At 32.7% G+C, this 144,179-nt stretch overlaps 2 protein-coding genes across 2 annotated transcripts; one reads left to right on the forward strand and one right to left on the reverse strand.

Moving 5' to 3' along the window:
• The first annotated feature begins 47,977 nt into the window (after window positions 1–47,977).
• Window positions 47,978–56,415, forward strand: LOC127720174 (uncharacterized). The gene is made up of 5 exons (XM_052226639.1): window positions 47,978–48,293; window positions 51,079–51,169; window positions 53,293–53,486; window positions 54,386–54,496; window positions 55,409–56,415. The coding sequence occupies exons 2-5, from the start codon at window positions 51,100–51,102 to the stop codon at window positions 56,066–56,068; spliced, it is 1,035 nt and encodes a 344-aa protein (XP_052082599.1). The 5' UTR covers window positions 47,978–48,293; window positions 51,079–51,099; the 3' UTR covers window positions 56,069–56,415.
• Window positions 56,416–88,189: 31,774 nt separating this feature from the next.
• On the reverse strand, window positions 88,190–93,230 carry LOC127720175 (uncharacterized). Its single transcript, XM_052226640.1, has 4 exons — window positions 93,159–93,230; window positions 92,030–92,110; window positions 90,327–90,495; window positions 88,190–89,385 (listed from the first exon to the last, which is right to left on the reverse strand). Exons 2-4 carry the CDS (start codon window positions 92,090–92,092, stop codon window positions 88,793–88,795), a joined length of 825 nt encoding a protein of 274 aa, XP_052082600.1. The 5' UTR covers window positions 92,093–92,110; window positions 93,159–93,230; the 3' UTR covers window positions 88,190–88,792.
• Between the last annotated feature and the right edge of the window lie 50,949 nt (window positions 93,231–144,179).

Raw genomic sequence — 144,179 nt, forward strand, 5'->3', positions numbered from 1 at the left:
ATAAAGACTTGATAAAAGAACATGTCTCGGTGAACACTACTTTTAACTTGTAATTCTAATTGTACATAACACGTATTCTGTTTCCATGAAGTTTGTACCTGTGGTTTAAAAGAAAAAATAAATGTCGATCTAAAATGCTTTTAAATCTATTTTATTATTTTTACTAATCATCTGTTATTTCAGACACTATCTCTCGTTTCTTTCCAATAGAGGTTCAGCAAAAACTTAACTTTTCTGACAGGGGCGGATCCAGAAACTTTTCAGGGGTGTCACCGATACCAACTTTCAAAAAGTTTCAATTTTTTTATTAATAAGTTGATGTCATGAAGGTTGTAACAAAAAAAAATGGTATCCCATGGTTTACAAAAATGATTCCAATTTAATTTTTCTTTGATGTCTGCGTAAACAGTTTTGCTGTGCGGGATGTATAAATTCGCAGCCAAGTCCGGTCAGAATACGGACGTGAATCCAGTGTCTCGTGTAGAGAGTTCCACGTTCTCTGCACGTAAAGAAGCCTTGCAATAACTCTGATGGGTCCGTAGGTGGCCTGTTGCAATTCAAAATGTTTGTCGATATACAATTTACCCTCATTTTCCAGAGCCAATCCAAATTTCTCGCCATTCATTCTGTCCAACCCTTATAATAGAACATACCAATTGTACAATGTATTAACTTTTAATTTGTTCCTGTCCTGAACACGTATCAAATATTTGCCACAGTTTGCTAAGAAAACAACCAATCAATCATAATGCACGTGTATCAGTAATATTTCTGTCTCTTTTTTAAGTTAAAATAATATTCAGGAACCCGAGCTCCCTATTTGAACGCTGACATTCTTAATTGCATGGTTACACTTATCGTGCAGACAAGTTTTAAAATGACATTTATTTGTAAAGTCAAACTTGTTTGTGTTTCTAAACGCTTTCAGTTGCTGACTTCTGTAATGTTTGGGTTTTGGTATCATTGTAGCGAAACAGTAATGTTTGGTGAAATTAAGAAATAACGTGTGTACCTTTAAATATAAATAAACTTAATTGCACCTTCTATCTGTTAAAAATGTATTTCTAGCTGCTGTATTTCAGAAAATTATACCTGTAGTCATGCAAATAATGACCTATCTTGCTGTCCCAGGACTAAACGTTTTAAACTTGATTGAGCTTCATATATTTGTTTTATTATTTTTAAACTTGATATTAATAGTTTGCTGTCTTTAGCTATAATTAATAACCTGTATTTTTTTTATGCTTTAACAGTGCCTTATGTGCTTACACTCATATGCGTGTGCTTCTATTTTTTGCATGCGTGTTTTATTGATATCTTGTGTCATTATTGCTTGTATGTGTTTTATGTGAATATGCTGATCTGCTATTGTAATGCATACATGTATGCTTTGTCTGTATTGATATCTTATGCTTTTAATGCCCGTGTTTGTTTTACATGTATATGTTGCATTGCTTTGTATTTACTGATATGTGCTGCTTTTGTTGATTGTATGTGCTGTATCTGTTGCTATTTCAATGATTGTTTCTATTATATTATTATATAACAGTCGGACAAAGAACTCTAAAGAGCTCATGTTCTATGTTAATTTGTATATTTGAAAAATCTGGCTTTAAAGAAAACGGCTAATTTCGAGAATTATCTCTTCATTGTCACACCTTCACATTAAAGGAACCGAATTGGTAAATAACGATAGGTCGTTCGTTACATGTTCATCGATTAACATGTCACTTAGCTGTAAGGTAAATATATTGTCCTGAAAAAAGAATGACAAGTTTATTATTAGTGAAAGACGTATTGGAAAATTATTCAAAATTTAAGTGATACTCTACATGGTGCACCATTTTTGCCAACCTCAGGGGTTTAACGTTCACACATTGATACCCTCTGAATCCGCCTGTTTCTTATATAAATCATTATTTGTTTGTTGGATGCTTCCTTCTTACTATAACCATATGTTTTCAATTCGTCGCCTAATTGCTACATATTTTATCAACAGTATTTTACCGCATCAGTGGCCTCGTGGTAGTGTGTTTGCCTCGAGTGGTGGATGTCGTGGGTTCGAACCCCAGCCGGGTCAAACTAAATACTTAAAAATTACTGTTTGTTTCTTTTTGACATTAAGGAGTAAGAGCAAACGTTAAGACTGATCGGCTCGGAGTAAGAATAATGCGTTAAGGAAGGGTGTCTTTCTGCGAAATGTTACCTTGTGAACTAGCACGTTAAAAATCCGACTCAGCGTGTCGGTCTATCAAAAGTAGAGTTATTATTAATACTTATAATCAACTTGTTCTTGTCCTAAACATGCATTCAATTTGCCGCTGGACGTTAAACAGCTATCCATCATCATCAACGGCACTTTTACCATGCAATATTTTTCAACAGTATGCATCTTTGTATTGTGAGATTGTGAAGTTCTTTTTACTAAATAGTTTATCTGCTGTATTACTAGCCTGTCAACACTGATGTTGTGAGTTCGAACCCCGAACGTGGAAGTTCGACTCTAATCTTAATTGACAAGGATTGTCAGTGTTCCTGCCGAAGCTCAATGGTTCATTCTGGGCTCTCCGGCTTTCACCACCGATAAAATCTTACCGCTACAATATCGCCAATAGTGCTGAAGGTGGCGTTTACCACCAACAATCGATAAATCAATGGAGATCTTTACCACAAAAAGAATCCCTTTACCCTTTTAAAGATTATAATCCGTTCAGTCAATTTATTTACAAATAGCATTCGGGTTTGGACACGTAGTTAAGTTTTATACAACTAAAATAACTGTTTTAGGTTTTTAGTACTAGCCGCAATATGAAATGATCACTTGGGCTACATTGTGTGTAATCTTCCATATAGATAAAAAAAAATCAATGCTATTCAGTCTGAACTTATTTCCATCTTCATGAAGGGAAATTCCTTAATACAAATCTGCCTTTAAATCACATGCATATGCTTCTGTTTCCTTAGTACTATTGTAAGTAAAAACAAGTGAACTCAAAATTGCAGTAACTGTATTTAATTTACTCATAATTATACATTTTTTTTTTACATTTCTATAACTCTAAAAGGTTCACGATTACTGTTACAAAAAACATGTTTTGATGTGATTAATGATACTGTGACATGTCGTTTGATGATAGTATTGTTTAAACACATTGAAAATGAAGATAACCTTTTATTAGAATAGTGTGTTCGAATCGGTTAAATTTCTTCTGGTCAGTATTTCACTGTGTCTAAACTACCCGGGTAAAAAATGTTTAGACTCAATAGTATCTAATATCCAGTACGGTGACGGACCATAAACAGACAGAGAAAAGGTAGGATTTCTGTTTATTTATTTGTTGTTTTAATGATATTGAAGAATATACATACACATATACTTTTTTTTTGTAACTATTTTTGATTGTGAGATGTAATATTTTCTACATCCGTTCTAGATTAACGGAGAAATAAGTAAAAGTGCGCATCAAAATGGTGAATTGAGTGAACCTTGATTCGAATTTGTTAAATTTCTTTTTAAATTGTGCACTTTTTACGGAAAGAAAGGTACAGAAAAAAAGATATTAACACGGAGATTGCAGGACTAGTCATTATGAACACCTCACTATTTGTATTTCTGTGCATGGAACGGAAGAAATGGGTCATGTCAAAATGGAAGGACCCGGTTTTGTCAATGTTGTTACTACATAAGGACCCGGTTTTGTATCAGGATAAGACCCGGTTTTGTTTTGTTTTGAAACCACAAATTTATGAAAAGCAACGTTAACACGGATCTGAACATTGCCCGTTGGAAGAAATTCAATATATGAATCATATAGACGTAATTGTAATACAAACCTGTCATGTTAAAATATTATCCTAAACGGAAACTTTTCGAAAAAGAGAGTAGACATTTTTCGAATGCTATACGTATACTTTATTGCACTTATCTTCGAACTAATTTTAAATGGAAATAATTACTTTATAGCATGCACTTACATTAATTCTTTATGATGTTTGTTTGTTTTATATGCTAGTATTCAATGATGTAAAAATAAGAAGATGTGGTATGATTGTGTTACCACATCAATTTATCAAAAGAGTAAAACTAGTATGCTTTACTATACTATACGCTATGGTTACAATATATTTACTATCATTTGCTCATTCATTCATTCATTGACGGACAGACAGAAAAAGACTTTAGTCTTTACTATTCTACACATATTAATCATGCATGCAACCCCGCTAAATTTATTGATACTAGATTCTACCCTTCTATTTTCAGGTAAGCACATTTTGTAGGCCTTTTAAAATAAAGCATGTTTTCCATATCAAATTACAGTTCAAATTCCAAGGAAACTTCAAGTTAATATTTGAAATAAATGTATATTACAATTACGTATTTTAATGTGATTCTAATATGACGCTCTTCTTTCGCGTTGGAAACAAAGTCATGTTCTAATTCCAATAGAACATGGGCTGCACGTGATTGACAGCACAATTGAAATAGCAACGCCAATATCTACGTCTTATTCAAAACAACCTAAGTGGCCATTTAGCCCGTGAAAATTGTCAATGAAACAACTTTCAATCAGAGACCAAATGACGTAAAAGTTAGCAAATATAGGTCACCATATGGCATCCAACAATGAGAAACACCCATACGGCATAGCAAGCTATAAAAGGCCCCGAAATGAAAAATTAAAAAAAAACTCAAACAAGAAAACTTACGAACTGATTTATGAACAAAACAAAAAACGAAAAACAAATATGATATAAAGCAACAAAAGACAGCCACTGAATTACAGGTTCAAGGATTCGGTATTGGAACATACAGAATGGCGGAGTTGAACGTTAGCGCCAAAAAAAGTGGTATAACAACACAATATAAGAACAAACTATAAAAATCAGTTGAAAAAGTCTTAACTCATTTAATTACAGAGCCTGTATATATTAAGTAAATGCGCGATTGGCACTCAAAGTTGGCGGATGTCTCTGCTTTTTTTTTTCTTTTTTTTTTCTTTATTTTTATGATGTTATACGATATAGTTATGTTATATCATTGGCAGAACCAGGGGTGTAGAATGATTTTTTAGCATAAAATCGTCCAAAAAAATAATCTCCTCGCTATACTCGGCGGTATATAATTCGTTTTATGGAATTACGCCTCCCTTTCAAAAATCCTCGGTCCGCCCTTGCATATAATTTTGACAATTATAAACTTGACCAACGTCACTAAAGTGTAGAACATTTGTCAGTGTACGATAATCATTACACAATAAAGAGATAAAAGAACCGTTTATTTATTAAATTACATGTATTAATAAAATAATCATTATAGCAATTTCTGGATGATCTGAGATGTATACTGTATACTTAGTATTATAGTTACAAGGAGGGGTAAACAGATTTTTAATGCATTATTATTGTGGTCCTTTGCGTCGAATGGAAATTCATTTGCTGGAAAGATTCTGCATGCATATACATTTGTCTTATTAAGATAACCATCCTGTTGTCCCAGAAAATCACATATCAAATGTGCGTTCTTCACTTTTCAAGGCCGTACACTATCCAAGTTTGAACACTTACATAATTGATATTAAAAGCAATCAAATTTCGTTACAAAACCTTCATTTCTTTGTATTTCCCCTTTAAAGTATTCGTTTTTATACAAAGCAAAATTAGAATTATTTTTGACCCAATAAAGCTGGAATTCAAGTGTTTACGGATTCAAATAAATAATAAGGTTATATCCTCTGAAAGAAATCGTTTTCCAACGAGCCCTCAAACTGCTGTTGAACGCCAGATTATAATTTACGTCACGCGATTATGCATTATTTTCTATGACAAAACCGGGTCTGCTTTGTGAAATTTTAAGACGAGTTCGGGTCGTACACATTGACAAAACCGGGTCCTTCCATTTTGACATGACCCATTTCTTTCGTTCCATGCACAGAAATACTAATAGTGAGGTGCTCATAGTGACTAGTCTTGCAATCTCCGTGTTAATATCTTTCTTTCCGTACTTTAATTTCTTTCCGTACAATGTGCACAATTTAAAGAGAAATTTAACAAATTCGAATCAAGGTTCACTCAATTCATCATTTTGATGTGCCTTTTTACTTATCTCTCCGTGAATCTAGAACGGATGTAGAAAATATTACATCTCACAATCGAAAATAGTTATATGTATATGTATATTCTTCAATATCATTAAAATAACAAATAAATAAACAGAAATCCTACCTTTTCTGTTTCTGTTTATGGTCCGTCACCGTACTGGATATTATATACTATTGAGTCCAAACATATTTTGCCGGGGTAGTTTAGACACAGTGTATTTGTAACCTTAATCAGAAACGCTCGAACCTAGAAAATTGAAAGCCAAGGATGTATAAAAATTTAAAATGCTTGTGGAGCAATATGACAAACAGCAACGTAAACAATTATTTCATCAACGTAGAATTAAAGTAAATTATCATGTTGGCATAGAAACACTCGTCTGACTAATGAGCTAATTATACCCTCGGGACAAAACAGTCCATCAGTAGAGGCATCGACCACGTGCTTAAAAATAAAAAAAATATATATATATAACTTTAAAAATTTCAGTGTTGCGTCCAAAGTGCTTTTCTGGTTTATTTGCATCAGGACGCTCGAATTCATACGTTAAAACAAGAATGATTTACAGATCCGCAATCGCATGACGCTTAATTACAGGAAATGACTCGAAATAATTTAGCAAAAGTAACACATCGATGTCACTATATACAGAGCATCTGAGTTGACATCAGTTTTTTGTTGGGGTTCATGTTGTTCAATCGTAGATTTCTGTGAAGTGTTTAGTAGACTAGTGTGTGTATTTTCGTCGTTTTGTTTTGGCCATGATAGTCCTGTTTGTTTTTCTTTGACTCATGGTTTTTGATTGCTTCATTAGTATCTTCTTGCTCCTTTGATTGCTATAGGTTGCAGTACCATTGACGTACACTCATCATTCCTATTGTTCATGTTATGCCTTGGTTTAAGGCTCACTTTTTTTTCAATAAAAATCCTGAAATACCCAAATCATATTTATAATATAAAAATAAGAGGATGTGGTATAATTGCCAATGAGACAACTCTCCACCAGACACCAAATGACATAGAAGTTAACAACTATAGGTCACCGTACGGCCATCAACAATGAACAAAACCCATACCGAATAGTCGGCTATAAAAGGCCCCGAAATTACAAATGTAAAACAATTCAAACGAGAAAACTAACGATCTGATTTATGTAACAAAAAATGTCCGAGAAACAAATATGATATACAGCAACAAACGACAGCCACACTGAATTACAGGCCCCTGACTTGGTACAGGCACATACAGAATGAGGCGGGGTTAAACTAGTTTACTGTCGCCAAACCCTCCCCCTTACCATGGACAGTGGTGTAACAGTACAACATAAGAACAATTGATTGATTGTTGGTTGCTTAACGTCCAGTGACAAATATTTCATGCATGTTCAGGACGAGAACAAATTAACAATAAATACGATAGGTAGGTCCTGTAATAGAGGGCGTAGGGGATGAAGGTCTGGTAAATTTGGACTTTCACTGGAAAATGTGGATAAATATGATAGGGACAAAATTTGTGCCTTGCAACAGGTCATCTTCGGAACCCTCAATGAGCTGTTGCAAGGGTTTCTCACGTGCAGAGAGTGTGGCACTCTCTTTACACGAGGCATCGGATTTAATGTCCGTATTCTGACCGGACGTGGCTGCGTACTTGTACATCCCGCTCAGCCAACCGGACGCCCAACTTTGGCGAGGGTTTTATTGTCGGTCGGAGAAAGACCAATGGTGACCATATTTCTATTCCCCAGTCACCCTTGGGGATTCTTAAATTCTTTTATTTTAAATTGCATTTGGCAGAAAAGTTGGCATTAAACCTTAATTGCTGTGTACATTTCAATAAAAGTACTGATGGTGTCTTATACATTGTAATATGGGCTGAAGAAAACGGAAATCCTCTCAAATATCGGTTGCATTAGAACTCTAGCATTCTGGCATACATGTATACTGTCATACATTTACAGTAACTGTATCTAATAGCAACTAATACGGTAATGTATTAGTTAATTCATAAAAATGGGAAGTCACTAAATCCTTTTATTATTCTATATCAACAAAACGACATTTTTTGTAGCAACAATACATCAATTTTAAGAAAATTTTAATATCGGTTTTGAAGATTTGATGATTTTTAGACGATTTTCATCGATTATACATGTTACAGTACATGTTTTCTATACAAATGTGCATATTTTGTAAATTGATTCATGATAAATGTTACATTACATGTTTTCGATTTGTATAGTTCTTGTTTAACAGCCCGCAGTTGTATGAAAAAATATTTAAAAAAATCTGTGACATGACCATTTACTGTAACTTGACCTTAATTTCCAAAGTCAGACGTCACATGATCTATTATGTTGTTAGTAATGATATATTTCCGTTAATTCACGTTAGACAGTACAATGTGATTACTTATATTAAATTACTACATTTCCAGGTATTCTAAATTATGTTCTCCCTCGCTATATGCTCGCTCGAACATACATTATTTCTGATCGATATAAAGATCCAACAAAGACTGATATGGCAGGTTGGTAGCGACAAAACGTGTTTACAAAATAACAAATCATCAAAGAAACAAACGTGTCTATACATCAAATTCTACATCTCACTGCGCATTCAAAAATATACAAAGGAAAATGCGAAGAATTAGAATAATATATACGAGGAATAATATTACATTCTAATCTAAATGAAATAAAGTTGAAGAAAAAGTTTGGTGTGTGAAATCTCAATGAAATGAAATGAAAAGGGCGCGTAAAATATTATACAAGGCATAAAAACTGATTTACCCAATACTGCGCAACAGCAATGTAGGAAACCTTAAAACTAAAATAAATATTTATTAATATTAAGTCCACATATAAAGACCAGTTTAGGAAAATGGTCAAGCGATACGTACGTATACTTTTTTAGACAGTTGGAAAAGAAAGTCAATGGGACAGCAACCATCTAACCAAAATTGGCCTACAAATGACATTATATAAATAACACATAGCTGAGAGGGTGATAGAGCAGATTGTTACCCCGAGAAAACATTGTCAACTGAGGCGAAGCCAAGGTTGACATTGCTACTCCTTAGTATGCCCATATCGGATCTGCATCTAGAAGGCAATATCTAAAAGGTAAAGACTAGTTCGGTTTGGCTCGGTTCTAATTTGTTTACTGAAAAAATTAAGTGTATGCCTTCTTTTGACTTTAAAATCTCAATGAATAAGCATAATAAAGTTTAAAATCCGGTAATACTTAATTTTTCAACTATTTTATCAAACTCTTGTCTAAAATAGGAGGCAGCAGTACTTTACCGATTTACAAATACTCGCAAATTCATCAAATAATACAATTTAAGATACAGAACAAAATCTGAGGAAATAATATGAACTCCAAACGAAGCGAGGTCATATCAAATATTTTTTATTTTAATTCGACACGTTAAATAACAATACAGCATAAGCTCTGAGCGAACTCTAAAATCGACATAAATCTCACAGTAAGCATATCAGGATATGCATGAATCACCCTCTATGTGAATCCATACTAAACGGTAAATATACAGATCAAACGACTTTTCTGGTCTAAAGATATACGACCGTGAAAAAGTGTTTTTTGTGAGTTGAAACGCAGACATATATCATGCATGTACTGTAACATCATGTCGGTCAACCGATTCGTGATGGTGACCGTACAAGTTTTATTTGTTTTTTGTAATTTTTCAATTTGAATATAAGATAGAGATTTTATCGACCTCCTCATGTCAAAGGAATTCTTTATACTCTATTGTAAACTGTTATTCAAATGTTACTACAAATTTGAAAGCAGTTGTAGTAAAAGTTATCAAAAAATTAAAATTGAATAAAAAATGTTACAATTAACCATAGTAATTAGTTCAAAGAAACCAATAATAGTTTTGTTTTGTAGGTACACAAGGGAAAAGTATGAATCTATCGAGTACAGAGTTACAGTAATAATCATGTTAAGTAACATGTACGCCAGAGAAAAATGTGTAAAGTTAGCAATTGTCAGTATCATGACAAGATTCCGATGCAATTCCTACTCCTACACTATTGTTACAATAAACAAAGACGAACAATTTGTACAGACAATACCGTCACGCACAAAGAAGAAAAACGCTTGAAAAGGCGACATGATGACCATTAGCCTTGGGGTTTCGATTGTGCTGGTAATTTTATTTTTACGAGGAGCATATTCTAAATCAATTATTAATGGAACATCAGTGGAAAGCCGATTGGATACCCTGGAAAAGAGGATTAATGTTTTTGAGAAACAAATGGAAAATAATACGAATGACATATATGTGATTTATTTAGCATCTGCTTGACTGACAAAAAAAGACAGAACATTCTAAAAAGACAATAAAAAATCAAAATTAGAAGAAAAACCGACAATACCATGCCAAACAACGAAATGCGACATAAAGACAAACAACAGCCTACACAACGCTACAAATAAAAATAGAGACAGTGCAACACGACCCCACCCCCCACAAAAACCGGGGTGGGGGTGAGGTGATCGTAAACGTAACGTAAACTTACGATTACAAAGAAAAAAGAATAGACCTTATCGCTATTTGGAAATCTGCGCCGCTTGACCCGAGAATCTGCGCATCTTGAACTATTGACGTCATATATTATATGCATGAGTTCGAATCCCGGCCAGGGAAGACCAACAAATTTGCTTCCGCAAATTTACAGATCTAACATTGTTGGGTTGTTATTTAGACGAATTATATATATATATATATATACGGGAACCTTGTGATTTCCAGTAATGTTTTTACATGAAATTATACGTGTCTTTAAAGGTTAATATGAACTGGTATAAAATTCAGTAAGTATCATGATCGTTTCTAGCGGGGCTATATTTATTTAAAGAAAAACCCACCGGCAAGACAACGTTAGAGGTTGGACGTGTAAAAAGTCTATGCATAAACATATGTGTAGCTCTATAAGGGGGCGCCCAATCACCCAGTTTTGATAACGGAAAACATACACGAGCAATAGCGAAATGAATATTAGTTCGAGCTAATATTAAGACTACAATAACATAGAGGGAGTAATTAGGGGCTCTCTTGGTAAATTATCAGTTGTACTTTGGTTGGTACTTTTTATAGCTATTTTCTCCTTACATTTTTTGGATGAATTGCTGCATTAAATCTTATTTTTTTTCCACTGGAATGCTTAAAAATAATAATCGCGCCAAATATCTACGATATAAGATTGTAAATGCAAATTTAACGTCACCTTAACAAAAATTTGAAATTGAAGAAAACATATTTAGGATTTGAAATTTCAGTTACTTTTTTTATACCTAAACACATTTTAAATTTGAAAATACAGTTTTATAAGTATTAAATCACACAATCACACAATGGCAAAGTGAAGTATCATAGTTTTCAAATAAACCTAGAAATATAGAAATGTTTTTAATTAAAAAAAGAACAAAGCAGGCATTGGAACGGGGTTGAAGCATTCAATTTATACCTCAAAAGAAAACGCGAATCTGATAAAGCGCATGACAACTGGTGTAATAACATTGAAACTATGGATTCATAACATTCAACTCTACCACTCCATTAATGACATGCATGTAACGTTATATAAATTATTGTTTTTGCAATTTCTGGAAGCTATTTGTTTGCAAATGATCGTAATTTGTATTAAAAAAAATCTATTATTAAAATAAAGAGCACCGTCCTCCGTGGTTTTGTATAACCGCAGGATATGCATTCTAGGGGATTATTGCAATTTGCCTTGACATATATATTTATTGTTAACTTCATAACCATTGTGTAGAACGCCACTAGTGGGGTGTATAATGCTATATATAACATACGATTAAATAACTATAGCTAGTAAATAAACGTTTAAAACATAAAAAGTTTTCATGGTCAAACTTTTAAGATTTGGGAACTTTGGAAGCAAGGCGCTCGTTTTAGTTCAATTAACATAAATTATAATAAAACTCAAATGTAGGAATGGTAAATTTACGATTATTTCAGGAATTTAGATTTTAGTTATTTATGATTGGGACAAAATAACATGGATACATGTCTTCTGTTCATCCCATGGAACTTAATTTTTCTGTAAGATAATGTAATGTTGTTGATTTTAACGAAATATCAACAGATTTTAAAATCTCTACGATTTGACTTACGACTACCTGTTACCACTCGTAAGTTTACGATCAAACTTACGATAAAATTCTTCTTACGATTGTTTGTAAAACAGTCAAAAACTTACGATTTGACTTACGACAGACGTAAGATCTAAGATTGTCGTACGATTTTTTGTGAAACGATGGCCCGTCTGTCTGTCCTTTTTTGAGAAACAAAAAAGGTGGTAGCATACATTTTTTTATATAAAATTTTTGTTTCATACAAAAAGTTCTTAATTGTCAATTTATTGTTAATGACAACATGGTTGTGATGAAAGGTGCAAAATCAACGAAATCAGTGAAGTTATGTTTATTCACTATAAAAGAAAAAATTTCCAGAAAAGGAGTAAAAACAATATATTAAACGGAATATTTTGATAATAATGATCAATAGATATAAGAAGATGTGGTATGAGTGCCAATGAGACAACTCTCCATCCAAGTCAAAATTTATAAAAGTAAACCATTATAGGTCACAGTACGCTCTTCAACACGGAGCCTTGGCTCACACCAATAACCATTTTTATTATACCACTCATATATAAAAAAAAAGAATGACATATTTGTGCTATTTCATTCCATAGGCTTTTTACCAGTCAATAGTCCCAAAGACTATTATAATAGCTAGTCATTACTTTCTAAGACTATTAACCCGCTGGTACATTGTTTTACAACCATATTTCCCGAACATTTTCCTATTCTTTTTCATTGGATTAGAATAACGTCTTTGACATTTTGAGTTGCTTGGACTTTTTCCCATGTAAAGATTGTATACTGAAATATATAAGTGTCTGTCGTCGTCATTTTCAAAATTTTTTATCTTAAAATCAATAAATTGCTTAGCAGGAGCAATGTTTGAAAAAAGATGAAAAATGACATTCTTATACAACTAAAACATAACAAATGAATGAGTCTGTCGCCTGCATATATCTGAGAATACTCTAGTATGCAGATTTACATTTTTTGTTACCGGCAATCATATGCATGGACATTTTATCACTAGGATGTCTGCCTTTGATTACTGTAAATAAGATACTTTCAAATATCATATGGACAAAAGTAATGCCTTCTTTTCGAGCATCACATGCATGTATATGTTTTTTTTTTAATTGGTAATATGAGTGAGATAATCCGAACATTTCCCGCTCAGTAGTAACTGGGTGTCATTTTGCCTGTGCGGGATGTATAAATACACTTACACCCCAGTTCTATTGTTATACTTCATAGTTTCTATTTCTGAAACAAATGTAAATTGAATAGATCTATTGTTACGAATAACAATGGATTTTGACTACAGGGTGTGACGAGCGGGGTTTCTGGAAACCCCTGCTTCTACATCCCACAAACAAAGTCCATTGTTATTCGTAACAATAGAAATTGATTATTTTTTTAAATAGCATAAATATAAGAAATTACTAATAGTGTGCACTACAAATTGTTTCAAGATATTAAAAAAACACATTTTAGGAAATTCCAATAGCGAAAAAAAAATTAAGCATCTATTTTGAATACAAAATTATCCTTTAAATACTCCTTTGCTTGAAGGTATATTTTTTTTTATCCCAGTCATATGTCTCTATTCTAATTTCTAAAGCATTGAAAAACGGGGATTCTAACTCCCGGACCCCCTCCCCCTCAGTTACCCAGTGGCCGATCAGGGGGTGGAGGTTCCGCGGGTTGGAACCGACTTTTATTTAAAAGATCAATGCAATTTGAATGGTTGGACCCCCCCCCTTTTTTTTTCTCTTGAGTTGGGAACCCCTGGCTGGATCAGCCCTTGATTGCCCCCAAAAAGGGAGTTCCTAAATATTAAATCTGTATCTTTGTGTGTTGAGCGTGTCTGGTAGTCGGGTTTCTAATGCAGACACACCTATCCCTTAGTATGTCCGAATATGATTGGGGGTTTTTTTCCCGAGAAGAGGGGGGAGGAGCTTTTGTTCTATAAAACCGTATTAAAGATATAAAATAAAGTTATGATTACCTTTATTAAACTTGCCACAAAATGTCGTCTGTCTTATACCCGTCCATCTTGACAACTGAATACAAGGAGCATGATGTATTTTTTGTTAGTAAGAAGAATACACGAAACAGTCAACCTTGACCTGCTGATCCATATTAGCACATGGATTTAACGGGAATATGTAAAACAACTTTGACATTTGTAAAATATACTCACTTGTCAAAGTTTGAACGAAGATAATCAAAGAAAGGTTACTAGTGGGGTTTCATGTAATAAAAAAAATTCTTATAAATCATGGTTTGATATTATCAATAAATATGCTATCGTTTTTTTCATTTTTTTTTTTCATTTAATAATCAATGTTAACAAATATAGGGTTTAGAATGGGGTGTAAGTTAGTTATACACCTCGGGATACGGCGTGGCTGGATAAGAAACCCCTCCGGCCTCCGGCCGACGGGGTTTCTTATCCAGACACACCTATCCCTCGGTGTATAACTATTACATAAACGTCCACTCAAGTCTTTGTTTTATTTATTTTTTATAAAGTATTGATTAGAAGTTTCACGTTAATCTGTGTCTAATTATGCAATGGAGTTATCTTTTTCTTGTAGATCCAGTTCCACACAGGCAACGCCCCCTTTTCTATGTCGAATTATCACATGACATTACATTAAACAAAAATTCAATCGTCAAGTTCGATGTCAAACGTGTTGACGTTGGAGACAATTTCAATACAGGAGATGGTATTTTTATTGCACCTCGGGCTGGAATATACATGTTTTCTTGGACAGTTAATATATACAGTAACAAAAATATTCAAACTGAGCTGAGGATCGATAATGCTGTTAAGGGAAGACAACTTTTGTCTTTAGGAGCAGCCGGTCACCTGGCAACAACAAGAAATGTGTTCACAAAAGTTAACGAAGGCGATCATGTCTGGATCCAAACTAGCTCTGATTATACTGATAACTTTTTAGACGAAACTCGTAATGTTGTTTCTTCCTTCATGGGAATATTTCTTCAGGAAAATTGAGAAGTTTCTTCTTTCATGGAAATATTTCTTCAAGAATTGAGAAGAGTTATTTTATGTAGTATATATTATTGAAACGATCAAATTACGCAAGCACTTGTCTCAGAAAAAAATCACATCTCTATACCTGAAAGTTAGGTTAAGGTACATAGATATATTTTTTTCTGAGACTAGTTCCTGAGTGTGTGGATGATGAATAAATGACAGGGAATTCAACCTCACCGTAATAACTATTATATTGTAGTGATATAATCATTTGTTATGAGTATACTCTGGTTTGTTGTTATATATTATATTAATATTTGTATAACAGTTATATATAATTTTTCATCCATTTGTATATCATTCTATTCTACTATTCTAATGATAGTGCAGTGCAAGTGCATGTTGGACACTCTTCTGTAATAAATCGTTTTTCTAATAGATTGGATTTGAGTAGGCATTCATATTTTCCCGCGTTTGTTGCAAAACGTTCTTGAGATATTCTTCCGCATGCGTTAACACAAATTTTCGGTATTCTTGATTTGTTATTTATATATATATTTCTCACGACAAAACATTGTCATATCATTTATCTATGTTCTTAAAAATTATTTTCATGAATATTTATTGATGAAATTAATATATATCAAGCGATAATGAATGTTATTTTGCACTCGATAATATCCGCGTAATTATACGAAATACGTTCGGTTATCAGTCAAAAACGCAAGTCACGTGGGTAGAAATGTCTGTGGCAACATAACACCGGGATGCCCTCATGGTCATCCGCTGTAAAAAGTGATAACCTTTCGTTTCGCCAGAACATGTCTTGAAAACAAGGACAATACATGTTTAAAATTGTTAAAGTCGTATGACAAACGAAAAATGAGACAGACTGTTGATGCTAACGTCACAATAACACAACAGTGACTAATTATACGGAACTATGATTTCATGCATTTCTGTCTGCTTTCGCTATCATTTTTTTAGTATGAACATTGATATAGGTAAACAATTTTTTGTTTTAATTTGATGTAGCATACATTGTAGAACATGTCTTACGTTTGATTAATGCACATAATTTTAGGCTAAACGTAAGGCACGGGAAATTTTTCAGTCGTACAAATGTACATGTATTTCAACCGTTTTATATGTTTTTTTTTTTCTTATGTTACTGTTACTGTTATGTTTTTGTTTTTGTTTTTGTTTTTCGTTTTTGTTTTTGTTTTGGTGTTTTTTTTATTTTATTTTGACTAATGTCTGAAGGAGGAAAAAATTAAATTTCACACAAATCCAAAAATACTGACGACACAAGGCGAAAAGCCAAATAACAGCCCTTAAATATTCTCACAGAATACTAAAGACTCAGCAACCAAAATAAACCAAAAACTTGACCCAGTTGCTCTTAAAATGTTAATAGCTTCCTGCTGTATACGCATTGCTCAGATGCTCGTAAAACTTAGAAATCAAGTGATATAGCTTACAGCTACGCCATTTGAACTTTGGTGAATAGTTGTCTCATTGGCATTCATGCATATCCTTATTTTTATATACATACCGCATTTAAATGGGAGCAAAAATAAAAAAGAAAAAAAAAGAACTGGCAATAAGAAATTGTAATTAATGATTTATCTGGTTTTAGTTCTTGGTAAAAGTTTATCTGGTTTAAGTTCATATTAAAAGTTTGTCTTGCATTAGTTCATATTTGAAGTGTGATAATCTTTTTAGATAATATCATATGAAATTAAACTGCTTTTCGTCTTTAAATGATATAATCGAAACACAAATTAAAGTTGGAGCAATTAAAACATAGAAGGAATGATAAAATAATGACCATAAGAAAAACAATACGCTAGTAAAACTGCATTTTGCGACCGTCAAATCCACAATGGGTTATTTTCGTTCTTCGTGATCGGCGCATTTTCGCTATCGTGATCCGTTTTTTCTAGATTTTTTTTTTTTTTATATTTTCGTGATCCGTGATCATGGAAATTTATTTTCTGTGAATCGTGATTGACAAAAAAATCAACTCGTGAATCGTGATGAGACCCCTCCCCCCCCCCCCCCCCCCCATCAGGCCCCTCCACAATGGACGGCGACTACTTTTCAACTACAATACTTATATTCAAACAAGTAAGATTAAAGACTGGTCTATCGTAGACAGAATAGTATGTCTGTGTAGTGTGTCGCCATGTGGACTGTTACCTTGTGAACTAGCAAGAGAAAAATTCGACTCAGCTTGTCGGTCTAATAAAACAAACACGGTACATGAACATGTTTTCGTCCTGATATGAATGTTATATTTGTCACTGGACCAATCAATCCATACATCCGTCGAATCATAGAAATCCTATCACACGGGATTGATGATAGCCTATAACAGGAGTAACTTTCCTCTTTTTATCAATTGAAACCTGTCCGTGTTTGCTTGCAAATTAACATTTTGATATATGCATTCTATTTGTAATAATTCCGCCCGTAATCATAACATTGTGTAAAGTTGATATGTGTGAAAAACTAAATGATTTATACTAGATTGTAGACCATACTTTCAAATGGTATCCTGTCAGAAATCATATGCATGGTTTGGAGTTGGTGGTTTCAACGTGCAAATCAATTTAATAATGAAGTAATCATACACTTGAATATAATAGAAAAGAAAGGATATGGGGGTATCCATCCATGACACAAAATCAGTACATGCACCGCAAAAAACACAAAACGCAAATGAACAGCGCTTTAATTGCTGTTCTTCATCTAGTCTATAACGCTTTGATAACGTGGACTAATCGCTGTACGAATTAATGGTTTCTACTATAAAATATTCAGTATTTTTTTTTATCATTCTGACTGAAGTAAAGTAATCCGAATATTTTAGCCGCTATATTCTGCTTATCTACGATTGCTACATTCTTGAGTAGGAGATTCGATTACGATGACGGTCTAAAACTGTACGGATAACAATGTAACATTGTAAATATGTTTTGTTCAGAACTAAACATGAGATTATTTTTAACAAATAAGACATCATTTCGTCTGAAATACTTGATATCATCGTGCTGGATACTAATATCTGAGAGCATTTACCTTGTTGTCTATATTTCGGTATTATGTACATAGGATTCATAGTTTTCAAATCACGCGATTGTTGACCATGATATGTAGTAAATAAAAGAGTCTCCATTTTCTATTTTTACCACCCACCTTTTTGTCGAGCCTGCGACTTTTGTCGCAGAAAGCTCGACATAGGGATAGCGATCCGGCGGCGGCGGCGGCGGCGGCGGCGTTAGCTTACTTCTTAAAAGCTTTATATTTTAGAAGATGGAAGACCTGGATGCTTCATACTTTGTATATGGATGCCTCATGTTACGAAGTTTCCGTCAGTCACATGTCCAATGTCCTTGACCTCATTTTCATGGTTCAGTGACTACTTGAAAAAAAAGTTCAGATTTTTTGTAATGTTAAATTCTCTCTTATTATAAGTAATAGGATAACTATATTTGGTATGTGCGTACCTTGCAAGGTCCTCATGCCCGTCAGACAGTTTTCACTTGACCTCGACCTCATTTCATGGATCAGTGAACAAGGTTAAGTTTTCGTGGTCAAGTCCATATCTCAAATACTATAAGCAATAGGTCTAGTATATTCGGTGTATGGAAGGACTGTAAGGTGTACATGTCCAACTGGCAGGTGTCATCTGACCTTGACCTCATTTTCATGGTTCAGTGGTTATAGTTAAGTTTTTGTGTTTTGGTCTGTTTTTCTTATACTGTATGCAATAGGTCTACTATATTTGGTGTATGGAATGATTGTAAGGTGTACATGTCTAGCTGGCAGGTGTCATCTGACCTTGACCTCATTTTCATGGTTCAGTGGTCAAAGTTAAGTTTTTGAGTTTTGGTCTTTCTTTCTAATACTGCATGCAATAGGTCAGCTATATTTGGTGTATGGAATGATTGTAAGGTGTACATGTCTAGCTGGCAGGTGTCATCTTACCTTGACCTCATTTTCATGGTTCAGTGGTCAAAGTTAAATTTTTGAGTTTTGGTCTTTTTTTCTAATACTATATGCAATAGTTCAACTATATTTGGTGTATGGAAATATTTTATGATCTATATGTCAGTTACGCAGGTTTTATTTGACCCTGACCTCATTTTCAAGGTTCATTGCTCAGTGTTAAGTTTTTGTGTTTTCGTCTGTTTTTCTTAAACTATAAGCAATAGGTCAACTATATTTGTTGTATGGAAGAATTGTTAGCTGTACATGCCTGCCTAGCATGGTTCATCTGACCTTGACCTCATTTTCATGGTTCATTGGTCAATGTTTAGTTTACTTGGTTAATGTTAAGTTTATGTGACAGTTATAATAAAGCTTTATATTAAGGACTATCAACATAATATCAATGATTAGTAAAGAAGGCGAGACATTTCAGCGTGTGCACTCTTGTCATATCATATTGCATTTAGCAAAATGTTTAGGTGATGATCAGGTTGTAACGAAATATTTGAAATTATCGTTAACTGGTGTGTATAATTTCGTTTTATGTGTTATAATTGCAATAACAACTGATCGTATCTGTTTCAAAAGTCTATTAAAACGACATTCTACAATTATACATGTTTGATTAGTTAACTGGATCCTGCTAAATGACCTTCATAACTGTTAAATGACCTTTATACTAATTTACAGGATCCTGTCAATAAGGAAGTGGACAAATGGACCATGACTATAAGTAAATAAGAAATTGCTGAAGAATAAAATTATTAAGCAAAAATGGAGTCACCTTTGCTTGTTATGTTTGGTACAATTTGTGTCGGAAGTTATCAAAATATAAAATTCTGCGCGTCACATAGTTTAAAAATTTGGAACCAGGAATACAATTATAAAAACTAGATACTTTAAGAGATACATAGTTTACAATATATTTCCAAGGTGTGTATTTAAGTATTTGAATGATCTTATTCTGTGTTTTAAAAGTAATGGAGATTCAAAAATAAATCGATGTATAATTATTGAAACATGACGCTTATAATGAAGTGCTGACTTATTGGTAATAAGTGCAAACATTTACCCTGTAGGACTATGAGTTTAAGCATTTGTTTCAAGTGTTCGTAAACCTGTGTATTTAAAACATACATCATTTAAGGACTTATTACGTCTCCTTTTCCCCTCCTTTTAACCTACCGAATTAGACTTATCAAAGGGTTTGTACTTACATGAGCAACAGGACGGGTGCCACATGTGAAGCAGGATATGTTTATCATTCCGGAGCACCTGATATCACCCCAGCTTTTAGTTGAGTTAGTGGTGCTCAGTCTTTAGGTTTCTATGTTGTGTTTTGAGTACTATTGTTTGTCTGCTGTTCTTTTCTTTTTTAGCCATGGCGTTGTCAGTTTATTTTCGACTTATGAGTTTGAATGTTCCTTTGGTATCTTCGGCCTCTCTTTTTCAGTACAGAGTGTGTATTTATTTTGTTGTTATCGAAGTTACCTATCGAATACTTGTGACAAAATGAAGCATTCAAATGGCGGTATAACGCCGGTTCATACCCACACTTCTACAAAAAATGATATTGACACTCGAATTATATATATATATATATATATATATATAAACAAGTCTAAATTGAAAACAACGTTCAATACTATGATTGCGTTGGATAAAAACCGCAATTTTTATACGTGTGCATGCAAAAACAAATTTCTTGTTAGAGGGGTCTAAATACAGCACAAACAACATTTTCCAAAAGACCAAAAAAGTGAAAAAGTATATTTTAACAAAACGCATTTGACTAACAGGTCGAACAACAAATGTTCTTAAACCCTGCTGACCGCCATTGGCGATTGCCAAATAAACGGATCACAAGGTGTAATAAATGGATCTTAATTAAAAATTTTATACCAAACAGAAAACAATAAACTTGCGGCAAAGATGGTATACCGCAAAGATGGTATATATATATATATATATATATATATATTATAAAGATGGTCAATGTTATTTGGCAATCCGGGGCAATTGATAGCTTACTATACGATATGAGTTTTACTCATTGTTGAAGACTGGACGATGAAGTGTTCTCACATCTTTGCCCGTCGGTATTTTATGAGTAGTTGTCTCGTTGGCAATCACAAAATTTCTCCTCATTTTTTTTTTGGTATGAGATATTAGAATTTTGATAGTAGTCCACATTTCAAATTTAATGAATAAGTTTTTATCTAAAATTTAAATAGAAGATATGAAATAGGCTGAAACGACATAAACGGTTCCAGATGCTGAAAGCTGCAACTGATTGTTTTTCAATTTTTCCCGTACGATTGGCTTCTAAATTACACAATAAATTTCGTTGTATGTCCGATTTCAGTAAATGTTCGACTACGACTACGACTTTTTCTGTTCTTTTGACAAGTGATCTTAACATACGTGTTTAAAGACAGAAAGGGTGCAATAAAAAACATTGTTGAAGAAAAAAAACAACCCACACCATGGCAAATAGTAATACGACGAAACAACTTTTAAGTCCACAAAAAACTGCACAAAAAACGATCATTGAGCAACTCGAGACCCAATAAAAACCGATGGTGAACTTAAGTGCTTCGGAAGAGTTAAGCAATTCCTGTTACACTAGTCGTACCCATCGTGTTAGCAGATTTCACAACAGAGAACTAACACCCCGATTTATATACAATAAACGAAAAACAATTATGATATACATGTACTGCAACAAACGACAACCTATGAATTACATGCTCCTAACTTGTGACAGGCTTATAATATGGCGGGGTTAAACATATATTTGGGCACCCAACCCTCATGTTGCCCTTGAACAGTGGCGTAACAACACAAAATAAGAATAGATTATTAAAATCAGTTGAAAAAGGCTTGACGAATCAGATCAAAACAAAACACACACACAAAAAACAACTAGCAAAAGGACTTTAAACACAAAGTACAGATCTGAGAGTTTCCATCTTCTATTCTTATAGTTGTGTTTTACTTACATTACATAAGATATCAGGTATACACGTATGTGTTACATGTACAATCTCAATATAACAGTTGCTCATAACTTATATCAGAGTAGTAATATATCTAAACAAAAATAAGGAGATTTCCTATGATTGCCAATAAGATAACTATCCACCAAAGTTCAAATGAAGAGGATGTAAGCAATTATAGGCAACTGTACGGCCATCAACAATGTGTAACCCATTGAATCGCTTCTTTAAATTACTGTTTCCTAAACAAAAATGTGTTGTATAGCATTGACATGGTACTTTAACTAATAACTAGGTAGACAGGTCAAACATACAAAGACCGATAGAATACAGATGCAACGCTAACATTTAACACTACATTATGTAATGTTTAAATCCATGGGATGTGAACGGGTTCATATTTTAAACTGGGAAAACATGGTCATGTGTACTGATTGATAATTAAGTCTTAGATGCTTCAGTTGATTTTTGTTATTAGTTGTTATTGGCTTTAAACTAGCTGTCAGTAACTGCGAGTACTCTCAGATCTTTACTTAATGTCTTTTTATTGCTGGGATGTATAAGTACCCGTTCACGTCCACTCTGTATTTTTGTTATATGTTTTTCTATTTGTACCCATCTGATGAGTTATGCTTTATCAACTGATTTGTATAGTTCGTTCTTATGTTGTACTGTTACACCACTGTCCCAGGTTAGGGGAGCCTCAGGGTTTGGATCCCGCTAACATGATTAACCCAGCCACATTCTGTATGTATGTGCCTGTCCCAAGTCAGGAGCCTGTAATTCAGTCGTTGTCGTTTGTTGTTGTGTTACTTATTTGTTTTTCGTTGATTTTTTTGTACATTAATTATGCCGTTAGTTTTCTCGTTTAAATTGTTTTACATTTGTGATTTCGGGCCTTTTATAGCTGACTATATATGCGATATGGGCTTTACTCATTGTTGAAGGCCGTACGGTGACCTATAGCTGTTAATTTCTGTGTCATTTGGTCTCTTGTGGTGAGTTGTCTCATTGGCAATCATACCACATCTTCTTTTTTATATTTACTGGGTAAAATTAGATTTTAATCTAATTTTAAAAGTTTTGGGTACTCTTAAATCGATACTTTGTGTTTTGTCTAGTATTTGTTGTTGTGCGTTGTGTCGACCTGATAAATCATTATAGACAGGCTATTTCTAAATGTTTGACAAGTTTTGTTTATTATGATTGATGCTACACCACTGTCCAATTTTAACGCTCATTAAAACGTTTAAGGTCAAGAAACAGTAAATGGGTTATGTCACAGACTTTGCTAAAATGTTGACCCTATCATTATTTTACATCATTAAAAAGGAAATTTATATATCAACAACATATAGTTTTTCAAGGAAAGCTATGTATTAGAAAATAGAGATTTGATGATTTTAAGACAAATATAAGAAGCGTTTTCGACGATTTTATGTGCTTTCTATACAAATTTTCAACTATTTTGAAAGAGTTCAATCAGTAATTATATTTCAGATGCCTTATTTTTTCGATATTCAGTTATAGTTCAATGAGCCAAAGTTGTATGCATAATTTTACCAAAATCTGTGACATAGCCCGTTTACTGTAACTTGACCTTAACCCCTACACATTATCACTGTAACTGTACCTACTATGAAGCTCTTTAAACTCACTGGTTGTGGTCGATTGCTGTCTGCCATATTCTTTTTTATTGTTTTGTACATTAATCTGGCGTTTGTTTTCTCGTTTGAATTGTTTAACATTTTGTCACATTGTGGTCTTTCATATCTTACTATACAGTAAGGGGTTAACTCATTGTTGAAGACCGTTCAGTGACATATACTCTCTTATATCTGTGTTATTTGGTGTCTGGTGAATAGTCGTCTCATTGAAAATCACACCACATCTCACTTTTATACGAAGGTTAAACCTATTCAAGTAATGTTGGCCTGAGACTGTTTTAGCTGTTCTGCTTAAACCCTGTTGGTTTCAATGTTCTCAAACCTCCTAGTTATTTGGATTTTCACGCTTTAGGATTGAAGCGTACCCGATGATAATTAATTGAAAAACGTGTAGTGCGAATTGAAGTAATTTTATTTTGCGCAAACACTACGAATGAAAGGATGTTTTAACACTTATTTTTATTTTTTATTAAATACCGATGAATACAAAATATGGTAAATAAAGGCGCATAACACTCAGTAGTATGGAGCATCTTTTGTGCCAAGAACAATATATATTTTCGTTTGCGGGAAATTTAAACGGGTGTGCACTTGACTTTTTTCTTGTGAGCACGACATTGAAACTTGTGTCCACAACTTCCAATCACATGCGCACCAGTAGGAACGTCCTGCAGACTAGTTTCAAAGTCGTATCAGATTCTTTTTAACTCCTGCGTTAGAGTTTTAAACTGTCGTGCGAGCCAGGTTCGAAGTCGTGTGTACGAGTTTCAAGATCGTGTGCATGTTTTTTTTAAGCTGGTTCGCATAAGTTTAAATCTCCCGCAAACGAAAATATTTATTTTTCATGACACTAAAGGGGTTCCGTACATTTTCTTTACTACCACATCGGAATTTTAATTATTACGCTACATAAGTGAAAAGCATGGTCCAAGGCATGGTGAAAGGCAGTATATATTAAGTTAAAATCAAAATGCCTTTGTCGCCATGAAAAACGTTTAATCAATTTGGTAGCTTGACATTATGACTATCTATTAAAGTAAATAAATATAATTGTTATCTGTGTATTGACTTTATATATTTGATTTGATGAGTCCCCTTTATCAGCTCGGCTAGGGTAACAGACTTAATTTTAAAGTGCGTTTTGACAACAATTTAATTTCATTTTACGCTCAGGATTTGGTAAGTAATATACTGAATATCAAAATTAATGTTTTCAAGGCTATTTGTCTAGTACTATTTGTCGTAAAAAAATAATGTGGAAGCTAATAACATCAATAACAAAATATATAAGGTTTCTGTTTATTTTTGTTTTTTTATTAAATACGAAAAATTAATGTCGCAGCAGCCATCTATAAACATCAGCGTCTTTATTTCGAGGTACATTCAATATAATTTGTTATATATTATATTTATCTATTTATCTTTCATTTGCGTGTGTTTTGTTTTTCCGTTTTGTTTTGTTTTGATTTCTATTGTTTATTTCTATTGTTTTGTTTTGATTAATGATCACTTGCATTGTAAAATAGATAAAATGAGCTCACAGTTTATGACCAAACTCAGTAAAGACCCGTCTAAATTGCATTTAATTGATAAATTCAAGAACACTTACCGTTATCTTGATGATATTTTTTCGTTAAATGATCAAGAATTTTCTAAATATACATCCGAAATTTACCCAAAGGAACTTACTTAAATAAATCAAATATGAACGGTAATAACTGTCCTTTCCTAGATTTAGATATTTCATTTTTACACGGGAAACTCTACACAAAAATTTACGACAAAAGGGACGATTTTTCGTTCCCTATTGTTAATTTTCCTTTTTTGGACGGTGATGTTCCTTTGGCACCATCTTACGGTGTTTATTTATCACACACTCGTTCGCTATGCCCGTGTCTGTTGTGACGTTTTGGATTTCAATGAACGTAATTACCACAAATTACTTAAAATCTTTACTAAATGCTTCCATAGATATAAAGACGTGGTTTTGAAGTTGGGTATACCTTAAATAAACGTATTCCATACGGGGATAGCACATCCTAATTTTTACGGAGATGTTATTTACCGAGCCCGGAAATTTAGATACGATCCGAGTAAACTTATCGATCCTTTAAATAAACTTATTCTAAAAGGTTACCAATTCAACACTGTAATTAGATCTTTGAATATTGTTTTATTGGTATTAATATTGATTTTGTTATCAGTACATTAAAATCAAACTAAATGTTATTTTTATATACATATGCACATTCATGGCTCCACAATCTGTCGATACCTGTATCTTGGCATTGCACAAGGTCATGTTTTTCTCTGACTGTTAATGACGTCTTTACACTAAATCCATTTTATGTTGGATGTATACTGATTGATATTTTAGTCTTAGATGCATGGTTTTTTTATTAGTTGTTATTGGCTTTGAACTAGCTGTCAGTAACTGCGAGTACTCTCAGATCTGTACTTAGTGTCTTTTTGTTGTGGGGATGTATAAGTACCCTGCCACGTCCACTCTGTATTTCTGTTTGTATCCATCTGATAAGTTAAGCCTTCTTCAACTGACTTTTATAGTTTGTACTGTTACACCAAGGGTTAGGCGCCCGCTAACATGTTTAACCCCCGCCACATTCTGTATGTGCCTGTCCCAAGTCAGGAGCCTGTAATTCAGTGGTTGTCGTTTGTTTCTATGTATTATATTTGTTCATTATTTTGTACATAAATTAGCGGCCGTTAGTTTTCTCGTTTGAATTGTTTTACATTTGTCATTTCGGGACCTTTTATAGCTGACTATGCGGTATGGGTTTTGCTCATTGTTGAAGGCCGTACGGTGACCTATAGTTGTTAATTTCTGTGTCATTTTGGTCTCTTGAGGAGAGTTGTCTCGTTGGCAATTATACCACATCTTCTTATTTTTATATTGATCGCCCTAACTTCAATGGATAAGATCACATTAAAACACAAATTTTCGTCACTGCTAAAACTAGAAATTTGAGTAACCTGGGATCACCCCAGATTTAGTGGGTTTCGTGTTGCTCAGTCTTTAGACTTCTGTGTATTATTTTGTGAACATGTTAACATCTACGTCATTTGGTATCTGGTGGATTGTTGTCTTATTGGCATTCATACCACATCTCTTATTTTTATATTGTTTTCGTCAACTTTTGTTTGTTTGCTTGTTTTTTTGGTTTTTTTTTTTGTTGTTGTTGCTATGGCGTTGTCGGTTTGTCTCAACTTATGAGTTGGAATACTTCATAGTATCTTCCACCGCTCTCTTACACAAAGACAGAAAAAAAAAAAAGAAAGAACATTTGCCATTGTCAATATCTCCGCATAATTTTGCCAACAATTTTCAGATTTGCTTCCTTTTTTGTTGTCAAACTTTACTTTGTAGACGTTTGTATGGCAATAATCATAAACATTGTAGACCAATAAATTCAGAGTTATATTACATGTAAGTAATACATATCATTTTTAACATGCCAAAAACTTTGCATTAATGTGATACGGAAAGCTTAGCTGATGAAGTCTATAGTCTATTTCAAATATCAAACCGTCTATAGATAGTCGCAAATTTGAACTTATATCCATCTTATCAAAATATTCCTCACATTCTTTCAGTTTTGTTGAAGATTGATTGATTGAAGGTTTCTTAACTCCAGTGGCATATATTTCATGCATTTTTAGGATGAGAACAAATAAACAATAAATATAATAGATAGGTCCTGCTATATAGGCTGTCCGGAATGAAGGTCGGGGAAATTTAGACTGGAAAATGAGGGTATATCGGATAGGGACAGATTTGTTGCCTTGCAACAGGCCACCTATGGACCCCTCAAAGATTTCTTACGAAGGTTCTTAACGTGCAAAGAGCGTGGCACTCTCTCTACACGAGGCATCGGATTTAACGTCACCATTCTGACCGGACGTTGTTGTTGAGGACAATTTAGATACAATATTGCAAAGAAGAATATACGAAAAAGTCATTATTTGCGCCAATAGAACTTTCGAATAGAGTAAAATACCTTAATCGTTTCGAAATTACGATAATTATACTTATAAGCCTAATTGATATATAATAATAGTATGTTCACCATGTGATTAGGGACTTTCCGATTGAATTTTCCTCGGAGTTCAGTATTTTTGTGATTTTACTTTCCACTGCCAAAAAAAATTTTTTGTCACTAAAAGTGTCATAAATCATATATAACCGGGAGTTTTTTTCCAGCTATAATAATTTAAAATCAAAGACGGAATACCAAATACTTAAAACTTTATTAGTAAGGTCGGGACAGTACCAGACCTAAGATTTAAACTGACTACAAAATAACATTCAAAAGTATATAAAAACAGTATTTATAGAAAAGTATTTAAATAGTGTCCAACGAATTAACTTGTTATAGCCAAGGTGGTTTCCAATACGACAAACATACATTTTAACAATAAAATCAATTAATCTCACAGAAATGTAAAAGGTTAGATAGACGAATTTACAAATTGTTACTATTTCACTTAAACTATATTGTCTAAAGTTGATTTATATTTAATTCAAAGTTGTCCAAATCTTCCGGGTTATATAAAACCGGGAGTTTTTCTAGTTTCTAGCTATAATAAATCAAAGAAGAAATACCAATTACTTTAAACTTTATTAGCAAGGTCAGGACAGTACCAGATATAAAAAAATAAACTGACTACAAAATAACATTCAAAAGTGTATAAAACAGTATCTGTAGAAAAGGATTAATGTCCAACAGACTAACATGTTATCGTCAAAGTGGTTTTCAATATTTTAACAATAATATGTATTTATCACACAGACATGTTAAAGGTTGATAGACGGGTTAACAAATTGTCACCATAGCATTTAAAATGTATTGTTTGAAGTTGGTTTATTTTTAATTCAAAGTTGTCCAAATCTTCCGGGTTATATAAATATGCCATGATTGATGCGTTTGTCTAAAATTGACTTTTTTTTATATTTATTTCGGCGGTAGAATGATTATGAGCAAAATGCTTACCCAAAAAGACATTTGGACTCGACTCATACCAATATCTTAATATAAGTCATATATTTTGAGTAAGGTTCTTTCTCATACCTAATATGAACTGGTATTATCTCGAATGAGAAACAATTTGCCGATTTAAAATATAATGCATACAGTTGAGTCGTATACCAAAACGTTGTGATTGGCTTACAAGCTCCTTAACAATGAAAATTCAATCAATGACTTTGCGTTACGTCCATTTTTGGGTACATACAGTTAAATTACCCTTTTGAAACGGAGAATTTCGATAGTGAAATCCTTTTTTCCGGGAAAAAAACCCCTAAGAAGTTCAAAGATTAAATTTTATTATAGTTTTACTGTTTTATCTGACAAATGCCTCATTATTATTATCTGAGCGGTGTGTTTTTATAGATTGATAATGCGTTGTTTATGTCGGGTTCAATGGACTAAACAATGACCAGATTGTGTCTTCTCTATTGTAAACAATGTTGCACCAATGAACACACAGAACGTCAATCATATTGTATATCAAACAGCTAATATATAGGTTTTCTTTCGATATACTTTTGTTTTGGGGAAGGAAATCAATGTTCTTCCTTTTCATATTAAAAACAAAAAAAAATCACTTCACTTCACTGCAGTAATCATTCTCTTTAACCATTTACAACATGTTCACAATACGAACAAAATGTTGTTAGAACCTCAAAGTGAAATATAAGCGCTGTAAAGTGTATCATTAATCGCCTTAATAACAAGTGTACATAATTCAGTATTTATCGGGACACAGTTAACCATCTTTATGCATGCATGGATCACGGCTGGATTTCACAGCGAAAACCTCACCCAATCTCCCTCCCCTTAAATTCAGTTAACAGTCTTCCACAACTCCAATTATTGTGGCTCCTTAACCAAATTATCGAAAAATTATATGAAATTTGAAATATACCGTGCGAAAGACATGTGTTTCTGGTATAACTTTCATCAATATAAAAAAAGACGACTCTCCCCCAGAGACCAAAATAAAGTTACTTGGGATCAAATGCATAAGACGATATATTTTACATTAAATCTCTTGAGAATCAATTAAAAATGAATACCTTAAAGACAAACTTTACATTAGGATTGAGAAGACTTAGTTTTATAACAATTAAATTTTACATACACTGATACATGTACCAAAGCCCTGGCTTCTGAGCATGTAACACCCCTGAGGACTACTAGTACTTCTGTACTAAGTCACATATGGAAGTAATATACGTAAAACGTCTGAAGTGTGTGTTTGTACTAGACTTTTTAAATGCGTTAATTATGAACACTGCGGTGAGAAGTATCATCACTATACAAACAAGATAGGTTTTATGAACATAAAAAGGATATTTTAACACAGGTAAATTGAAATTTTGTGCTTGATAAGCGTAATTATTGTCATGTCGGGTCTTTGTCTGGGTTAGTCTATGGAAAGGTATATACTATGAAATTTAGAGCGAGGGGCTTGCCCCGAGCTCTTAATTTCATAGTATATACCTTTTCATAGACTATCCAATTTAGCACATATTTACAACTCGAGTAATCTTTTAATTGGTCTATTGATAGTTTATTTTGACTGACTACTTGTATCACAGGTGTTTGTAAAATGGAGCTCATTAACGAAGTTTTGTAAATCTACTCACTAGTATCATTGTAAAATATGTTATTTCAAAAGGCCCTTGACTCCAGAATGAAAAGATGGTAGCTGCTGGTGTAAGTATGTATATTGATATAAAGCGGTGTTTTACTATACATGTTCTTCTTTACATGGTAAGATGACCAAATAAATTGACCAAAAGCAGGCAATAATTAAATTGCAGTGGAAGCTATACATGTTTTGAAAACATTTTTTAATTTCACAGTAAGCTAAAGCTATAATAAATTTGAAACATATAGATAGTTTGTCCCCATAGATATAGTCTAGCAGATAGGCATTAAAAAGCAACTACCAATAGATCAGAGATTTTAGGTTTTGTGTTTTTTTTTTCTTTTTTTTTCTTATTTCAAAGTAAAAATTAAAAGATTTATCAGAATATGTTTATATATATATATATATAGGTGGCACATTATCTTCAGACATAATCACAGTTTTTCAATTCATGACATCGTCCTGAACATGCATGAAATATTTGCCACTGGAAATTAAGCAACCAATAATCAATAAATCAATCAATTCATGACGAAATAGATCACCTTCCTTAAGAAAGTTTAAAAAATTATCACCAAGTTGCTTTAATTTCCCTTCACAAGGTTTCATAGTACACACTTTTTTGTGTACAAAGTAATTGCATGGATGATATATTATCATAATTTTAAGATATCGTTGTACTCTAATCAAGGTATAAAGAACCATATGTATTACCCTTTATTTAAATGAAAGAAATTTGCAATTGTCAAAAACATTTTTTAGATCCAAAGATTTTAATAGCAGGATATTTAAAAATCAATGTGAAAACTAATTACAAACTATTTAATTTAATTTGGAACACAGCATTTTATTTCAAAATAGCCAGTGGCAATTTTTGTTTTAAATATCTTGATTACGATACAATGAAATCTTACCCTTGTGGTCATTCATGCGTAGTTACTTAGTACACGGGAAAAGTATGTACTATGAAAATTAGAAGGCAAATATAAGCAATTTGATTGGACGAGAAGTTGTAAGTATGTGCTAATAAAGCTGATTTAACAGTTTTCGTTTTTCTTTTTGTTAAAGGCTATATTGTGACCTATAGATAGTTATCTCATCGGCAATCATACCACATCTCCTAATTTTTAAATAATGAGTTTTATGATAATTCATCAATTGTTCTCTTGTTCAGAGACCAATTGAGACATTTTCATCTACAAATTCATTATTGGAATAGTTCAGATTTTAATGAGTTTTCCATGAAATAACGAAAACAACATACAACCTTTATGCTTACAATGTCACTATAGCCTACCGGTGTCATATGATTGTCAACCTAATCGTATGTTGAAATAGGGGAGGTAATTACATCTGGTTTATTGGGAACGGTATAATAGAAAGACCTGACGTGTGCAGACCCACTGTAAAGACTTGTTGTCTATCCTGTGCAATAGGTTCAATATCTGCTTGCACAGCTAGTTTGTTACACGTAAACATACTTGGTTTGAGTGGCATGTGTTCAAGTTGTGTACTACGTAGTTATTATTTTGTACAAATTATAATTTGCACCACCATGTTTGATAAGTGTACTTTGGAGAGGATCTTACATGGAATCATTATCATAGGAACTGGTCTTGCAGTTTTGGAATGGCCATTTTAAAAATGGAAGGAATTAAGAAAAGCTTCCTGTGATTGCATTTGTGTCAAGACGGAATTAAATTTCTTCAATACATCTGCTTCATTTTCAAATTTTTGTTCGAACTGGCCAAGAATTAAAATCGGAATCAAACTGTAATAAGTTGACAAAATCTATAATTATGTCGAATAAACACGTAGAAAATAAAAAAAAAAAAAAAAAATTGAGGGAAAGCAGACGCTTCAAAGTTCATGTGCAAACACATTTTTTTTCAGTATTCATTTTGCCACCGGCCACTTTTTAAATAAATTTGAGCGTTTTGCATACCATACCGTGTTTGTGTTAAAGTTTTAAACGGGCATTAGCTACGATTTAGACAACAAATAAAATATGATATTTTGTTTGTTTCAAACATTTTTAATATTGTCAAAATTAGTTCAAACACATTGGTAATGTATTATGGGCTTGCAAGTCAATACTGCAACTCATCTGAATCCGTAAACATGCGACTTCTAACTTTACCCAATTAAGTGGAGATGGGTTACGCATGTGCTAAGTAAGTTCAGTTATTAGAATGAACAGAATGTCAACATTGAAAAGTGAAACAAATGAGCCACAATGAAGTACTATTTCCTTGAATGATTCTGTCCATAAAAAAATCATTTTATACCGGTGAAACGATGATTAACATACTTTCTTTATTCATTACATGAAATCAAACAGATCTAGAAAAATCGTCATTATACGATTGCACTTGCTTGTCGGTATATTCATATTCATATTTATATTTGCAAAAATGTCGGCATTTTTCGGAGGTCATCTCGATGGTTATTTAGATGACGTCTAGTCTAAAATACACGCGCAATGCTGTTACATTATAACGAGTCCATGCATTGTTAATTGGACTTTTTGTAATTTGAATATACGCTTTAGTATGTTATAAATCATATTTGAGATTTTTAGTCAAATCGGTGAACATAAATCGAGAGCTAGTGCCCCTTTAATGTACTTGAAGTAAAGTAGACCAAGAATGATTAAACATATTACTAGGTTAAAATTTAAATGCAATATCTGACAACATAATCTAGAATAAAGTCTAAAAGATGGGTCAAGGTACTATCAGGTTTGAATTTCGTATATCCCTGATATATACTTAGCAATGTGAATAGTGAGTCTAGACTATAAGGATTCATTTTATAGGGTACTCAAAGTTTTTTGGCGGGGATCTTTTTATACGTTCGTGTAGTGTGCGGGTATGTAAAAATTTTCAAAAGGAGAAGGACTTATTTCCCTTGAATCGAATTCCCACAAGAGCCATTTTCATAAAGTCTACGCTTAAATTCATAGCATCACAGTCAATTGTGTGTCTTTAAAAATTCTAACAATATTTGGCTTATTTCTAAACAAGTCATCAAAATTATAAACGCTCGCGGAAATCCCAAAATTCTGAGAAATTTGGCAAATTTTGAGTATGAATTCCAAAAATATATAAGGAGGACATCGTTAAAACAAAAAACCCAAATGATGTTAGAAGTAAAGTTATGTATTGTCTTTTGGGTAAAAATTAATTCATATTGGTTAGCGATGTCCTTCGATGCTAAAAATAACAAAAACATGTGGCGTTAATTAACTTTTTAATTGTAAGGCAACCTGTAATATTTTGAAACGATGCTTTGAAGTATTTGATAGAAACTCCCTTATGTTCAATTTCCAGTAGAATTTGATAACTTTTATATTTTGACCCTGTGAGTAAAACATATATCGCGGAAATTGGCACTACTAATTTAATAAATGAATTACGCAAAATTTAACAAATGAATGGAAATAAGAAAAACAGTAAAGCCCCACTGTCGATGTCTTTCTTGGATACCTGTTTTATTTATTCATTATTCAAATCGATCTAATTTTATAAAGATACATTTTATCAACTATTTGACCAAACCTGGTCCAGCATTCTATGTAGAAGGTGAAAACGGGAGGTCACATGTCCAAACCTATTCTAGCATTCTATGTAAAAGGTGATACAGGGAGGTCACATCATACCGTAAGCTTAAACACATTTTGTTGTAACGACTTGTTGCAGCAGTGATTAACCATTCTACTGATAAAATTGAGAATGGAAATGGGGAATGTGTCAAAGAGACAACAACCCGATCAAAGAGCAGAAAACAGCCCAAGGCAACTAATGGGTCTTCAAAACAACGAGAAAATCCCGCACCCTTAGATGGGCTTCAGATGGCCCCTAAACAATAATACATACATGTACTAGTTCAGCGAAAATGGACGTCACACTAAATTCAGAAACACATAAATGAACCAAAATTAAAAAAATATACAAGACTAACAAAGGCCAGAGGTTCCTGACTTTGGACAGGCGCAAAAATGCGGCGGGGTCAATCCTCCCCTATACCTCTAGCCAATATGGTATAAACAAACACACATCAATACGCACAGTAAAAAGAAGTTAAAAAGAAGTACGTGTCAAATGTTAGAATAGGTAACAGAAGAAACTAAGCAAAAGTCAATGATCAACATAAATTAACAAATATCTACTAGCAGTTACTGAAATGCCAGCTCCAGACCTCAATTAAACTGATCGAAAGATTATGAAGCAAAATCCCTCACGTCAGGGGTTTAGTATCATACCATCATAAAATATACGAAAAGGATATAACCCGTATCATGCCAACAACTGGTTTTAGAATAAATGTTTGTATTTGCTGAAAATGTTAAGCCTCGGTTTGAAAAAATCCTCGACAACCAGCATTAGAAAAATAAAAATCAATTGATAGATTTTTAACAAGTGCAAAATAGTTGCTTATATTTACGTTATTTGGTCTATGTTTTATCGTCGTCTTATTTGCAATCAATTAATATAGTTGTATCTAACCCGGGCCCAGAAGACAATTAATAAATGCTTAAACCTCTTTGTATATAATATTTCTTCTCAACTTGCACCATTTTTTTAAATTTACTTAAACGAAATATACCTTTTTACTTGTTCACCTAATAATTATTTAACAGTTATACTAGTGAGGTGACGCCTGGCCGATGCATGTGCAACAACCAACTTTACATTTTTGAAAAACTAAGCAAGATTTGTTGACATTTTTCCTCTTGGTGATAACCGTAAGATACACTTATGGAGTAGGTACATGAACACTGTTTTTGACTTGTATTCAATAAATAAGCACGGGCGATGCAAACTTTAAATTAAGGTAAGGGAATTATGACTACTATTTTAACAAATGTAAGTACATTTGTACCAATACATGTACGAAATGAGTATCTCGTCACGTCCCGTTTAATTTGTTCCTCCTTTTTGACACTATTCGAACATAAGCTAGTTAAAAAAAATATCTATACTTTTTTTTTTTCAATTTTTACATTTCCCTTGCAATCCAGATTTAATCCACCACTTTCTACATAAGGAAATGCCTGTAACCAAGTCAGGAATAATTATGACAGTTGTTTTCCATTTTTTCATGTGTTTGAGTTTTGATTTTGCCATTTGATAAAGGACTTCCGTTTTGAATTTTCCTTGGAGTTCGGTATTTTTGTTATTTTACTTTTTTTTGCAATTTTTAGTATGATGACTTTTAAAAGAATATTTCATTTTTTGAATATAGAAAATGAGTCTCTACATCAATGACTGTTACGTGCACTTCAGTCATCTGTACATTAACTCGATTCATTAACGCATTTTTCTCTCGTAAAATTCAAAAACACATTTCACTATAATGTCACAGTTTCCTCAATATTATGTGCAGACCATTATGCACGCGGACATGCATGACATTCTTTTACGTCCTCTTGCAATATAAATATAATACGAACTCATTCGTTTAACCAAAAAATGTCTTGTTATAAATCGCGCGGTCCCTTACAAGTATTTTTGGTGTTGTTAGATTGCTGTCTCATTCTTGTTAACTCATATATCATTTTATCTATATCAATAAAACTAAACCATCAACAGACATTAAAAGGTCAACATAGAGTTCATTGTACTTTATCAATCGAAAAGTGTCTATAGCATATATCAATCTATAAATCGACCACAGTATTGACAAGTGGTCAAATTCTTTTTTATCTGGTTCATAGCAAAATATTAAATTTAAAAGCAGTTACATGTAACATGCATTGGAATGAAATTTGACAGTATCGCTATATATATAGACATTTCTTCTTGTTTATGTTGGATGATGCACAAAACATGCACTTATGGATTTCAAAGAAATTTTCACAGTTTATCTCTTACATAATGTCGTTGTGAATCTTTGCTTGTATTTTGTTACATGTTTTAAGTAGATTTATGGTCTTTTGTACACGACTAAACGGGAAATTACTTATCTCCGTATAGAAGTAAAAAACTAACCGGCATCATTCAATTAGAGTAAACAATATACATAAGAGATATTATTAGTTACATGGTGTGTTAGTGACCTAATACGATATATATGGGGTCAGTAAATTCCATATGGGATTCGAGCTTCGCTCTCATCCCATATGGAATTTACTGATCCCATATATATCGTATTAGATCACAAGCACACTATGTAACGAATTTATCTTACCGACTATCTTAACATGTGATATTTAGACTAGTGGCCTATCAAAGTGATCAAGTCTTCAATACCGTTAGTATTAAGAACCTATACTTCCATTGGTCTATACAAAAACAAATGCCAACAATAACAACTTGTTAGCTTTAAATGTGTTTTGTGAATTTATTTCAATAGTTCATCATCAATTTCTTCGTCTGTTGAAACCTTTAAGATTTTTCCTCAACACCGTGTTGTTTTTATAAAAGGACGTATCACCACTACTAATCGTGTATTGAAATAATTTATCAGAGTTGTCATTCTTATTACAAAAGATCGGGTATAGTTTTATTTGATTAGAATTTTAGTATATAAAATAACGAAATGTGACAGATATGAAGCATTTACTTTGATGCAAATGGACTATTCTATTCTGTATGTTGTGATTGTGTCGGCGAATGTTCTAATCGCTTGTAATGTAGAACCCCCCCCCCCCCCCCCCCCCACCAAAACAGCTACTCGTGTTAAATGGTATAGAAAAAATTGTACCCTTATGAATAATTGCAATATGTCAAATGTTCAATCCTAAGAATCTACTTACTTTTTGACATAATTAACTATCAGAAAGTGTATGAAAATTCGAAAACAAACAAATTTAAATAGAAGTTTTTGAAAACTAACCGGTCGTTTATCTAAAATCATTAATATATCGGTAAGAAATCTCATTGTTTATACTAAAATACAGATTAGTATACAAATTCACTTGACCTTTTGAAAGACCAGTCAAGGTGGGATTCTTGAGAATCTATGACAAAACTTTGTACCTTAAACACTTTTTATCTAATTTAAAACTCCAAACATTGATTTTGCACGATTTCGAAATACTTAAATTTCTGTCTTAGGGCGTGTGATAGTAAGTAGACATTATTTACATATTCGTATGCACTGAGGTGCCGTTAAGAAGCTGACTTATATGTAGGTAGACTGGACATCCTTATAAACTTCACGTACTTACTAAAATACAGTGTATGACCAAATATATTCGTTGCATACGTTTGTTTCTTATATATTTCATTTAAAACTACGATTTTTCCAAAAACTTATTCTTGGATTATTTCTGGTTGGATTTTAATCAACTCGTTACCAATATAAGCAGCATTTTCATAGGATTTTTTGTTTGTTAATTTGGATTTTTGTTGTTGTTGTGAAGCGTTTTTATTTTCGGAAGATATAAACACAAGATTTTTTTTTATTCGGAAGTTGTCATATATTTCAACCAAACTTAAATGTTAAAATATTAGTTACATGTTCAACTAATAGAAAATAAAAACAACCGAAAAAAATGTATGAATAAGGTTAACAAAATAAACTTCAGACAATTCTGAGTCTTTCAATAAAATTGAGAATGGAAATGGGGAATGTGTCAAAGAGACAACAACCCGACCACAGAACAGACAACAGCAGAAGGCCACCAACAGGTCTTCAATGCAGCGAGAAATTCCCGCACCCGGAGGCGTCCTTCAGCTGGCCCCTAAACAAATATATATACTAGTTCAGTGATAATCAATACATGGTTTTGTTAAAATCCAACCAAAAATGCCTTCAAAATAATTTGTTAATAAACGCAGTTTTATATAAAATATACAGCAAAAAATTGTGAGTGACGAATAGACGTATTTACACTTGTATGGAAATTTGTCTTCCATTACTTAAAATCACACAAGTTCCCGTCAAATTTGACATCATAATTAAAAAGTGATTGTTGCTTGACGTCAGAAGGTTATTCGGAGACAGACCTAAGGTCATTCGGAGACAAAATTCAGGAAAATATCAAAAGTGTAAATATGTGTATACTTTATTTGGTCATACGCTGTACGTGATACTTTTAAAAAATAATATTCTTTTAGAATGTTTTATACTATGTTGGTATAACCAGGGATGCATGTACATGTAATAGCCGCATTTGGTCTCCTTTTATTTACTAGTCTTTAAACTATCACGCGATTTATCTAAATAGGACAACATCACCGAAACTATCAAAATAAATTGTTCGGTTGTTTTTCAAGAAATATATTAAGTAATTTTCTGCATTTTTAATATTGACTTATGACATTAAAAGTGTACACATATGATAAAATGATTGATTATGTATGTTGATATATGTGAATAAATCAATATTTAATGTAAATATCAATATGGTAAAACACTCCAAAACACAAGTTAGTAGAAACTAGACCTCCTACTTAGTAAATGCAGGGTTAACATCTAAGTGTATTTACTCTACAAAAATACCAGAAGTTGTACTCACAAAACGTACTATGTCAGAATGGATATTATTTTGTTTTTAATTTTTACTTCTTTTTGAACTATTTATTGGATGGATAGTGGTATAATTTTCAAGTTTTGTTTTGTTTTGTTGTTTTTATATTGTTTTTGCAGTAGGATCTTAGCTATTTCATTTATACAATCAAAAGGAGTTCCAATTACCGCCGGAAGTTCCACCTTTATTAATTTATTTCACTAATTCAACTTATTCATTTTTACATCCGTTGAAACTTGTCAAAGGGTACACTAAATACTTCTAAATGTATACATAAATATTGTATATGGTTAGATAATATAACAACGTCAGAAATAGCACACCTAAATCTTATATCCTGATGTTTATATGTTTCAAAGGTTGGAATACTATATATTAATTGTTTGCACTTTAGTTAGTAGTGTATATATCACATTCGTTAATCTTGTATGTTATTTCGATAGATTTATCAAAAAATTAAAACCTTAAATAATGACTTCTATGTGAGGGTCTGGATGGGGTCCTTAATTTCTTTACTCTTTAACTTTTTATGCCATTTTCCTCTATTCTTCATTTCTTATGACCCTTATTCTCTATTCTTTATATGTCAGCACCAATTTTTCTCTATTCTTTATTTTTTTACCTATTTTTCTCTATTCTTTATTTTTTTACCTATTTTTCTCTATTTTTTATTTTTTTACCTATTTTTCTCTATTCTTTATTTTTTTACCTATTTTTCTCTATTCTTTTTATTATTTGTCGTTTATTCCACACGTTTACTTCATTATTCTCTATTATGTATACCCCGTACTGACCCTCCTATATATTAAACATGTTGGGGAAACTAAGCATAATTTAGACCAAAAGCCCATGGCACAAACTGCATGAGAAAGATATTAAAAACATAGGAGACGGGTGTTTTGATAGTGTTTATAAAGTAATACGACTTCAACAGTAGCTTGAAATATGCTTTTAATTAATATGTGAATCATACTGAGTGCAAAATGAAATGATAAACTTCTCATAAGATAGCAGTATATCAACGATTATATTTACTGCAGAAAAAAATGAGTGGCAAATCGTTCAAATATTTTATTTTTTTCAAGGGGCATATTGCCAGAGTAAACCACAATAGAGTCTGTAACTTCTCATATTAAGACAATCAAATAAAGAATATAAGTCAGAGTAATATCGCTATTGGTAAAATAATCTGATTGTTTTAAGTGCTAGTGCAAAATTCATTGAAAATTGGTTAACTTTGTCGAAACTTGATGTGTAGTTTCTCAAATAGTGGTAATGTGTCATAGAATATTATTTCCTTTATAATATTAGTTCCAAATGGAACGAATATTGTTGAATACTTTTTCTACTGGAAGAATTATCTACAGTATTTTGTTTCTTACGGAATGAAAGGAACTGATATAGGAAATTATGTTAGGAGGAACAAATATAAGGTAACAAATGCACCGGAATTTGAATAATGAAATATGATGTCAGTCTTCATCTTTGCAAAAGAGAGGCGAAAGATACCAAAGGGACATTTAAACTCATAAGTCGAAAATTTACGGACAACGCCATGACTATAAAATAAAGACAAGCAGACAAAACAACAGTACACAAAACACAACACAGAAAACAAAAGACTGAGCAACACAAGCCACCAAAAACTGGGGGTTATATCAGGTGCTCAGGAAGGGTAAACAGACCCTGCTTCACATGAGGCACCCGTCATATTGCTCATGTTAGTACAAACCCGGTGATAAGCTTCATTATGTAGGTCACATTCGAAGAAAAGGGGGCGGGATTGTAGTTACGACAGTTGGAACATATCCGTTATCATCTGTGAAACTGATATTCCATATAGCGGTCAACAGACTAGTAGAATTTACAAAGGTATGATTTCAACTGCATCACTTGGAAATCTTGGTTTAATAGCTTCCTTGTGAGCAGCAACCCTCTTTCAAGGAAATCATGATAGGAAGGACAAGCCCTGGAATATTGAATCATCTAGGAGATATAAACTCCGTATGCAGGCGCTGCTGGAATATTGTTTCATAGATATGAAAAGTTTACAATTGGGAAGCTGAAATAATCTCTTTTGTCGTAAAGTTTTGTTTTCAACCGACCCTCATTGTCAATTTCTACATGCAAGTCAAGATATGAGGCAGATTTAACTGTATCTGTTGTATGCTTTATCTCAAGTTCGATGGGATAGATGCGTTCAACATAGTCCCCAAAAGTTGAATTACTCAGTAAGAGAATATCATCTATAAAGTGGAAAGTGAAGTTAAAGGATACTGCTAACTTCTTTTCTTTCTTCCTAAGAAGTTCCTGTATGAAGTCAGCCTCATATAAATAAAGAAACACATCGGCAAGAAGAGGAGCACAGTTTGTTCACATTGGAATGCCGACTGTTTGTTGAAAAACACGTCCTCCGAACGTAACAAATATGTTGTCAATCAAGAAATCAAGAATCTTTATAATGTCAGTTTTAGAGAATTTTTGTTTGAATCGGAGTGATTTTTTACAGAGTACGATGTATCCTTCCTTAAGACAAGATACTTGTATCTACGTTGGCCATTCTTTTTTATGAGACAAAGCAGGACCAACTCTTTCTATTTGTCATTTAGTTTGGAATGGGGAATACTTGTGTAAAGTGTAGAAAAGTAAAATGTGTTAATACTACTGCAAGAAGAAATAGTCTTAAATTGTATGTAACTTTGGATTTTTTTATTATCCACATCTGATTCACGCCACCTCTAGAAAAGGTAGTTTCACAATAATATTGAAGCCCGGCTTTGACTGCAGATAAAATTGATGTTGATAATTTAGAAAGAGGTTTCGTTGAGCATTTGGAAGACCCAGCAATATAACTTTTTTTAAGGACACTTATGTAGTTTAGTTATCCGATACAGTGAAGGAAGATCGAGTTCTTCATCTTTGGTTGGAATTCCAAAGGAACATAGAACAAACCTATGATTATCTAGGATTTCCTCCTTGGTAAGTGTCGTGGGGGTATATGTTGAGTTTCCAAGTGAATTGGCAATACCTATTTCATTTATCAAGCAGTTTATGTAATGTGATTTACACACAAAAACTATGTTGTTTGTGGCTTTATCTGCGGGGACAACACAATATATGTCATGAAGGTATGACAGGTGGTTTTTTTTTTTTGGTCTTAAAAGATTTATGTAGCATGGGTATTCATAGACCCATTCAGTTTTTTAATTCTGATTTGTATCAACGACCTCACAGCCTTAATCCATGCATACTGAAAGAGTATCTACGTCTTCATTCTCACGTTTAACCCATTGCCTGGCATAATCATCTACTGAATCCATCAGTATTTTGAAGTTGTGTTTCCAATTGATGGATTTAGGCTCACGTTTTACGTATATCGGGCCTTTGGATAACACATTTCGCAGAAAAGTGTTATTGACAATGTTGAGGTCACCGTTGCAAAGTTTTTTAATCAAACAAAAATCAAACAAAATTGAAGTGAAGTTTTGGTAAAACAAATGTTCGTCAGTCCATTAGTTAGAATACAAGTTTATGGTTGAACCTAGAACTAAATGTTTTCAATTAACAAGTTATAATACATGCATATGATTATAAAGCTATCAAGGATAACGGCTTAGATATTGAGCAAATAAGACATAACCAAGCCAGTCATATTATGTAAAGTGCAGGTTTCCTATTTATAACATTATAAATTTTTTTTTATTGCTACCGATTTAAAAATTTGAGGTTTACCAGAGAGTTTTTGTTTATTTTAAATAATATTATTTCTTTTAACTACTAGTTCTGTTTACATGCACGCATTATTCATCTCTTCGTTGCATGGTAAACGTTTGATTAAATATGCAAATAAATGTAAAAAAACATAAGTATTTTTAGTAGCAGTAGTAATATGTTCTTCAATTTAATTTTCAATATTTAAACAGGAAGAAGATTTCTGCTCTGGTAATCTTCAAGGATAATGCGTTCCATGAATAACATAGTGATCAGTTGGGTCAAATGTGGTTTGAATTCATAAGAGAAATACAAAGTCGTTGCTCATGTAGTCTATGCAATAAATCATAAATTCAAGGGATGATTAACCAATCCTCAGCCACCTTCAACTACAACTTAAACCTGATTACGTAACTGAGAAATCTGTTTACCAATTTTTATTTGGCATATATTTAAAATATGTGAACTAAGTTTATGTGAGCACAACTTCCTTGTAAACTATATATACATCTCGCAGCCAAAACTTTCACTTTATAAGGAATAGACGGGAGCACCTACCGGCCATCGTAGGCGAGACATAACATGGGTAAAATCAGTTGCATTCGTCCTGGCCTAGCTACTACCAAACTTTTGATAAACTGTCTCAGTTTATTCTAAAGAATTGGAAGATAGTCGTTTAACATGATAGACTATACAAAATATCCTACCTTTTATTAAACCAAAAGGTTAACAGACTTCCTAGTCATACAGGGCTATGTTCCCCTTTGATACCAGGCTCAACATCAGGTTCTTCGTGGGAACAAACGGTTTCTTACAAAAACTGCCGAATTATGAATTCATAAATGTAATCTACTAGGACACTTTTTACTATACGATGATATGTAACTAACAAAAACTACTATATCTTCAACAGTTATATGCCGTATTTCGTTTGTTGGTTAGTTAATAAATAACAAACGTATGCATGGCCTTTGTAGTGACTATCACTGTAAATAAGACATTTGAAAATGGGTCTCATTGGGATCTAAGCGTGACCCGGGATTGCCGATTTTTTGTAAGCGTGACACGTGAAAGTCAAATTATTGTGCCGTGAAAACGGGAAATGAAGTCTAGCGGGACACGGGAAATTACAAAAAAATGAGAATTGCTTACGTACATAGTGTAAGCGGGATACGGGAATCTGACAAAACAGTAAGCGGGATCCGGGATCAGAACCCCCCAATGAGACCCCCTTGAAACAGATGTCCTTTGAGATACAGTGATTACACTATGCAAGACATGATGATTATCATTATCATTTACCACAACGCTGATTGGGTCAGTGAAGAGAAAGTCTCCCGTGAATGAAAAATATTTGAAAATTTGGCACCATATAAGCTACGTTTTTTAATGAAAAAGAGAAGTTTGCAATGTTTCGTACAAAATACAAATATGGAATAAAAGATACCAAGCCACATTGGCATTGGTCGTTGGCTCGAATAATCTTTGTATTTATGAATTGAAGTGGTTGTCAAACAGATGGGAGGTTTTGAAAATGTCTGTTCAAAACCGGGACTGTAGCAGGTTATTGGTTCAAAGGATATCTTTAATTTATAACACGACTTGAAACTACAAAATTAATCTGCTTAGTATTCAAGAACAAAACCGTTGATATTTATTCTTCTGTGCTTTTTATAGTAACGACGGCAATAATTCGGATATTATGCTTGATTTATGGCCACGTTTACTGTTAATTACGGGTGAAAGTGGTGAATATTTAATGTGAAAAGGCATAAAGTATATGTAATGTGCAATAAATCAGTCCGTTGGTTTTCTCGTCTGAATTGTTTTACATTTGTCATTTCGGGACCTTTTATAGCTTACTATGCGGTATTGTTTTTTCTCTTTGTTGAAGGCCGTACAGTGACCTACAGTTGATAATTCTGCCATTTAGTCTCTTCTGTAGAGTTGTCTCATAGGCAATCATAACACATCCACCTTCTTATTTTTATAATGTTCAATTATGTAAATTCAAAGATGAAACTATCTTAAATAAAGTGGTCAACAGTTAGGACAGTCGTGTTGACATTAAAACTTTACATTCCACTGTGACTAGAGGTGAGGGTTGATAATTAAATAATCAAATACCCTAATCCTAAAGTACATATTTGATTAAGAAACCGCAATATTTTTCCTCATTACACCGTGTACATTTTATTTATATATTTAAACGAACGTGTTACCGGTATATGTATATTCTTTCTATTAGGGAGCTGCTATTTGATTTTTATGGGGAGGGGGGGCACTAGGATGAAAAATTGTGTCCTGCATTTTTTCAGTTGTAATCTCTGTCCTGACTTTTTATTTTTCACTCTATTCGGTCCTGCCTTTTTTTTTTTTAGTTTATCCTGACTTTTTTACATAAATTGTCAACCTGCCTTTTTTTTGCAAAGTTTCTCATCCTGCCTTTTTTTTTTCTCAAAACTCCTGTCCTGCCTATTTTTTTCAAATTTCATCCTAGCCCCCTCCCCATAAAAATCAAATGGTAGCTTCCTTAGTTTAATCAATCCATCTTAGGTTTGCTGAGAGCGGAAAGGCGCCAACGAGAATAATAAGACGGTCATGCAACAATCGTAGAACATTAAACAAAGATACTCGCTTGGTCAGATAGGATACACGTCTTTGTGACAGCAATCCAACATCTAAACTTTGCCATACATATATGTCGAGGTCGACGCATCGCAATTGTACTCATTTAGATGTTAAACTTGCGTCTGATTAATTTGTACTCTATTTGGGAAAAAAGACATTAAAATTTCATGTTTGGACTAAATAGTGTTTTGGGCGTTAATGTTAGATTATGTAATTATAATAGTATTTTGATAATAAAAATTCATGTGCATGCGAAGATTAAAGAAAAATATCATGTTTGACTTTACAATATCCTGTTAGATAATTTAATTAAATGCAGGTGATGTACTAAAGGTATAATTTATTGCTACTTTAGTATTGATATTATGAGCACAAGTAAATATTAAAAATTTCTTTCATAAACGAAGAACCATGCAATGCCTCCCTACCAATCATTGTGATATTTTAAGTAATAGTAAAAGACTATAAATAAAAAAAAAAAAAACAGGCGATACTAAAGGGTCGTTCCAACTCATTAGTCGAAATAAAACTGACAACGCCATGGCAAAAACAAAAGAAGAAAAAGACCAAACCACAAACAACAGTACACAAAACTCAACATAGAAAACCAAAGACTGATCAACACGAACCCCACCAAAAACCGGGGATGATCTCAGATGATCCGGAAGTGGTAGCAGATCCTGATCCACATGCATCTTGTATCGTTTTATGTTTTAACTAAAAGTGTTAATGACGTTATCGTTGTGATTTGTGTATTTATTTGATTTATCTAGTTGATTAAAATGCATATACATGTAAAGTGTAAAGATAAGTACCTTGTATGACTTAACAATATCCTGATAGATCACCATATTGTAATCAATGTAATGTACTAATGATATTTCCAGCTACATACATTTTTGTATTGTAGGTACTGATATTAATATAATATAGTACAAGTAAACATTTACAATTTCATTCATAAACGTTGAACAAGTTCCTTCCTACTAATCATTATACTAATATACTAACAATAAAAGTATAAGTATTACAAAACAAATACTAGGCGTCTTGTTTACAATACTAATATCAGTACTACAAATTTTGAGGTTACATTCACCTCTAGGCATCATGTTAACGCGACAACACAAAACATTTAACACTTATTAACAAATATATCACTGATTTGTGGTATGATGTATTTCCGATTTGTGTGGGACATATTACGGAAACTATCGGAAAATTTGGCAGTTTTCATTTACTGTAATTACTACCTTAATTTTAGTGTCTCCGTGGACAATATACGGAAGGTACTCAAAGCATCAAACAATGGGAAAACACGCAGCTTAATAGTGTTCCGTGCTTAACTATTGGTTTTTGAACAAAATTGACATTTCACGGCCAACTGATTTCATACTCAATATAAGACCGCCGTAAAATATTAAATATATCTCTTTTCATTACTATTTTAATTTAATGTAAGTTATTACTTTTATTTGTTATTAATTTGATATTTACTAATATAATCTTTTTCTTTAAAAGTAATTAGTTTTGCAAATAGCTCAGTTCTAGATTGCGATTACGGAAATGATATGTTTGAAAATATCAATAAGATATAATCTTTTAAAGAAAATATTGAAGTATTAACTGACAGTACATTAGCCAAAGATATTTGGAGATTTTTTTACTTATTATAATAAATATTCACACACAAAAAAAAATGAAGAAGACGAGCGAGACCTTGGTTCTGAAACAAAATCTCATGCCTTATTTTATGCGTTATAATTGATTTAGAAATAGCCTATCTAAAACCATGTATTGGAAATCTGCTTTATTTGCTGCACGCTTATAGATTGATTGGTTGATTGTTGGTGTTAATTAACGCCATTTTCAGCGTTATCGCGGCGGACAGCTTTTCTTGGGTGAGAAAGCCGGAGTGTCCGAAGACAATCACCGACTTCGCCAGGAAAATTGGCAATCCTAGGCATGTGTATAGACAAAAAAAATACAAAAATGCGTATTTAATCCTTGTGAATATAGAAAATACGCTGAATATTTGCACACACCAAGAGACTTATCACATTCATTCAAAAATAAACATATTAAGTTTTTAATATGTAACTTTTGCGTAGGGTATTTACTTTAATTCTATAAATTCAACCTTAAAAAGTCAAAATTTTGATTTCGTTTTTTAAATTTTTATAACAGTGAAATTTCTGTGTTCTTATGGTTGTTTGGTTGATTTACGATGACCCATTTAACCTTGTTCGAAATTATCGTGTTGTTGTCTTGGTAATATATTGAAACAAATGCTATGGTGACCTAGAGGACCAATCAACCATTCCTATATATTCTACATTTAGGACACAATAAGAAAAGGTACCATGCTCGAGTATCGTGTGAGCTATACTGATACTGCGAAATTTATAATCAAATTTACTTAAAATATAATCTTCCTAAACTAAGTAAAATAACTTAGGAAATGCGTATATGTAAATGAATGAAATTTACATAAACAAACGTGCGTAGGACAAACTTGAAATATAAGTTTGCCAACTCATCCTCCGTTTCTAAATACGAATAAAATCTTCTACGGTAACTTGATATAAAAGCATTTAAAAGTACGATACATGTACAGTATGTTCCGGGTTGTTACGGGTTGTTTCCGGTAGCTGGCAAATTTATATAACTTACAACAGTATAATACCCGGAGGACTCGTCTGAACTGTGTATGATTCAGTCTTAATTCTTAAACATTTCCTACCTCGTGTTATACATTTCCATAGAAATCAAAACTTATAGAATATACTGAAGGCAAATGATAGAAAAACGAAAAAAATAAATAACTACGTCTGGAATCTTTGTTATTATCGTTTTGAGGAATATAAGAATTTAGGGAAAACATAATTGGTAAGTAATATTGTACTAATTTACTTTTGGCTTGTCTTATCTCATGCCGTATCAAAACTCAAAGTTTGTTAGTTTAAACAATATCTATTTAGATAAATCATCACATAACAAAATAATGCACATTTAGGGAACAGAGGATTAGGATCCATAAACAAGTAAAGTTAATTTTACATGATTTGGAAATTATAACAAAAAGATGCAGTGTTTGCAAAAATCTCGATGTTTTTGGTATACTTTGCATTTTCTTATTGTTCTTCACATTAGCCTTCTTCAGTCACATAATTAATATACTCGTTTTATATAAATGTAACTGTCTGCTACTTGTTGTTTAAGAGGAGTTGTATAACAAATGAATGTCTCTCTTTTTTTTTTTGATACATATTTTTGCTTATAATTATTATTGAAGATTAAAACAATAAATGTTACCTCTTATAATGCATTTTTTCCCTGGTTTTCAACACTTGATTGCATCTATTGTAATTTAGTGAAAATAAAACGAGAACAAATCTCTGGTAAAACTGTGGCGATTCTATGATCTTTGCTAATCTCTAAGTCCTCTAATCCTGGGATTTGCTGGTTTTTATTGTGTGTTTGGAATACATATGGCATCGAGCAAAAAGGAAAAGGGTAAAAAAAGGGGGGTTGTACGCACCTATAGCCCTCCAATCTGGACCACGTGATGTCCATGTAATATTGTTTATAAGTCCATTTTGTCAAAAGGGTCGGTTGTCTGTAGTTTGGGCCGTTTGTTGTCTTTTCAATATTATTCCTCTTATCAAGATAACAAAAAATTGTATGCATGTGTTATGACTATAGAGACATGATTGTAATGAACCAGCACGTTGACTCAGTGAAGTTCATTAACACAAAATAGAGTTGTTTTCTTTTCAAAATTGTAGATTAGAAATACTTTGAACTCATTTTAAGGCACTTTCAACATTTATGCCAGAATTAAAAAAAGAAATGTAATAGTTTTCAATTCTGTTGAAAGATTTTAATTCAAAAATTTCAATGTAACATAAACTATTTCGGATATACAGATTTACGAAAAATATGTACATGTCAAAGGCCATACAGTGCCTCATAGCATATACATCCTCGTCCGTTGGTCGCCGATGGATAGATATCTTATTTCCAATCATACTACATTTCCTCACTTCTATATATCAATTTTTGATTGATTGATTGATTGGTGTTTACGCCGCATCAGCTCAAAAAGGCTATATATCACTGCGATATTATTGTGTCGCTAATATTAAAGACTTATAAGTTAAACTATGTATTCTTGAATATGCATATTTCAAAAACTATACGACAGTTTAACAACTCTAGATTATAAGAAAAATAAGTTTTGATTTAAAAATAGTTATTTAAAAAATGATTTCAGTGATGGCGAATGTGCATCATTTTTATTAGTTATAATCATTTGATTGTTTTCATTGTTTGAAACAACATTACTTGTTCAGAACAATGCATTACATTATGCTCCATAACCGGCGGAATCGTACCCCTGACGTAAAATTGTTGTACTCATCAGTGAGATTAAAGATATCGGATCATGTCTGTTTACATACATGTAACAATAGGAATCGTCCAAATAATGGACATGCCCTAGTTATAATTATGATTTGTTTTTTTTCTCTATATTATTATTCATTTCTATATTATCTGACTTGATATGTCCGCTGATTAACCGATAAGGGTAAAACTTGATAACTTTATAAAGCGGTAAGCTTTTCAATTCAGGACTGAGAGTAATAATATCCTATCACGGTTTCTTCTTATTAGCCCAAGGGCTAACTGGACATGTTGAATATAAATATTGTCACCCGATTCTCTCCCGTTCCGGCGGTAAAACTTTTAATTAAGTAGGGCGTCCGCATGACTGTGCGGGATGTATAAATACGCAGCCTCGTCCAGTAGGGATGGGGACGTTAAATCCGATGCATCGTATAAAGAGAGTGCCATGCTCTTTGTATGTCAAATATCCCTTGCAAAAAAATTTGGAGGAGTCAGGTTGTGGCATTTTACAAGTCTTAATTTGCCTCTGTCCAATACCCAGTGACAGTTCAAATTTCCCGGCTTTCATCCCTGTCGGCCTTCCTTGTAGCACATATCTTTTGTATGTTAAAGGTTAATTGTTTATTCTCCTCCTGAATATGCATGAAATAGGCCATTGGACGTTAAGCAAGCCACAACCAATCTATCAATAAATCAGAACAAAGTTATAGTTTACGAGGCAGGCCCGGTAATGGGAAGTCCAAAAGGTTAAAAGGGAATGTACCAAGTCTTTTTGATGACTGTTTTAAGTATAGCTCTTTCTCAGTCACAACCTGATTTAACTTATTAATAAGTACATTTGTAATTTATTACGCTTAAATCTTGAGCATTCTACATTTCCTATTTTTAACAATATTTATAGACTTACATTAACCTATAATGCATTTATAACTTAGATATCACATCTCCATTCGACAACTTGCTATTTAAATGCCAACGTTTATTTCCTGATTTGTCTTTTAATCAGTAAAAATACTCATTAACTCGTGTTAAAATGTTTGATCTTCGTCGTAATTTTCTGTCCGTTGACTTTCCAGCAGTAAACTTCACGTGTCCATGAAATGCATTGTGATATAAATAAATATTTGGCAAACTTGTTGTTACGCATTTGGGGACATGATGACTAAATGACTAAAAAAGAGTAGCTGTTCTATTTAGATAAGCATCATTGTACTAGCATATATATAAAAGAAACTATAACATACAAATAATTTCATTATTTCAGACTGTTTTAATAGTGATAGAAATGGTCAGAACTACATTGAATATCTGCTGTCTTTCTGTCATCATCCTGTTGGTATCACATTGCTCCTGTGGTAAGTTTCAATAGTTGACGTTTGACATAGATACATTATAAATCTAACAGTATTTTTGCTAACTTTATCAATTCTTCATTATTATATTTCTCGCATTTAAATTATTTTTTTCCTTTATATCCGAGCTGGCATTTTTCATTTCTAACTTCTTATTTCTCTAAGATAAATCTGACAGTAAAATGATAATGATAAAGATTAAAGTAAATAATTTATAGAGAAATGTCGAGAGGGAACGAAATAAGTTACGTAGTAGATTTAGCCGGAATATTGTTTCATTGACCAGGGGTTGTGGTGTTAAAAAGAAATGAGGGAATACAATAATTATGTGTTTGATTTATTATAAAGATTTTTATCGGCCAGCCGTGATTGGTCTAGTATAAGAAAGATGTTCTTTTACGGTTTAAACTATTTCATCGATGATATTTTCGGTGAATACATAATCACCGTCACGCTATTCTTTGAAATGAAAATAACACTTTATAAAACTGCGTTCAAACCGTTTTTTTTTTTTTTTTATTTCTAATTTCTTGAATGTATAGTTTATGGAAATATGAATTTCTCTCAATCATTTAAATCGAGTAGGTGGATTATTTAGTGCGTTATAATAAGCGATTTATACAAAGTTAGGAGATGTTTTCACTATATTTTCTGAATAAATGAATAGCCGGGTGTATTAAATAGTAATCAAATATGCATTTGAACTTGTAGAAAAGACATGTAAACATTTTATTCTTCCTTCATTGCAAACCCGGATGTAATCGGCGATTGATTTTTTAATTTGATTTTTGACAGCTGAACATGTAGTAAATTGACAGTTATTGTTGAGAACTGGTTAAAATAAATTCCCCTTTTGAAAGCATTTTTATAGAACATATACCTTCAATTATAATGTAGTATCAAAAATTTCGTGTAGAATACTTAACATGTTTAGCCCCACTACAATTTCAGCTCCAAATTTTTCCTGCCACTTTCTATCTGCACTGAAGCGCCTTCTGAGATCAGATTACATGATCAGGGGAAGGAACTAAGTATAAGCATTTCTCCAATATAAAGTCAAAGAGTTATTCCGCTTCCTATAGTATTGCCAAGTTTGCCAAAAAATCATTTTTTAATAAAAATTAGCATTATGTGCCTGTCCTATGTCAGTAGCCAGTAGTTCAGTGGTTTTCGTTGGTTTATGTCTGTAATATTTGTTTTTCGTAAACTGTTTTGTTATAAAGTAGGCCGTTAGTTTTCTCAATTGAAATGTTTCATATTTTTCATGTCAGGGCCTTTTATAACCAACTATACTGAATTGGTTTTTCTCATTGTTGAAGGCCGTACGGTTGCCTATAATTGCTTACATCCATTTCATTTGAACTTAGGTGGATAGTTGTTTCATTGGTTATCATACCACATCTCCTTATTTTTATATTAGTATAATGGAAATGTAGTATTTGTCGATATTTTAATGGTCTTCCTCAAGTTATAGATTTACCTAAACAATAGAGCTTCTCCAATGTGCTAAATTATTGCATTTTATAATTTCTCCTTAAATTTTGGTTCGTACTACAGACAGAAAAAGAGAGTCGAAGGATACGAAAGCAACATTCAAACTCACAAGTCGAAAATAAACTGACAACACCATGGCTAAAAAGAAAAAGACAAACTAACAACAGTGCACAAAAAACAACATAGAAAACCAAAGACTGAGCAACACGAACCCCACCAAAAACTGGGGTGATCTCAGATGCTCCAGAAGGGCAACCAGATCCTGCTCCACATGTGTTGCTCATGTTAGTTCAAACCCGGTGATAAGTCTAATTCGGTAGGTCACATTCGAAGAAAATGGGATGGGATTGTAGTTACTACAATTTGTACATAGGTTTCGAGTAAAACGAAATATGCACGCAAGCAAACGTGAGATTATCAAGATGGTTGAAATTGACATTGTGTCGAGGTATCAGAGCAGCCAAAATTTTTTGGAACTCTATTATAAAAGAGTTATTAATAATCTTCAATTAATCTAAGTCTAAAAATACATTTAGATTTTTTGGTTTTGTATTCTGCCCAAAAATATTCAAATAATACCAAATTTAACAGAAAGTGAACCAAAAAAGATGTACATAGTAATCATTTTTCAGACCACAGGCTCCACAAACCTGACTATCCATTTGATCTGGACACTGCAGGGAACGCAATTGAAGGCTATGTTAATTCTGAAGTAAAGGAAGGATCTAAAGTTCTTGTTAAACCTGTTGAAGGCCAACAGTTCTTAGAAGACGGAGAGGTGGTGAAATACCTTCAAGTAAAAGTTCGAACAGGAAACTTTACTGGGGTATGTGTTATGTCTATTGACATTTGCTAATCCATTTATTTAAGTCCTTTTCTTAAAATATTTTTTTAGATAATCGTTAATGGGAGAATAAAATGAGTGAACAACATATTGATAGAACACTCGGTTACAAATCTCGACCAAGTCACTATTAAAACGGTACTATTAAAGCTTACTATTAAACAAACACTGGGAAATCAATACACAGGACCAAATCAACACTGTCAATACACAGGACCGAATCAACATTGTCAATTAACAGGACCGAATCAACACTGTCAAAACACATGACCGAATCATCATGGTAAATACACAGGACCAAATCAACACTGTCAATACACAGGACCGAATCAACACTGTCAATTCACAGGACCGAATCAACTCTGTCAATACACATGACCGAATCAACACTGTCAATACACATGAACGAATCAACACTGTCAATACACAGGACCGAATCAACTCTGTCAATACACAGGGCCGAATCAACACTGTCAATACACATGACCGAATCAACACTATCAATACACAGGACCGAATCAACAGACAAACAAAAATGAAAAATTATCATTAAAAAAGAATAAATATTTGAACAAAACTTAACAGGCTGGCACTAAAAGTTATATATCGGTAAATAAAACAAGTGTCGTATTTAAAGGACTAATGAAATTGAGAATTTGGTAAGTGCTGCTGATTAAAAGACCAATAATCAGATCTTTGATGTCTTGAACGAAACAAAAGATAGCAATAGCTGTATTCTAAATTTAAATGGACTCCCTTATTTAACCTTTTTTTATTCGAGCTTCACTGATGAGTCTTTTGTAGACGAAATGCGCGTCTGGCGCAAATACAAAATTTCAATCCTGGTATCTATGATGAGTTTATTTACATTACACTTTCAGAATGAAGAATACGTAGCAGAAAATACAGACGCCTTCAGGGTAGATGAAAAGGGTTACATCATTGTGAATAACACTGAATCATTCGACCATACACAGGCAATTGAGTTTTATGTAAGTATTGTAAATATATTCCAGACAAAAATTGCGTTTATTGATACAGGAAGGGCGAGGTTATTATAAGGTTGACATCTTTATATATATACAATGAAACAAAGACGCTGGAAGACAGATGTGCGGGAAACAAAATCAAATTGAAAACCATTTTTAACATTAGTAATTTACGTTCCATGAATATAAATTATAACAAATAGCGAGGGATAAACCAACATTACATTTGTAGCTGTAAACGTCCAGAAACCATGCATATTCACTGTGACTTTGAGATGAAGAACAGCAATAAAAGCGCTGTTCCTTTGCTTTTTGTGTGTTTTTGCTGTGCATGTACTGATATTGTGTCATGGATGGATACCCCATATCCTTTGTTTTTCTATTATATTGTCTATATTTATTTATTTATTCATTCATTTATTTATTTATATAAAACAAGGAGATGTGGTATGATTGCCAATGAGACAACTATTCACCAGAGACGAAATGACGTAGATGGTATCAACTATATGCTACCGTACGGCCTTCAACAATAACCAAAACTCGTACTGCATGCTTGTGTATGCTTTTTTTTCACTTCCGTTTGTTCTTCAACAAGTGTGCTGACTATTATGTAAAAATTGCTATACAAGGCTCCGACATGACAAAATGTAAACAAATCCATCTAAAAACAAATAAGATCTACAGCAACGATCGACAACCACGGAGTTACAGGCTCCTGACTTGGGACAGGCACATACAGAATGTGGTGGGGTTAAACATCTTTGCGGGCGCCCAACCCTCCCTTAACCTGTGACATTTTATTTATTTACCTTTATAGGTTTTGTACTACATGTAAACTATGAATATATAGTCGTATTTCTTATCCATCATCAACAAAAGTAATTATGAATTTAACTTTGTATGTTTATTTAGGTTGTCATGTTCAGATTTGATGATGTAGTTTCTGATCCAGTACCGTTTATTGTTCGTGCTGAGAAACATAAACCAGACGAAAATTACGGATATAATACAACAGCAGCCGTTTTTGCTGGAGTTTTAATTTGTCTTATTGTAGTGTTTGCTCTATTAATCCCGTTTGTTGTTCGAGCAAAGCGGCGAGTTAAACAAGGCAAACCTATTTGGAAGTTCGGAAGCCACCCTTCCGCTTTAGAGAGGGAAATTGCACTTGAAAAAGGAAGTCAGTCCAATCTAACTGTGCACATGGTTGAAAGCCAGGCTTCCTCGGGTCCTCACCTGAAAAACCGAGCAATGACCGAAGGTGATTTTTATGACAATTATGGTTATCGTCTCGAAAAAGAAGTTGAAAGAGAAAAGAATGAATTGTCGCATGATTTGATGGCAATTGCGAGTCATGTTGAAGAACTAGATGACGCAGATAATGTACTTCAATTAAATAAGAAACATCACAGCGACGATTCTGATTCTGGACTATCAAGTGATGGCCGACACGACAAAGGGAAGGGAATTCTTAGGAATGGACATAATGAAAAGGTTTTCTCTATAGAAATGAAAAAGAAAATACTTGATACTGACAAAAAACCTAAACACATTGAAGAATCAGCTCATTTGTGATAAATGCAAATTAAGTATTTTGCAATTAGTCCCTATTTAATGTAATGAAACTTTGCTTTAATGATAAACGATGCATTGAAACAGATTTCGGAAAGATTTGGCATGTTTTGTTTATATAGCATATATATATATATATATAGGCATTGATTCCGTTTGCGCACTGCAGTACTGATATTGATCTCTTAAAACACATGTTAATAGCATGCGCTGTTCATTAGTAATAATATGTGCTAACTGATTATACAGCATGTACAGTATATTCAGGAATATAATTTTTACGTGATATTTTGTAATTTATCATATTGTTGTTGTTAGTAAGATTATAATGAATAAAGAATTCTATGTATTATAATTGTATGTTTGACTTAGAATACTTTGGCAGTATGACACACAATCTAAACACTCACAGGAAACATACAGAAACTTGTCGTTCGAGGCATCAATTGTGTAATTTTGTTTCTCTTTATTTCTTAGCCGATTTATTCCTTTCATTGGTTAATTTTTCTTTTAAACTTTTATATTCTTATGTTGTTTTTTGAATAGTGAAGCAAGAGAAAAAAAAGTTATTATTAAAAACATAAATTAACGTATAGCTGTACGACTGAAGGCATTACTTTTAGGAATATATGGTATACAGCGTCTTAAAAAAAGAATTTTGTTTGAATTTAAGGACACGTTATTGTTTCTATATAAGCTCAAATGCTTTTAGAGAAATATACCTAGTCAAAATTATGCAGAAAATTACAATATTTAATACTTGCTTAACTGTTCAATTTTAGATACTGATAGTTTAAAGTCGAATGATTGTTTTTTTTTTACCGACCGTGCATCACCGTCATGGGTAGTCAAAGGTCGTTAAACACCCCCTGGTAGTAGAATGATTGTTCAAATTTAAAAAAAAGGATGATTATGCTTTATATACTAGTACTTGAATGGCTCCGTTAAACTATTAAACACGTGTACATAAACCCCTCTTTTATAAACAATCACTAATATTTCAAATAGGCAAAACGAATGACAAAACCGTTGTAATATTTGATTTTCAGATACATACATGTAAAGACTGACCTCCGAATTTCATCACTGTACGGTTTGTCGTTTTCATAGTCTATAGCTTGTTTGTTTGGTACCGTTTGATCTAAATTCTTGTACAGAAATTGTTCGTTGTGCGTTTCGAGTATCAAAACCTATCAATATGGTAGAAATATGTATGTTACTACTGTAAGACAATTTTCAAAGCTTATGTAGGCGATTAATTACCAAAACTTTTGAAGGAAAATTCGCCACACATATTTATTTTGTACGTTGTATTCAATGTCATGATGTAGATCACTAATGCAATGAATTTTACACATTCAAGTAAGCCTCAGCTTGAAATATTGTGTGCATGTTGTTTGCTTTATGGTCCAGTGGCAAATATTTCACGAATATTTAGTACGATGAAGTGGTTTGGAATTATATTGTTTATGAAATGTGTCATCTCTGGGGCTTTCGAAAGAACGTTCAGTGATATTTTTATTATATTTGAGTAGTGTTTCTTTGTCTTCTGGTTCTTTTCTTACAATCTTGTACGACCTAGGACCTTTTTAAATATTTGACATTGACTAATGATATTTGGCATGTATTAACTTAAGTTAGTCTGTCGCATATCATCGTGACCTTTATGTGAACTTGACCGTCGACCTCAATATTAAAATACTGGATTCTTTTAGGCAACATTTTCGTGTACGGAATATTTATTTATCCTTTGACATAGGAATTTTTTTATATTTGCCACAGGGGGACACCATCTCAAGACGATGTTTCATATAACACGGAAGATTATATACTGATCGTAACCTTTGATCGTCAAGGTCTATTCCTTGTATGTTCATCCTAAAATCATATATATTTTTGCTTGCTATGACACGACCTTTTCAATTCATTTAAGAGTTGCCACTGAAGGTTGAATATCTAAAAAAAGTATTCGAGTCCCCAACGTACCTAAACTATATATAGTTTGGATAAGAAACCACAAGTTTTATCCCCGGGGGTCTTGCCAAACTCCCTCATATCATACATTGTTTTAAAAATATATTGAAACCAATTGAGATTTCCACCTTATTTATTTTGGTCCAAATGCAATTAATTTCAATATTAAAGATTGCCATATGATCTGTAGAAGCGTTGTAATATTTGATTTTCAGATACATACATGTGAAGACTGACCTCCGAATTTCATCACTGTACGGTTTGTCGTTTTCATAGTCCATAGTTTGTTTGTTTGGTACCGTTCTGATGTAAATTCTTGTACAGTAATTGTTCGTTGTGCGTTTTGAGTATCAAAACCTATCAATATGGTAGAAATATGTATGTTACTACTGCAAGACAATTTTCAAAGCTTATGTAAGCGATTACTTAAACTTTTGAAGGAAAATTCGCCACACATATATATTTTGTACGTTGTATTCAATGTCATTATGTAGACCACTAATGCAATGAATTTTACACATTCAAGTAAGCCTCAGCTTGAAATATTGTGTGCATGTTGTTTGCTTTATGGTCTGTAATTATGTTCGCCACACTTTTCTCATTACGCCAGCTCCTCTTTATTTTTTTTAGTCCAAATGCAATTAATTTTAATATTAAACATTGCCATATGATCTGTAGAAGTTCAAAAAGGCCATGGATTAAAAAAAAATCAAAGTACTGAAGTACTGAACATCGGATGACTGCAAGTTCTTGTGGATGGTCACAAGCACTTGTCTCATAAAAAAAATCACATCTCTATACCTGAAAGTGAGGTTAATGTACAGATATATTTTTTCTTTCTTAGGCAAGTTCTTGCGTGGATGATAAATATATGGAAGGGAGTTCAACCTCACCGTAATAAATATGATATTGAAGTGATACAAATCAGTATACTCTGGTTTGTTGTTATATATTATATTAATATTTGTATATTACAGTTACATGTATATATAATTTTCATCCATTTGTATTTTATTCTATTCTACTATATTAATAATATTGCAGTGCAAGTGCATGGTGGACACTCTTCTGTAATAATTCGATTTTTCTAATAGATTGGATTTGAGTAGGCATTCATATTTTCCCGCCAAACTTTCAATCTCCCATGCAGAGTTATCGGTCCTTGAGAGAGAGCGAGGACCGATAACTCTGCATGGGAAATTGCAAACGTTCCTGAGATACATGTATTCTTCCGCATGCGTTAACACACATTTTCTGTATGTCTTCTTCTTCTTCTTCCTGGTACGGGAAAGACTCCGGTGCCGGAGTGTGGAATATCCCGGAACTGTAGCGCTATGTACATGCAAATGGATGTCGAAAATTTTGTTATAATAAAATAAAAATATTTGCCACAGTTCAATTACAATTTAAAATAACATTAGCTGTAGCTTAATGTTAAACATATTCACATTATGTACAGTGGCTTAAATACACTAATCAATTAGCCAGACTAGAACCTCCAAATGTTAAGGTGGAGATACCACCTTTGAAGGATTCTAGGGAGGGTGACATGCAAATTGTTTCTGGGAGATCGTTCCTGACAGCAATAGTACTTGGGAAAAAAGATGATTTAAAAAAGTCTTTATTTGTATATATATGTCGAAATTTATGTAGGCCTCTAGTTCGCCTGTCAGATTGTGTCAGGACGTCATTAGTGACTTCGACCAACCCCCAATTAATCTTATAAATCAAGACAAGCTTAGCTTTTGTTCTACGGGATTGCAAGTTTTCCCATTTTAGTTTGTTTAACATACCAGTGACAGCGCCTGGTGATCTATCGTTATAGTAATTAAAAACATATCTTGCTGCCTTACGCTGTATCTGCTCAATTTGGTTTATTTGGCTTTGTTTGTACGATTCCCAAACTGGTGATGAGTACTCGACGGTCGGACGTACAAGTGATGTGTACGTAAGGTTTTAAACCTTTCATGTACAGTTTTTCATGTTTCTACGAAAAAAACCTAGTGTTTTATTTGCCTTTGAAGTTATATTATTAATATTGGGCCCCCAATCAAGATCATTGCTTATTGTAACTCCTTGATACTTGCTGTCTTTGACAGATTCAAGTACATGGTTATGTAAATTATATTGAAATAAATTAGTTTTCGACTTTTTAGAAATATTTATGACATAGCATTTTTCATTTGCCATTTAGATTCCCAATTTTCAAGGCTTGATAGATTTTTTTGGAGTGCTTGAGACTCATTTATATTATTTGATGTTTCATAAAGTAAACAGTCGTCAGCGAAAAGACGAACCTTACAGGAGACATGCTCAGGTAGGTCGTTTATGAATAACAAAAATAAAGTTGGGCCTAGTACTGTGCCTTGAGGAACACCAGAGTCAACAGCTAATTTGGAAGATTGAACACATTTAAGCAGGACTTGCTGTTGCTTGTTTGACAAAAAATCTTTTATCCAAAGTAAGTTATTTTCACGTATACCATGATAATTAAGTTTTGTTATTAATCTTTCATGGGGGACCTTATCAAAAGCTTTAGAAAAATCTAAAAGTATTGCATCAACTTGATTACCTTCTGCCAAGTATTTGGCTATGTCCTGGATACTGATAACAAGTTTTGCTTCACAGGAACGTTTACTCCTAAAGCCATGTTGGCAATCATTTGAAATATTATTTAAATCTAAATGTTTTCTAATATTACTCGTTAAGACGTGTTCTAAAACCTTACAACATATAGCCGTTAAAGAAACCGGTATATAGTTAATTGCATTATGCTTATCTCCCTTTTTAAAAAATAGCACAACATTTGCCCGTTTCCACTCTTCTGGGATTTTTCCATCATTTATGGATTTTTGAAAAAAGAATACAAGGAAGGGGGATATCTCTTCCGAGAGTTTATTAAGGAAAAAAGCAGGGATATTATCAGGCCCACTAGCTTTATGGGGGTTTATATTTTTAAGGAGTTTAATTATGCCATTGATATTAATGGTCATATCTGGCATGGTGGGGTAGGGACTTTTAGGTTTATGTGGCATTGAAGTTTTGTCTTCTTTAGTAAATGCACTTTTAAATTGTTCATTTAAAATATTTGATTGTGTTTGTGGATCACTATAAAGTAATCCATCTTTACCTCTCAGAGGTGAGACTCCTGATGTTTCAGTCTTTTTCCCTTTTATGTATTGCCAAAATGATTTTGGTTTTTCCTCAAGTTGTGGACTTATGATTTCTTCCATATATTTACTTTGGGCTTTCCTAATTTCTCTTTGAGCTGTTGCTTTAAGCTTTTTGTATTTATCTTTGTGGTTTTGTTTCCCATTTTTTTTAGCTTTATTAAATGCTTGTCTTTGTTTTTTACATAAACTATCAATTTCTTTATTTGCCCAGGGATTTGTATATTTAGATTTTGTCATTTTACTTGGTATATTATCATTGATGATTTTTATTATTCCATCTCTAAACTTAATCCTACACTGATCTATAGTTAGTTCTAATGTGGTCTGGCTTAGCAGATCATATATAAATGATATGGTAATGTTTTTAATTTGTTCTAAATCTACCTTCTTCCATAAGAAAATTTTATGGGGGCATTGCGTAGCTCTTTTAGGCTTACAAATGGCATCAACCAAAACTATGTTGTGATCCGATATACCGGGTATTGATTTAATTTTGGTTATAAGATTTGGTTGGTTGGTACAAAAGATGTCTAAAATATTATCTTTCCTGGTAGGAAAATTTACTAACTGATCCATACCTAGATTGTTTAATAAATCTAAAAAGATTTCATTTATTTCCTTCGGGTACATTTTGCCCTCTATTGTCATTGATGGCCAATCTATATCAGGAAGATTAAGGTCTCCACTTATCCAGAAGGTTGAATTTTTAAACTTTAATTTTAAATCAATTAATTCTTATAACATCTGTTTAAAATAGTTTATATCAGATTTACTTGGTGGTCTATAAACTGAAACAATTATCAAGGAACTTGAATCTGTTATATCTATTTGTGCTGCAATCAGCTCTACATTTTTACTACAATAAATTTGTTGGCATATAATACCCTTTTTAATAGCTATTAAAACGCCTCCGTCTTCTTTACATTCTCGGTCTCTCCGGAATACATCCTCAAATAGTGAAGAAGGACATATCTCAGAGGACTTGACATCCTTATTTAGCCAAGTCTCATTCCCAATTATAATGTCAGGTTTAGATGATGTTATTAAGTTTTCTATTTGGGCCACTTTGTTTTTGCAGCTTCTAAAATTTATATGTAACACTCTTAGCGAAGTTTGCCTATTTATTCTTTTATTTATTTTTGTCGCTACTGATTTTAGAGAAGACGTAGCTACTGGATTTCCAATATTATCTGTATTATCATTAAGACTGACTGAAAAAGCTGAACTGTAAGTTTGGGATAAACATGAAAATGAGTTTGTTGTTAACACTGAATTTCCTGTTGATAAAAAGGACTGAAAAATTGTTCTTGAATGGTTGGGGTATCACAATTTGGACATACCCAGAGGGCTGAAGTATTTCCGTACTTTTCATACATGGATGAGCTGATGTTTACACACCCTGCATGACACAATTTATCACAGTTATCACAGACTATAGCGTCTTGGTTCCAAGTACACTCCCGTGAGCAGATTGAACATGGGTAGCTAGACTCGTTTAAGTTGTTTGGTCCTGGATTGGTTTCGACCTGATTACTGAGCAATAATTTTAATAGTAAATGCACGTATCGGGATCTATCAGAGCTTTTAAATATTGGTCTTTTAAAGCTAGACACATGTAACTGCCAGTAGTATAATTGAGATGACACACTTATAGACAATTCATTCTGTAAACAGAGATCATTGCCCACATTTTCATACACATGTGGTTTTGAAAATTTTCCACAGTTCAGCAATATGGTAAATACTGAAAAAATTGATAACAAGACATTATGTAACATTTTAACAAAGTTTCACTTTCAACATGGATTTTATTTTATGTGAAGAGTTGGTAAGTGACACTCATATACTTGTTTAACAATTTATAAGAGGGTGGTTAGTATCTCCTACAAGTTAAGTCTTCGTTCCTTGGGCGACTCAAGGACACAGGTTATTCTCACTAGGTAGCCATGTTAATATGGAATGTTATAAGGGAGAATAAAGATAGGAACTAATAACCTATTTAAATAAGAGACTCTGTATAAAACTATATTAATTTTAAAATTTTTATCAAAAAAAAAAAAAAAAAAAAAAATTCAACCGGAACTACGATTTCCCGCCACTGTACATAATGGAAAAGTGTAAATATCTAACTCAAAATTTCACAATTGTTTTTTAATTATTTGAATATGGTGAATTTAAACCACTAAACATGCAATAGCAAGTTCCGGGATCTGTCTCAGCATCTGTAGTTGAGTTTCCAAAGATTTTCTAGGAGCTGCAAATTTTCGACTTCCATTCACACGCACATGCGCATAATGTTATAATATACGTGTGCATAGATATTAAAGATTTTTTACTTATATATATATTTCTAACGACAAAACATTTTCATATTATTAATTTATGTTATAAAAAAAATATTTTTAGGAGTATCCATTTAAAAAATGAATTTAAAACAAGCGATAAGGAATGTTATTTTGCACTCGATAATGTCCGCATATTTGTCATGTTTATATATCGGTTACAATCCCAACACGAAAGTTACGTAATGGCAATCTAGGCGACAGCAATACACCGGATGCCCCCACGGTCATCCGATGTAATTATATGTAATGTTAGAGACAAAGCAAAGACTTACATGTGACACTAAAAAAAGCTGTCTTATATTCAAAGCAAATATTTTGAAATTAAAATCACAAAATAATGGTGGGTATTGTCCAAGTCAGAAAATTAAATATGCAACTCAAATAAAAAAAGGAATCGAGGAAAATATGCATCAATTTTCATGCACTTATCTTGTTATTGTATATAAAAACTTTTAAAATGTTGTATTCATGCTAATAGAAGATATAGTTAACTTGGCTTGGCTTGGAAGTGCAACAAGATAAACCTACACACATATAGAAAGTGATACACGTGATTTCAGAACGAAAAAAAAAAATGAAAGAACGAGAACTATCGTCGACGACACGCAGTCTCTCAGAAGCTGAGGTGCAATCAGATGCTCCAGTCGGGTAAAATTCGGCCCGAAAACACGACCGTTTATTAGCAACAAAACGTCTCAATCAACAATTACTGAATGAAACATTTTTAGGTCAATTATACCTAATGGATTCGTAAAAAAGGTAATAAAAACCTTGCGCATAGGACTTGGTTTAATATATACGCATGCATTTGTTCAATCCTATATTTGTGATACAGTTGGATGGCTATTTACATTCTATATATATATACATAATGGATTAACCAAATAATGTCATAGTAATTCCCACCCTTGAAATCGTCTGAGCACACAGATTTGAATTTAAAGTGCTCTCGGGAGAGTCGAACTTACTACTAATTTTTAACATCTTTCGGCGTCCATGCACCAATGACGTAAAGGCAGATGTACTATTCAATATAACAGTTCCGATCCGATACAGATAGAGGATAATAACCACTAATCTTCGTGCAATAACTTATTTATTGTATAGAAAAAAACTTTTCGAATAACTAGACATCATATATACGACCCGATAACGTCGCCATTTTCTAGCGCTATACCAGGGAACATTGCATGTAAACTTTAATTTGTTTATGTCTTTTTTAAAGATAAAGATAATTACTGTTGCTTTTATTTTATACTACATTATTTTACTAACTATAAGAATCATCTTTAAGAATAAAAAATCTTGAATTGTAATTATAAGAAAAATAATCTCGGGAAACAAGTTCCTTTGCATAAGAGTATGCACAGATGTTGTAAATAGTATAATATGCGCTCGAACCGTCAATCAATAGTGTGTTCCCGTGAGTAGGCGGATAAAGCTAATTATAAAAGGAATACTTGCAGGATAATCGAAAGTAACACAAACGCATTGTCGTCTGCATGTAATAAATATATGAAGGTTTAAAATAAAATAGAATTTATTCTTTGGTGCATGCTATAATAGGTCAAATAATGAACATTTTCAGATTAATTTTATACTGATTGATGTAGAAATGGACAGTCAGTATAAAAATATAAATAATGTTGTGTTTAATGTTTAGTGATGTCTATACAAAAAGTATGATCGATGAAAGACATGGTCAAGAACAAAGACAACGTTATTCTATACATAATGTTGTGATGACAGAAGATAGACAACTCCAGGTGGTAATGAATAAAATAAGATTTTTTTTGTAAAAAGAGACAAAGTTTTGAAATCATTATTTTAGTAAACTGTTTTTTGTTGTGTTCATCTTTTTTATGTAATTTCAATTAATCATTATTTTTATTTAATCAGTTGATAAATTGTTTTATGGTAATCGTTTAAAGTATCAAAATATAAATCTTTATTATTAAAGAGGTGTAATTCATGTCATGTTTAAACCGTTGTTACAAGTCGACCTGCAGCGATTTAATTGAGGGTTTGCTTGGTTGGGTAAAAGATGTTTTCTTGCAGCCTATTAATTATGACTTTTTGTTTTGACATAAAAATATGAAACTCTTGCAGATTTACCAATTCCATTTCGGACATGAATGCTTATCTTATATTATTTGGATAAAACGGTGTTTAAATCCAGATTATCGATCAAAAAGCAACAATTCAAGGTAACGAACAACAAGGAATGAGCTGTCAAATTGACAGCAAATCGGGTTTTCTGTATTTTGAAAGGTGTTTCCATACATGTTTGACCTGCCACATTCTATTTGTGTAGTAACTGTATAGATCTTTAGAATATTTAAGAATCTTTATCTAACAGGCACAGCTGGTTGAATAAACCTCTTTATATTTTTTACTCCCGGACATGTACATTATACTTATTAATGATATCTGCATATATAAATTGTCTTAAGAAAGAAATATAACTCAGCTGAACTATAGAGTGTATATGGTTTAATCTGCTGGTTTTGTTCATAACTCAAATCATAAAATGCGATATCTTTTAAAATTTCTGTGGGAACGGATTTCAAAACGTCTAATTAAGACTTCATCGAAAGCTGTAGCATTAAGTCTTAATCATGTATAGGGAATCGTATCGGTACAAATCTCAATCCCAGGATCTGTTCAATGATAGACTATGATACAATTTCCTGATTGTGAAAATAATCCAAGGTAATTTAGTGTATCTCGGTCAGTTTTGCAACATGCATTATGGTACGTGATCCTATAATTAAAGGAACATATGCATAAGTCGAGATTAATTTTTACATATAACCATCAATTATTTTTACAAATAAGAAATTAAACCGTAGAATCTCATGAATAAAATGTCTGTCATTGTGACTACATATCATACTACAGATATGTATCATTTAATACCTGAGATCACCCCAGTTTTTGGTGGGGTTCGTGTTGCTTAGTCTTTGGTGTTCTATGTTTTGTCATCTGTACTATTATTTGTCTGTTTGTCTTTTTATTTTTGGCCATGGCGTTGTCAGTTTGTTTTCGATCTATGAATTTGACTGTCCCTCTGGTATCTTTCGTCCCTCTTCTTTAATAAGAAATTGTAGGTGCTCAAATATCATAAAAAGATACAAATCATGGTAAGACCATCCCCCCCCCCCCCCCCCCCCTGAAAAAAAAAGAAAAAAAGAGGAGGAAATCGCATGAACTCCAAAAGTAGCGACACCAGGTGCGTCGACATGGTAAGCATATTCTGTTTTGCATGCATCATTCACCATCTGAACTCAGTCAAACACGACTTGTGAATTGTGCATTTTAATTTTCACCTTGGTATCATCGCTCCTTCTATTATGAATCCTTAATGTAATGTTTTAAGTACTTTTCAACATTTGTTAGTTAACAACACTCAATGTAACCTCACTCGATTACTATCAATTGTAACCTAAAAATGTTAGATACGCCTATGGTACGATTAACAAGAAATCGTTCAATTTATATCTATTTATCAACCACTCTAAGCATTTATATTGATGATGTTTTCTCCATTAATAATCCTCTTTTTCTGATTCGGATCAATTTGTATATCCTCCAGAACTAGAGATTAAAGAAACAATTGACACTGCTTTCTCTGCGTCATATTTAGACATATGCCTTGAATTTGACTCCAGCGGTCATCTCAGTACCATAATCAATGACTAAGGAGACGATTTCAATTTTGAAGTTGTAAATTTTTCTCACCTTAGCAGCAATTTACCAATTTCATGTATACGGTAAACAAGAGCTTGCAGCGGCTAACTAGACTTTGTAAAACGTCATCTGTGCGTCCTTTTTCTCAAAGATATCACAGGAGGATACCAAGACCTAATAGATACAAATTCAGATTCAATTTCACCAGTAATACAGCAGGGTCTTGTGTTATATGCGTTATAAATTCTAAGTACTTAGGTTGTGTGTCATTTTATTTGCTATTGCAGCAATTATTATTTCCTGATGATTGTCTTGGAAATTTGTGCGCCATTCTGTTTGATTGTTACTTTTATCAGGAGAGTGGGTGTATTTTTTTTTTATAAATTTCCTTAGTTATGTTATATATATATTACACGATGCATGTTTGCACATTTTAGGCTACTGGATCCCAATTATTGTCACGTTATTAAACAATTATATCTTTTGGGTTGCTCACACTACAAGTGAGAGGTTTAGCTAGCTGTAAAACCATTGTCTTCGGAAACTGACCGTCCAAAGTCAGGGATATAACAGTTGTTTACCAGTCGTTGACTTCGTTATTGTAGTCGTGCGCTTGGTTTGTTCTGTTTATCGAACCTCCCCTTATTGAATTTACCTTGGAGTTCGGTATTTTTGTTATTGCTTTTTTTTGTCCACTCGAGAAAGTTTGAAACACATATGGTCATCATCTGAATGACCAAAAAGAAATATTCATATGGATGTCAGACGTTGTTTATTTCCCTTTATTCGCCTTTTAAGGCAGGAATCGTATCTTAAGTTTGCAAAGAAAAACCTCACATGTAAAAGCGTACTCACTATATGTCATGGCTGCCAAACTATCAATAGTTTGTGTCTTTAAGATGTAAATGTCAAAGTCTAAATAGGTTCCATCTATATAAGGAGACTGTTAAACTCTGAATAGGTTCCGTCTTGACAATGTGACATCTTTATTCTTTCGTTCGCTTCTCATTGATTTACAATTATTGTCTTTCAAGATATATATAGCTTCGAGAAATACATAAACAAGCGTTTCTTAAAATATTTGTAAGGACAGAATCAGCTTACCAGTTCATTGATACTAATATTTATTTCTTTACTATTCCTAATTACACACGATTTTACGAGTTCATTAGTGTTATTTAATTGAGGTGCTTGAGGCATTTTTAAAAATACATGATCTAAATTGGTTTAAGGTTACAAACTTGTGGATAATAAAGAACTTCTTGTGGTATTTCTACCCTGGCTATTAATAATATGTAATAGTTATACACTGAGGGATAGGTGTGTCTTGATAAGAAACCCCGACGGCGGGAGGCCGGAGGGGTTTCTTATCCAGACACGCCGTATCCCGAAGTGTATAACTAACTTACACCCGATGCTAAACCCTATATTTGTTTACATTGAATATTAAATGAAAAAGAACGGATAGCATTTTTATTGACAATATAAAACCATGATTAATAAGAAATATATTTTTTTTTAATTGAAAACCCACTAGTAACCTTATTCTGACGATCTTCATTCAAACTTTGACAAGTGAGTAGATTTTACAAATGTCAAAGTTGCCGTTTTGCATATTCCTGTTAAATCCATGTGCTTATATGGATCATCAGCAGGTCAAGGTTGGCCGTATCGTGCATTCTCGTATGCAGTTGTCAATATGGACGGGTATAAGACGGACGACATTATGAGTCAGGCGGTGGATTTGGCAGAAGAGACTGAAGATAACGCAATATTAATAACCCAAAGTACTTACTTGTATCAGTTAAATGAAGGTAATCATAAATGTATTTTAAATGTTACAGTTTTATCAAAAAAGCCCCCCTTTCTCAACATTGATTATAAACATTCATATTCGAACATAATGAGGGATAGGTGCGTCTGGATTAGAAACACGACGACCGGACGCGCTTAACCTTCAAAAATACAGATTGCATATGTAGGAACCCCCCTTTTTTGGGGCAATCCAAGAGGGGATGGGGTTTCGCGGGTTGGAACCCCCTTTTTTACGATCATTGCTTTTGAATGGGGACATATGGCTAAAACCCCCCTTTTTATCCTGGGTTGGCACACCCTTTTAAAAATGGCTGGATCCGCCCCTGGGTGCCATCATTAGTCTTCAACAACCCAAACATTAATATTTATTTTATGATTAAAACTTAGCCAAAATGAAAACTATATGTTTTGAATGTACAATTCAAATAAAAGTTCTTTACGATATATGTTCTTAAAGCATTGCCATATGGGATTAAAATTGTAGTTTCAAGCAAAGGAGTATTTAAATATTTCTTTTTAATCAAAACAGATGCTAAATATCTTTTTTGCTATTGGAATTTCCTGAAATATGTTTTTTTAATATGTCTTGAAACAACTTGTAGTGAACACTATTCGTAATCTCTTATGTTCATGCTATTAAAAAAAACATTTCTATTGTTATGAATAACAATGGACAATGTTTTCGGGATGTATAGAAGCAGGGGTATCCAGAAACCGCGCTCGTCACACTCTGTGGTAAAAATCCATTATTATTCGTAACAATAGATCTATTCAATTTACACTTGTTTCAGAAATAGAAACTATGAAGTATAACAATAGAACTGGGGTGTAAAGAGAAAAAATATAATAATTATTATTGGACATGAAGACGAAAAGGTTACGACGACAAAGTTTGTATTTGGTGAAATTGAAAGGACATACTTACGTTAAAACGAGAAGCTATTTTTTCATAGCCCGAGGACTTTCTTAGGGTAACGATCAAACATGCACATGGATCTTGTCTATATACCAGCTTTGATTATTTGGTATTTAATTACTATAAATTTTCACTTCTTCGTACTATGAACATCAAAATCATTTTTCCTTAGATGCTGTTCTTGGACCTGTACAGGAAGTTTTATCAAGCACTAATTGTATATTTTTATTGTTGATATTCACCCCATATGTACCAAGTGTTAGATTAGTTTTATTGATATTAAAGAAATTTTTGGGTATTCCTAAACGGAAGATTTTATACACATAGACCTTGACCTATAATGGTTTACTTTTTTAAATTGTAACTTGGATGGAGAGTTGTCTCATTGGCACTCATACCACATCTTCCTGTATCTATAGCAACAGATGAAAATGAATCGTCAATCCTCCTTCCAATCGAATATCTGAAGGTTGTCCCCTTATTTGCTTTTACAGCTACCTACTGTTTGTCTTTGAAGCTTTGTGCCTTTGAGTTTGATTGCTACTTTTGTACTATATCAGGAGAGTGTGTGTATTTAAAAAAATTTTACGAAGATCGTTTTTGTTTGTTCGTTTTTATTATTTACTTTAATAATGTTTTAAATGTATGATGCATGTTTAGACAATTTTACCTACTTGATCCTAATTATTGTCCCATTTACCAATTAAGTCTTTTTATGTTGCTCGCACTTTTTTTCTCTCAATATAACAGAACTATAGTCAAGTGTCATACAAGTTTGATTTTTAGCGAGCTGGAAAGCCAGTTTTAACCAATTATTATTTTCGGAGAATGCCTGGATTCAGGTCAATCCGTTTGGTTTCGTCCGTTTACGGAACCCTTTTGAATTTCCCTTGGAGTTCGGTATTTAGGTTGTTACATTTTTTGTCTCCTTAAGAAGAGAGACGAAATATACCGTAGTGACATTCAAACTCATAAGTCGAAGTTTTAATATACATATTATTATCAGAATGATAGATAAAGGCAATGATAGTATACCGCTGTTCAAAAGATAGAGTTATTTAGATGACAGACGGTTTTTTTTTTCTTGTTCATTAGGCTAATAACACAGAAATCGTATCCTACGTCTGCAAATAAAAAACTCAGGTGTCAAGTCGTACTCACTATATATCATGGCTGCCAAAGTGTCAATAGTTGGTGAGTATAAAATGTAACTGTCAAAAGTCTAAATATGTTTCTTCTTGACAATTTGTCAGCATCATGTCGATCTTACGTTCTTTACTTATAGAATTACAATTATTGTCTTTCCAGATCAATATTCATAAAATAAAGTTCATTGACACTACTTTTTATTGCTGTACTATTTATAATTATACGTGAATTTACGAGTTCATCAGTGATTTTTATTAGAGGTGCTTGACGCACTTCTAAACATACATGATCTAAATTGGTTTAAGGTTACAAACTTGTGGATTATAAAGATCTACTTATACGTATTTCTCCTCTGGCTATTAATAATATAGAGGAAAATACAATAATTATTATTGGATATAAAGACGAATAGGGTACGAAGGCAAAGTTTTATATCGGTGAAATTGAAGATATGTTGCAAACCAAAAGGTTTTACGAACGTATACGTATTGGCGTTTCCACATATTCACGTAAAAATGAGAAGCTATTTGTCACAGCCCGAGGACTCTCTTACATAAACGACCAAATCACAAATGGTAATATAGTTTGTATTATGTTCCTAGTATAGTAAATATATCTGTATTAAGTTTATATAGAAAAGAATAATGTTAAAAGATCTAAATCACATCAAAACATAACTGAGACTAGCAATTTTTGTAATCATGGATATTTTCTTTTAATATTAGTCCAAACGCCCCAAACTGAACGATGTCAAAGCCAGTTTTTATAATAACATAAAAAAAAAAATGCACTTATAAAAATCGCAATTTCGAAGTAAATATGTTTTCGAGTGTAAAAATAAAAGACAATTGTCAAGAAAAAACAAAGTGCGAACATTATGTCTTTTGTAGACATGCCAGATAAAATTTGCACTATCCCAGTAAACATAGTTTATCACATTGTAAAAGTAGTTTAGCTTATTTTTAAACCCGTCTGATTCAATTGAAAATATCACTGATATTGCCATATAATCATGTATATGATGCCCTTAATTTTTATGCTCGTTAAAATACGCGTTTGTGTTATTTTATTACTGTTCGATAGCATTTTCTCACAAAGACCTTACATTTACATATTCTGTTTCAACTTTACCAATGATATAGGATGATCAAGAGTTACAGACTCTAAGTACTTTTGTTTTGTGTCATTTGAGGGGACGACCATTTGATTTTCTGAGGGGGGGGGGATGATTTTTAAAATGACTATTCTGACCTGGTAAGAGCGGAAAATAAATAACCTTGAATAAGACAGTATGAACATGAATAGTCCGCAACACAAAAATCAGAAAACAATAGCATACACAATTGCAAAAAGTAAAATAACAAAAATACCGAACTCCGAGAAATATTCAAATCGGAAAGTCCCTTATCAAATGGCAAAATTAAAAGCTCAAACACATCAAACAAATGGAAAACAACTGTCATATTCCTGATTTGGTACAGGCATTTCCTTATGTTAAAAATGGTGGATTAAACCTGGTTTTATAGCTAGCTAATCCTCTCACTTGTGTGACAGTCGCATAGAACTCCATTATATTGACAACAATGTGTGAGCAATCAATCAGACATAATAGGTAAAAATGTCCAAAATAGGGCTACAGCAGTCAACATTGTGTTATAATCTTAATCACTTTGAAAACAAACAAATATGTCAACAAAGAAAAACAAAATGGCAAATAGACAAAGCACATAAGCAAAAATGAGAGACAAGAATACAAAAAATGACCAAAGCACAACAAAACATAGGCGGGATGCATAAGTACCGAGCCATGCCAAAATGATATTACCAAAAATGGACTAAACAGTAAAGGTTAATAATTTACAAAGACAAATAAAAGAACACTATAAAACATAATTAAGATGATAAATAACGTCAGTACCTTGAATCTATACTTCAAGACCATCATGTATTATTTGTGAAGTTGATAAGAAACAAGTTTTAGAGCGGCACAGCCACGGAGATGAATTTACAAGTATGCATAGCTACAGATGTAAATAAAAAGTCAATCCGAAAACAAATCCTCCCATAAAATGTCAACAATCTAGATATTTTTCGTCTTGACAATGGGAAAGCATCACGTTATTCCTTCGTTCGCTTCATATAGAATTACAATTACTGTCTTCAAATTATCCCCAGGACAGAATCAGTTAAACAGTTTATCTTTACTATTCATAATTTCACGTGCTTTTAAGAGTGTGTTAGTGTTATATATTAGGGGTGCTCGAAGCATTACAAAAATACATGCCATTTGATCTAAATTGGTTTAAGGTTACACATTTCAAAATTATAAAGATCTTCTTACGTATTTCTACTCTGACTATTAATAATACAGAGGAACATCCAATATTTATAAATACCAAATAAGAATGAATAGTCGTTTAAGGGAGGTGTCCCTTGTTATTTGTGGTTTACATGTTGTAAGGTACTATTATATTATTCATTTATGTACTTCTCTGTCCTGATTGTTCTTGCATTTATTTGTACTGTATTCCTGTCACGTTATGTTGTCATTTTAGCGGTATTGTTAACATTGCCATATAAGCGAGAGGTTTGGCTAGCTATAAAACCAGGTTGAACCCACCATTTTTTCTTAAAATATCCTGTTCCCAGTCAGGAATATGGCAGTTATCATCAAATAGTCCGTCTCTATGTATGTTGGCGTTTGTTTTTGTTGCAGTTCAGTGTTTCTGTTGTTCCGGTGTTTTCCTCTTACAGTTGATGTGTATCCCTCGGTTTTGGTTTGTGACCCTCGGATTTGTTTTCGTTTAATCGATTTATGACTATTGAACAGCGGTATACTACTGTTGCCTTTATTCAAAGTCATATGAAACTTGTTTGAAATTTAAAAATGTTTCATATACTTAGCTGGAATGACTAAGTTTTACTATAAAACAAGTGTATGTGAACTTTCTTGTAAAACAAAATCCTTTATATTATCAAAATCTTCATAAATGTACTGCTATTGAATTATTGTCTTCCTGTCCACTAATTCGCCGATACTTGTACTTTCTCGTATGCAGTGACCTTAACTTCAAGACCTCTCGTTAGAACTTCGGCCACCGCACAGCGAAAGTGCGAGGGGAAACCGTGATGAAAGAATGTGAACTGGAATGTAAATAGTAATAACTGATTCTTAAAGAAAATCTAATACAACAAATTATTTTATAACTAAAGGAAAAAATTTAAAAAAAATTATCGCTCTATCAATCCATTTATTTGTGTGGTACTCTCCGTGCTCTGTGTTGATTGTTTAGCAATGTCACGATCCGGTAAACTTCGACAACACAATCGAAAGTTAATTAGCTTGCGATCAACATTCACTGAATAAAATATTATCTGTCGATGATACGTTACTGATATTTAAAAAACACTTGCATATAGGACTTTAGTTTAGTATATATGCATGCATTGGTTCAATAATTCCGATAACATTTAAATTAAAAGAAACTCGTTTCACATGATTTTTATATCAGTCGAACTCAAAAGTGTCAAAGCCATTTTTTTTTAATAACATAAGAAGATTGCACCCACAAGAAAAAACAAGTGCGAACACCTTCACTATTCAATTTTATAATCATTTATCAAATTGTAAATGCTGTTTACAATGTAGTTTAGCTAATTTTTAAGCTCTTTTATTTATATTGGATGAAACGGGGACAACTATATATTTCGCCTATCCTACAACTGTGTGTGTTTATGTAAATAGGGAGGGGAATAATTTCCTACTGATCGCCCTCTCGATTTCGTCGGCTATATTTAATTATGAGTTTATATTGTGAACATTTACCATCAAAATACTACTTAAAAAGCACGCGGGGATCTTATAAGCATCAATGAATATATCAATATTATCTGACTGTTTAAGGTATACGTCAAACTATATTTCATTTTATATCTCATGCTCCACATTAAGAGTTTTTTACGTCTCCATTGTGTATGTACTTTGATTTACTACCTGATTTCTATTGTAAAATACTGCTCTTAAAGTGAACCTCGTCCTCCTTAATTGTACTCATCATCACAATTAGTATAGAAAAGAAGTTTCCGAGGTCTTCATTTTTAGAGTCAATGTCACAGCTATTACAAATAAACTGCAATTTTTACAGAAAAGTTGTTTCTGGATGCTAAATCAGCTACCTAATTTGTTATTGCAACCTTAATTAGACATATGGTCACATATACTGAGATAATGATTTTAAGTCACATAGTCCGATGTCATGGTCATAGTTTCCAAAAGTACACGTGTAAGATTATATTACTGTCTAAATTCTTGACAAACAAAATTATAAGGTATGCGAACTTTATCACTAAAGCTTCTTCAAATTCTCACTGCGTGGTACGTTTCTTCTTGTTTTATCGTTTTATTGTTCATTTTATGGTATCCCTTGTGGTCCATTAATTTGGAATACAGTCGTCTTCGTCGTCCCCATATTAACTCATACTTGCTTTGCACGTCACATGCTAATATTTTCTGTTCTTAAAATGGATACTGATGATTTTTAAGGTTACAACATCTAAATTGAGCGGTTAAATGTTAAAAAAAAAGTATATTAAGTGAGTACATGTAGTTATATATTGTCGTATTTTATCCTACCTTAGTAGATAACGTGTAACTCAAACCAGCCTAAAGTATAAGTTTTATAATTAATCTGTTATACTAAACGTGATTGAGTTTAATCCGCCATTACATAAAGATAAAGCAGAGTATTTGATTCATGGTTTACTTTTTTCACATTTCCATGATGTATTTGGATTTGACTTTAAAAAGAAAAGAACGAAATATAGGGGTCATGTGAAATGCCACAAGAATGCGCGTCCACATTACATGATAGGTGTTTTTGACATTAAATTGCCCTCTTTATTACTGTAACTGTTAAAAGAAGTGATCTTTCCATTTGTTTTTATGTTATCAGTGATTATCTATTTGTCTTACATGTCTGTTAGTTTCTTGCCTCTTCTCATATAAATCTGTATTAAATGCGTTCTTCGAGTGTTTTATACATAAAGAAGCTTCGAAGAAGTTTCCATTGAAAATCTTTCGTGTTCATCAAGCAGACCTTTTCGAAATCAATGTACTCGTAATCTGATTAGTTAAGATATATTAAAATGGTTAACATGAACATTTCTTGAAAACTATTTCAAGTCTCAAACAGTTTGTATTGACTCAATGTTAACTAATATTTCATATGATTAATATATTCCGTTCTTATGGTAATTACTTCGCATATGGAACAAGATCTGTTTACCCTTCCGAAACTCCTGTGATCACTCCTAGTTTTGTTTAAAAGGGGTTCGTGTTGCCCTTGCCTTAATTTTAACATGTTTAAGTGTTGTTATTTATGGTTTAAAATTTTTCTATCTCTTTGTTGTTTATAATGGCAACAGTGTCGTCTATCCTTTGTCATGATAAAAGTGTTTTTATTTGTAATTTTCACATTCGGTCAAGTTTCAGTAGAACATTTACTTGACCAACGGTTTTTCAATTGGTGATGTCATGGGGCTAGATAATAATAAAATTACGCACCAATCCGCTTTTGTGTGATGCAGAATCACTTGATAAGCTTATCAACGTATTTTACAGGAGTAACACGACGAGTGTCGCATGTGGAGCAAGATCTATGTACCCTTCCAGAGCACCCGAGATCACCTCGGTTTTTTGGTGGGGTTCATATTGTTCAGTCCTTAGTTTTCTATGTTGTGTTTATACCGTTGTTTGTCTTTTGTTCGTTTTTTTTTGCCATGGCATTGACAATTAGTTTTCGTCTTTAGAGTTTGAAAAACTTTGGTATCTTTTGCCTCACTTTTACATTGCTGTGGATTTCGAAGGTTATCGAGTTTTGATTTACTGTTGCATTTTAAAAAAATGAAGCGAGATCATGTGGTAAACCATCACTTCAAATCCGTCGTCGTCGTATACTTTTCCAATAAAAATCTACACTTCAGTAACAAAGTTTACATATCGTTCATTACGAATATATAGTTATCAAAGGTACCAGACATGTTGTTTAGAAAATGTATCCGGGGAGTTGGTCCATCAATAAACATGACCGCCGTTGCTAAAAATAAACAAAGCTACAAATTGCAGTTTGTTGCATATATCTCATAAACTAGAGCGGGTAGACATCGGAAAACAAGTTCTATCTACCATAACATTTTCAGAAAAATCAGACAATCAAATTAGGAGTAATTGCCACTGAAACCTTATTTTAGCAATTTTCACAATCGTTGGTTATTTTGAAAACTATTATAAATAGAGAAACTTAAAAAGGTAAAAATGACCAGAACAATAAGATCTACAAATAAGTCAAAACAATGTCAAAATCGCCAAAAAGTAAAATAACAAAAATACCGAACTCCAAGGAAAATTCAAAACGGAAAGACCATTAACCAACTGATGTCTTATAGGAGATATTTCCTTCAAAGACGATCTAACCGATTTATGCGGAAACTTGAATAAATAAAAAAAATGATCTACTATAGCAAAAATGTTCAGTAAAATTAGATCTACAAAAAAAACCAATATCTGAATGGTTAATTGACCCCTTGTGACGGTCGGTTGAAAACAAAACTTTACGACAAAAGAGATGATTTCAGCTTCCCAATTGTGAAGTTTCCATTTCTATGCAGCAACATTCCAGCAGCGACTGCATACGGAGTAGATATCTCCCAGTTGATACGATATCCCAGGACTTGTGTTTCCTTTCAGGATTTCCTTGATAGGGGGTTGCTGCTCACAAGGAAGCTATTAAATCAAGAGTTCAAAGTATTGTAGTTGATATCATCCCTTTGTAAATTATATGGACGCCATCACGAGTTTATTTACCGTTATGGAATATCTGTTTCACAGATAACGACGGATATGTTCCAATTGTCGTAACAACAATCTCGTCCCCTTTCTCCCGAATTTGATCCGACGAATTAGACATATCACGACGGATGCCACATGTGGAGTAGGATCTGCTCATCCTTCCGGAGCATCTGAGATCACCCCAGGTTTCGGTCGGGTTCGTGTTGCTCAGTCTTTGGTTTTCCATGTTGTTTTGTGTACTGTTGTTTGTCTGTTTGTCTTTTTCTTTTTTATCCATGGCGTTGTCAATTTATTTACGACTTATGAGTTTGAATGTCCCTTTAGTATCCTTCGCCTCTCTTTTTTATATGATCAATTGCCCTTGAGAGATGTTTGTGGCCGATTTGACAGTCACTCTATATAATAATAGATAGAGAAGTTTGTGAATAGCAAAGATGGTTAGCACAATCAGATCTACAAATAAGTCTACGTGTTCGAAATTGTCAACTGACCCTTAAGAGGATTTATTGCACTGTAACTTTTTTTCGTAATTTTGTCAAACATTACAGTAGATAGAGGGAAGCAAAAAAACCATCAGCAAAATAAGTTTTACAAGTTAGTCAATATGGCCGATTTCGTCAGACATTTTAATATGTCATTATGTATTGCCCTTAAATGACGATTTTATTTTGTTATTTTTCTAATTAGGGGTATGATTCGTGTTGCTCAGTCTCTTGATTTAAATGTTTTGTGTTCTGTTGTTTGTTTTTCGTCTTTTTTCGTTTTTTTTTGCCATAGCATTACTAGTTTGTTTTCGACTTCTGAGTTTGAATCTTCCTAAATAAGATTTACAAATCAGAAAAAACAAATTATTGCAATAAAGGTACACATTTTTAATTTTAATTTCTTGTGTAACATAATTTTGAATTTAGTATGACGTCCATTATCTCTGAACTAGTATACATATTTGTTTAGGGGCCAGCTGAAGGACGCCTCCAGGTGCGGGAGTTTCTCGCTGCATTGAAGACCCATTGGAGTCCTTCGGTTGTTGTCTGCTCTATGGTCGGGTTGTTGTCTCTTTGACACATTCCCCATTTCCATTCTCAATTTTACATAAATTTAAAAAAAAGCCACATATTTACCACTTGAGCTATTCAGGCTCTGAGGAGCCTCTTATTTCTTATCTACAGAATCTCAATTGAAAACTTTGTATTATAAAAACGATAAAATTTAAAGGGTGAGTAAAAGTCTGGTTCACCTTATAATGACTGTCAATGCAAAATATTTTATTTTAACGATTTCTTCTGAAAACTCATTAGAAACAAATCGATACAAGTGTTTTTTTCCCTATTTAAAACTGAATTTAGATTAGACTTCATAAAATTCACACTGTAAGATCGAAATGTATAGGTGATGTGAAATACCATAAAAAGGAGTCAAGATTACAACTAAGATGTTAAGTTATCCTCTTTTAATTACTGCAGCAATTAAGAGATAGTCTTTTCATTTCTTGATCTAATCAGCGATTATTCGTCTTCTATTTCTGATTTTTTACTTAATATACAAATAGATTATCCCGCTAAACTCACTATTCCTAAATCCAACGTTGAAAGTTACCGTTGTTCTTTTTAAGACGTTGATAGTAGAATTTAGCGGGGTAATCGTCATACCAAATTAACGACACACGGGAGGACTTTTCCATTTTATTGAGTGTATATTACTCTACTGGTCAATATGTGAATCATATATAGCAATCATGACTCAAATTTCAATTGATATTTTTCTTACTAAAAATACGATAAAGTCATAGAAATCAGAAATTTGTCTAAACTTCTAATAAATGTTATCATCAAAATATATTAGGAATCAGTTTGATAACAAGAAATACTCAAACCAGCTTTTCACGGTAATATTAGTCATAATGTAACCAAATTGGGAATTGTCGTCAATGTTGATGTTACCCCATTACACAAGACATTTGGGGATAAACAATAAATCACTTATCTATAGTCTGAAGCAAGACTATACTGCAGTACAAATTGATTTTGAGCTTTGCACAAGATTTGAACTGTTATGGCGTTGATTTATAAAATCTACCTTTACATGATTTACAGCTACCAAAATTTTAAAGTAGGACGGGATAAGTTCATATCAGCAAGTTGAGTCCTTTGAACATATTTTAAGCACTGCGAGCATTCTTGATACAGAATTGTGTATTTAATATATTGCTTTTCCTTGTGTTTTGTTTTACATATATTATAGATATAGCTGTCATTTGTGGAATCTGGTGTTGATGGCTAGTCTTTAAAAAAATATATTTTTTAATGTAATTCACATCTTTGTTTATGCTCGGGACAAAGTATTGCTTAACACCCGTCTATAAATACTGAATACTCTATATTGACTTAAAAACAGTAAAATAACTTGTTATTAAATAAGCAAGTTCACATAAACGAAAATACCTGCTTAGTTCCTTAAAAGTTTGCTTAATTGCCGTGCTACAATATTTTACTATTGTCACATTTGCCATTTTTTGTATTTTTGAACGTCGCATTTCCTTCTTAACAAAACTATCCTACCCGGGAATGATATTTAAACGCGAATAATAACGGAAAATAAACCAATATATTCAGTCATCCGAGTGACGGAAGGGGCATCGGTAGCCAAGTGGTTTAAGTAGTCGATCTACTGTTAATGTATCAGTAGCCTGTCAACACTGAGGTTGTAAGTTCGAATCCCGCACGAGGCAGGTGCGCTTGACTCCAATCTTTTCTGATTAGAATTGTCAGTTTTCCCACCGAAGGTCGGGGCTTCCTCCCTCAATGAAAACTGACTCCAACGAAATAGCACAATAGTGCAGAGTGTGGCGTTAAACACCAATTAATCAATCCAAGTGGTGAACATTTATGTACTTACCTTTTAAATTAGTTTAAGAAATCAACACCATAATGTTTACTTACTTTTTTCAGTTAACAACTTAATATAAAAAATTTTAAAAAATACGTTAGATTCCCAATGAGACAACTCTCCACCAGAGACCAAATGACATAGAAGTTAACAGCTATAGGTCATCGTTCGGCCTTCAACAATGCGCAAAACCAATACTCAATGTGAAATGACTTTCCCGTGTATTGTAATATTTTTTTACCTTTTGTTGTAATTTGAAATATATAAAAATAAAAATGTTGGTTCCAACACACAATATACTGAAGTCCAAGAAAAATTCGAATTAAACATCGGTTTGCATCTTAACGACAACAAATTATCAAATTCACTACATGGAGTCAAACATATAAAAAAAATTGACATCAAAGACTGTTTCAGTCATGAACAAAAGAATAATTATTTCAAGTTTTCGATTTCAGAAAGATAAGTGTGAAGAACTTTTATATATAATGAAGCTAAACCTAACCACCGATTGAAGTTCGGAAAACTTTTTCAGTATGGTAAAAAGGTATAAAGATAATAAATGTCAGGTGCTTTCTATCTGAAAAGATGTACAAAGGTAAAAAAACCGAAACTACATTTGAAGCAAAGCAAAACAGAACGGTAAATAGCAACAAGCTTAATTATGATAAGGCGTAATAAAGTTCTTCATACAGCACTAGAAGTTGCTTGATATATACCGATAATTCATATGCTAGTAATACATAACAACCAACTTATTTTGAATTCAGTGTTTATGGCACACCGAGTGAGCGTTCAGTTCATACGACAAATCGGGACAGCTTTCATCAGCTAGGAGTAGCCATTTTCTTACTTGTCAAGTTTTTGCAAACAATTAATTGTTAAGTGTAATAAAAGTTCTAATATATAACTTTCTAACGACAAGACATATTTATGATTCAGTGAATTTGTAAAATCCCTGAAATTATTAGAGATTTTATAAAATCACTGCAAATATCAATAGGGATTTTGTAAAATCCCTGGTTACAAGTTTAAACTTGATATTAGAAATAATTTGTTTTTTCTCTTTGTATAAATAGATCAATGATTTTGAAATATATCTTTTCAATAAACAGGATACTTCACTTAGAATTACATATGAGCGCAAGAAAATCTCTTTATGAATCGGCTGAATCTCGGGGTCGAAGTTCAACATATCAACGGAAATTTTTGCATGTGCTTACGTTGCTTTACATCGAGGCCACAGCTTTTCAACCAATCGAGGAATGTTTACTTAGGGCATACATCTATTTTTACTGCAGGTTTTGACATGTTTAAATCGGGATTATAGAAAAATGGAATGTTGTTGGTAGATACAAAACAGAAAATGATGAACACTTTTACCAAAAGATAAATTGGATCGGGGGTCTGTGTATTCACATTATTTGTACAACTCTCCTTACTCTTGGGAAGCGTGTGCTTTACATCGAGGCTTGCGTTGCTTTAAATCGAGGCTTGCGTTGCTTTACATCGACGCAATAGTAGTTCAACCAATCGGGGAATGTTTATTTGGGGCATACATCTATTTTTACTGCATGTTTTGGCATATTTTAATCGAAATTAGAGAAAAATGGAATGATGTTAGGAGATACAAAACAGAAAATGATAAATATTTTTAGCAAAAGATGAATTGGATCGGGGTTCTGTGTATTCACATTATTTGTACAACTCTCCTTACTGATGGCAAAAAATGGAATTTTCGTGACCTACATGGTTCGCGAAAATTAATATTTTTATATATAGTATAGTAACAATATTAGTATGAAACATTTGCATACTTTCTTTTTGCCTCCTTACCCATTTTGTCCCTACCACCATGACCTATTGATATGTGATTTTTCTGCACTGTGTTGTCCATGTCTTCAAGACATACATAAAATTTCATATCTTCATCTGATGAATACAATTTTGTACAATTCCTTTCACATCTCCAAATTAAAGAACTTCGTGCAAACACTAAACAAATATTTACCTTTAATTTGATTTGTATCTAAAGAGTGGAGAAAGTATAGAAATTTATTTTATGTGATAGAATACATGTATAAGATAGTATCTCTGATATGACCAAAGTAAGTGAGGCATATAAAAATTCGTAAGGGTTCCGCGGAACCCAGTGTCTTGCCTACTTTTGCTGTTAATCGAAGGCTCAACAAAAATGAGGAAAAAAAATAATAACAATATTCCTTTCAATACTATCTTTTGATTGTAAGAAGCTTCTGTCCAGGTTTGGTAAAAATCCAGGATAGTTTATGAATCTAATAAATGTTTAAATCTTTAACTGCAGACTGTATGTAATGTTAACTGGAAGAAAAACTAAGTCCATTTATAAGTAAAATACGGATAAACAGGTACAAAATTTTAACAAAATTTTCCTAGATACTAGCTTTTGATCATAAACAGGCTTCTGACCAAGTCTGGTACAAATCCAGGATAGTTTAAGAAAGTTATTAAAATTTTAACAACTTTAACCACAGATTGAATGCAATGTTTCCTAGCAGAAAAAAACTAAGTCCATTTATAAGTAAAATACGGAAAAACAGGATGTTTTTTTTTTTACAAAATTTAATTCTGGATACTATCTTATGATTATAAACAAGCTTCTGTCCAAGTTTGGTAGAAATCCAGGATAGTTTAAGAAAGTTATTAAAATTTTAAAAACTTTACAGCTCTTCTATAAAAGCATGCAAAGCAAACCTTTGATCAACTTGCTTGCTATGTTTGTTTGGATGTTTGTAAACAAAAGGTAGGTAGTCTGTTTCAGTCTGTTTTCTATATCATAGAATTTGATTGGATAATAAACATTAACTTCATTGCATGTCAATTTTTATTGTCCAATCAAATCCCAGTATATATAAAACAGACTGAAACTCCGCCTACCTATTGTTTGCAAACATCCAAGCAAACATAGCAAGCAAGTTGACCAAAGGTTTGCTTTGCATGCTTTCATAGAAGAGCTGTAACCACGAAGGGAATGTAATGTTTCCTGGCAGAAAAACTAAGTCCACTGATTTATAAGTAAAATACGGAAAAACAGGATATTTGTTTTACAAAATTTACTTCTGGATACTATCTTATGATCTGTCCAAGTTTGGTAAAAATCCAGGATAGTTTAAGAAAGTAATTAAAATTTCAACAAACTTTAACCACAGAGTGAATATTTGTGGACGCCGCCGCCGTCGCCGCCGCCGTCGCCGCCGCCGATGACGACGACGACGACGGAATGTAGGATCGCTATGTCTCGCTTTTTCGACAAAAGTCAAAGGCTCGACAAAAATGGCCAAGGTGGCCTACTTTTGCTTAGATAGATACCTTTTCATAGAAATGCAAGTACAAAACGAAGTATTTTTACCTGCATGTGTATATCATCTGTTCTTTCTTTATTATTATTATTATTAATTTGTGGATATAAATGTCTTTTTATAGGCTGCAAATTATAGGTTTCATAACGAGTGAGAATTGGTTATCGCTTGATATCCGATTCTCACGAGTTGTAAAACCTCTTTCTGTTATGGTCAACGCTATCCTTGTGTTAAATGCAAAATTTCGCGAGTCATTGATCTAGTCTTATGCACATAATTCTTCAAATGTCGTAATATCGTCTCATGATGGTGAATAATCCACACAATTTAACGCAGTTTTCGTATCACACTCCGTGCAGTGTGATACGAGAAATTTCTCTTCATGAAAGAAATAGATAACAGGCCACAACCATTAGAGAATTAATAATTCAACACTTATTTTCTATTTTAATATACATTTCATATCACAATAAGATGATATCGTCCTATTATTTGCCGCTGGATCACAGACCCTAAACATATATATTTCCAACTCTTTGCATATGTGTTTTTCCTCTTATGATGGCAATCACTCCAATGTACTGTCGTTATGTTTGATTATAAAATTTGATATAATTGGTTTATACTTTTCAGTAATTACAGAAGCATTATATTAGACGAAAAGGTATACACTCGACGCTGAGATTGACAAAGTGGGGACTGTGTCAAAACATTAGTTATCGATTTCAACAGGTAAAATGCAATTTGCGTGATGTTAACCAGGTATCTTACACACTTCTTGCAGGGGCGGATCCAGCCATTTTAAAAGGGGGGGGGGGGGGGGGGGGTGGCGGTTCCAACCATTATGTCCCCATTCAAAAGCATTGATCGTCAAAAAAGGGAAGTTCCAACAACAACAAAAAAAAAAACAAGCAAACAATCTTTACTAAACCTGCACAAAGCTCTACAGTCTGATTGATTGTTTTCGCATGTCTCCATAGGCGTTCACTGACTTTGAAATTTTTACGTGCATAAAAGCGTGTTCTACATATACCCGACACCCGAACGATAATCGCAAGTTCTTTTTACACTATATTCTTTCTGCTCTTGGTCTATAGGTATCTCCATAATTATGGCGCCTATATAGGGTAACGAGAGGAGAACGACATGCGGTATATTTTATTACAAATGACAAAATTCTGGGGAACTCAAATCTAATTCCATACCTGGCCAATTCAAGGCAGTAAATTAAACTGTTGAGCATTATCCTGCTTGAAACTACTGCGTGTGAATCTAATATGATTGCTACTGTCCACAAAAACCTCCGTATGTATGCAATGCCGGTATCTGTAAATTTGTTCCCGAGGCTCCGCGTGTTGTCTGTAAATGGCATGAAAATTGTTTTTAATTGCCGCTTACACTGTGGGCATTTTTCTACGGTCGACTAAGAAGTATTCAGTGCATAGATTTCACAAAGAATCGGTATCCAAGCATATATTTGTGCACTCGTAGCATGAACAGAAACCTCAAAGAGAAATATGCAGGAATACGTATTTAGGATATCAAACCGGCGAAAAACGAGTCACATTTTACATAGAACCCTTAAAAAAAATCTCAATTTCAGTTTAAACTTGTTTTTTGTTTGTTTTTTAAAAGATTTCTTTAAAGTTTGACTTAAAGAAATAAACAAAGAAAAAACATGCATTAGAGGGTATCTTACAGACCGTGTCTGTTGTGACGTTTTTGATTTTAACGAATGTAATCTATGTATTACTGGTAAATTATTAAGCCAGGAATTTCGTTACAACATTTACTAACTTTTTCCACAGATATAAAGATTTGGTTTTGAAGTTTGGTTGTACCTGTAGAAAACTTATTTCAAACGGGATTGCACATCCTCATTTTTTACGGCAATATTGTTAACCGTGCTCGGAAATTTAGAAACGATCCTGGTAAACTTATCGATCCTTTAAATAAACTTATTCTAAAAGGTTACCAATTCAACACTGTAATTAGATCATTAAATCTTGTTTTTATTGGTACTAATATTGATTTTGTTATCAGTAAATTAATAGCAAACTAAATATTATTGTTATATACTGTAACATATACACATTCATGGATCTACAATCTGTCGATACCTGTATCTTAGCATTGCACAAGGTCGTGTTTTTCTCAGACTGTTTATGACGTCTTTACACTAAATCCGTTGGATGTTGGATGTGTACGGATTGATAATTTAGTCTTAGATGCATGATTTTTTTTTATTAGTTGTTATTGGCTTTGAACTAGCTGTCAGTAACTGCGAGTACTCTCAGATCTGTACTTAGTGTCTTTTTGTTGTTTGGATGTACAAGTACCCGGCCACGTCTACTTGTATTTGTAGTATTTGTATTTTTATCCATCTGATGAGTTAAGCCTCTTTCAGCTGATTTTTAAAGTTCGTTCTTAAGTTGTACTGTTACACCACTGTCCCAGGTTAAGGGGAGGGTTGGGATCCCGCTAACATGTTTTACCTCGCCACATTCTGTATGTATGTGCCTGTCCCAAGTCAGGAGCCTGCAATTCAGTGGTTGTCGTTTGTTTATGTGTTACATATTTGTTTTTCGTTCATTTTTTGTACATAAATTAGGTCGTTAGTTTTCTCGTTTGAATTGTTTTACATCGTCATTTCGGGGCCTTTTATAGCTGACTGTGTGGTATGGGCTTTGTTCATTGTTGAAGGCCGTACGGTGACCTATAGTTGTAGTTTTCTGTGTCATTTGGTCTCTTGTGGAGAGTTGTCTCATTGGCAATCATACCACATCTTCTTTTTTATACTATATAAGTTTTATGGTCACCATCACGAATTGGTTGACCAATACGATGTGTCAGTGTCGCAATTCAATATGTTTTCGCGGCATAAGATCCTCAGATAAAATGTACCAATGTAGTCCTCTAATATGCGATTTTAATGATTGTGTTCTATTTCCGATAATTGTGACATCTTGACTGAGTGTGCATTAGCATAGCAAGAAAAGTTTAGCATGTCGACACATTTGGTCTCGCTGCTTTTGGATGTCATGCGATACAAAAATCTTAAAATACTGTTTTGTATTTTAAGAGTCATTCTCCATAAATATCAAAAGTAATTGGAAAAATCTAGAAACGCATAGTCACAGATTTTAATGAAATTTTGTATCCAGACTCCTTTAAGATGTCTTATTGTGGAAAAAATGTCAAAAGTCGAAAAAAAAATCTGGTTGCCATGGAAACTGAGTACCCTCATTTTTAGCCATTTATCATGGGAAAAACGTGATTTTTTTTAGATTTTCAGCACTTCATATTGCAAAATACACTGAATTTGCAATAATGTAGCATATTCTATTCAAATCCATCATAATTTAACTTTATATAACTAAAGTTTTGAAGATTAAAACTAATTTCTAAACATGCAGTGGCATGCATATAAAGTTGTCATTTGGCACTCTTGTCATAAAGTTAAAAAAAGTGATTTTTCAGCCTTTTTTAAGAATCTAACAAAAAAAAAAACTGGACAACAGACCTTATTGAAACTATTTTACAATGAAGTTCCATTAGTAATCATAACAATATTAAAAAATTAGAGAGGTGATATTTTGTGTTAATGTTTTTTTTTAATTTGAAAATTGCTCTTAACCCTGATATTTAACAAAATCTACATAAATGCAGTGATACATAACCGGTAACCGGTATATAACCAGACTGCATAAGAGATATTGAGACAAAAGAAAACTTATGAACAGCCTTTTGAGAGAAATAGACAATACTTTTTCAGTTTTATCATTTAATATGGTTGCCATGGCAACACAATTTTGTCTATACATAGCATATTAGTAGCACCAAAAGAATAGAGTGCATACATCGTTTTGCATAAGAGTATTAAAAACAACATGACTATGCAAAATTATTGTAAGTATGCATGAATTAAAATAATACATGTAAACCAAAAAAATCTCAACATCACCCCCCCCCCCCCCTCCATTCCCCCTTTTCCCAATTTTTTTTAATTCATAAGGGGCAAGAATTTTATGTACAATATCAGCCTAAATTGTTAATATGGAACATTTAGACCCAGACACCCCCTACTTTTACAGCTTCACACTATATTATGTGACCTACTGGCCAAGGACCTATTATCACTGTTGCATCATATAACTCAGTTGTTAACACGAATTCTGCATAAACTACCCCTTTAGATTGATTGATTATTTGATAATGAAAAATTCATAGAGTTAGATTATTTGGTAGCCATTTTGGATTTCTGATCGTCATCAAATTAATAATTATTATATATATATTGATCAAGACCTAGATAGGAACATATACACTAAGTTTGGTTTCAATTCCTACAGAGGTTCTTTACAGGATAAAAAAAGCTCTGTTTAATTATGTTTAGAGGCTATCACATAGAAGATAAAAATATGAAATGTTAACGAACGGATAATGGAAGGACAGACAAGGAATAATAAGTGATGACTAGTATGAACTAATATAATTATAATATATAACACAATAAAATTGTCTGAATTGAGTTGCCGAGTCAAATTGTTGATGGTTTCCTCCCTGACTGCATCAGAACTGGATTCGTCAAGCTTCAACTTTCTACATAAACGGGAAAATTACTTGTAATTTGTTGAACAGAGAGTATTTCACTATAGAGGAAACGCCTAGTGCCATCTTCATTTTTTTCGATCAACATTGCTTCTGACACACTGTATTGGTCTTCTTTTCTACCACTTTTTTGTCCTTTATTAAATTTTTCATTTAGATAATCAGTTTGATTTTTGTTAAACCTCTTGTTTTTTCTCTCATCTTTCAACGCCCAACCCATGTCCAATTCAGAATCAGATGTTGATAGTTTGGTTGCAGATGGCATGATCATTAGTTGTTTATTTACACTTGATTCAGCAACCTTTTCAAGGTATTTAACTTTGGAAATATCAGAGCTGCAACTGGATTTTTGATCAAATACAAGTGTACATTTTTCAGAATACAAGTGATTTGTTAGTTCTTCATTGCTTGCAAACGTTTTTGTGCAACCCTCAGTTGAGCAAATCACCACATCTTCAGAATCTGTTTCAGGTACATTTATCTTCTGTTTCAGTTCATGGAAGTTTATGTGATCCGAATCTTCAATCACTTGGAGTTTAATTGACTCCACTGTGGATATGTTTGAAATAAGACATCCTAGAAAGAAAAAAAAATGTCAATGTATCAAAAAGATTTATTATTATGTTTCAGCATAAATTGCACAACTCATTAGTGCCACACTTACTTTTACATGTGTTATATATATATATATATATATATAGTTATGAAATACTTGAAACATGATCTTAGAAATTGATTTAACTCAATATTGATAAAGTTGAATATTTTGTATGATTATGAATGTTTTGTAATAACTAGTGTATGATTTGTGATGATGAATGCGTTCATATTATAAATTGGTTAAAGAAGGCTTCAGATAGCATTTTTCAAAATTTATTGTTTCGATAAATGTTGTTCAAGTTGACAAAGTTACTAAATATGTTCATATGCCATATTCATTTATATGTTAGGTTAATTCAGTGAAACAAATACACATTTAACATGTAAAAGATGTTATAAAATGAATTTCTTGTCTCAATTTTGAATAATTATAATAATCAAACAGGTTTTTATATCAATTTATTTGTATATAAACTTGACCAATTCACTCACATATTCAGACTTTTATGTGCTAAGTGGTGATTTGATCTAGTATATACACCAATAAATTTCTTTAAAAACCTGTTTGAATCATACAATATACAAGAAGTTCTTTTGAGACTTTTAAAAAACTGTATATTAATGTTAGCTTGTTGCCCAATTTTGTTCTATAGTTTATGATGAAACTGCTGGTCATTATTTGTGAGTAAGTTTTGAATTCACATATTTTGGACAGAGACATGATTGATAATTCTTCAACACGTGTAATTTTGATGTAGAGCAACTGGTGGAAATTTAGTTCTATGAAAGATTTAGACTTATACATAATTTAAAATTTGTTTCTGAGAAACTATAAACTGAACTGCAGAGCATTATAGAACTATAATCTTCAGCAACCTCTGCATTCACGAAAATGGTCAAAATTTTATAATACCTACCTTGGCCAATATTGTATGCCTTCCATACTCTGATTCCATTTCTCTCAAAGGTGAAGTTTGAATATGTTGATATTGATGGAATAACGCGTTCCACATTTTTAGGTTTTGCTGTCATATTGTCTACCACTTTTATTCTATATCTAACATTCTTCATTGACTTTCCAATGGCCTGAAAAAAAAATAACAATATATTGATTGCTAATTTGGATAATTTTCTTTGATAATCAATATCTTGTGACCATGAACAATTGAGACGTTATTGATATTTTACATTCATATTGAAAGCTTTTGGTTTCAAACTACTAAATTGCAGTCATTTACAAGAATAAAAAACAGATTTATCTGTTAAATTATATTTTGCGGTCGTATAAAAAGATAAAATGAAAAGCATCAATACAAATTTTTGGGTAGTGCTTATTTTATGTGTAGGGATCCAGGGAAAACAGGAATTTTATTTCAGGCCCAACATTCAGCAGCTATTTCGATGCATAAACAAGATGAGCATATGAGCAACACAAAATGTTCATTTTACATAAACTAGAGACTCTCAAGAGCCTGTGTCGCTCATCTGTATCGACTGTGGATTTGGAAATCATGTGAAATAAGTTAAAATCATAATAAATAGTATAAAATACCCCAATAAAGATTGAGACTAAGTTTGGGTTAATTTGGTCCAGTAGTTCAATTAAAGCAGGTCATCTCATTGCAGTCTTACAATAGTTACCGAAGACCCTTTATCATTTAAATCAGTTTTCAAGTTGTGTCCATTTGAATTTATTTCTTTTTTACAATTTTTTTATAGTGAACACCTATGTTCTAATTTTAGCCATGGAAGCCATCTTGGTTGAGAGGCAGATTCATTGGATACATTTTTAAAATCAGATACCCTAAGGAATGTTTAGGCCAAGTTTGGTTTAATTTGGCCGAGTAGTTTCAGAGAAGATTTTTGTTAAGGTTTCCAAAATTTGAGAAAAAATGACTCTAAAGAGCTACTCCTTATTGGATCAATTGACAATAATTTTGGTCATGTTGACCTACAATGTATTTGTAGATCTTACTTTGCTGAACAAATTTGCTGTTTATCTCTACCTATAATAATATTCAAGTTAATGATGTTTATCTCTACCTATAATAATATTCAAGTAAATAACCAACATGACCAAACACTGCAAAATTTTCTTAAATTTCCAATTTAGGGGCAGCAACCTAACAACAGGTTGTCTGATAAGTATGAAAATTTCATGGCAGATTGATTTTGACTTGATGAACATTTTTTTGCTCTAAGTTCCTCAGAAAGATGAGACGAAAAATATTTATGGGACGGATGGACAGACAGAGATAAAATAGTATTCCCCCACTTTTTCAGTGGTGATATAAAAAATGTGACGAAAATTTACTACTTGGCTACTCATGTGTAAAATGATGTAAGTGTTCGGTAAACAGGAAGTTGTTGAGTGATGAATCTGAAACGCATCACAAGGTATAGCTGACTTATATAAACCCTGAAACCAAATTTCATAAATCCTTCTAATGTGATTCCTGAGAAAGATGCGACGAAAAATATTCTTGGGACAGACGGACGGACTGACGGATGGACAGACAGAGGTAAAACAGTATACCCCCACTTTTTTAAAGTGGGGTTACAATGATTCAGCTTGAGTGAACAATAAATGATATCATAAAAGAGCTATATAATGTTATACCTGTGTAGATTGCAGTTCAATTGTTTCTGAATCTGAGAAAATATTACTTCCATCAAACTCCATTTGACATGTCTCATGTGTCTGTAAGTAAATCATATAAAATTTAAATTCACCACATGGCAACAACTTGTTGAGAGTAAATCTCAGAGGATTAAATTTTTTGAACATGCACATTCTGTTGATGGGCCTCACTGTGACTTTTAGATGAAGAACAACAATGCAAGTGCTGTTCCTTTGCTTTTTGTGTTTATTTGTTGTGGTGTGTGTACTGATTTTGTGTCATGGATGGATACCCCATATCATTAGTTTTTCTTTGTGTTTATCTGTTGTTGTGTGTCTTCTGATTTTGTGTCATGGATGGATACCCCATATCCTTAGTTTTTCTTTGTGTTTATTTGTTGTTGTGTGTCTACTGATTTTGTGTCATGGATGGATACATGTACCCCATATCCTTAGTTTTTCTTTCTGTTTATCTGTTGTTGTGTGTCTACTGATTTTGTGTCATGGATGGATACCCCATATCCTTAGTTTTTCTTTGTGTTTATTTGTTGTTGTGTGTCTACTGATTTTGTGTCATGGATGGATACATGTACCCCATATCCTTAGTTTTTCTTTCTGTTTATCTGTTGTTGTGTGTCTACTGATTTTGTGTCATGGATGGATACCCCATATCCTTAGTTTTTCTTTGTGTTTATTTGTTGATGTGTGTCTACTGATTTTGTGTCATGGATGGATACCCCATATCCTTAGTTTTTCTATTATAAAATTATAACATGTAAAGTAAAATTTGTAAAAAAAATCAAAGTGAAAAATAATTTTGTTGTTGACCAGAAGATTGTTTTAGAGGTAATCTGTTCATGAGGACTGCAATAGTGAAAATAAAATATCAACATATCTATATACTATAAACATTCAAACATGAAATCTTGATCCAATCAAATGTTTTTACAGCTATCAAAATTATGAAATTCCAATATTAGACATGTTAAACAGACCACCTGCTAATTTAATATGCCATATACCTAAAGTTGAAATAAATGCCTCAAAGACAGCTATGTTGAATTATTCTAGCATAATTAAGCATAAAATCAAATTTACATAAAGACTATACAAGTTTTGTAGTACTTACAATCACATCTGCTTGTGTCTCAATTGTATTTTGGCTCTCATTCAAATTATCTATACATTGTATTGAAGTGTCTTTAATCTAAATATAGATAACAGACTTGAAAACAATAATCAGACAGACAGACAGAAAAAGCAGAGACAGATTTCTTGTGTTTTACTTTGTTTTTCATTTTTATTCTTTTGTAAAGACAGGACTAGCCTTAAACATGCATGACAAAACAAGCTATTTGAATAAGTGTATTAGAAATCATTATTCATCTGATTGAAATTAAGAGAAGCAAAAATATTTGTCATAAGGACATCCTTTAAAACATAAGAAAAAATATTCATACAAATATGACAAATCTGACTCATAGATTATCTTTTTTTAAATAGATCTGAAATCAAATATAAACTTTTTAAAAATTACATATATCCTATATATTTTTGTCTCAAATTTTGTCTAATTTTATGTCTTGTGTTATTGGGTTTCTGTACTCATTGACCTCTAACCTAAGAGTAGTGATAGTCATGTCATAGTGTACATTGTTTATCAGTTTTACTATAGGAGATACATGGTGACCTTTTGATATTCTAGGGAGTTAGGGGGAGGGTTCAAGGGGATTTTGAAAATGAATGGCTCAACTTTGTAAGAATGTCTGCCTATAAATAGTTTGAAACTATATAATTAAACTTATACAATAAAGAAAATAAATAATTGTGATACTAAAACTAAAAAGTCATACTGCTCTGCAGAAGAAAAAAAAAAGCTGTCTCTAAAAACAAGAACTTGTACCCTTTGAGAATATCAAATGATTGTCCCGGGCTCAAGTAAATTTTCAAAGAACTCTGTAATATTAAAAACAGAAGTTACTTAGTTAGATCTGCTATGTGACATGAAATGTTGTCAATTTTTTCCTCACAATGGCCAAATTAAATACAATTATATTAAACGGAAGAACTTCTAAGATAGAACATTTAAAAGATACAAAGGCGTAGCACCCTCCCTTGCTCTAAAAGTTGAGTTTTACAGGATGTTTTGCATTTGTACATCTACCCCCCCCCCCCCCTATCCTTATACAAAAATAAATTGACTTACGTGTTCCTACTGGTAAAACAACGCCAGTTTTTCTGAATAAAGTTGTAACATCATCAAACTGCAGACATTTACTTCTTTTTCTTTTCTTGTCACTGTGCCGAACAACTTCAGACGACTGAGTAATGAGTATCTATCTATCTCTCTCTATCTTCATATTTCCGCACTCAGTCACAACTTTGACTATTACGTGCCGTTGCATGCGTGGCTTATTTACAATTTAAAAGAAATAAATTTTCAGTAATTTTACGTTACATTGCATTGGTGCATAGAAAATGAAGTAAAAATATAACAGTGATTTAATAAATTTTTTTGTGGATTGTTATCCTATGTATATTTCATGTTAAAACTATGTACATGTTATGCAGTTTTTAGAATATTTGTGAAAGAGCAGATATAGAAATCTGCTCTTTGAAGCCTTCGACTGTTGTACAAAGGATTGCTGGTGTAGGAGGTAGGTTCCATTGTACTATTGTATGTGGATAAAATGAGAACTTGTAAGAATCTTTATTTGTTTGAATTTGTTTAAAGTGGTTGGTATGTTTATATCTTGTTCTACTGTCTGATTTAACGAGAAGATCTTTAGGGTAGATTGCTATGTGTTGATGTATGATCTTATAGAATACCACTAGTCTTGTTTGTATACGTCTCAATTCTAATGTAGGCCACTGTAAGTGATCAAGCATATTTGAGACTGAGCTGGTATTGTGATATCTATTACATGTATAGCGAGCAGCTCTTCGTTGGACCATCTCAATTTGATTGATTTGGTTTTTGTTGTGAGGGTCCCAGACGCAAGAGCTGTACTCAAGCTTAGGTCTAACTAATGACATGTATGCCCTTTCTTTAATTTGTTTGGATGAAACTTTAAGGTTACGTTTTAGGAAATTAAGTTGTCGATTTGCATTAGCTGTTATATTATTTATGTGTTTATTCCATTTGAGATCAGATTGGATGGTTATGCCTAAATATTTTGTAGCTGTTTCAGTTTGGAGAATGTGACCATGAAGGATGTAGTCATGGTTGACTGGTTTCTTTTTTTGTGTAATTCTAAGTATGGAGCATTTGTCTGGGTGAAATGACATTAACCAGTCTTTTTCCCATTGTGCCGCTGAATTTAAATCCTGTTGTAGTTTGGATGCATCATCTATGTTTTTGATGTTTCTATAGATGATGCTGTCATCAGCAAATAACCTTAAGGTGCTGTGTTGTAAATATTCTGGGAAATCATTTATGTAAATGAGGAATAAGATTGGGCCAAGGACAGTGCCCTGTGGCACTCCAGATGTTACCCCAATTTTTTCTGATTGTTCTCCATCTAGCATGACTGTCTGTGTACGATGGTGTAAAAAATCACCAATCCATTCCAAGGTATTATTGTCTATGCCGTAGTATTTTAATTTGTAAAGTAACCTTTTGTGAGGGACTTTGTCAAAAGCTTTGGCAAAGTCCATCACAACGACATCAGTTTGTATGTTGTTATTGTTGTCTCTTGCTAGGTCCTGTATGAAAGATAGTAATTGTGTCTCACAAGAGCGTTTTGATCGGAAACCATGTTGTAAATCATATAAAATATTGTTTTTTTCGAGATGTTCCATTATTTGACTAGCTATGATATGCTCCATAATTTTGCAAAGTATACATGTTAGTGAAATTGGCCTGTAATTTATGGCATTGTTTTTGTCGCCTTTTTGAATGCAGGACAGACATTTGCATGTTTCCAGTCTGTAGGTATTTTATGAGTGTTAATTGACTTTTGGAAAATGAGTGTGATGATAGGACTGAGATGATCTTTCATTTCCTTTAATACCTTTCCACATAGTTCATCAGGGCCTGTGGCTTTATTTGGATTGATGTTATGAAGTAGTTTGTTGACGCCCTTTTCTGATATTTTAATTTCATTCATTTGTGGATGTGATGATAAGTTTTTTACTGGTATTGGATCTGCAGATGATTCAGTAGTGAATGCTTTTTGAAATTGCTCGTTGAGGATGTTCGCCTTATCTTTGGTGTTTGTTATGAGCAATCCATCCTTTTTTAGGGCAGCTACACCTGAATTATCATTTCTCATGCTCTTGATATATGAGAACAGGTTTTTAGGTGTGTGCTTTTTGTTGGTGCTTCCAGGTTCTTCAATTGGAAGGTCTAGGATCATGTTTTCAATATAATGCCAATAAGCTGAGCGCATGTCTGCCTGCAATGTTTTTTTCATATGTTTGTATTTAATTTGCAGATGATGATTTTTCTTAGATTTTTTATGCAGACGTTTTGTTTTGTTAATCTTAATTCTTAGTTGGTCTGTGATCCAAGGCAATTTCATTTTGTGTGTTATTTGTTTTTGTGGTATGTTAGTACTGATGGTCTTTATAAGATCTTCTTTGAATGTTAGCCAAAGTTCATTTGTGTTACTCTTATTATATATAGTTTTTATCTTTTCTTCTAGTACTTGTATGTCTGATTTAATGTTTTCCCAGTTTGCTTTTTTGAATTGACAAATTTGTCTTGCTGGTTTTTTGTTCCTTTTCAGTGATATTTTACATTCAGTGAATACGATGTCATGATCTGCATTCCCAATAGGTGGCATTAATTCCAGTTTATTTTTTATGTTTGGTGCATTTGTTAAGATTAGATCGAGTATTCTTTCACCTCTTGTTGGTTTGTCTACTATTTGCTCAAGAGAGTGGTCATTTATTATGTCAATAAAAGTTTGATGTTGTTTGTTATCTGGCTTTCCAGGAATTACTGATGGTATTTGCCAGTCTATATGACCAAGGTTGAAATCCCCCCCTAAGATAATAGTAGCTTTTGAGTTCCCATTTGTACGGCTTAGAGATGTATTAAGTTCTTCAAGTGAAGAACCTGTGTCTGAAGGTGGTCTGTAGTAGCAACCAAGAATTAATTTTCTAGAGTTAGCTATATTCACTTCAGCCCATACATTCTCACAGTTTGTTTGTAGTTCTGAGATTTCATCAGATATGATGTCTTTTGATATGGCAATTAGGACACCACCATGACTTTGATTTTTTTCATTTGGTGGACGATCTTTCCTGTATACATTGTAGTCTGATATTTGAAAGTAATCATAGGAGGATGTTTCTTTATCTAGCCAAGTTTCAGTTCCAAATATTATATTTGGCTTAACAGAGTCTAAGATCTCTTCTAGTTCAGGTTTTTTGTTTTTTATTGATTGAAAATTTATGTTAAGTACTCTAAGTGGTGTATGTTTGGGTGTTTTTCTACCTGGTTTATAACTTTGCTTTTTTGGAGATGAAGTTGCTTTTGGTTCTCCAGGGCTCATACATGAATGTTCACTTAGGCTTGAGAATCGATTACTTGTTTCTATCGATGACATATTAAATAGAGATGATGAGAAATTTGGCATTCTACATTAGATGCAATCCCAAGAAATGTTTGATGAGTCCATACAAGAGTACATGCCAGAATTAATTCCTTGACAATCTATATGATACCATACCTGACATGTATCACAACAAAGTGCTTTGTGTTTCCACGTGACAGCTTTGTTACATGACCCACAGGGCCATCTTGGTGCATGAACGTGGACCTGGATTTAGCTCGGTGTCTCCTGATATTGTTATAAGAAGAATAAGTAGGTATGTATTTGTATGTTTGATATCTTTGTATTTAAGTTTCTCCAGTACAAGTCTCATGTTGATGGAGTATGTTGATGTAATCTGTGTATGATGAATACTACAGTTTTCATTTGTATGCTTGTTTGTGTTTGGTGTAATATAAATATTTATGGTTACCATCAATGAAATTAACATATAGATTATGATATGCAAATTCATGGTTGTTTACTTAGTTATTATATTTATTTAAATTATAACCTTTTGATTTTGGTGCATATATAGATAGAGTGCACGAGTTTGGAAGTGTGCAACTTAATCAGATAACATAAAATACCTGGGGATGTATAATCTTCGTACCCTGGGCTCCTCAGGGTCACAGCATGGGGAAGATATAGATAGCCTGTTAGTAATATGAAGTATAGGTAGCAAGACAGTATAAAGTAATGCTAAGAAATAAACCGGAAGTGTCTATACCGGATGTTTATATGTTGTCATTGGTATATGCGGTAGTCTTTTGTTTCAGGAAGAATTTTGTTTAAACTTTTTGTGAAATGTTTTAACAGATTTTTAGCTCAGTGGTGTTTTACTTATGTAAATTTTTGAACTGTGGACAATTTGTATACTTAGATGTTTCGTAATTTCTAAGAGAAACAATTTTTTTTCTCCTGCCAAAAAAGTCGTTCATTCATTCAGCCACGCATGCGCAATGTATGGTCTATTTCTGGATGTGTACTTATGTGGGATGGTACGAGACAAATAAGTCTATTTCTTTTCTTTTATTTGTTTTAGGAAGTTATTAAAATGTGATGAACAAATGGAGTAGGTATTAGATAACACATTTTGTGGTAAAATACCAGCTTCAGTACGCACAATAATAATGTCATTATAGGAACATGTTTTTAAATGGAAAACGTCTTCAGAACATCTGATAAATTCTTTGGATAGCGATCCAAACTGGCAGAAAGTCATTTTCAATCACACTAAATCATTATTTGTCGATCACAAAGCATTGAATCTACTATAAAGTTAATGTGGTGGCTGTTTATATTTTGTTGCCTGCTGACAACTTGTTTATTTGTTACCTCCTAACAGGAAGAGTTCTTTACAAGGGAGATAACTTTAGAACTGTGTTTGAATAAATATTGATGTTAGGACTAGCTGTACTATATAGACAGTTATATGCACTAAAAAAATGTACTTATTTTGATTTATATTATATATAACATTCAAAATAGCACTTTAGTGCAGCATTTGAAAAGAATATTTATTTCAAATCCCAGAAACGTCACCAAATTATATGCAAATATAGTGTCAAAACAATGCATTTAACATTTTTATTTTAAATATCACCTCTCTATAAATTTATATACATTGAAAACAATATATTTAAGATTTATCCCTAAAAAATCACTCAGATCTGTTGTCCAGATTTTTTTTTAATTTGTTTTGAAATTTGCTAAAAATATTAAATTCGAAAATTAGTGTGTTTTCCCAGAGTTCCACAGGCTGGTATAGTAAAATAAAAATATGCACAGCTTTCATTTTTTTAATTTTAGAAGAACTATAATGTTCCTTTTTAGGGTATCTACAGTGATGAAATACAAATATTTCCTTTTTATGTTAAGATTGAATAAAAAACTTAGTATTTTTATCAGTTTTTGAATGAGAAAAAAAGAGTCTTTTTAAATATGTTGTGTTACCATGGCAACATATATTTTTTTTAACATTTTTTTTATATGATTTATGTTTTATGCTTGTAATGCACCTTTGAGCCAAGTTTTGTCTGATTTCATGACATACCATTTCCTTGTCATTTTGGTGCTTACAGAGAATGACTCTTAATGTTTTGTTAAATAGATTTAGTATTAAAACACACTTGTGACGTAAATCTGTTGTTTTCCAGGAATGGAGAGTTATTTCTTATTGTCCGTCTTTAATTAGGCGTATGAAATACCCTGAGGGAAAATTAATGTTCCATATTACTGCGTATTTTTATAAAAGTGAAAGAGAAGAAAATAAAAATAAAAAATGTACGTGTAAGAAGTGATTACAAACATCAAACAAGAAATACATCTGCACTTGTGTTCGTTGTATCGGTGTTAAGGGGACATGACGACTGAAACTAAAAGAAAAGAATATAGGAGCACTGCATATTTATTACTATACTCAGACATTTCCAACATCAAAACACAACACTGACTGAAATATTACACTTCACTTCATGGAAATATTCAATGTAATTGACAAATTGCCATCAGATTTGGATATTTTGAACTTTCCGGAATCATCGTTTTCCGCTATCGGTTCGTCCTTGGATAACGGAATTGATTTTCCTTTTCTGTTTTTCATTTGTTCTTTTGTAATTTCTTACAGCATTCGATCTATGACCCGTGACCTCGCATATTAATTGCTCATCTACACCAGCGCCGTACATCCTAGTTGCGGCAGAAGCTCGAAGCGAATGGTTAGTGCGGTAACCACCTATACCTGCTTCCTGACAAATGCTAGCTACAATGTTAGCGAGGCTATGTCTACCAATTGGTTGATCAGCATACCAAATGTTTCCGTTTGGAATTTTCAAAGGTCTCAAGTACAACGCATCGGCTTCCCTTGGAAACGGTGGACAGTGAGAAGCATATAATTCAAACAAATTCACAACGCACCTAGCTTGGTTTTCTGTATTTTGATATGCCACCACAGATTTTCTTTTCAGTAACGTTTTTATGCTTGATACCTCCTTGGTCTGCCTTTGATTTTGCTTCAGTATAAATCAAACACTTTAAACCATTTTTTTCATTTATTTGAAACTGTGATGAATTTCCCCCTTTTAAATCTCTGTGTTCCTGGCCACCTCTTAATGCAAAGTTTAAACCTATTAAATAAACTAACGTATTCAATAAATGACGAGCGTTATCAGATCCTAATGAACCGCTTGCCCATAACTTTTCTTCCTCCTCCAAAGAAATTTCTTCGGCCTGTTTTTTAGGAACGCGAACTTCTGCTCGTAATTTCATTACATTATCTAGGGAATTTTTTTATCTGAATAAAGCTAGAATCAGATAGAAACTTGTGATTATATCCAAGTGTATCCATGTATAACTGTAAACAAATAACTAGAGAATAAAGCGTATCTGGTGGATATTCAGTTCCATCAGTTTTACGAACTTCACAAATAAAGCGGGAAATGGAATAATTCAATTCATCAAGCGACATTTCAGCCAGATCTATGCGAATTGGACTAAGTCCCACATTTGGATCATTCGCCCTAATATTTCTGGTAGATTTCCATTGTTTGAATAAGGTCGTTGCCCACTTGATTTTGCTCATGGTACTGTCAGCAAACCTACAATATTAAGAAACAATAATAAATATTCAAGCAAACACGCAGCAAAAATACATATCTACTCTATATTTCAATAATATTAATCGAATATTGCAGTTATGAGAGAGAGAGAGAGAGAGAGAGAGAGAGAGAGAGAGAGAGAGAGAGAGAGAGAGAGAGAGAGAGAGAGATCAGTAAAGAGAGTTGAATTTATAAAAGAGTATGATTAGGGTAGACGTTAACGAGACAGCAACCTAACGATATAAAAAAAGGTCTATGAAGGTCAGCATACACGACTAAAAAACAAATGTCTATAAAACGAATATTTTCAAATAATGTATGAATAAAGGGAGACGTGGAGTATACATCAACGAGACAGCAACCCAACGATACAATATAAAGGATATCTCGATAGGCGACAACATATACAGTTTTCAACAATAAACAGCTTCATATCGTCCCGAGTTTAAAAAAGTTAATAACGTAACACAAACTGTCAAAGATCTGACAATACGAAATTCCTTAAAAAAAATACACCAAAAAACCAAGAATATAGGACATGCAAATATATGATTGTTTTATGTCACTAGTTATTTCTAACTATATAATTATACATTGCTCCCAAATAGCTCCTGATATAGAAATATAGTATTTAACCGTATTTTGTATGTCCGGCTGTAATCAAGTATCAAATTGAAATTAAGTTCCGAACCTTAATCTTACTATCCATATCTGTAAATTCGTTGGTTACAAACTTAAATAAACACTGTTTATGTTTTACCATGATGTATTGTATAATATAAGTTCTTTTTTGTGCACAAGTAAGAAAAAAAACCAGTATAAATAAGAAGGCGATATTGGTCAAACTTTTTTTTAGTTCGACTGTGACAAAATACCGAAAAAAAACTTGACGGCCGGTCGAATCTTTTGTGAGAAGTTATTTGCTAATTTCTAAATATCAAACTAAAATATTTATTTATATAATATATCAATACAGACAAGGGAAATTACGAAAACTTCCTTATTTTTTTTTGATGTACAGATGAACGAGAAGACTTTATCACGGCATGCAACTGATCCTTATCATTTTGTATGAGACCTTTATGATGTAATCATGCACAAAGGAAGACTGCTTTACATTTTGCTTTTATTGCTTCATTTCCAGAGTTAAATGGGTTCTGTTATATATTTCTTAGTTAACTAAGTATAATCGAAAAAATATCAACATGATATTTGACTGACTGTTGATTGCTTAACGTCCAGTGGCAACTATTTCATAACCTAAATGATGACAAAGCACGCACAATGCCTCATGATTTAGAATTACTGTTTATTTTGTGTTTTGAACAAAACGTCAGTTTATATATATATATATCAAACATAAGTTACTTACTTCTTTGATTGCATATCTTCGATTTCTTTATCTGTCTTTGGCTTATGAAATCTTGAAGTTGATGGTTGATGACTTTTACTTTCAATTTTTGAGACATTTATAAGTAATTCATCGTCAGACTGTGTTAATTTCGGATTGGAAAAACCTTCGTCTTCAGAAATATCAGAACATGCAACTGAATATGTTTCACTAGTAGTAGTAGTAATATATCCCAAGAAAAAATTACATAAATCCAAGTTATCATCATTGGTTTCTTGTGAAAATGTGTTTTGCGTAAGAAAAATTTCCTCACCGTCCGAACGTGACATAATCCAAACTTGGACACTAGCTACTATGGACTTTCTTGTTAAAATCAACCCAATTTAAAGCAACTGTTGTAAAAAGAACTCACTAGTGAGTTTATAACTACTCACATAGTTTAGTAAATTCTTTTAAATTTTAAAAGGTTCAGTGAAGGGAATGGTCAAGTGATCAATAATTTATATATTTTATTGTAATACAAAAATTGCAAATATTGTAGTGTGTTTGTTATTTTTTAAGTGTGTTTTAAGTGATGGAATGTCCAAATAACTGTCCATTCCTGGGAAATAATGGGCGTCGGCCCTTCGGGACAGTTATTTGGACTTTCTCTATAACGTAATAGTCAAGCCACAAACTAATGTGAAATTAAATGTTTTTTACTGTTTTGTTAAGTTAGAAAAAATGTTTCATTGAATCGAAACCGTTAAAAGCTTGAATATCAGAATGCATCTGTTCATATTTGAACTAGAGATTAAAACTGGCTTTTCAAAAAATTTTGTGCAAAAAACTATTATGGTTTTAGTTGTATAGTCTGTCCATGTTTGTTAAAATACAAAAAAAAAACTTTGATCGTTGACTCGTGTATTAGAGAATGTAATTTAGCGAGATAAGACGCGATAAAAATCAAAGCAATGAGACACACGAATTTAAAGACATACTTTAAATAATCACATAAAAATAAATCTTATTTTAATAAAACACGAGAAAAAATTTTGATATTTGTTATTTTCTTTATATATAAATAAATAATGCCCTTGAATTTTCTTTAAAACAAATCGAAAAGATTTATGAAAACGTTGCGTTTATATATCAAACTTATTATCAGATTTATCCTTACGAAGACGAATAAAACTTAATGTGCTATACACATCCATAAAATTTCAAACCTAAAACATAGTTGTAATAGAACAAACATCATTAGGGCAATACATAATTTTGAACAAAAAAGAAGTAACTACCATATGTTCAGCTCGTCTAGAGTCTTAAAAGTTAAGGAGAGAGAAAACAGAGACAACCACAGATCAGCCATAAACATTTTAAAAAGACGAATCTCACTGAGATATGAAGCTAACAACTTTTGATGAGTTGCATATCTTTGAACAATCATTTCAACATGTTGATGGGTTGTATATTAATCTTTTCACTCCCCCGTTTTATTTAAAACTACACAATAACAAAAATGTCTAACGAAGGCCGTCATGTAATAAAATCAACGATGAAATAGAAATAAGTAAATCCACATCTAACCATATAAAAGAAATTCACTGCGGACATCAATTTTATAAGCTCTTAATCATTTGATGTAGACATTCTAGTATAGGCTGTTTAACATCCTTGTAGATTTAATACACCCACAAATATAAAAGTGCAGAAGAACATGATCTTATGTCATGCTGAAAGATTTGAAAACGATATTACAATGCCATTAATAAATTATTGAATAATTTCACAATAGTTGCAAATTATGCATCAATCTTCTCGAAGTGACGAACTGCCATTTTGACAACAATGTACAATTCACACTTGTTTATTCCATTAATTCGGTCACGTGTTGTCTTATTCTTGATATTCTTGATATTCAAATACGGCAATTAGTTTTTATATAATCATCAAAACACAATTTCGCTAAGATGGAATACACAAGTATTCTTGTGTAATTCAGGAAGCAATACTTACATACTGTAGAAATTTGTGATGTTCTGTAGCAGCTTCCAATCTTATCATTGTTGAAATGTGTTCATTCACATTCTTAATTTGAATATCAGTAGTATGAATGAAATTGCTTTAACTTTTAACCTCACTTTATGATATCTCGATTAGTTCTCATGTGAAACAATGTCAACACCGATAGCTGCTTTGTCAGATGATAGAATCACTGAAAACGTTTTTCGAGAGATATTTGTTGGTCAGTCTAGATTTTGTTTTAGAAAAAGTAATTATAAAAAGTAAATTTTAAAATGTTTACTTTAATTCCAAAGAAATTGATACAATGATTTATTTCATAATCGAATGATTGCATCAGCTTTCTCTCTTCTGCACGAGGTTGAAGTGTTGGTGGTGTTTAAGCGGTGCGCTTTTACATTGTTTTTAAGATTTGTCCATATCTATGCCACCATATAGAAATACGTGTCAATATCTAGGTCACCATATACAAATTCTTGTCGATATCTAGATCAACATATAAAAATTCGTGTCAATATATAGGTCACAATATGGAAATTTGAAGCATCACAATATCGTACAATTTAAAGCTCTGCTTAAATGGGCATTAATTTAGCAAAGAATTCGACAAAAAAAAACATTTATTAAAGCAGGATAAAAATTATATTTCGTTATTCAGTCAGTGTGATTCGTTCAATTTCGTCAAAATAAGCTAAAACATCATTGATGTATTATTGACTTGCTAGTCAATAATTCAACATTTATATCTGTATTCTTTATTTTGAACTTTTAGTGCATGCATTAAGCATGTGGTAGTCAGCATGTACATTCTTTAAAAAGAAAAGTATTTCAACATAGAAAAGTAAAACACGGGAGACTAGGAATAACCATTTCGTTGACTAATCTGGCCCAGAACGAATCATTCTTATAGAGGTAAACGATGATTACCACATATTTTTAACCTATATTATGAAAATCAAACTGACCTAGAAAAATCCAATTGCACGTGCTCGCTATCTAATTGTATTTATGTTTATATCAGGTAATATGATCGTCGGCAGTCTTCTGAGGTCATCTCGATGGATAATTAGATGGTGTCTGCATGGTCTATAATACGCCCAAAATGCTGATACATTATAGGGAGCCCATGCATTGTTGTTGTTTCTTTTGGACTTTTTGTAACTTGGATATACATTGTAGGATGTTATAGATAATGAGGATTTGGGTAAAATCGGTGAACATGAATTTGACAATTAATGCTCCTTTAAGCGTTAACAAGATGGCCGTACGTAATTGATGCTGTTCCGGCATATTCTGTGCGAAAAAAATAGGAATAATCTTTAAAATACAATATAAGCTACATTACCGCTATTCTTTGTCTAAGTGCAACACATGTTATTCAGTATTATTTAAGAGCTGCTGTACTAACGTAGCTAAATAATTAAATGTCTTCAACAATGTCTTTACAATCTGTTAAAATGTCAAGTAGTTTGAAAGGTTTAGAAGTTTAGATTCAATTTTCGAAATGGTAATTCAGACTGTTTATCTTCACATGTCTCACTAGAAAATGATTTGTCAATGGTACTTAATTGTTAGACCAGGATGGCATGGTTAATTAAAATTGATAGACAGAAACAACTTCTCTGTCAGATGATTATACCGATAGGGAAATAAGAAAAAAAAACTATTCATGTATGCTGTCGCCGGAATCATAAAAAGTGCTTTTCAGCACTTTGGAGAAATCTTAGATAAAATAAAATGGATTTGAAGAGAGAATCTTGACTACAAGTAAAAGACATCAGATTCTGTAATCATACATGAATATGTAAACTGTTAATTAATGTAGAAATAACGTTATTTGTAGTAATAAAAAATGTTGGTTATTGTAATTATAAAACTTGGTATCAATTTTGAATTCACTTTCTGTCCGTTTAAAATCTAGTTCCTTTTTTGCTTTATTTTCCCATGCTAATTAGTTTTACACGAAACGTTAGTGCGTGCTTTTAACATAAGGTTGACTTCTTTAATTTGGATTCGAATCGTTTACGGAGTAAAACCAAAGATAAATAAATACACCCCTACACCAGCAGAAAAGGCCATTATGCGAAAGATGAAAGAAGGTCTTTCCAATTTGCATGGTACGTCGACTGTTAAATCAAACTCTTGAAAAACAGAAAGTGTTGCCCTGGTAGAGTTGGTCAAATTGTAGAGGTTTTACTTTTTACTTACTAAACTGATGTCGATGTGTTTGCAACACAAAACATATTAAATACATTGATCTAGCTAATTTACTGTTCAAAAAATGTGTTTTGGATATTGACCAATCGATTAAAGTTCTAGGTTTTGATGAAGATGTCTTAATTTTATGCGAATTTTATATAGTTTTATGCGACTGTCATACAAGTGAGAGGGTTAGATACCTATAAAACCAGGTTTTATCCACCATTTTCTACATAAGGAAATGCCTGTACCAAGTCAGGAATATGAAAGTTGTTTTCCATTCTTTTGATGTGTTTGAGCTTTTGATTTTGCCATTTGTAAAGGGACCTTCTGTTTTGAATTTTCCTCGGAGTTCGTTATTTTTGTTATTCTACCTTTTAATCGAACGAAACAAATAATAAAAAGTCAAATGGTTTTATCCTGCAACCAGTCAATTATTCTACAAATAGCAGGTACATATGAATAATTTTTTGCTTTTTTGTACTTGTTCCCTGTTACCACGACTCAATGTTGAGTAAGATGTAACTTAGGTATTTCATTTTCCGTAATAATTCATATTGGGGTCCTTAAGTCGGTCCGGCTTTAAACTATGTCGATTTCTTTGAAAAATCAGAGACAATAATGTGGATTTAAACAAACTTCAAGGGTAAATTGCAAGATATAAACAATATCTGTACGCTCTCGGAACATAAAAAAATGTAATTGTACTCGCTACGAAACGGGAGAAAAGATAGGCGAGCATCGCTTTTCGTCCTGTTTCTAAAGCTCGTACAAATAAATTTTATATTTTCCGACGATTTACATACATTGTAACTATTCTAAATTTGGTGAACGGGATGGAAGTATTTATGATTTAAAGACAAAAGTATTGCACATAGTACGCTATTTATAAATTATTATGTTTTAGTTCTGTAGTATGTCCGCTTTTGTTAAAATACGAGAAACTAGTAAGTCGTTGACGCGTGTATGTAAGAATAATATTTGGTTAGATAAGAAGCGACACAAATCAAAAGCAATGAAACAAATGAGTTAAGAGATATATTTTAAATAATGACATCAAAGTCAATAAATCATATTTAAATGCAGCACGCAAGAAAATTTTGATGTTTGTCATATTTCTATATCTGTAAATGAATACTGGGTTTGAATTTTCATTAAAAAAAATTCTAGGAACATTGAAGAAAATACTAATGAAAATTTGTCTTTAATATACTTATGTTTAGATTCATCCCCACCATGATGGATAAAGATAAATATGCGGTATACACCAATAAGACAGGAAACCTAAAACACAGTTAAAACAGAACAGGCATCTTTAGAGCAACACATATTTTCATCAATAACCAATCTATGATGAGTTTATTGTGTACCTTTCGAGAACATTCACATGTATGAGCATCTATTTCGGCTACAATAAGTTTGGGATAATTTGCGGTCATAGGATGCTTATAATGGGTTATTATAACTTCAGTGTGCTGCAGTAGGGATAAACAATGTACAGCATACAACTGCTAACACGTCTTATACTGGAGGTTTCCATGAAACACAACACTATATAATAACACAATATTAGGATAGTTCAAGAACAGTTGAAATAAAGCAATAACGAGATATGGACTGATAAATTTTAATATGTATTAATATAACACAAGGTAATAAAGGCACATAAATATACTAATCAAGGTCATACATACGATGTCTGCAAACTGGAAATGTGACCATTTATAGACAAATTTGATGGCGTTGCACACACTTGAATCCTTTTACGACGGTGAATACAAGGTATTGCCTCGTAGTATGCTTTCCTTATATTACTATTCATAACACCATATAGCAAACTGTTAATGCAACTATTAGCAAATCCCATATATATCCCCAGGGTGTTTATCCATGAAAAGTTGTTATATCTCGAGTCTATAATAGTTGATATTCCGAAAGGAACATAAAATATCAAATATGCAAGAAAGATTGCAAACTGAGTCCTTGTTACCGTTAATTCATGCATCACCCGTTGTCTTGCCAGACCATTGTTCCATTTTCTATATAGTTTAAGTTTTGCTGTACGTACATAAATGTAAATATTAGTATAACAAAACGATGCTATGGACACGGGTAAAAGTAAACAAAATGCGATATACATATACGTATATACTTTATTTTCAAAGCGATTGAATATACACAAATGCATTTGTTTCTCGAAAATAAACGGATTTGTCAAAGCTAAAGTAGGAAAAACTGACAGGAGCCAATATCCAAAACAAATTCCACATATGAGCCAAGAGTTGCGATGTGTATAAATTCGGTCAAACAAAGCAGAATGACATATTCGTATGTACCTGCAGATCGCAATGCACATGATCAGCTGTAAACAGGAAGTAAATAGCAAGTGACCAAAAATTGCATTGAAGATACAAAATCCCTTTGATACGGGTTCCTGGTTTGAAATTAATGATAGCATGGCTTGAGGAAGAAGATAGCCAATGATAAGAAGATCAACAACAGCAAGCATAACAACAAACACGTTCTGAACGATTCTCAAACGCTTTATTCGAAATAAAGTCCAAATAATAAGTGAATTTCCACCAACACCAATCACATATAACAATGACCCAACGATCAGAAAAATAACCCTAGTGTTAATGTTATATAATCCCATGCTATCCATTTAGATTGTGTTACTTTATTTCTCTGAAAATTCTAGATATACTGAGTAGTATGTAGTTTATTGTCATGCTAAATATATTCCTTCCAATAGTGATATGCCTACACATATAAATTAACAATAATCGTGAAATTATAATATCGTGTAATTACTACAGTACTTATCAAAGAAACGCCAACACGGCATTATTAAAGAAACAAAGATATCTTTAAGTTGTCGTGCGTAATCAAGAAAATGTATCCAAGTAGGGAATCAGGTTAATATCTTTGAAGTTATTTAATTCGTATATTCTGTTTTCACGACGGGAAATGGAAACCCACTGTTATCCAACGTATATACATATATTGCAGTCTCAGCGACAGTTAGTCGTTGTCATTTGCGGATGGGAATAATGTTTAATCAGTCAAATTGATTTCATTTTTCGTGTATAAAAAATAAAAAGTAAAATCACAAAAATACTGAACTCCGAGGAAAATTCAAAAAGGAAAGTCCCGAATCAAATGGCAAAATCAAAAGCTCAAACACATCAAACGAATGGATAACAACTGTCATACTCCTGTATTATATCTAACCTAACTAAGATTCTTGAACCAATTTGAACTTTACTTTTCACTTGATTTAAATTATTGTTATAACATATAAAAGGCAATTAACGGCAAATAGACAATAGACTACTAAAAAGATTTTTTTCTCAAAAAGTCATGGCAAAAACACAACCAAGGTTATTAATTACCATTGGTCACATTTCACACCCTTTTATAATTTTGGCTTGTTTTTTCATCTTCAGACACGAGTAAAGCCCTTACATAGTCTGTTGCAATTAAGGTCACGAAGGGACAATAAACGATCATTCTTAAACAATCACAACGACATATTGACAACGTTTGTAAAATTTTATTTACACCAATACAAACGTTGATATGGGTTCTACAAAAATATTTAAACACAAGTTATAATGCATGTACTAAAATATTGTGACACAATATATGCAAAACTAATTGGTTGTTAACTTGTCCGCTAATACCAGAGACACAATTGAACAAGAAAGTAAAAAAATGGACGGAAGATACCACGGGGATATTAAAAATCATAAAGCGAGTGAAAATGGCAAAAAAAAAAAAACCCAAAACGCCGACAGAACATAGATAACTTAAGTCTGAGCAACACGAACATCACCAAAACTGGGGGTGATCTAAGGTGCTCTAGAAGGGGCAGAAGATCCTGCTCCACTAGTAGCACCCGTCGTGTAAGTCATACCTAGTCTCGATCGGTGATGTTATAATCGAGAAAAATAGAACGAGATTGTGGTTACCACAATTGGAACATATACGTGGTCATTTGTGCACGTATATCACATTACGATCAACCAACTAATGATGGAATCTGTAAAACTTTCGAAGTGAATACTTCAACTTTACCACTTAAAACCTTTAGTTCAATAGCGTCTTTGTATGATAGGAAATACAAACTCTAGAATATCGTATCAAATAGGAGATATATACTCCATATGCAGGCGCTGCTTGAATTTTCTGCACAGAAATGGAAAGTCTATAATTTGAAAGCTGAAATCATCCTTTTGTCGTATGATTTTGTTCTCAACCGAGACGTATTGTCTATTTCTTGATATATGTCAAGATATGAGGGGCATAATTCATCAACTATTAATAATGTTAAGGCTTCTGAAATAGATATTTAGTTAATTTGGGAGAATTTCGCAATTTGGCTCGTAAATGACTGCAAATGGTTCGTACAGATTGTTACTTAAAGTAGCAAATTTTCAAAATTCAAATAACTGTATCGTTCTATATGTTAACTGTAGTCAAAGAGCGTATGGTAGTTGCTGTCATGAGACATATTTTACTGATATATTTAATGCTACTATTAGTTTTGTGTATGTTTGACATTTTCTATCTTACTTTGGCTCGTGATGCTTAGTCTTTGGTTTTCTATGTTGTGTCATCTGTACTATTATTTGTCTGTTTGTCTTTTTATTTTTGGCCAATGCGTTGTCAGTTTGTTTTCGATCTATGAGTTTGACTGTTCCTCTGGTATCTTTCGTCCCTCTTTTAATTTTCCTGTACATTAATTTGATTTGTGTTCATTTGCATGTTGTAATTGTGTTTCATTTTGTTTGATTTTGTTCAGTTTAGTTTTAGTTAAAGTATTATTTTTAATTTTGTTTCTATGAATTCCAGATAAGTATGAACAAAATTACGTCAGAAAGTTTGCCACAGTAAATGGTTAATTTAATTGATAAAGGTGAACCAGCGACCACTTGGTTAGATTTACATAAAGAAACGCCGAAAGAGCAGAGAGTGCAATTGAACGAGATATAAGAAAAGCAGAGATGCAAACAAAACATGAGAAAGTTGGATCAAACAGGTATAAGTAGTGTACTTATGCTGGGTAGTATCAAATCTAAGCTACCAAAAGTTTAAGAAAGGCAATGTATTTTCAAGATCTTTTGAAAAATTTGTTACACATCATGAAATTCAAAAGAGTAAATGGCCACTAAGACATATTTCCCTTCGTTGTGGTAAGCACTCGAGGAGGCGTATTTCAGGTTAAGTGAGGAGGACAGTGGGTTATACGATAAAAAAGACAGCCATTTTGGTCAGGTACGAGTTACCTGTGAGGTCTATATATCGTGGGAATTCGGCTCAGTTTACAGGGGTGTCTTTCCAAGAATTTATTGTCCGGATCGAGAAAGAGCTTATTAAGGCATTCGTGAGACAGGAAAGGTATTGATGAAAGTTTTGAAAAACTTTATGATATGATTGTCAGGGATCATGATCAGTTAACAGTAAATAGAGATAAGAAGTTAAAGCTGTGGATTCAGGAACAGAAACTGCATGATCTTAAGTCTTTAGTAAAACTAGCAGAAGCTTATCAAATAGCACACAAGGATGTAATAGGTAAAGGTAATTACAGAGGACAGTCAAGTAAAGATTTTCAGAGGAGACCAAAGAGTTAATAAAACAAAAACAATCACCACAATGTTTACCACAAGGGATCCCGGACATATTGTTCCAAATGTGCTTAGAGGAACAAACCACTGTTTAAAATAGGCGAACACAAACAAGATAATCTAGCAGTTTGTGTAGATATACACGGACAGACAGGACCGTGCAGTACATGTACAGTTGAGGAGTACGCAAACAAGTGGCATGACAGTTCGATTATCAGGAGTGTCTTGTGATGAAGGGACGAAAAACAAAGTACTAGGATTAGATATTAAACCAGATAAGTTTACAGACAAGTGAAGAGATATTTGCATTGCAAATAAATCGACACGTGAATGCAAATAAGTTTGAATTGATATTAACACTCTTTTTGTTTCAGGTACATTTGTAACCCTAGTTTCGGACACTACTTTTGCAGAACTCGTCATAGAAAACTATTTTAACTCTTTTATACCTAACTGTGTTAATGACAATGCTGTTGATAGTGCCAGTGATGATTCTGTAATTTTCAGTTTTAGATCCATCATCCTTAGAGCCATGTCATTCGGTGCAGACAAGACTTCAGAAGGGTAACCAGTCAGAAGAACGCAGAGAAATAAAGACATGATTAACCTTTATAATTATAAAAGAGCCTATTCATATTACTAATTCTGGCTCTAATTTTCAGATTTGTACCAGACAGAAGTTGATTCATGAACAGAAGTCTGATCATACTTTACGTACTATTAGATTTTACATAAAAGACGACTCTGATGAACAGTCTTATTTGACCATAAGATCTCATATAATTAACAAGATATATAGAACACATTGATGAGCGGTAATTAGACAAATTGTTGAAGTTTAAACATTAGGTCATGATATTCCTTTAGTAGGACATTTAGGTATTGCTAAAACTAGATATAGGATTATGCAGCATTACTATTGGCCTAGAATATTTAGTGATATTGCTTAGTTTTATAGCTTATGTCCAGCGTCTCAGATAGGAGTTCAGAATATCTAAAGACTTGTTATCAGCATACCTCATATGGACGAACCGTTGCAGCGTATAGCAGTTGATTTTGTAGTTTTAACTAAAAAATACCCCACAGGGTGACTTGGGAATAGAAATACGGTCACTACAGGTCTTCTTGCGACCGGCAGTAAAACCTTTGCCAAAGTTGGGCGTCCGTTTGGATCTGCGGGATGTATCAAGTACGCAGCCACGTCCGGTCAGAATAAGAACGTTAAATCTGATGCCTCGAGTAGGGAGAGTGCCATGCTCTCTGCACGTTAAGAACCCTTGCAACAACTCTTTCAGGGGTCAGGAGGGAGCCTGTTGCAAGGCAAAATATCTATCCAATTTACCCTCATTTTTCAGTGGTAGTCTAAATTTTCCCGACCTTCATCCCTGCCGGCCTTTATTACAGAACCTACCTATTGTATTTATTGTTTATTTTTGATCTCGACCTGAATATGCATCGAATATTTGCCTATGAACGTTGAGCAACCAACAATCATTTAACTAAAAACAAAAATAGATATAGTTTGGTTTTTATGGACTATGCAACCAGCTACCTAGAAGCATTTCCTATTGTTAACCAGGAAGCAGTAATCATTACGTATACCTTAATACAGTTATTTTCAAGAGTTGGTGTCGCTGATAGATCAAGGTTCGAATTCATGTCCGACCTTATGGTTCATGTATGTTAATTATTGTCAGGTCATAAAGTGTGCACAACATCGCATTATCCTGCTGCAAACGGCCCCGTAGAAAATTTCATTAGAATACCAAAGAATTCGAAGATGCTAGAAAATTGTTAAATATGAGTAAAATCTTGAAGTCGACATACAGTTTATGATGTTGAACTGACCTAAAATATAGCTAATACTAACAATGAACACTGCCCTTTCCTGGATCTTGATATCTATATCTTTATCGGGAAGCTTGAGACCAAAATTTATGATTAAAGAGATGATTTTTCATTTCCTATTGTTAATTATCTATTTTTAGACGGTGAGGTTCCCTTGTCACTATCTTATGGTGTTTATATATCTCAACTTGTTCGATTCGCTCGTGTATGTAACGTATTTGATTTTAACGAAAGAAACCTCTGTGTTACTGAAAAATTATTACACCATGGTTTTCGATATCACAAACTAGTCAAAACGTTTACTTAATTTTATCATCGGTACCAGGACATCATTCGTAAACATAAATCAACATGCAGACATCTTATACGTTCAAATATTTCACATTCAATCTTTTTATGGTAATATTCTATACAAAGCACAAAAATGTCGACATTCACATCAAAAGCTAGCCAAACCGTTAAACAGACTTACTTAAAAGGGATATAGTTACGATACTGTTGTCAGGTTATTAAAGATTGCATATTTTGGTATTATTATTGATTCAATCATAGGGTCTTTGCATCGGAAATAAACACATTTATTCTAAAACCAGTTATTGGCATAATACGGGTTATGTTTTTCTCATATATTTTATGATGGTATGATACTAAACCCCTAACGGGAGGAATTGTGCTTGATTTTCATATGATGAAGACATAATCTTTCAATCAGTTTAATTGAGATCTGGAGCTGGCATGTCAGTAACTGCTAGTAGTCCTTTGTTAATTTATGTATCATTGTCATTTTGCTTAGTTTCTTTTGTTACCTATTCTGATATCAGACTCGGACTTCTTTTAAACCGAGTTTTACTGTGCGTATTGCTGTGTATTTGTTTATTCTATATTGGCTAGAGGTATAGGGGGAGGGTTGAGATCACACAAAACATGTCAAACCCCGTCGCATTTTTGCGCCTGTCCCAGGTCAGGAGCCTCTGGTCTTGTATGTTTATAATTTTAGATCATTTATATGTTTTGGAGTTTAGTGAGCCTTCATTTTCATTGAACTAGTACACTTTTTTGTTTAGAGGCCAGCTGAAGCCCGCCTCCGGGTGCGGGATTTTCTCTCGCTGTGTTAAAGACCCATTGATGGCCTTCAGCTGTTTTCTGCTCTTTGGTCGGGTTGTTGTCTCTTTGACACATTCCCCATTTCCATTTTCAATTTTATTCAACACAAGATATGTGTCTATAAACAATTATATAATCTCTTCTATATATATATATATCATAGAAGATTGATTAAAGGGGAGGATACCAAAGGGACATTCAAACTCAGTCGAAAATAAACTGACAACGCCATGGCTAAAAAAGAAAAAGACCAACAGACAAACAATAGTACACAAAACACAACACAGAGAACTATAGATTGAGCAACTCGAACCCCACCAAAAACTGGGGGTGATCTCAGGTACTCGGGTGTAAGCAGACCCAGATTAATTGATGCCTACTTTACGCCCAGGGGCAAATATATCATGCATGTCCAGGACGATATCTCCTAGGAAAAGATGAATACAGTTTAAAGAAACCATAAAAGATCTACCTATAAAAGAAAATAATTTTAAAGATCTGAAGAAAATTACACCACAATGCAAGAGGACGATTAATGATAAATGCCTGGAACTCTTTACTTTTCATTACTACTTTTACTTCTTTTCCACACTGCAATCATATTCGACGACTTCAAACGCTAATCAATAGTCATGTTAAAAGTTTTTTTCACGAGCTCGAGATCTGTTCTTAATGTTTTGGTTTTTTTTTTTATTAAAATGTTTGTCAATTTGTATTCTCATGGACAATGAAACTCTCTAAAATGTGTATTTTGAAGACGATCATAAATATAAGACGTTTTTATTTCAACTATCATCGGGAGAATTGTTCTTCGTGTTATTCACCTAAGATAATTGAACTGTTGTGATTATTTTAATAAAGCTATAATCTGCTCAGCGAGAGTCTCGATATTTTCAAAAGTTTTAAGATACATTGACATCTTTTCAACAATATTCGGACAGGGAAACACGTTTCCTGATAATTCAGAAATTGTCTGGTAAAGATAGATGGAAGGCATACAATATCTGGATATGATTTCCGTATAGACTCATAAAATTATGCTTGCACTTCCGCTCGTGACAACTGAAGATATTACTGCTAAATCAAATTAATAAATATATTATATAAGGCCAATGTCAGAAAAATATCAACCTTTGTGTATTAGACTTTGTGACTCTTAGAAAATGGGGATGACCGATGTTTACTGAGTCCTTCAACAGGTTCGTGCTGAATATTGATTTAAGCAAAAAAATAAGCAATAGATCAATTCCACAAATCAGCGTTAGGTTTCGACTGCATATAGCTCATAAAAAATGTTTTAGATCCGTTCAGATTGTAAGTTAAACAAATGTGAAAACATATGTGACTAGAAGATTTCGAATAGTCGAATAAATTGTTTCAAGATTTACAGCTGAAAAAATACACCATTTTTGCCCATTATTGTTTTCATTTTTTGTTATTTCCCCGCACAGATGTAAGTAACAAGAGGCTTTTTTAACCTTACAATTTGCAGTGGGCCTTGTCGTTATATTGAAGTCTTGTTATTTTATGATAAAGACTAATTACAGCAATAAAAGCGATGTTTCGTCTTTAAAGTTTATCGAGTATGGGCTTTATGAGGAAAATGGATAATACGTGGATAAAGCTGCTTTGTTCATGATACAAACGCCAAATACTAAGTAATACAGAAAAAAACCACATTGTTCATTCGGTTAATGAAAATAAATGTTGGTACGTGATAAACTGTCTCTACCATTCGATTTATGAAGTGTGCAAAGTGTGTCCTACATATACGCATGCCAATGAAACCCGCTACGATTGATATTTTGGAGAAATAATGAGACGTTTCTATTTCCATTACCGTTGGGAGAATTGTTCTTTGTGATATTCACCTCAGATAATTAAGCTGTTGTGATTATTTCAATCAAGCTACAAACTGATCAGCGAGTATCTTTTTTGTCTCGATTTTTTCCAAAAAAAAATAAAGTTTTAATGTAATGTTCATTGACTTTTCATCATTAAGACCGGTAAACACGTTTTTTAATAACACACAGATATTGTCTAATAAACAAAGATGGAAAGCATACAATATCTGGATATGATTTTTGTGTAGACTCATTATTCTTATTACTCATCGGTTGACTAATAAATTTATGCGTGCACTTTCGCTCATGACAGATGATGATATTACTGCTAAATTATGTTCATAAATATACGATACCAGGTCTATGTCAGAAAAATATCATTTTTTTTTGTATGAGGCTTTCAGTAGTTTCGTGCCGAAAGTTTTATATTTCTGATATTCACCTTCTATTGCTTTTATACTTCAGCTAAATATTGTTACAATTATATTTATTTAAATGTTAATACAAAAATATAAAGTATCGTCCATCCTTAAAAGTGATGTAACATGAAATAGACAATGCACAAAATATTACTTTTTGGGTCTCCAATGCTTTTCAATTTCGTGCATTATTTGACGTTTGAACTTTTTTATGATTCGAGCGTCACTGATGAGTCTTTTGTAGACGAAACGCGCGTCGGGCGTAAACATTTCAAAGCCTAGTGTCCATGATGCGTGTATTTGTTACTTTATTTGGTAGATAAACACAACAGGACGTGTTCATGCTTTAATGTAATTTTATCGAATGTTTTTTTTATGCTTTATAACTGAAAAAACTTTAAATTGATTTGCTTATTATTGTTTACCTTTTTTGTAACTCTCACAGATGAAAGGTGCTAGAAGCTTCATTGAACTTGCAGTTACATGTAACATTGGTGAATGAAATCACTGAGAACCGAACCCCTTCCTTTATGTCTGTTATGCATGACTGATATAAAACACATCAACGAAACCTCTCGGCTGCCATTGTGTTGTAATTAACATGTCTTTTCTATATACATGATATATTTCAATGAACATACATTGATTCTAATATATGACATACACAGGACTGGCACCTTTATATACATACATAATAGACGATCTATAGTATACGCTGGTAGCCTCGAAGTTGAGATGCATGTATTGTAAGGTCAAAGTAAGAAGAAGAGATTTGTCGGTTTAGGTTCGAATCCCTGTTTTCTCTTTCTTGTCCTTTTTCCTTTAGTTTTTTTTTCTTATTTGGTGTGTGTTAGTGTGGATTCTTTTGAAATTAGAGCGAATTTTCTGTTTATTTATGGTTTATAATTGGCTACTTCACGTATTTCTAAAGAAAAATCAATGATACCATACAATTTATCAATTTTTGTTCAAATATAATGTGAGTTCATCTGTTAATACACTAAAAATTCAGTAACATACGTATTTTGTCCAAGGTTAAATTTGTCTTTTTGACATTGTGTCATAGATCAAATTAATCGTTCAGTGTATGTTTACTTGTTTTTTTTTAATATGTCTTTTTGATTGAGTTAAGCCATTTCAATTGATATTTTATAGTGTGTCTTTCTATGTTGTAATGTTACACTATGATTTCAGGTTAGGATGAAGGTTGGCGCCTGTTCAAACGTTTAAACCCGCTGTATTTGTTTGCACCTGTCCTAAGTCAGGAACCTGTTTCAGTGGTTGTCGTTTGTTGATGTGGTTCTTAAGTGTTTCTCGTTTTTCGTTTTTTATATAGATAAGACCATTGGTTTTCCTGTTTGAATTGTTTTTACATTAGTCATTTTTGGGCCTTTTATAGCTTGCTGTTCGGTGCGAGCCAAGGCCCCGCGTAAAAGTCCGTACTTTGACCTATAATTGTTTACTTTTTACACATTGTGACTTGAATGGAGAGTTGTCTCATTGGCACTCATACTACATCTTCTTATTTCTATGTATTGTATAAATACTTAGAACTTTGTTTTAATAAGCCTTATTTTGTAAATTACAGATAATATTTAGATAAAAAATTATTAATGGAAATTTCAGAACAGTATATTTCAGGTGCATACGAGTTTATTTTCAAATATAATTTTATGATTTAAATCCACTATCTATATGCATGTACTTCTATTTATTTGTTGTTTCTTGTGAATTGTTCAGGATAACTTGGTGGTTATTTGAATTCACTGACAATAGGGTCTAGTTAATGAAAGAACTGTAGTTTTGAAAGACTTTACAACAATATTTTAGATAAAAGACACAATGGATAAGCGTTGGACCGTTAAAAAGATACCACTCACCCTCCGCGTTCGTCGTATCTTTTTAACGACACAACGCCTACATGTATCCATTGTATCTACAACAAACATATGTATTTGTCTTCTGTACTTTTGTACAATAATATTTGAAGTTCGGTAAATAACAATTTTAATGGGCTCGAATTAGTATCTTCGAGACATAATAAGACGTTTCTATTCCAATTGTCTTCAGGATAAATCTCATTTAAAGAACTCACCTAAGATAATTGGGATTTTTTGTTCATTTTAATCAAGCTACAGACTGTTCAGCGATTGACTTGCTAACGACAAAAGGGCTCAAGGCACATTGACATTATTACGACCGATAAACACATTTCTTGATGAGTCAGAAATTGTAAAATAAACAAAGATTGAAGGTGAGAAATATCTGGATATTATTTCCGTGTAGACCCTATTTCGTTAGATTGGGCTTTGTTTTGAGTAGCGATTTTTTGCCTTGAAGTTCATGATTGTGTAATACACTTTATCAACCCAAATAATTCCTTAAGACATTATGAGGAAAATGAGTAATGCATAGATGAAATAAGTTTTACTCATGATACAAAATATAGTACAAAACACTTTATCCAATGGGGTAATGATAACTAATTTTTGAAGGGTATAACTGTACCTTTCGTATTTATACTTCGTAAATCGAGGGAATTCTAACAAACAAAAGAAAAAGAATTGTCTACCTTACTTAAGCCTTTGTAGTATAGAAAGAAGATGACATATATATGTGTTTGTCTGCTGCACTTTTGCTCACCTATATTGGACGTTAAGCAATCAACAATTTTAATTAGCATATTGTTCGATTTTTTTTTCACAAGCTCTTTTCTAAGAGTTTTCAAACTGTTGTGCAAAACTGTGGCCCACAGGCAAATGAAATTCGCTGAAATTGGTTTCGTCGAGACATAATGCGACGTTTTTATTCCAATTGCCTTCAGGAGAAATGTTCCTTGCAATAATCGTCTAAGATAAATGCGATGTTTTGATTAAATTAACCAATTTACAAACTGTTCACCGAGTGACTTATTTGTCTCGCTATTTCCAACAGAAAATAAAATTTAAGGTGCACTGACATTTTTTTAACATTGTTAGGTTTTTTTTTTATAATACAGAAATTGTATTATAAACAATGAGATAATGCATACAATATCTGGATATGATTTCCGTGTAGAATCAATATCTTAAATTGTCATCGGTTGACTAATAAAACAATGCTTGCATAAACTTCAGCTATTGCACTTCCTTTTGACTTTAGCTACCAAACATAGTAACATGACAGCTGAAGATATTACGGCTATATTTATTTTAAATATACAATAAAAGGACAATGTCAGAAAAATATTAACCTTTTTGTATGAGGCTTAGAAAATGGAAAATGTCGAAGTTTACCGAGCTCTCCATCAGTTTCGTGCAGAAGACGAAAAGAAGACATTTTTCTGACGTTGAAATTACATTGTGATTAGTGCGGATATGCATTGTAACAATTATATTTATAAAAATGTTAATACAAAAAAAAATCATTTTTCTGTCCTTCAACGAACCCCAGATTGTGCAAAAGTGAGCTGACATGTTACTATGTTTGGTAGCTAAAGTCAACAAGAAGTGCAATAGCTGAAGTTCAATAGAATTAAGAATGGAAACGGGGAATGTGTCAAAGAGACAACAACCCGATCAAAGATAATAACACAGCCCAATGCCACCAAAGGGTCTTCAACACAGCGAGAAAATCATGCACCCGGAGGCGGGCTTCAGCTGGTTCCTAAACAAAAATGTGTACTTGTTCAATGAAAATGGACGTCACACTCAACTCTGAAACATATAAATGAACCAAAATAAAAAAAAAAACATACAGGACTAACAAAGGCCAGACGCTCCTGACTTGGGGTAAAACGGGGTTAAACATGTTTTGTGAAATCTCAACCCTCCCCCTATAGCTCTACCCAATGTAGAATAACCAAATATACAGCAAAACGCACAGTAAATCTCAGTTTAAAAGAAGTCCGAGTCCGATGCCAGAAAAGGTAACGGAAGAAACTAAGCAAAATGACAATGATACATTAATTAACAAAGGTCTACTAGCAGTTACTGACATAACAGCTCCAGACCTCAAATAAACTGGTTGAAAGATTATGTCTTCCTCATATGAAAATCAAGCACAATCCTCCCTTTAGAGGTTAAGTATCAAACCATCATAAAATTTACGAGAAGAATACAACCCGTATCATGCCAACAACTGATTTTAGAATAAATGTGTTTATTTCCGATGCAAAGACTCTATGAGTGAATCAATAATAATTCCAAAAAATGTAATCTTTAATGACCTGTAACGTAACTATATCCCTTCTGAATAAATCTGTTTAAAGGTTTGGTTAGCTTTTGAGGTGAATTACGACATTTTTGTGATTTGTATAGAATATTACCATAAAAGATTGGATGTGAAATACCTGAAAGTATAAGATGTCTGCACGTTGATTTATATTTACGTATAATGTCCCTGTATCGATGATAAAATATGCATACATGCTTCATATGCATCAAATACAGTTTCATATATACCCTACGAAAACGTAAACAGAACAAAAAGAAATACAAACTATTATTCACCAATATGTAAATTTGAACAATAGGCATTATCATACCTCGGGTTAAATAGTGACGAAGCAATAGGTTTAAAGCCGTCACGTGGTGACCCCCTATGTATCCGTATGGGGTCAGGAGATTTCATAGTGGTACCATGACGGAATGTCTGCTATTATTGTTATTGTTTTTCATGGTTTATGTTTATACAAAACTTGGCAGGAAAAGTCCCGAGTGAGATAAAATTGTTTAACCGTTCGCTACTGGCCCCCATGGATCCATAGAAGGTTAGTAAAAGCCACACACGATTCGGCCTTTGACCTCACCCCTATACATTTTACTAGCCCTCTATGGATCCGTACGGGGTCAGCATCAAACTATTTAACTCATAATAGCTGAATTTCACATTTCAGCGTTAGGTATCAACTGCATACAGCTCAACCCAAGGTTTTTTTTTTAGTTCCGTTTAGATTGTAAGCTTGTAGATTTTTAAATTGTTTAAAAAATGGCAACAGTAGTACACCGCTGTTCAATAGTCATAATTCGATTATGCAAAAACAAATCCGAATAACAAACTTAAGCCGAGGGAAACACATCAATTCTAGACGAAAACCAACGGAACAACAGAAACACTGAACTACAACAAAAGCAAACATACATAGAGACGGACTATCTGATAACAACAGACATATTCCTCACTTGTACAGGATATTTCAAGAAAAATGGTGGGTTGAACCTGGTTTTATGGATAGCCAAACCTCCCGCTTATATGGCAATGTTAACAAATACCGCTAAAATGACAACACTACCTGACAGGAAGACAGCACAAACAAATGCAAGAACACTCAGCACAGAGAAATACATAGTTAAATAATATTATAGTATATTACAACGTGTAATCCACAGAATAACAACGGACACTTCCCATGAATTAACGACAGCACATTCAAACATTGAAATAATAAAACAAGTGTAAAAGACTTTTTGTCTAAAAGAAGAAAATCAATTTGTCGAATGAATTATAACTTAAAAAATACAGCACAAGTTAAATTGCTTTGCCCATTAATGTTCGCCTTGAATAAGCGTTGTTTCGTTAAAAAGATACCACGAACCCGGAGGGTGAGTAGTATCTTTTTAACGATCCAACGCTTATCCATTGTGTCTACAACACACATATGTATGTGTCTTCTGTACTTTTGTACAATGATATTTGAAGTTCAGTAAACAAAATTTCAATGGGCTCAAATTGGTATCTTCGAGACATAATAAGACGTTACTATTCCAATTGTCTTGAGAATAAATTTCATTTATAGAACTCACCTAAGAAAATTAGGATGTTATGTTTATTTTAATCAAGCTACAAACTGTTCAGCGACTGACTTGTTTTTCTCGATATTTGCAAACGAAAAAAAAAGATCAAGGCACATTGACATTATTACGACCGATGAACACATATCTTGATGGGTCAGAAATTGTAAAATAAACAAAGAGAGAAGGCGAGAAACATCTAGATATAATTTCTAGGTAGACTTATTATTCTAAATTCTCATCGGTTGACTAATAAGTTAATGCTTGCAGCTAGATTAAGTCCACAAATAATATCTAATATTAGGACATTGTCAGAAATATAATTATTTTTTATGAGGCTTAGAAACTTGGGAAGGCCATGTTTTCCATCTTTTTACAGACCCAAAACTGCGACTAATACGCTATTTCGTTGGATTGGGCTTTTTTTTTAGAGTGGCAATTTTAAGCCTTGAATTTAATGATTGTGTAATACACTTTATCCAACCAACTAATTTCTTAAGACATTATGAGGAAAATGAGTAATGCATCAATAAAACTACTTTTAATCATGATACAAAATATAGTACAAAACACTTTATCCCCTGGGGTAATGATAATTAATTTTTGAAGGGTATAACCGGATAGAACCTTTCGTATTCATACTTCGTAAATCGAGGGAATTCAAACGAACAAAAGAAAAAGAATTGTCTACCTGACTTAAGCCTTTGTAGTATAGAAAGAAGATGACACATATATGTGTTTGTCTGCTGCATTTTTGTATATTTATATTCGACGTTAAGTAATCAACAATTTTAATTAGCATATTGTTCGATTTTTATTTTTTCATGAGCTCTTTTCTAAGAGTTGTTCAAACTGTTGTGCAAAACTGTGGCCTACAGGCAAATGAAGTTCGCTATAATTGGTATCGTCGTGACATAATGCGACGTTTTATTCCAATTGCCTTCAGGAGAAATGTTCTTTGCACTACTCGTCTTAGATACATGCGTTGTTGTGATTAAATTAACCAATCTACAAACTGTTCACCAATTGACTTATTTGTCTCGCTATTTCCAACGGATAATAAAATTAAAGATGCACTGAGATCTTTTTAACATAATTAGGAACTGTACAAAATCGTTTTTCTTGATAATACAGAAATTTTATTGTAAACAATGAGAGAATGCATATAATATCTGGATATGATTTCCGTGTAGACTCATTATTTCAAATTATCATCGTTTGACTAATAAAACAATGCTTGCATTTCCGCTCATGACAGCTGAAGATATTACTGCTAGATTTATTTTATAAATATACAATATAAGGACAATGTCAAAAAAATATTAACCTTTTTGTATGAGGCTAAGGAAATGGAAAATGTCGTAGTTTACCGAGCCCTCCATCAGTTTCGTGGAGAATACGAAAGAATATATTTTCTGACATTGAACTTACATTGTGATTAGTGCGGATATGCATTGTAACAATTATATTGATCAAAATGTTAATACAAATAAAAACGCATTCTCCGTCGTTGAACAAACCCCATATTGTGCGAAAAGTGAGCTGACATGTTACTGTGTTTGGTAGCTAAAGTCAACAGGAAGTGCACTATCTGAAGTTTAAATATGCATACATGCATCATATCCATCATATTCAGATTCATATATATCCTATGAAAAAGTAAACAGAACAAAAAGAAATACAAAACTATTATTTACCAATAAACAGTTGAATGTAAAGCAAACACTAGGCATTATCACACCTCGGGTTAAATAGTGATGATGCGATTGGTTTAAAGCCGTTACGTGGTGACCCTTGATGGATCCGTATGGAGTCCGGAGATTTCATAGGTGTACCATGACGTCATATCTGCTATTATTGTTATTGTATTTCATTGTTTATGTTGATACAAAAGCTGGCAGGAAAAGTCCCGAGTGCGGTTAAATGATTCGGCCTTTGACCTCATCCCTATGAATTTTACTAGCCCTCTATGGATTCGTACGGGGTCAGCATCAAACTATTTAACTCATAATAGCTGAATTTCACATTTTAGTGTAAGTTATCGACTGCAAACAGCTCAATCAAAGGTTAATTTTTAGTTCCGTTTAGATGGTAAGCTTGTGTTTTGTTTTTTTTTTAATTGTTAAACATTGAAATCATGAAACACGTGTAAAAACCGTTTTGTCTAAAAGAAGAAAATCAATTTGTCGAATGAATAACTTAAAAATACTGCACAAGTTAAATTGTTTTGCCCATTTATTGTTCGCCTTTTTTTTCCCTGCAGACATTTAAAGTGCTACAGGCTTTCTTAAACCTGAAGTTCGAAGTCGCCCTTGTCTCTCTGTTGAAAGTCCTCTTTGTGATTTTAAGATACAGACTAGTTATAGCGCTAAAAGCGGTGGTTTATTGCCTTAGGTTCTGTCAAATTCGAGAAGTGATTTTATGCCATGAATAAAAACACTTAATCCCACCCTTCAATTTCGATCGAAATTATGAAAAAAATAAACAATAAGTGGATTAAGCTATTTTATTTATGATACAAATGCAAAATACTAAATCATGTAGAAAAAAACAACACTTTGTCCATTCTGTTTATGACAATTAATATGTATAGAAGAAAAACTGTCTCAACTATTCGTTTTCATTATTGTAGATCGAGGAAATTCAATCGAACAAAAGAAAAAAATTGTCTGCCTGACTTGAGCAGTTGTAGTATAGAAAGAAGCTTACCCATACATTTTTTGGTCTGTTTGAATTCATGCAGTTTTAATGTTGATGATCTACGACCCTTTAAATTCTACAAATTATCGTTTTAATATCATTGTATACCAATTTGGACCGAGTTAATCACAAAAAACAATCACAGTCACCGTGTCGAACAGGAATCCCCGTCCCCATATCTCACAGCCAGTATTTTAAAGTGTTTTGTCACGTTTTCATATTTATTTCAAATGACGTCCCGTCCTTAAGAAATATATTCCTGATTGAATACGGCGTTGGGAAGTTGACCAAGGAAACAGCGTTCAGAATTACGTCCGGGTGATAATTATCAATAAATATATCAATTTTTGAAGACTGTGTAGGCATGTGTTCAAATTCTGAATATCTTGCCAACAAAAAATTCTTTTAGAAGTAAAGTAAAAAAATTAGTTTGTTTAATTGAAAATAAGTCGGAATGTAAACGACGTTGATGTTTTAAAAAACTTCTTGATCCTGTATTTTATTGAACAAAAACAGTTTGTTTTTATATTAATACTAAGCAAAATGATTCATCCCGAAAAAAAATTCCCCCTCCCCAACAAAAGATGAATGATCGGTGCCTTAGAATAAAATAATATGTTTTATTCCAGACAGTGTATATTTAACCTTTACCCATGTATTTCAGCTCAGCATGTAGATCCTACACATTTCATTTGATTTCTTCCAATGGAAAGAATTTTTCAATTGAATTGTGAGCATCAAGGAAAACATCATAAATTTTGTTCATTAGCTTTCAAAGTATTGTGTCTTTTCAGTCACATAGATTATCGGATGTAACAGATGAAATCAACGAAAAGTATAAGAATTTTTAAGGAAGCATTAAAATCAGATTTTTTTCTCAGAAAACTGCACCAATATATTCTTTGCTTAATTAATTTGTTACTTTAGATAAAAGATTTTTTTTTTTACTTTGTTGTGTTATGTTATTGAACAAGCAAATCTGTATATATGTCATTTAATCTTCACGACTCGGGTGATCCTTCTTGACACTCCTACGTTGTTCGGGTTGAAGGGTCATTCCAACCATGCAAATTAAATTATTTCTACCGATTTGATTGGCCAATAGTTGTTTTAACACATGATGCCATCAATTTAAATGAACGTTTTGGAAATATTCGGACGATATTCAATCCATGGCCAATGGGAAATTATTCTTGTATGTAAAAGATGGAGAAATTCGCCTTTAAGTAGTAAAAGGTTGGTAACTTTTAAATTATAAACCTCAATTGTTACATTATTTGGAGAATTGTAGTTTAATGCAGATCTTTGATTGTTTCTGTTAAATTTATTCGCAGTTTTTATATAAATTTGTGACGATTTAGAACTTGACCAATTTTGTGACAACTGTCTAATGTTGAACACTAGTTCTATATATTACCTTCTTCATGTTATTATGTGCTTTTTGCCGTTTAATTGCTGTTTTATTGATGTATTACCTGTTTCTCCTACAGTTTTAGTTCTGTTTGATGTACTTTTAAATCTGTGTATGACAAATGTATAGTGCAAAGTAAACAATAACAAAAACGTTTCACTTTACAAACCGCCCCCCCCCCCCTCTTTTTACCCTTTTGTCCCCACACACATACATGTTTAACTGTGTTGATGTTAAAGACAATTCGCATCTTAACGAAGTCTGATTGATTTTTCTCGCGATTTACTGGGGAAATCGTTTTTTTCGAAAATGTGCACCTCTTGTAACCATTTAACTGTAGCTGCCGCCTGACTTTCCTAGAACAAACAGGGTTCAATGGCATTAAATGCATCAGTGATTTCACCTAGAGCTTGTTCGCCGGTCCGAACGCAACAGTTGTTGAAGCTTCTGATCAACCATGTGATCAATCTTTTTTCTTCCGGCCACTTCTCCCATTGTTTTCCTCTGATCCACGATCTTGAAACCTCTTCAAGAGTTTGTTGATTGTTCTCTTATTCTTTCCGAGCAATGTCCCAATCTTATTCCCAGAATAGCCATCTTCTGACGATCCTACAACTATTGTATTCTCCTCTTGTGTCATCTCTTTCCTCTGCGGTGCCATCTTTTGAGCAGACGCATTATTTGTATATTTACGTCAGTGCAACATAAATGACGTAATCAACCAAATATTTGGCACAAAGGGGCACTGTAAGTAACAACCTTTAGTATTTAAAGAGGGATACCTCTTATAAAAGCATCGGTAATAAAAGCATCGGTAAATAACTTAGTGGAAAATTGCTCAACTATGCATCGGCCATTTTTAGAACTCACTTTTGTCCAATGAGCTTATAATACTTGTGTCGGATGGAAGTAGGCTGTTTTATTTTTGATGGACTCCTTTTCATTTTCAGTGTAATAGACCAAAGGAAGTAAAAGAAACATACGGTTTTAAATATACTTTTCATGATACGCCAACAATTAATGGTTCATTATAATAATTTGTAAAAGGTACCCATATATTGTTCGTTCTAATATAGTTTTTAAGGAAGATAGTGTTCATTTGAACGAACTAAATACTTTGCAAAATGCACTGAATGTTTATTTGTGCGGGTGCTTCGAAATATCTAATTTAATTAAGATGTATATGCATAAAATAAACTTGTATATAACCGGCATTGGTCAGCAGACCACTTGCAGTCTCACATACATTTTAGCGATTGATCCGGTGCTGTGTGTAAAAAAACAGACGTGTAGGAGCCAAATTTAGAGATTGTAAAAAAAAATCTCCAAATAGGCATTTGTATGGAACGCCACAGCTGTCTTATGTGGAACTCTGATATTACTTTATATTGTTTTATTATGACTTGATGATATTTTGTCTTTACTTAATATGGTTTTGACATTACGTTATGATGTTTTGATATAACTCAATATGGAATAGTCATTACTTAATGATATTTCGATATTACACGATATGGTTTCGTATTGACTTGATATAGTTTTGTCATTACTCAATATGGTTTTGTCATTACTCGATGTGGTTTCACCATTATTTAATGTGGTTGTGTCATTAGTCAATGTGGTTTTAACATTACTTGATGTGAATGTGACTTAACGTTATGTAGTTGTTTCATTACATGATGTGGTTTTGTTATTTCGTAATGATGATTTGCCTATTCTTTATATGGTTTTAACCTTACGTAATGATGTTTCAAAATTTGACGATTTTACACTTCATGATGTGTTTGTTTCATTATTTGATGTGGTCCTGTCATTCTTTGATGTGGTTATCCCATTACTTGATGAGGTAAACCACGTGACCAATTCGGAAAAATATATGTTCTATTTTTAAACAGATTTCAATATATCGTTTGTTTAATGTGCTCGCTATCCATTAAGTTAAAGTTCAAATTAAAGTTCGAGTGGTTGTTCAGAGTTATTTGGTATGAAAAAGGGGAACGACAGACAATAATAAGAAAAAAGTATTAAAAAGTTTACAGTATTTCGGATATAATTAAGATATCCCCAAACCACTTGGTCCTGTTGTTTTTATCCTAAGTTCTCAAACGGAAGCAGTATTTTTGTAATAAATTTGTAAAATATTCCATGGAACCCTGTGTCTCGCCTGATATTGCTGCTGTAAATGTAAAAGCGTCATGTTGATCGGTTGTACATTTATCTATACATTTATCGGTAGATGCTTTTTCTTGAAATTGAGGAATAATTCCTATACAAGTTTTAAAACACTTCATGGAGGTTTACAAATTTATCATGTCAAAACAGTTTAATTCGATTTTATTTAACTAAAACAAAACTGTATGGTTTTCAACAATGAGCAAAACCCATACCCTATAGTAAGCTATAAAAGGTCCCGAAATGAAAAATGTAAAAAACTAGAAACCTAACGATCTATAGATAGATAGATAGATAGATACTTTATTCTCTAAAAACTAAATACAAGTACAATATAAATACAGATACAATAGTCGAGGTGAACAAATACAGTATTATATTCTAAAAGTACAAAATGATGATGGCATACATGTTTAGTAACATGTATAATGAAAGGTTAAACTCAATAGAAATAAAAAAAAAAATGGAGATGGAGACGCCGACGCCGACGCCACTATCGACGACGAAATATAGGTTTGTTGTGTCTCACTCCGCTACATTGATGTCGCAGGCTCGACACAAATCAAAAGACTTGAACTTTATTGTTAACAAATGAAACACTTCAAATCAATTCACACTAAAGTTACAGGGAAACGAGGGGAGGGGGGCTCGGACTAAGCGACAAAGCATCAATACTATAAAATAAGAATTCTTCGAATTGTTTTTAGCGTAAATGATCATTTGAACTTATACGAATATCAATCTTTTATTTGTAATCAATTGAATTCCCTGATCTACCTCGCACTAATTGAAAAAAAAAACTTTTGGAATATCTGTTTCACATGTGACGACGGACATGTTCCAGTGGTCGTAACCATAATACCGTCATCTTTTCCTTGAATGTAAACTACCAAATAAAAACCAAATCACTGGGTTTGTACTTTCTCGAATAACACGACGGGTGCCTTTCTGGAGCATCAGAGATCACCCCGATGGATTTATATTACCCAGTCATACCGATCTATTGAATCAGCCAAATGAAACTGTTTTGTATGCTACCGCAACTGAAAGTTGGGGCGCATATTGTTTTACCCCTGTCCGTCCGTCCGTCCGTCCGTCCGTCTGTCCGTCCCATTAGGGTATATAGTTATTCCGCATAACTCCTCCTCCAGTTTGAATTTATAGGAAGTTTTCTCTTTACTGTCTGTTTTTATTTTTATTATCTTTTGCTCTTTTGGGAGATAATCGAACTTTTTTTTGTCAATTTGGGGTATAAGAGGTTAAATGAGTTGAGCGCGGGGGCATCACTTTGTCAAGTTTACATTTTTTTCTCGTGTTTTGCTGTTACACAACTTTAACAGTCCGATGTAAGGTTAGGATTTAGCGCTCACATACATGTTAAACTCCGCCACGTGCACTTTCTTTATGTACCTGCCCCAAGTCAGGAGCATGAAGTTCAATTGTTGTCGTTGTATAAATGTGTGTCTTTTTTTTGTAGATTGTTCATTTATAAATAAGACCGTTTGTTTTTTCGTTTGAATTTATTCACATGGTGCATGGTGGGCTTTTGTAGCTGACTATACGCTGTGTTGAAGGCTGTACGGTGGCCTATATTTGATTTTTTACATCCACTGCATTTAAACTCTGATGGATAGTTGTCTCATTATCAATCACACCACATCTAACTTTATTTCAACTTCTATGTTGCGGTTTGTATACTGTAACATTGTTTATCTCTTGTACGCATACCCCGGAGTCCTCTTTTCGGAAGCCCGAGCAAAAGTCCTTGTTCCGCGATAGAAAATTTAATTACGAACTCATATAAGATAGCTCGAATTTCAACTCAAAATCTAAATTGATTTAAATGAGACTTAAATTCGAATCTAACTCAAACTCTACCTCAAAAAGTGACTCAAATTTAATGTTGTAACTAGAACTCTACCTTTAAATGTGACTCAAACTCGAAGTCCAACTCGAAACTCAATGCTAACTAAAACTTTAATTCTAATAATGACTTGAATTCGAAATCGAAGACTAACTCAAAGTTTAATTCAAACAGTAACCCGAACTTTAATTTGAACTCTAATTCGATGGATGGCCACACTCATCCAAGGCACATACAACATGGAAATCTATCTAAAAAAAGAACAGGTTTTTCCGAATTGATCACGTGATTTAACCTCATCAAGTAATGGGATAACCACATCAAAGAATGACATGACCACATCAAATAATGAAACAAACACATCATGTACATGTAGTGTAAAATAGTCAAATTTTGAAACATCATTACGTAATGTTAAAACCATATAAAGAATAGGCAAATCATCATTACAAAATAACAAAACCACATCATGTAATGAAACAACTACATAACGTTAAGTCACATTCACATCAAGTAATGTTAAAACCACATTGACTAATGACACAACCACATTAAATAATGGTGAAACCACATCGAGTAATGACAAAACTATATTGAGTAATGACAAAACTATATCAAGCTGTGGCGTTCCATACATTTGCTATGCCAGAAGACTATAATTACCCTTTAAATTAAGTCATATAAAACTTCAAATAAAAAAAAGTTGAATATGTTTTAGATACTTGAATTGCTAAGTTTAACTATAAAACATGTGTACGTGAACTTTCTTGTCAAAGACAATCCTTTATATTATCAAAATCTTCATAAATCTAGTGCTATTGGATTATTGTCTTCCTGTACACTAATATTTTCCCATAAGCAATGACCTTAACTACAAGAGCTCTCGTTAGATTTCGTCCACGGCACAACACATGTGCGAAGGGAAAAACCATGATGAAAGAATGTAAACAAACGTGCACTGGATGGTAAATAGTAATATCTGATTTTTAAAGAACAAATTTAATACAACAAATCATTTAACAACTGTTTAATCAAAAAATTGGAACGCATGGAGTGTATAAAAACAAATATCATGGTTCTATTAATTCACTCATTTGTCACGTGCTCTGTGTTGATTGCTTATCAATGTCACGATCAGGTAAACTTCGGCAACAAATTCGAAAGTTAGTTAGCTAGCCATCAACAATCACCGAATGAAATGATATTTGTTATACGTTATAGATTCGTTATCAATATCAAATACAGAGCTGTGCCATGAGCGAATGATACGCCCGTCCCCCTTTAGGTTGCAATTTGTAAATAAAGCTGTTTCTCAAAACACGCCTCTTTTGGGGAGATATATAATATTCATAGATATGTTAATTTGTTAACGTACTGGTTGAACTTCCCAGATATGATCTTTGTGTTTCATCTCATAGAGACATCACTTGGGAATGTAACCAGTATAGAAATACATGGTAGCGCCTAAATTTTAATTCTTAGGAGGTCCAAAAATGGAGGTAAGGGTAGTATAGAATTTTAGTATATGTTTAAACTCTCAGAAGTTCAGGGCATATAAATGTTGAAAATATGCCGCACAGCCCTATATTTTGACCTTTGAATAAAATAGTAGTGCATATAAACTTTCCATTCTGGGATATTCTTTTTCACGAAACTTCATAGTAAAAGTGTCACAGTTTTAGCCGCAAAGGGAGTTCCTATGGGAAATTGCATTGTCTATATTTACAGAATTGCAACCTATAAGCTCGTCTTTTTGCTTTAAATGAATTTATATGATCAACTAGAGATGCTGTGACTTTCAAAAATTATTCAACAAATAAAGTTCCATAACTCAGCAATGTCGTATCAGAAATTTATAGAAAACAAATGGGAGCTTATTTCAATAGATATAAAGAAGTCAACAAAGTTTCATGAACAATGTTCAAAGCGTTTTTGAGTTATTGTCTGAAAACTGGAAAATCCCCTTTTTTTGAAAAAAAGTCCCAATACTTCAAAACGTAAAATCAGAAATTAAAAAAAAAAACGAAAGAAAACAAACTTATGTCAATGTTTATAAACAATTCATCAAAGTTTCATGAAAATTACTCAATGCATGTTTAAGCTATAGTCAGAAAACTGAAAAAATTCCCATTTTTGTATGAATAAAATCCCAGAACTCGGTAACGTAAAATCTAAATTTATACAAATCAAAAGGGAGCTTAGGTCAATAGATATAAACAACTTACCAAAGTTTCATGAAAATTGGTCAAAGTATTTTTAAGTTATTGTCCGAAGTGTTAACGACGAACGGACGGACAAACGGAAAACGGTATACCATAATACGCCCGTCTTAGACGGACGTATAAAAACGTGCATACAGGACTTATTTTAGTATATATGCATACCAATAAGTACATTATGTGCTATTTTTTAGGAGTGTGATACAATTTCATTGTTTAGCCCGTTGTATGAATACACCTGTATTATTACAGCCTTTTGTCATCACAGGCTGTTTCCTAGTATCGATAAATCTGAAATATATAAATAGAGGTATTGATTTTATTAACTTATCTAGTATATTCAATGACTTTACCATACATAGTCAAAAACCTCTATATTTTGAGGAACCACCTATTATTTCGTATTCTTATAAAAAACCCAGCTGAAGTTTGATTTTCAATTATACGTCAGTTACAACAGACGTCAATATAGAAAATAATGCCTCTTCCACTTGAGACTGTGAAACATTTAGTTTAAGTTATGTTCCCTATGGTCATGTCATTTCAGGAGACCTCAACACGGTCGAAGACTGTGAGGTGAAAACGTTTCATAAAAAGACCTAAATATCGTCCTTCATCTATAATAGATTGGAAACAGTGTCTTCAGGTCATTAAAGACGCTTTGTCTGCCTACTGTAAAAATTGGTGTAAACGTGAAAAATCTGTAGAAAGTTGTTTGAATAAAATTATGAACATTGTTGATATTCGTATATCTCATTTTTAAAAAATTCTGAAATTAATAAAAGGGTCCATGATATACCTATTTCTAGAATAAAAAATAAACTCCAAGTACTCGCAAAGCGGTTTGTTTTCGTACCGGCAGACAAGGCAGCCAATAATGTAGTGGTGGTGTGACACATATACTACACGGAAGTTCTCCAAAACGAAATTATCAATTCTTCGTCTACTTTCAGGTCCGTACACTCCACAGAGAGTCAAATTCTAAACAAGCATATCACTGCCACTACCCAGCTTAAAGCCTCTTTCCAACATTTGAAAGTCCCGACTATGCACTGGTTACCTAAATTAAACAAACAACCATTTAAATATCGTTTCATCTCCGCATCTAGTATGTGTTCCACTACTAATCTGTCAATGCTTCTAACTACCTCCCTTGCTACTTTCAAAGAAATTGTTATTAACTTTTGTAATAAAGTTTATGATATTAATTTTTTTTGAAGTGTTAAAAATCCATTAGAGGTTTTAGATAAAATACGTTCGTTTGATGGTCCTTTTAATACTATTGACAGCTATGATTTTTCTACTCTCCACACTACACTTCCACACAATTTTATCAAGAAAAAGTTTTCATATTTAATTAAATTGATTTTTGAAAAATTTCATTGCAAATGTATTTGCTGTAACTCGTTTAAAGCCCTTTTCTGTAAAGAAAAAGGAAAGTATCCTAGATATACTTACTGGAAATGTGAAGATATGAGTGAAGCTTTAAATTTTCTCCTGGACGTCATATACGTACGTTTCGGCAATAAAATGTATCGACAGTTAATAGGTATTGCACTTACTGCACCCCTTTAATAGCAGATTTATTCCTGTATTGCTATGAATCTCCGTTTATGACCAAACTATGTACAGACACGTCATTGTTACATTTGGTTGATACATTCAACAATACCTACCGTTATCTTGATGATATATTTTCGTTAAATAATCCAGAGTTCTATAAATATACTACCGAAATTTACCCAAAGGAACTTACTTTAAATAAATCTAAAATAAACAACAGTAGTTGTCTTTTCTAGATTTAGACATTTCAATTTTTATAAGGGAAACTCCAAACTAAAATTTACGACAAAAGAGACGATTTTTCATTCCCTATTGTTAATTTTCCCTTTTTTGACGGCGATGTTCCTTTGGCTCCATCATACGGTGTTTATATATCCCAACTCGTTCGTTAAGCCCGTGTGTGTAGTGTGTGTAATGATGTCATAGATTTTAACGAACGTTATCAATGCATCACTGGTAAATTATTAAGTCAGTGATTTCGTTACCATAAATTGCTTAAACTTTTATTAAATTATTTCATAGATACAAAGATTTGATTAGTAAATTTGGCTGTACCTGTAGAAATCTTATTGAAAACGGTATTTCATATCCTAAATTGTACGGTAATAGTGTACTAAAAGCGCGGAAATCACTATGTGATCCGTGTAAACTCATCGAAACTTTAAACAAACTTATTAGTAAAGGTTATCTTACGAATATTGTATTTAGATCTTTGAATAGTTTTTTACTCGGAGTTCAGTATTTTAATTTTCCTCGGAGTTCAGTACTTTTGTGATTTTACTTTTCACATTGGCACAAATATCGATTTTGTCATCAGCAAATTAAAACATAACTAAATTTGTATTCTTTTCAAACGTTTTTTTTTTTTTGATGTTTAACTTCACATCCACGTTTATTTTCTATATAGAGATTACTCTATCTATATATTACATTTAGACCCCTCTACCAAGAAATTTGTTTTGCATGCACACGTATAAAAATTGCGGCTTTTATCCAACGCAATCATAGGTTTGAACGTTGTTTTCAATTTAGACTTGTTTATATTTTTTCGTTTGGGCTTGTATTATATTTGCTCTCGGGTTTAAATGATCCGTTCATCCTATTTTGAATCTTTCAAAATTCAAGAGTCTATCCTAAATTGAGGTAAATTATATGGCCTTCCAAATACTGTTTCGATTCCTAACATCACTGAAGAGACATTGATTGTCGAAATCCGGATATGGTGTACAAATTTTTGCACCTCATGTTTGCGGTATACCATCTTATCTTCAAGTTAATTGTTTTCTGTTTGGATTTAAATTATAATAAAGATTCATTTTGTTACATCTTGTGATCCGTTTATTTGGCAATCGCCAATGGCAGTCAGCAGGGTTTAAGAACATCCGTTGTTCGACCTGTTAGTCAAATGCGTTTTGTTTAAATATACTTTTTTCACTTTTTTGGTCTTTTGAAAAAATGTTGTTTGTCCTGTATTTAGACCCCTTAACAAGAAATTTGTTTTGCAGGCACACGTATAAAAATTGCGGCTTTTATCCAACGCAATCATAGGTTTGAACGTTGTTTTCAATTTAGACTTGATTATATTTTTTCGTTTGGGCTTGTATTATATATGCTTTCGGGTTTATATGATCCGTTCATCCTATTTTAAATCTTTCAAAATTCAAAAGTCAATCCTAAATTGAGGTAAATTATGTGGCCTTCCAAATACTGTTTCGATTCCTAACATCACTGAAGAGACATTAATTGTCGAAATCCGGGTATGGTGTACAAATGTTTGCACCTCATGTTTGCGGTATACCATCTTTTCCGCAAGTTTATTGTTTTCTGTTTGGTATTAAATTATAATAAAGATCCATTATGTTACATCTTGTGATCCGTTTATTTGGCAATCGCCAATGGCAGTCAGCAGGGTTTAAGAACATCCGTTGTTCGACCTGTTAGTCAAATGCGTTTTGTTTAAATATACTTTTTCATTTTTTTGGTCTTTTGAAAAATGTTGTTTGTGCTGTATTTAGACCCCTCTACCAAGAAATTTGTTTTGCATGCACACGTAAACAAATTTCGGCTTTTATCCAACGCAATCATAGGTTTGAACGTTGTTTTCAATTTAGACTTGTATATATTACATTATACATATTTATTAACAGGTTAACTCCTAACTATCCTACTGCCTGTCGATACTTTTATTTTGACATTGCACAAGTCTTCTTTGACTGTCCATGACGTTAAAACACTAAATCCCTGGGATGTGTTTAGTTGATTTTAGTCTCTGATGCATGATTTTTTATTATTAATTGTTTTGGCTTTTAACTAGCTTTCAGTAACTGCGAGTACTCTCAAATCGTACTTTTGTGTTAATTTGACCTGTTGATACAATTTGTAATGTATTTTTGTTATTCAATGTTAACTTATTCAGTGTTGTATCCAGTCTCACTATTTTTAATATATACCACTTTTGATAAGTGTTTAGTATGACGATAAATTTTCACTTTTGTTCTCGTACTAGAAACAACAAAACTATTTATTTTGTAAAAATTATTTCCGTACATTGTACTCATTGTATACCTTACAACAAAAGTATTTTTATTTACCTGTGTACGTTTTTTTATTTGGCGGCATTTTGTCCAAGGTTATGGTTGTCTTTCTGGTATTGTTTTACATTTAACCCCCTTGTTTTATTAATGTTGTATTAACATTGTGTCATAAATCATTTTTTTTCGTTCAGTGTATGTTCACTTATTTTTGTTAATATGTCTTTTGATTAATTAAAGTCATTTCATTTGATATTTTATAGTGTGTCTTTCTATGTTGTGATGTTACACTATTGTTTCAGGTAGGGTGAATGTTGGCGCCTATTAAAACGTTTAAACCCGCTGCATTTGTTTGCACCTGTGCTAAGTCAGGAACCTAATGTTCAGTGGTTGTCGGTTGTTGATGTAGTTCATAAGTGTTTCTCGTTTCTCGTTCTTTATATCGATTAGACCGTTGGTTTTCCTGTTTGAATGGTTTTGCACTGGTTATTTTGGGGCTCTTTATAGCTTGTTGATCGGTGTGAGCCAAGGCTCCGTGTTGAAGGCCGTATTTTGACCTATAATGGTTTACTTTTACAAATTGTGACTTGGATGGAGAGTTGTCTCATTGGCACTCATAACACATCTTCTTATAACTATGCATTAGTTCAATAATGTTGTTAACACCAAAATAAAAAGAAACTCGTTTCATATGACTTTAAAAATGTATTTGGCATATAGGGACCATCGTCCACGTTATATGAGGGCACCAGATAAAATCTTTACCTCCGATAATCATCAACTCATAATATTATGGTGTTCACAATGATAGACTTAAAGTTAAAATTGGGTCAATTGAAGAAAGAACAAATATGACAGTAAAAAGGGAGCTACGGGTCATGGGTTGTAAAGAAAATCAAATTCACCGTAAACAACTTTTGGAACAATATAAATTAAATATAGGTAAACCCTTAATAGAGCACACATCTAGATACGGAAGACATATGTGTAAATATGTATATATACCTCTTGTATGTTTTGTGTTAAATGTGTATTATTGTTTGTTTATAATTATCATTAATATCTCATTTTTACTGACTCTAATTCCATGATTGTAGAAGGTTCTCGTGCAAGGACAAAGACGTTTTATCACTTAGTCGACACAGTGAATAGCATGATCAAAAGTCAAACTGCACAGATATTTATGTAACTGAATTAACGGCGCAAGGCTAAATAGGTCCAAGAGTGACACACCTGTTGTTGTTTCTCCTGGCCAAGGCCCTGTTGAGACAAACAACATTATTTACAAAAAGTATGTCAGAGACGGGTTCGTCCAGTCAGCCTTGTGATGATTATTATCAATTTGAGATAAATGAAGGCCAAGCAAAAGATAGCAGGGCGGTAGTGGTATCTAAGAATAGGTTACGGCAGTGCCCATTATGCTATGAAAAAACACCTATCATGGTTGTGGTCCGGATCCCCTGTCTGTTGACATTGTGGTCAGCAGGAACTCAAGGCATCCTATCTGGCATTAAGGCACAAAGAGGAACATCAGAATGGTTGTATCTTTGAAGAAAAACATCATCATTTCTAGTTTCAGCTAGTGAACAGGTTAACTTCACCTTGTGAAGTCATGATTCGATAGGTTGTCTGCAATACGTACTCGACAAGAAATTATGTGAAGACGTCAGTAGTGGATCAATTGAACAGGAACAACAATTACTTGTCTTTCAAACACAAAGTTTTAGCTCTGACTGTCTAGCACAGAACAATGCAAATCCGCCTAACCATGCCATAAATTTAACCATCTGGGTGATAATGACTGGTCTATTAAGACAAGTGGGTGAAGTTATATATTTCTACCAAATTCCTTAATTTTTGCAGTTATTCTTTATATTTTAGCATCCCATTATTCTCTCTTTATTTTTTTTTGCCCATTATTCTCTATTCTGTAAACCCCATCCACATCCTGTGTTATACGTTCTTAAGCTAGTTGATATATTTTTTTTCTGTTTCATTGAAATGCGAAGTTGTATTGAATTATGTTATTTTGCTTTTTATAGATTATCAGGGCGGAAATAAAGTGACTCAAATATCTTCCCGAAACACTAAAAAAGTAGTTTGTAAGTTTTTAATTTCATGCAGTGTGTTAAAACAAACATTTGAATGCCTATTATTGTCCCGTGTTATATTAAATATATAAGAAAAAATCAGAATACAAACTTTTAATATTAAACATGAACCCGAGGTCTTGTTCATAATATTACTCTGGTACAGCAATCTTAAAATCGCACCATTCGAAAATTTCCATAGAACTAGGTTAAAAGGTAGTGATCGCACTGAAATATACAAGTGTTAGGAGATAAGTATGATTGCCAATGACACAACTATCCACAATGAAAGGAGAAAACTAATAACGGCAAAATTTATAAGAAAACAATTTTACGTAAAAAAACAAATATTACAGACATAATATGGTAATATTGTAAATGTTAATGTTCATCACGGAAGTCCAGCCTTTAAACAGTTTTAAAAAGGAAATTCGAATGCAATTATTTTGTATCAATGGTTCTGATTGGATGACAATAAGAGTAAAATTCTCTATATCCCTGTCTGTTACTAAGAAAGCAGACATTTTGAATTCCGGAATGTATTGACATGTAATTTCTCCAATAATAAGCCAAACAAACTCACATTTTGCACCTAGAAATCTTCTTTTTATCAAATTTTATTACATTTTGAAGCGGACAAGAAACCAGAAAACGCCCGATGTTTACGTTTGATGCCGGAAGCATACCTATGACGTCACCTAGTTTAGGATCGAAAGAAGATAACATCATTTCGCGGAATTTTCGTTAAATGAAAATTTACACTAGGATGATGACTAAAATTGAATGATTTGTTCATTTTTCATTAGAATAGAGATAACTGTATTGTATTAAGCTTTGCGGACGTCCATCGGTAGTTTTACTGTCGCAAATATCCGTTTACCTGTCTCCGTTGCGCGTCGCCAGGTAAACTAAATTTGCGACAGTAAAACTACCGATGGACGTCTGCAAAGCTTCAAATACAATACAGTTATCTCTAAAATAACTTTAGACAGATTGAACCATTGGACTGTTATATAAATTGCTGAAGTATGACATTACAAACTTTATAATTTTTATAAGTGTATTGTAGTGCTATACAAGGGAAGAATATTTCTAGTGAGTTTAATATAGGCAATAGTTTGCATCAAGGAGGTATTTTATCACCTTACAAATTTGATTTATATTTAAATTTGAATAATAGAAAAAAAGATACAAATGTAAGCTGACACTCAAGACAGTGCACGAGGATTTATTATACTGTGTCTATTTTTTTTTATCTATAATGCGAATTTATGGATAAGTTAAAATATCTCGGCCACATGGCATGTTATGATATAATTGATGGTTGTGCCATAAGGAATGCAGGAAGGTCAATATGTTGACACAAAAATTTAACATGTTCCATTGATTCAATTGTTTCAGTCATATTACATGTCTAGTGTGTATCTGTATTGTCTATACCTGTCCGCCTCTTTTAACTCCAAGTAATGTATTATAATGCATTAATGATGTAAAGAGAGAAAGGGTGTATACAAGGATAGTTCTGTAGTGCTAGCAATATGGCTGTTAGAAATAAACAAATGAACATAACATTTTCTATATTTTATGCATCCAAAGCGCTTTTTCGAATTTACTATTATCAGGAACGATGAAAGTCAATTTTTTCAAAAGCCATTGATGTATAAGTACCGAAACACGTGCAGTTTTATTGCATATTCAAAATATAAAGTAATTTATGCGAAATCAAGTTTTATATGTTAGGTCGTCTGAAATCATCTGAAAAGCATTTAGTTAATGCAATTCTCAGTAGTGAATTACTGTATAATTCGACTTTGTTAATGCCACTATTTTACTTTATTTGATACATTAGTATTTAACATCGTAATAATTAGATATAATATCATTGTGATGCATATAAGGTTTCAGACTACCAATTCAGCCTCGATAATTTAGAACGTAAAAGTAGCCCATTCCTGACATAAAATAGAACTTTTTGTGTCATTGTTTACTTAAACTAACGAACAAATTAGCAGAAATTAAACTTTTGGTGAAATAGAAATGTATTTAGACCATTTTGAGCTAAAATTTACTTGTCAATGAGTTTACATTAAAAATTGGGGATTTATGCGCTCCATAGTATACTTATTTAATATTTCCCTGGCTTTCTGGTAATATTAAATAGGTATACTATGGAGGGCATAAATCACCAAATTTTAATGTAAACTCATTGACAAGTAAATTGTAGCGCAAAATGGTCTAAATACATTTCTCTTTCATCAAAAGTTTATTTTAAGTAGTAGCTGCCTTCCGAACGCTTATTTTCATTACAAGACTTTAAACATTGGTTGAAAATAAGCATGAAGAAAGGTGATACATGTACAATTCAGGATATACCTTGTTTCTATGAAGTTAAACTTAAGATAAAATATTTAGAAAACTGTGGAATTTGAATAAATTGGTCGAATAGATAAGGATTTTGAATTGGTGGTCTGACACCTTTAGTAAAAGGACCATCTGTGTCTGGAATAAAGATGATCTTATCATATGTTGTAGCATGCTACGTAATCATTTCCCTATTTGGTGGACAAAGAGTGATAGGCGGAATGTTATATGTTCGCTCTATTGATAAGAAAAAAAACTAGAACACGTAGAGACTTAAAATCGGCTTAGTAAGTCATATCACAGCACGATCATCATATCAGAACAATTTTATTAAGTTTTGATTTATAAAATGCATTTACATGTGTAATGTAATTCAGAGAATAATGATAAAAGAATTAAAATGAATTTATGATTGGTAGTTGAATAAAAAACCAAAACCAAACCCTAGACGAGGAAACGATTGTGTAGGGGAAAGAGTTGTCGCATTGACTGGTGACATATAGCATATAGTGTACGCATGAGAATTAGAGCGGAGCGAAATTCATTCATGAAAGGGGTTCTTAAATTTACAATATATAATGTCATCGTAATGTTATCAAAGATATACAAAAGTACAAAAAGCCTTATTTTAAGTAGGACATGTTTATATCATAGACAACACACGCTCTACCATGCTTTTAGACCAACATTGAAAAACTTGAAACAAGAAATATTAAGATAAAGACATAGATAAACATATACATACATATACATAAACTCAAACAATTACAATACACAAGCATGCAAAATAGTCATATTCAACAATACAAGCATACAAATGTTAAATATCTAAGCCCTCATTCAATTATTTAGTATAACATGCAGATCTAATTTATATTTTTTATACAGTTTAAGACATAGATTCTCCATCCATAAAATACTTCGTTGGTTCATAGATTTCATTTATCTGAATATCAGCACCTACTTGTGGTATAGACGTATCGTCATACATAACACTATACATAGGATTTTCTGCTCCATGTACTTTTCCGTTTTCATCATTTAAGGATATCCTTCTCCTGCAATTTTAAATCATAAATATAATTCATTTTAGAAATACAAACAAATATCAGAACAGTATAGTATAAATATATATAACAAATGTTAATGGGGGATGAGGGCTTTGAAATAATTATACTGTATATTCATTAGCATTTTTTTCATGTTTTCATAATCTCAACAGAAGAGTTTTATTTCACTTAACAAAACTATGGTCAATAGAAAAAATGTATTGACGTTCCACCAATAACTGGTGAGTGAAAAATTACAATCCAATGTATAAGCAAAGATCTAATAATTGAATTTATCGCATGTATTCCTATTTATAACTTGTGCAGAAGCTAGATATTTGATGATTATTGTATTCAAAGTAGTGATCTTGATGAGAGAAAAACACTAAGAAAAAGTTTTGTATGGTCATATTTTTTTTTGAATAACCAATAGGTCTTCAACATGGTGTGCTTTGTTTGTATTGACACTAAGTATGTATGGCATTAATTAAAACCTTCTTTTAGGAGGAAAATATAAGGTAATAAACAACTAATAAGGAAATGGGGATAACAGGTGGACGAGTAGTGAGGAAGTATTAAAAAGTAAAATAACAAACATACCGAACTCCAAGTAAAATCCGAACGGAAAGTCCTTTATCAAATGGCAAAGTCAAAAGCTTTAACACACATTAAACGAATGGAAAACAACTGTAAAATTCCTGACCTGGTACAGGCATTATTAACCCTATAATTTGTGACATGTATTATTGTCTAGTCATAGAATGTTGTCATAGAATGTTAAAAGGTATCATGTCATCACTATATTATAATAACGTTTTTGATAAAAGCAAACATTTTGTTGATTGCTGCTGCATATAACGGGGATTTATTATGCTTACATA

The sequence above is a fragment of the Mytilus californianus genome, unplaced genomic scaffold (assembly GCF_021869535.1).
Source record: "Mytilus californianus isolate M0D057914Y unplaced genomic scaffold, xbMytCali1.0.p SCAF_11, whole genome shotgun sequence".
NCBI lineage: Eukaryota > Metazoa > Mollusca > Bivalvia > Mytilida > Mytilidae > Mytilus > Mytilus californianus.

Coding starts and splice junctions, on each gene's coding strand:
- LOC127720174 (XM_052226639.1), top strand. CDS start 51,100: ATGGTCAGAACTACATTGAATATCTGCTGTCTTTCTGTCATCATCCTG. Junction 51,170..53,292: donor GGTATCACATTGCTCCTGTG/GTAAGTTTCAAT, acceptor ATCATTTTTCAG/ACCACAGGCTCCACAAACCT. Junction 54,497..55,408: donor CACAGGCAATTGAGTTTTAT/GTAAGTATTGTA, acceptor ATGTTTATTTAG/GTTGTCATGTTCAGATTTGA.
- LOC127720175 (XM_052226640.1), bottom strand. CDS start 92,092: ATGGAGTTTGATGGAAGTAATATTTTCTCAGATTCAGAAACAATTGAA. Junction 90,496..92,029: donor TTGAACTGCAATCTACACAG/GTATAACATTAT, acceptor TTTTTTTTTCAG/GCCATTGGAAAGTCAATGAA. Junction 89,386..90,326: donor GGCATACAATATTGGCCAAG/GTAGGTATTATA, acceptor TTTTCTTTCTAG/GATGTCTTATTTCAAACATA.